The sequence below is a fragment of the Anthonomus grandis genome, chromosome 6 (genome assembly GCF_022605725.1).
Source record: "Anthonomus grandis grandis chromosome 6, icAntGran1.3, whole genome shotgun sequence".
NCBI lineage: Eukaryota > Metazoa > Arthropoda > Insecta > Coleoptera > Curculionidae > Anthonomus > Anthonomus grandis.
In genome coordinates this window covers 18,224,119-18,368,297 of record NC_065551.1, presented here as the reverse complement: position 1 = coordinate 18,368,297, position 144,179 = coordinate 18,224,119, and the positions used below count along the sequence as shown (strand labels likewise).

Below are 144,179 nucleotides of genomic sequence, written 5' to 3'. Positions count from 1 at the left end.
TATAAGTCAATATGTATATGGACTCTTTTTAATAAATATGGTAGGGAATATACAATATGTTCTATCTCCTTTTCCATAAATACAAATTCAAATATAAAAACAACAAAGAAAATTTTCCCTTTCTCATACAAACAGAGGGTGATGAATTCTAGTTGTTTATGTAATGCCGTATTGCCGGCCACACACATACAGTTTCAACTGATAGTTTAAACTGAACAATTCAACTGTATAGTTGAACTGAGACAAAATAAATATTCATGTTTTTTATTCACTGTACATTTCTTAGTTTAATGAAGAGGAGGTGTGTTGTATTCTTTGGTATCCTTTTTTAAAAGTATAATTTTCGCGTAGTTAAGATGGCGCGGAATAAGCCTAAGCGATTTTATTGAAATGTATCGATCGGAACCTTGTCTTTGGCAAGTAAAGAGTCATGCCAATCATGACAGTATGAAAATGATACGCATATGCCAAATTGGCAAAAAAATTGGACGAAATTGAACCTGGTGCTACGAAAAAGTCTGTTATTAATAAAATGAACAGCATGAGATCTCCTTTTCGCAAAGAGAAAAAGAAAGTTGAAGCGTCAAAAAAGTCCGTCGAAGAAGCGAATATCATTTACAAGCCGATAGTCTGGTGCTACGACTTGTTTGATTTCTTGCGAAACTAAGACACTCTGAAGACATCAATTTCAAATCTGGACAGTGAAGGTGAAGAGGTCTAAAAACACTATGTAATTAATTTATACAAAAACATTATTTTTATTTCTCTTGATAAATGTCAAAGAGTGTGGTCTCTTTTCATTCGTTTTTCAAAATATGATTTTGTTGCCGATTGAGATTTGCCCATTTTTCATGACGTAGTTCATCAAATTTTCTTTTTCAAAAGACTTCTTTTGCATCGTTACAAATATTTCCTCGATTACGACGACATAGTGGAATTATTTTTGATTTTAAACTATCGCAACCAATAGAAATGACAGATCCATCATGAGTATGATATATGAGTTCTTGATACATGCAGTTTGCAGGGGCGTATGTACTAGATTGATGTTCAATCAAAAAATTATACAAAGAACAAAAGTCCATTACTATTTTTTGAACATTTTCTCGTTCTAAATTAATTGAGGTCTGAAAGATACGAAACCGCAAAGCAAGTATCCCGAAAATATTTTCCACAATGTGTCTTACTCGAGACATTAACCTATTATTGAAAACCTCTTTCGCCGCTAAATTCAATAGTCCTCGTCTGAATGGTTTCAAAATATCACTTCTGAGAGGAAAGCATCATCCGTATATACGGATGACAAATACATACAGAACATTTTTAAAAATGTCAGTAACATCGTGGATTTGTGGAATATGTAAATCCTCGTTAACCAGTTTTTCAAAAAAAGATGTATTTTGACACCGCCATTCGAAATGTGTCCATTTGTTTTAAAATCTGCGAGTAGGAATTGGTTTTTGCGTGAACTAAAGATACAAGAACTATGCTGCATTTGCATCTGTAATTATAATAACAAGATCCAGAGTTTTCTGAGGGAATTATATCAACCTGTTTGCCATCCACGGCATCGATCAAGTGTGTGGGAAATGCCATCTTTCCTCGAATGACCTTTCAAGGAAAGCAATTTCCTTCCATTGTCCTCCTGAGTTGGGAAACTGCAATAAATACGGAACAAAAAATTATAAAATATTTAAAATTAACCACGTTTTCTTAGATTGTTGATCTTATGTTGACTCTATATCAAAGACTATACATATTTAAGAAGTATCGACAATACAAACTAATTGTACTAATAAAAGAAATAAGATAAATGATGACCTGAAAGCAAAAGTACTGACTACTGTGTATGACCATTTCAAAACTCCTTCGGAACAATTTGATCATTATGATCTATTAGGCAAAAGTATTGCTGTAAAGTTGAGGGGTCTTGAAAAACGATAAGCCCTCATGGCGGAGAAAAAGATAGGTGATATACTGTTTGAGGCTGTTTAAACACAGTCAATTTACTATTCTAAATCATAGCGCTAGTATTACCCCATATCCCACACCGTCTCCAACATATGGGAAAGGTTCATTTGCACCTATACATAATAACGGAACCGGATACCACTTCATTTTTCAGGATACAACATCCTCGTTCTTTTCTCAGTTTAATTCTAATTCATAAATATATACTGTATTCGATGGGTTCCTTAAAGTTAATATAAAACTTTCATAAAAAAGAGTGTTTTATTTATTTTTCTTGTTCTAGATGAACATGCATTATTTTAATTTATAAAATACGCACATGAATATACTTCCGTAAAATTCTGTATAAGGTGTTATGCACGTCTCTCTGATAATTTTTCCAAGAGATTGAGGCGATCGTCCTGTTCCTAGGAATCTGAATGTAGCAGTTAATCTCTCGTGTAGAAATATAGTTGTTTTATAATTAACGGAGAACCAGCAAGAGCAATTTCTGCTACACTGTTTCAGTCATGCGCAAGTAATTGCAATGCGCAAGTTCTTCACGTAATTCTCTCAATAAGTTTATGTCTGAAGATTGATTTTACATTTGTAACCACTTTTTATACCATTGTTTACGCCTTTTTGACTTTTTCCTATTTTTTAACGTGATAAAAAATAAAGCGAAAAATGCGGTATCGCTTTGCTTCTTCGAATCCATTGCCTAAACTGAAGAATTGATAGTTCAACTGATAGTTTACAATGTTCATTGTACGTGTATAACAGGCATTTTTGGCAATTTATTCCGACTGAGGTGTCTTAACAAAATTATAATTTCTATGAAGTGTTTGGGTTTGTATTTGTACAGATTGTATCGTATACATAGCTAAATTACAAATAGTCTAAAATGGATGTATGACTGCATAAGGTGTGAAAAAAACAAATTTATTCATAAATGTTTTCCTTTTGCTTTTAGTTTTTTAATGACGGCCTAAATTGCTTATAATAAAAAAGTTTTTTAACGTTACTAAATTCACTTCAAACGATAAGTAGTATTTTATTTCGAATTAATTAAATAATTTATAAATATACATATATTTAATTATATATTTGGCTTTCATATATATTTTGTATTGTGTTTTTGGTTTTTTTTTGCATGTTGCATTAAAAATTCTGATTATATTAAGACTTGTATCCTTGAAGACCTTCAGATTTTATCAGGGTGGTGTGCTTCCAACAGGCTCGTGTTTAATGTAAGAAAGACGTTTATTATGGGGTTTAAGTGCGATGTTCAGGGTCTGATGTTTGACAAAAATTCCCTCTTGCAGAATAAAGAGTGCTGCAAGTTCCTAGGAATTACCATTGATGGTCGCCTTCGGTTTGGAGGTCATATTTTACATTTAGCTGGGAAATTATCTTCTGGGTGTTTCGCAGTAAGAATGGCAAAACAAGAGCTGGGAGGGGTGGTTGCACGTTCAGTGTACTTTTCACTTATTGAATCTCATATTCGGTATGGCTTGCCTTTTTGGGGTTTAACCAATAAGGGGCTACTTAACATTATCTCTGTTATTCAAAAAAAAGCAGTTAGATACCTGTGTTCTGCTAAGTTAAGAGATTCTTGCAAACCCCTCTTCATTTCTGAAAAAATCCCAACTCTTTTTTCACTCTTTATCTTAGAAACAGCTGCTCTTATTCACAAAATTCCCAAACTACCCTCTGACACTGGCCATTTGACTCGTCGTGTAAATGATGTTCCCCTACCTATTTCTACGTCTTCCCTTACCAAAAACTCATTAATTTACATAAGTAAAAAATTTACAATCATGTTCCTCTGTGTGTTAGACATATATCGGATGTTAAGAAATTTAAAAGAGAATTAAAGTCGCTTTTATTGGCTAAGGCATATTATAACCTGGATGACTTTTTTAATGATAGGTTTTAACCTTGGACATGTTGGAAAGTTTTCTTTTTTTCCTTTTTTCTTCTCTAGTTTTGTCAACAAATTTACCTTTATTTAGTAATTGATTGTTTTATTTAGTTATCTTTAATTTAAGTATGTTCAAAAAGTTTTGTCTTCTTGTGTTTAATTTTGTTCATTGTTTTGTCAATTTTTGAAATTGTATTTGTGTTTTGTTTTTTTAGCTTGTAGGATGCTTGTACACAAGATTATTCTTACGTAATATAGCACATTTTCTTTCTTTCATTCTTTCTTATTTGTATCATGTTACTAGCTTTTTTACAAATTGTATTTCTATGGTAATACAGAATTTATGAATAAGATATTTGTTTAGCATCAGTGCTACATAAAAATAATTGTAAATAAATATATAATCTACAATAATTGAAGAATGTTTCACAATCTCTAATGGCAATATCAGAAAACATAAAAACGAGTATAAATAGATATATGATTAAAACTGTATAAATAGAACTTAAGCTAAGGGTCAATTTGTAAAAGTGAAACATTCAAAACTAAAACTAAAAACTTACTATTCCCTAACTAAAATGAATTTTCTCAAAAAGCTTTTAAGCTGGTTTAAATTATCACAAGTTTCAATAATCACAGTTAATTTCTAGAACCGAATTAGGCCTTCATATAAAGGTATATTTGAATTGGTCAATTCCGCTTTATTAACACTATTTAAATTGATTTTGGTATTTTGGTAAAAAGTTCTTCACCCATGGTTATGTTTTCTACACACCAAAGGTTATGTACAAAAAAAATCTTTAGATGGCAGACACGTCTTTTTAGCGATGTGTGCATTAAAGCTATACCTAAGTAGTATTAAAGAAAACATCAAGAAAGCTATATGTATACGTACGGTTGCTAAATAAATGATCAATTAATTGCAATAAATTTTAATGCCTCAAACTAATCAAGTGAATCTGGGATTTTTGACAGATATGTTTAAAATGACATTTATGTACCTATTTTGTTTTTGTTTGACGTTGCTAATTAAAAGCACGAAATATTTTTCTCCCTTTGCAAAAAGTTTGTATGTTTCAATTGTAAAAATGACGTTATTTACAAAAGTTAAGTAATATGTATATATATATCGTATTTCTGTACAGATTCTGTAATGATAACGTGGAAGGACTGCTGCAGAAGAATATAGAAAACGATTTCCGGATTAAAGAATTCCGAATGACCAAACGTTTCCCGCAACTTTTAATACATTGCGTAAGAAGGGAAAGTTTCCCTCAACCCGATGTTCATGTTCAAAGAGTGGGTGTTATATAATTATAACCTGGTTCAAGAACAGAATATTCTCAATCTTGTAAGAGAATATCCCACCACTAGCGCTAGGCGAATTTCCGGTCAATTAGGGGTACCAAAGTCACGAGTATGGAGAACTAGAAAAAATGAAAATTTATACCTTTTCTATCTGCAAGAGGTACAAAGATTAGAAGAAGGTGACCACTTGCCTAGACTGGCACTTGCTAGACGGATAAAAAATCACCGAAGAAGTATTTTGAGAACGCTATTTAATGACGAAGTCCAATTCACAAGGGTTCACACCTCCATTTGGTACGATTGGATAATTCTCAACAAATGATTTAAAAACTTTCTTTAAAATGTTTTACCGCTTTGTTTTATGGCTTGTTAGAAGAAGTAAAATTAAGAGGGATATACTTCCACTACGAAGGGGTACACGCGCATTTTAGAGTCAATGTTCGAAATTATCTTGATCAACAATTTGCTGATCGGTAGGTTGGATGCGGAGATCCACATTCTTGGCAAGGTAGGTTGCCAGACTTTAATCCAGCCGACTACTTTGTATGGCGGCACCTAAAACAAAAAGTGTTCTCAGAGTGTTCCAATCAAAACTAGGAATCAATTAATAAATCGGAAAAGTTTCTATTGTGGCTAGATTAAAGAAAACCTTAAAATGATTCACCGCTCGATTGCAAGCCCTCAAAAGCGTGCAAAAAATATGGAGAAATCAGTAGTTTGAATTTTGATTTTCTTTTTAAATTATAACGCGTTGACATCCATGTCCTGCGTTTTGCCATAATTTAAAACAATAAGTCCCGCTTTCATTGACATGTCTTTTATGAATTAGCTCCATTTGTAGTTTTGTGCTTATCTAGGTTTTACATTTTTTATGCAACTAAAGTTAGAAGGGACAGTGTTTTGAATTTATTAGTATTAAAGATAGTTTTGATTTGTTTTAAAAGCCAGTCAGTAAATTTATTTAAGTTAATTATTTTTTAATTTTTATTCTTAGGTACAGCTTTAAAGCACACATCGCTAAAAAGACGTGTGTACCATCTAAAGATCTTTTTGTACAATATCTTCTATTTAGCACTCAACATACTGGCACATTTTTTTCTGAAATGTAGGTATGCAGTATTCAGGAAAAAAACTCAAACTCTTATGTGAAGGGTATCCCACAATTAATTTTGTGAATTGGCTGAATTCGACTTTTGCTACTTTCTAAACATCAAAAAGTGTAGATGTTCTAAAGGTGTTTTTATACAAAATTTAAAAAAAATCGGCTAAGCCGTTTAGAAACTACAGAGTGAACAAGTTTCTACCAAAATACGAAAATCACCTTTTATGTTGGTAATAAAGGGAAATTAATCAATTTAAATATCCATTTCGTTATACCCTCAGACATGCCTTATACTCCACATAAGTCCCAAACAGCACAGATACGTACGTATTATAAGACGTATTAGGTACTATGGACGTATATAGGATGTCCATTTTCCGCAGGATACGTACATCATATGTACGTACTTTTAGGACACTTTACGTCATGTATCTAGGATGTTTACGCGACTACTTTTTTTGTGTAGTAAAATGTATTAAGGAAAAAAAAACTCATTTATAAAAACTGAAAATATAATGATTATAAAAAATATATAAATATATAGAACAAAACATGTATATGTCGTTTAAGAAATTACATAAAACAAATATCATTTGTTCTTCGCAACGTTTGTGGAGTATAGTCTACAAGTTTCTTTGTGCTTTTAATCCCTGCTTGTAGCGCTGAACCTTAAAATTATATTTCAAAATAAGCAAATTATTATTTAAATTCATTACCACTAAAATGAGTACATATTAAACTCTTACCATGAATTGGTCTAGATCGTAGTAGATCCTTCCTATCACTGAGTAAACAGTAAAACTAAATTCAAATGTGAAAAAAAATCTGTCAATTGCCTTAAACACTGTCCACAGTGTCAACTCCCCAATGTTGCCAATTACTTATTTGACAGTCAGTGGGAGCAACAAAAATACTGGGCTGCTTTTGCGAGCGATATTGATCATTTTGATATACAATTATGACAAATACTCCATTATCTACATGGTGATTGATGGTTGAAGGTACATACCTTTACGGATAACGGAAAATAGAATGTTTTTGAAAATTTGGCATCAAGGGTTTCAGCTAGTGCTCTAACGACTTAAAATATTTTTAGCTTTGCAGCGTTGCCGCTTATACCGAAAAGTAGTAGCAACTTTGTTATTTTAAATGGAATACCCTATATAATATTTTATTTTCTGATCCGCTGTTGCTTTATGATTGTTTTTGTATGAGGTATTCCTATACCTATTTTTGTGGTATAGGAATATGTGGGGTAAGGGTTTTCTTGATGAAAAACAATATTTTTGCAAAAATTACATATTAAATAAATATTTTCTGCAAAAACATTGTTTTTTGATAAGAACAATCCTTACCCCCCACCCACCCCAAACATTTGACCAGTAAGAAATTCTCTGGAAAAATCACCATTTTTCGTTCATAACATCTAATCTTATAACACTGTTTTTGTATTAAATATTTATTAATATACATATATATAATTTTATCAAATTTAAATAAATAATTTAATTCATGTGTATTATTTGATGAAATAGTGATCTTGCAAAAGAATTTCTTACTGGTACATTATGTGGGGTGGGTGGGGGGTCAAGGGTTTTCTTGATCAAAAACAATATTTTTGCAAAAATTAAATAATTGTTTTTCGAGAAATTAATTATTTTCTTTATTTTTTGACCAAAACATAGCTTCAAATTAATTTTTATTACTACGGCACTGGAACACGCAGAAAATTGAAATTATAAGCGTAATTTACAGAAGTATTGTGCATTGGTCTTCACTATGAAAATTTGTTCTAGATTATACAGGGCTGTTCAAAATTAGTTATTTTACCGCTAGATACAAAAATTGTGAAAAATGCATTTTCCTAAATAGAACACCTAATAACATATTCTAAAGGAAAACGCAGGATTTTGAAGTGCTTAGAAGTCAATGGCATCATTTTGAAAATTTATTGTAAATTACCTATAATCTTAGGATAACTAATTAAATCATTATTAAGTTATGAAACAAATTGTATAAAGTTATTTTGTATTCGCACAAATTTTCTTTTATACATTTTTTGTAAACTAGGGTGTATTTCGTTGAACTTTCGGCATGTTCTTGCTACAATTTTGTCACATTGTCCTTAATAAATAGATTCATCAAAACTTTATTTAAACAACTATTTCATTCCATTTCAACTAATTTTTAGTTAACTATTTTAACGCAACACCCACGTGTATTACTATTATTGATCATCTAAATGTAACTGTCAAACGTCAATAGCATAGCATCGTTGCGTCATGACCTTTCATGGCCACTTAAAGCAAATATGTCAAAATACTGATTATTCAGAAAAACTGATATTTCAGAAATCGAACTACTTAGATATAGGAATATAATACCTCGTTAAAAAGGGATTTCAATTTCCTTTTAGAATATGTTATAATATACAGTGTGTTTCATTAAAAAAAATGCACATATTACAATTTTTGTATCTAGCGGTATAAAATCACTAATTTTGAGCAACCCTGTATAACGTAGAACAAATTTTTATAGTGAAAACTAATGTACAGTACTTTCGTAGATTGTGTTTATAATTTCATTTTCTGCGCGTTCCAGTGCCGTAGTAATAAAAATTTATTTGGAGCTGTTTTGGTCAAAAAATAAAGAAAATAATTAATTTCTCGAAAATCACTAAAGATAGATATAGGAACAACTTATACAAAAACAATCACAAGGTGATAGCGGATCGGAAAATAAAATAAAATACAGAGTATTCTATTTAAAATAACAAAGTTGCTACTATTTTTTGGTATAAGCGGCAACACTGTACCGCTAAAAATATTTTTAGTCGTTAGATCACCAGCTAAAATCCATGATGTCAAATTTAAAAAAAAATTTCATTTTCCGTTCTCTCTAAACGTCTACGTAAACGTAAACGGTACCATCAACCATCATTCTTCCTGTATCATGGTTGGATATTTTGAAAATCCTATACCTAATTACTTTTTGACCATTCAACATATAAATTTGCTAAATTTATAGGGTATATTAGTACTTTAGAAAGAAGGAATCTCGATTTGACAGTTGTCTAGATTATACCGAATTCGTTGACTTTTTTTATCAAAGCAAAGAAGCATGCAAATGGTGTTTTTTCTGTTTACCCTACCGAAATTAGAAATATTGAAAATAAACCTAGAAGTATTTAAAAATACGTATATTTGAAACAAAATCTTTCCTTGCATATAGTTTTCTGTATTAACAAAAATTTATATAGAAAATAAAAATCCTGAAAAAAAAACAATAATAATAAATAGAGGGTTTTTTTGACATGGAATCAAACCCTGGGGCGTATACAGGGTGATATTTATAAGAAGGTCATGCTTTTGGGGGATGATAGGGGACGTTCAAATATAACTTTTGATATAAGACACTATGGGTCGGAAATGCCTCAGAAGCAAAATACAAGGGGGTTAAAGTTTTTAAAAAAATTAAGAAATTAATTTTTAGTTTTTTGATTGTTTAAGATATCGGTGTCAAATTTTCTCAATAAAGCTACCCAATAAAGATGCTTTAAATATAAAAAGTAAATGTTTTAGTTTCAACCAGTGGCGTAGATCAGATAGGCATTAGAGTAATTTTTTAATAAAAAAAAATAGTACGCCACTGATAATCAAAAATTTTAAGAATCCTTGGTTTATTTAACAGAAAAAAGGTATCCTGCATCTTTTTCCCAAAAGGGACCATTTTATCAGAATTTAAAAATAAATAACTTTAATAAAAACTAAGGAAAAAAAATTATTGGATAACGTTAAAAAATACTAAATAATAAATAATAATAATTAATAATTAATTTAAAAGGTGCTCAAAGTGGCCACCATTTTATTGTATACAGAGCCTGCAGCGTAATGTTAAATTGTCGTGAATTTTCTGAATAACTTCACCACTATCTTTAATTTCGCCTGCAGCTACTGCAATGCGAGCCAAAAGATCATGTTCATCTGGCACAGGTGTAGAATAAATAAGTTGGTCCAAATGACCCCACAAATAAAAATCACAGGGATTTAAATCGGGGGAGCACGCTGGCCAAGCCACTGGGCCTCCCCTCCCAATCCAACGTCTAGGATATCTTTGGTTCAAATATTCCCTGACAACGCGACCATAATGTGCCGGACAACCATCATGTTGAAGCCACATTATTTGCCGAACATCCAATGGCACATCTTCTAAAAGTTCAAACAAAACATCTCGAAGAATAATCAAATAATTCTCTGCAATGAGACGTCTTGGCAAAATGTACGGACCAATCAAGTTCGTGGTTTTTAGTAGTTCGTAGTAGTTTTTATTAAAGTTATTTATTTTTAAATTCTGATAAAATGGTGCCTTTTGGGAAAAAGATTTGGAAATCTTTCTGAAAAGAAGATGGAAGAAAGATTTTTTACATTTAAAGCATCTTTATTAGGTAGCTTTATTGAGAAAATTTGACACCGCTATCTTAACAGTCAAAAAACTAAAAATTAATTTCTTAATTTTTTTAAAAACTTTAACCCCCTGTATTTTGTTTCTGAGGCATTTCCGACCCATAGTGTCTTATATCAAAAGTTATATTTGAACGTCCCCTATCATCCCCCAAAGCCATGACCTTCTTATAAAAATCACCCTGTATATAATACCAATTGTAAACCTTTTATCCTGTGATAATCGACACCACGGCGTCCAAACCATGGGAATTTTAAATAACTAAATGTTTAATAAATAGATGAAGGGAGACTGCAAGATTTTCATTTTATCTTAACCTATGACTCCACTGCAAGTATGAACTATTAATTCACTAAAAATTTTTATGTTTTCTTTTATTCTTGTGTAATCTGTATAGAAGCTAAAGTATTTATATTATGTACATGTACATATACTTCCGCGAGATGTAATTAATGTACGTACGAATTACGTATCCAAAAGTACGTACTAAATACGTTATTTTTATAACAATGGAGACAAAATCTGACCTCAAAATTACGTACCCAGGGCGTATGATGCTGTTTGGGGTATGTAGAGTGGTTTGCGAATCACCTTGTAATACGAGTACGTAAGAAGAGAAGAAAAATGTTGTATTTGAATACCAAGTACAACAACTACCTTAAAGTTTTGTAAGAATGTCACGAATTTATTTTTAGACTTCTGCTTCTTTACCATCCTCCTACGTGACGCATCACGCATCACACTTACAAAATCCAAAACCCCGCTTAATCAAAATACTTTAAAACCACATATAAAGCCAAAAATATCAAAATCGACCCTCCCCCAATAACGCGAGCTTGTGCGGGAGTCAAAAAGACTCCAGGTGGGAGAGAAGGTGGTGGTCAGTTTTAAAGTTAACCTGCTACTTCGTCCGACGCGCACTTTAGTTTAAGTCACCGCGTCTTAAGACACAGTCAACACAACAGCATCAGTTTGTTCTCTCGCGAGTTGTTCATACTTAGACGCGATATATACGCCGGTAAAAGAAGTGACGAACATGTTAGAATACGATGATGAGCTCTCCGAAAGGCTCGGGTTATCCCTGCCCAGTCCAGTTACTTATTTGGATTCGAACAATAATTCTAGTGCGGGAAAACGGGGTGATAAATACGCCTTAAGACCCAGATCGATGAGAAGGAAAAATCTCATGTCTGATTTCGAGGAGATCCCTCTGGTGCATCCGAAGTCTTCCACTTCCAAACATACGTCCAATGGATCAATAGCGAAGCCCCAAAAACCTAAATCAGCCCCTTTAAGTAAGTACCGCAGGAAAACCGCTAACGCACGAGAAAGAACCCGAATGCGGGAGATCAATCAGGCTTTTGAGGCTTTAAGGATGGCGGTGCCTCAAATTGCACCCAATCAGCAACAGAATGAAAAATTGACAAAAATAACCACTCTAAGGTTGGCAATGAAGTATATCTCGGCACTTTCTGCGGCTCTGAGTAGCAGTCCAGCGGAATTGCCCCAGCAGGATATCTTTTCTGAGTGTTCTGAGTTGGAATCGTTCTTGTTGGAGTCGGACGGGGAATCGTTGCCGCTTAATAGTGATGGGTCGGATCATTCTTTGACCCCGGCTGATTTTTCTGCTGTTGACTTCGATGATTCTTTGACCTCAGTTGATTTTTCTTCAGATTTTTCGAATCATTTGCCGTTCGATACTTATTTAAGTGATTTTAGTTAGCACCCTAAATTAGTAAAATTATATTGTTTTTAGGTAAATAATTGCGATAGGTGGGTGATGTTTCCAGTAATGGTTGAATATGTAGGTCAGTAGGTATTGCTATTACATCGTTTTCTCAACACTATTTAAAGAACTTTTCAGTGATAAAAGAGTGATAAAAGGTTGGTTTTATTTGAAAATATAATATAATAATATTTTAATGAATGTTCACCAGATTAAGATATTTATTATAAAATTTTTATAATTTGTTTGGGTCTTAAAATCGTTATTCAGGGCATTTCAGATTTGCGTCTCAACAAAATATAAAAAATGGTCCTATAAACATGAGTCCAAAAAGGATTTGTTCCCAACATACAGGCTGCTAAGCTTAACAAACGGTTTTTTTTTATGAATAGCTTTAAAATGGTTTTGCCGATTGGGATAAAATTTGTATGGTTTATTTAGGCACTTACACACAATTGCTTGAGATGATGTACATAGCAAGCAAGTTGGTTTTTCTTTAATGTTTTAACATCACTTTTTGTACGCCTAATCAGAAGAAATTAGTAATTACTATATTTTAGTCTCTTGAGGAATTTGCTTGCTTTGCTAGTTATATTTTCAAAATCTGGATTAGATTGAATTGTTTTAATACTTCCAGAGTCTGCTAATTATTTAAATAAACCACAAAAGTCTTGTTTAAATTGGCAATAACTTTTTATTTTTTTAACTTATCAGACTTTTCGAATTCAAACTCACAATTCTTTGGATATTTTAATGAAAGAAACTCTGAAATACCCTGCATTTTTTAAATTATGCAAAAATTGCTTTTCAAATGTTTAAGAGTTCAATAATCAGAATTGAAACTTGCCCTTTTTAATGGTTCGTTGCCATATTTTGGCACAATTTTTTAAGGAGTTCTTCAAAAAATTTGCTTTTTCGCTATCCATTCGACCGAAATCGTTCTTGGTTTTTTTTAAATTAAAAATTTTAATGAACTGTAAATAATAGAATTTAGAAATGTCCACTTTTATTAATTAACAAATCATTATTGGGTCATTTTTGTATTTAGAAATTTAATTTTTAATATAAAATGGCCATATACCAATAAAAATTTACTAGTATCAGGCCAAATACTAATTATTTTTACTAATTATGTTTTGAATTTTATATAATTGATCATTAAGGCTTAAGAGCGGAAAGAAGTTTTTTTCTTCAATAATTTAATCATACATAGATTAAATATATATATATATATAGCTAGTCATATAAATCAACCTTAAGAAATAAAACATAAAAAAGAAACAAATTAAAAGGGTAAGACATATAAGCAGATACCAATCATAAAGCAGTTCAGTATTTTCTATGGTTAATTTTTAATATATAATAAATGAATAAAACTTATACGCGAATTTAAGGTATATTCGATATATTATAGTTTTCTAATTTTCTTAAAACGTTTGAGTCATCAATTTTTAGTTATTAGCACAAATATGTTCTTGTTTATTTTGGCAACTATTAAGCATACAATTTTTAATAAGTACTAAAAAACGACATTTTGATGTCGTTCTTATGTTTGTATTGATATTAAAAAAAGTATAAAATGTCAATCTTACTAAAAATTAAAATTTAAAAAAAACTTTCCTTAAATTCTCTTAAATGTTATTACAAATTTTCCACCTAAATTAAGACACTATAAAAATGTCTGCATAGCCTTTAACTATTACACATTTTAAAAAGAAATTTTCTGTAGCAATATAAAATAAAAGGACTCTCAAAATTGCTTGTGCGTGGCCAGAATCTACGCTTACTACACAACACTTAATTATCACAACTTCTTATATTTATATATTAACAAATTACAAACCTTTTTTATTTATAAAATCTTTTTTCAGAGTTTATTTTCCAGAAAGTAAATGAATTGGTAAATAATGGCTAATTAAATCTATTGGAAACAGATACCACCTATACTTTACTAGTTTTATCCTAAAATAAACTATATTTTTGTTATTACATTTTTAAAATCCTATAGCGAAGCTGAAAATACGGTTATCTCACAGTTTAATTAAGATTTTTTTTTGTGATATTCTTTTATAAAACAAATAATTCTTTTTTTTGTTGTATATACCTATTATTTTTTATAAGCATTTATTATTATATAGTTATAAATATATTTTGTACTTTTTTTATATGATGTTTAACGCAAAATTTTGTAATATATATAAGTAATTAAATTACTATGTAGTTACCTTTATAAAACTGTAAGATATTTTTTTTTTTGAAGAAACTCTGCTGAAAGCTTTATTTTTGCATATAGCATGTCAAGTTTATAATATGGAAATTAGAGAATATATTCTAGTTTTATTTTTTTTTGTTATATAATTTTTCCATAAAGGCATTAAAAAGTGTTTTTTCTTAATATAAATGGCATATATGTATGTAACTAGTACATAATGTTTCCTAGAATTATTCTATAAACAGTGCCATAGTACGGAATATCTAGAACATTGTGAGTACTTAATCAGTATATCGTAATAGTTGTCATAGATATTCTGTAAAATATTGTATATTTTTAAATAATTTTAATACGTGAAATCCAGTGCCTTATTCCTATACTTTGTACTATATAATAATAATTATTATGTGTATTATGTTGATGTTAAGTTTTATATTTTTGTAAAAAATGTACATTCCGCTTAGACTATAATAAATTAATATAAATATATTTATTTTTTAGAATGTTTTTTGTTTTATTGTATATAATGCAACTCCCAGCCTACAAAAAAATCTATTTTAATATTTGTAATAAAAAATAATTTATTAAAAAGAAGCAGTGTATTCATCTAACTTTGTCATTTTCCTAATTGCAAAAAATTAGCAGGAAGAGAGTACCATGTCAATAAGTTTATTGTAATTTTTATAAAAGTATTTTTAATTTGAAAACCTTTCATAGTATAAAAAATTAAATTAATTAAATTTAAAAAAAATTAAATTTGGGTTTTTTCAAGTTACATCCTCATTTTTTCCTTCAGATATTTGAAGCCATTTTCTTATTTTTTTAGTGGTCTTATGGTTTCATGGCTTTTATTTTTTTCAGGCATTAAGTTCAAGTTTAGAAATTCTCCCAGGCGTTAAAAACCATTTAAAGATATTAAGTTTCTCTTTTAAAACAAAGTCTGCTTTATTAAAAAAAAATATTCGACTCGAAGGACCAAAAAATACCCAGAGATAAGTGGGTCACTTAAATATCAGGTCAATGAATACAGGATTTGATGAATTTTCTTGGTATATGTCACAGTATCCTTTTGATTTTTTTGCCCTTACGGAAACCTGGCTAGGCAAAGACTGTGAATCCCAATGTTTTAATTTGTCAGGATATAAGTTAATAAGACAAGACAGAGAGGGTCGTGGTAGAGGAATTGCACTATACATAATAAATTCTGTAACATTTAACAACTTAAATTTGGCTTTTAATAATTTTGAAGTATTGGGCATATTATTTACAATTAAAAAACGATCTTTCGCCCTTATTACGATATATCGTGCACCTGCCAATAGCATACCAGCTTTTTTAGATAACTTGGAAGATCTTTTTAGGTTAACTTTATATTTCGATTACGTAATTATAACAGGCGTCTTCAATATTGATTTTTTAAAACAAAATACATATTCAAATAGATTAAAACTTATTTTAAAGTATTTTAATGTTTCACAGCATATTACAGAACCAACAAGAATTAACATGAACACTGGTGATGGTACCCTTATTGATTATATAATTTGCAGTAATGATTTGGTGTCATTAAAATCAGAGTCGCTTGCCATAGCAGAAACAATCACGGATCATAATATGATTTATTCAATATTTCAATATGATAACATAAAGGTTAAAAAAAATCCATGATTTTCAGAGTTTATAACAACATAAATATGGAAAATATAAAGATAAATTGGGATCAGATGTACCGCCTTATAGTTATTAATGACAAAGTGCAGTTTTTTAATGAACATATTTTACAGCTTTTAAATACACATGCTCCGATTAAAAATAAAATTATTAAAGAGAAAATATACTGTCCATGGATAACCGAAAATATAAAAACTCTTATCAAATTACGTGATCGTGCTCATAAAAAATATCTGAAAAGTAAATCTCAGCCTCATTTTGAATATTATAAACAGCTAAGAAACTACACAAAACATGCTATAATACGAGAAAAAATAACATTTTTCAATCAATTATCAAACAAAAAAGGACAAGAATTTTGGAGAATAGCAGATAGACTATTCTTAACCAAAGGAAAAAGATATCAAAACGAGCTACCTACTAACATATCAAATCCAACAGATATTGGCAATTTTTTTAATACTGTTTCCACCCTACCAGATACTACAAGTAAAGAATGTATTGAATTTTATCAAAATAATACCATAAATAATATAAAACTTAATTTCCAGCTTTTGGACCAAGACAATATGATTAAAATAATCTGGACTATTAAATCAAATGCAACGGGAATCGATGGTATTTCTATAAAAGATATAAAATTGTGTTTGCCTTTTTGCTTAAGTCCTTTATTGCATATTATTAACGAATGTATTCTTCAACAAAAGTCTCGAAATGTGTGGAAAAGAGCAGTTATTAAACCCATTCCAAAAAATTCAAATCCAAAAGAGCATAAAGATCTCAGACCAATTAGTATTCTACCAGCATCATTTAAAATTCTGGAAAAACATATCAAATTTCAAATTTTGTTGATATTCATAAAATTATCCCCGATTGTCAATCCGGTTTCAGGAAAAACATTAGCACGTCTACAAGTTTGGTGGGTATTTTAAATGATATTAGGGTAAATGAGGAGAATGGTCAGCCAACATGTATGGCCTTATTGGACTTTAGTAGGGTTTTTGATACCATTAACTATGATATGTTATTGGCGAAATTAAAATAATTTCAGAGAGTATACATTTTTTCAAGGATTATCTGCGTAATAAAGAAAGTTGTGTAATGGTGGTTCGGCAGTCTGAAAAGCATTACTCAGAATTTACACCTTTTAACCAGGGAGTTACTCAAGGCTCTATAGTATCGCCGTTACTTTTCTCTATTTACGTGGCTGATATGTACAAAGTAATAAAACACGCCACTTTACAACAATATGCCGATGATTCCCAAGTTTATATTCCCATTCACATTAATAATATATATCTATTCTATCAAAATTTTAATAGTAATTTAATTAGTCTACATAAATATGCAGAAAATCATAATCTTACCAACTTTAATATAAGGCAAAGGCTCGAACACAACTTATCCTTAAATCCTATATCTATTGATAATACTTCAATTCCTGTTGTTTCCGAGGCAAAAAAGGCCGAGAGTTCCGAGGCGTTATATTTGACAGCTCTCTCTCTCTTTTGAATTACACATAAAAAATTAAACGAAAATTGCTTATTTACGTTTAAAAAAACTTTTTAAATTTAAGCGAAATTTATCGGCAAAACAAAAGTACTTATTGTGCGATAGTCTTATTTTGTCACTGTTTGATTATGGTGACGTAGTCTATGGAAATTCTTTATCTTCACAAAATAAAAAAAATATACAAAAAGTCCAAAATTCCTGTATGAGATTTTCTTATGGTATCTTCTATAGAAACCACATATCGCCTTATATCAATAACAATAAAATATTAAATATGAACAATAGAAGAAAGCTACATATGTATAATTTTGTATATCGCATAGTAAATAATAATCAACCATTTAATTTAAGAAGTCAGTTTCAAGAATTCGAACATGCGCATGCTACATGAAATAACAACGTTTTTATCGTACCATTGCATAGAAGCGCAGCATTTCAACGTTCCTTTAAGTATGTAGCTGTTCAAATGTGGAATGGCTTAAACAATGACATAAAGGAAATGCCCTTGGGAGCTTTCTCTGGTCAAATAAAATCTAAACTACTTATGGAGCACAGAATTGGCAATTAATTCAAGTAGGGTGATATATAAAATATAATAATGCGTAATAATAACATAATACAAGAAATAGTAACATGTAACATGAGATATGCATGTATATATAATATGCTAATTTTCAGTGGAATGTTCGGAGATTATATTTTAAAATTCCGTTTTTAGTTTTATTCTTTCTTTTTCCGTAACATACATACGTATATCTTTTGATAGCTTAGCCTAGACCGATGCACGCATCTTGGGGTTATTTTTTGGAGTCTTTTTTTGCCTCGTCTGTCCTCTCTCCTTGCGCTCGTCCGTTGTCGCACTGCCGCTGCCTGTCTTAAAATCTTAGGTTAATTAATTGTATATCTTACTTTGCATTCCTATATAAAAACGTTATTTTTATTTTTGTAAATTGTAAATGGCTTTTTCATCCCTTCTTTGCTTGTGCTTACTAGGGAAAACGGTTTTGTAATCGAGAGAATAGTCCTATTTGTCAATGTAATTTTTTTTCCTTATAATTTTTATTGACCTATAAAACTGGAAATTTTGACAAATAAACCATTTTGATTTGATTTGATTTGAAACAGAAAATGAAAAATAGAATACGTTTTTTTAGTAAAATGAATTTTCTGGAATATATTTTACATAATACACATAATAATTATTATGTGTATTATGTTGATGTTAAGTTTTATATTTTTGTAAAAAATGTACATTCCGCTTAGACTATAATAAATTAATATAAATATATTTATTTTTTAGAATGTTTTTTGTTTTCTTGTATACAATGCAACTCCCATCCTACGTTTCAAAAAAATCTAATTTAATATGTGTAATAAAAAAAGAATTTATTAAAAAAATGATTGATGGTACAAAAAATTTAATTAGTCATTTTGATACTGAAAAAAAATGGTGTCGATCAGTTTATTATGACATTGGATTTTATTTTATTTTAAGAAAACCGTTAATAAAAAATCTTTGTCACTTTTGCGATTTTTCGAAATGTTTTAAAATTAGAAGAACCGTTGATACTACAAAAATTAAATATCGCTATTTTCTTGATAATAAAAAAATAGTTGAAAATAGGTGAAAACTATATCAATAGGTATCTTTTAATTTTCAAAAGAAATTTATTAATGTCAGGAGAACTGTTGATACTACCAAAAATTAATATTTGTCTTATTCTGAGCTGAACAAGAGAACCACGTCTATAGATTAAATGCGATTTCCAAACAATAATTTTTAAGTTAAGAAGAAGGATTAATAGCATAAAAATAAAACTTTATAAGCTATTTTCTCAATTTAAAAAAATAGTAAAAAAATTACCATGTTGATTGAATTTATTTTCAGTATAATTGTTCGTAGTATAAAAAATTAAATTTTCTTTCCTAACATAAACATAATCTGAGGCCATTGACTTTGTGTCCCTCCAATCTCTGAATTTTTAGAAAAAAATAGTTAGAAAAGAGTACTATGTTAAAAATTATGCTTTGCGACCCTATTTCCCTATTTTTTTCCTTGAGATATCTAAAGCCATTTTCTTTTGTTTTTTCGGTAGTTTCGGTTTTTTTTTCTAGATATTAGGTTCGACTTTTCGAATTCTTCCAGAAGTTTGAAACCCTTTAATCATTTAAAGATATTATATTTTTTTTTTCAAAAAAATAACTGCTATACTACTGCCCTATTAACAGGGCCGTTTCTAGGGTATCTGCCGCCTGGGTGCGAAAAAAATTTTGCCGCCCCTTCTTTACCCCACCGAATCCGGCCTTTAATAAACAGTTGTAAATAAATAACTTGAAATAATTTAACTTTAAAAAAAAACAACATTTTAGAAACATAAACACTTTATTTTATATTAAATCATAATTTTATTTACAATTTATTTATGATGTAATGTATTTACAAATAAGTTGTAATTAAATACATACATACATATTATTTACATACGCAACATGCACTTTATAATATGTATATAGGGGCAGGTAGCTAACATATCCAAAGATTAAACAAAGTTTGCTTTTCTCGCTTTTTTTAATGCAAATGTTTTAACAATGTTAGACACATCTATATTTTCTGCAATTTCTTTTTCAATACTAATTATTGATAAGTCAGAAAGCCTCTCTTGACCCATTGTGGATCGTAAATAATTTTTTATTATTTTGAGTTTAGAAAAGCTTCTTTCTCCACTAGCTACTGTGACAGGTAATGTTAAGAAAATTCTAATGAAAATTACTAAATTGGGAAAAACATAGATGAGGTTATTTACAAATAGGTAGGTAAGAACATTTAAGGTATTCATTTCAGGGGAAACATAGCGTGCAACATTATCAATTTCATCAGATAAATCTTGAGCTAAAATATCTTTTTAATTTTTTGATGGATCATATAAAATTTTCTCAAGAGCTTCGCATTTTGCAAACCTAATTGATTTTTCTGTTTGGAGAAAGCTATGTAGGTTGTTAAGAAAATTAAACAACGTATCATGTTGCTTCATTTGCTCGAATCTTTCTTCCAATTTTAATAATGTAGTATCTAATATAACAAAATAAAAATTAATTTTAAATTGATCAACTGGATTTTTAGGGCCCTCGTCTACATACTCATAGTCAAATAAACGCTTTTTTGTTCGGGGTCTAACGATATTAGTCGGAGGAAACGAAGGGTCGCAATCAATATCTTCGGCAACTTTTTTGGCCTCCTATAAAATATTAGTGAAACCTTCATCTGATCTAATACTAGATATATATGTTTTAGTCTGTTTTAAGATTAAAATAATATTAGGTAGGGCAACATCGATTTCCTGCTTCACTTTACTTGTAATATTAATTTTTGTTAGCACATTATACCATACAATAATGAAACAAATAAATTTAAACGACTTAATTTTTAAAAGTAATGAATTAGCCATAGTTTTGGTATCGGAGTCCCTGTTATTATCAGAGTAAAGTGCAAATAAAGCGTCATATATTTTTCCTAAATTATGTCTAAGAACTTTCAGAGCATCTATTCTGCTTTCCCATCTAGTACTAGAAAGAGGTTTTAGTGTTAACGTTGGGATTTCATCTTTTAAAACTTGCCGTTTAACGTTTAGTTGATGCGGAGAAAAAAACGTAAAGTTCCTGCACAATAGCAAAGAAACTTGTAATTTCTAAAGATGCTTTTGCAGCGTCATTAACAACTGAATTTAAGCTATGGGCTGCACAAGGACGTAAAAAGCTCTTGAGTTTAATTTAATAATTTTTTTTTGTAAACCATTATTGCAACCCTTCATATTCGCTCCATTATCATATCCCTGACCCCTTAAATCGCCTAAACAAATGTTGTGAGTCTCCAAAAAATCCAATAAAACATTAGTTAAGCCTTGTCCTGTCGAATCTGATATTGAAATGAATCCCAAAAAATGCTCTCTAATTTCGATTTGCTTTGATGTATTATTTAATAAAACAAACCTTATTACAATAGTTACTTGGTCTTGATGACTCACGTCAGGAGTCGTATCCAAAATAATTGAAAAATATTTACTAGCATTTAACATAGATATAATGTCATGTCTTATTTGCTTTCCCAGAAGGAAAATTAATTCATTTTGAATATGAACACCTAAATAATGAGGCATATTTGATGGAGTTCTTTTAATCCTGTTAATGTGATCGCATATTGTTTCATTAAAATTGGCAATTGTTTCAATTAATTTTAAAAAGTTTCCGTTTTGTTGCTCGTATATCTTGTTATTTTCACCTCTAAAACTCAAATTTTGACCGGCTAAAAACTTGACAACATAAATTATAATTTTCAAAACAGAAACCCATCTATCATTTTCCATGTTTATTAATTTCTCGTTTAGTGAATCAGTTGTCGTTTTAGAAGAAATTGATTGTTTTAAATCAAGCCAAGATTTTTTATTACAAATATGCCCCTTTGACTTTTCATGTCTTTCTATAAGTTGACTTAAATGTCTCCAATTATTATAACCCTCAACCAAACCACTACCACCAGAAAAAGTTTTAAATATTTTGCAAGGAAAACAATATACACAATCTTTTGATTTAGAATATACTAGCCAAACCCTCGGAATTATTTCTCCATTACACATTTTTTTTTTATAATAGATAGATGAGAATCATCTATTGTCTTTATTGTCTTTATTTAAAGGAAACGTCATATCAGCCTCCGTTAGTTGCGTAGGCCCTAACTCTATCAGAGTTAATTTAATTTTATCCAATAAAACATTTGGCCATTAGCCAGGATCCTTATAAGGTTTGTTCTCACAGCAGTAAGAAACAAGTTTCCGACAAATAAACATGCGCAATAGAGTAAAATGCGTTCGCACAGGAACTTCGGATCGGTTTCAAATCAAAAGTTTGATGTTCTTACACAAATTTCTGATCGTCATCTGATAGTCAGACTTGTTTTCGGATTTATTTCAAGCAAAGTGTCAGAGAATTCGTGTAGCCAGTCAACGCCGATCTTCGGAATATGAACATAACCTCTAAATTGTTGTTTGTATTTTGTCGTTTTGTATACTCCTTAATATTCGTTTTGAAAATTGTATTTTAAATTGTTGCATTAGTCTAAAAATAAACATTAAGGAAATAAGGGAATTTGAATCGTCGGAAGAATCTGATCAGAATTTTGTTGATTCCGAGTTATGTTGATTCCAACACAGACTTTTAAAGAAGATTTAATTGAAGAACGGATAAAGCCCAAAAATCAAAACTATTTTGATGAAACTGTGTCCCAATTTAATAGAAAAGAATTTCTCGACTATTTTAGAGTAAGTATTGAAGTAGCAAATAGTCACACAATCTTAAACTCTATTAATAATATACAGCTATTTCAAGGTTGTAGTATATATTTTTTTGTTTATGTTTGATTTACTTTCCCATTTCCCACTGGCATAAAAAAGTGAAGTTATTTTTCTTCTCCAGTCAACCCGTATTTGATGTTCGCACAGACGGTTTCAAATCGATCAGAAGTTGTAATATTTTACGCATGCTCATCAAGAATGGTTTGGAAACAGTTTCAAACTTTCGAAATTTGCAGTGAGAACAAACCTATAGACATTAATATTTTCAAAGCTTACTTCAGATCCTTGTCCTGCTAATAAAACATCACCTTCCACTATAGTTTTGGTATTCGATGAGTTCTCCTTCTCTTCTCCGCTATTGACCATTATACATATAGTCTCCGTCACATTTTCATCTCGGGCTTGGGAACTTGATGGTTTGTCATGTGATCTTGTTGGGATTAAAAACGCTTGGAATGAACTGCAAGCCTTTTTAGTTAATTCTTCTTTTTCACGCTTCCGTTTTCTGTACTGTGCTCCAGAAAGCTTTTTTCGATTATTAGATATCTATAATAAAACAAAACCAAAATTAAAATAAATCCAAGTTATCCTATATTTTGCCTGAATGAATAAAGAGATATATTTTTAACGTTTTAAATAAAAAAAAATAAATATTAAGTTTAAATGCTACTTTTTTATTAAGCAAATAACTAATATTTGAAAGGTGAGTAGCCAAATGGAATTAGTGGATGAGTGCGACTACTGGCTATTCATAACGCATATCATTTTTTCATTTTTTCCTCAAGTTCAAAATTAATAATTTTTTCTTTAGTTATTATTTGACTCTAAATAAGTCGGCATTACTTTTTAAAATAAAATTAATTGTGCTAACAAAAATTTTAAAAACCTCAAGAGTAAAAAAATTGGGAGATTTCTAATAGGAGTAATAGGTATCTAAAAAAAGGAAAAAAAAAACTCCTTAAATTTTAGGAAAAATAAAAAAATATTATGCATTATAAATAGGCAGTAGGTTCAATCATCCATCATTTCTGTTTGGCCCATTTTCCAAACATCCTATATATTTCAAAAATATAAAAACAATATTTAAATTTTATATGACAGCTCAAAAAAAAAATGTAATCAAATTAACGTATGTGTAGAGATACTTACCTTTTTATGTTTTACTGTCTGTTTTACCACAATATTAAACAAAAGCTTTTAATACCGTTGCTATTTACACGACTACAGGCTATACGCTTAAAATTTAAAATGAAACAAGTGCACGCACTGCACGCACTTATATGCCTTGAACACAGACAAGTATTTTCCTGAAAAATCTTCGCCGGGACATTTTTCCAACTCGTTGCGACCTGGTGCGGACTGAAGCGTATATCTAGGTATACCTATTAAATTTGAATTGGAAATATAACTAGTAATATTTAGAGTGTTATAAAGTAACTTTAATACATTAATTAATAATTAATAATATTTACATATGTATAATAAATATATTAGTTAAAAACAGTGTTAAAAAAGAGTAGCATGTCAATGGGCTTTTTGCGATTTTTGGAAATGTTTTAAAATAAGAAAAACCGTTGATACTACAAAAACTAAATATCGCCATTTTCTTAGTAATAAAGAAATAGGTGAAAATAGGTAAAAACTATATCAATAGGTTTCTTTTAATTTCCAAAAGAAATTTTTTAATGTCAGGACAACTGTTGATACTACCAAAAATTAAATTTTGTCAGTTTCTTAGCTGAAAAAGAGAACCATGTCTATAGATTAAATGCGATTTCTAAACAAAATTACTATGTCGATGAATTTATTTTCAGTATAATTGTTCGTAGTATAAAAATTAGGCTTTGCCGCCCCATTTCCCTATTTTTTTCCTTGAGATATTTAAAGATTTTTTTTTTTGTTTTTGGTAGTTGTATGGTTTCATGGTTTTGTTTTTTCCAGACATTAGGTTCGACTTTTCGAATTCTTCCAGGAGCTTAAAACCCTTTAAACAAATAAATATATTATTATTTTTTTTTTTAAATTAACACTGCTCTATTAAATAAAATCATTCAGCTCAAAGGAACAAAAAATGCCCTAAGATAGATTTTCCATATAAAGAGAAAATTAAAAATAGAGCACCTTTCTTTAGTAAAAATAAGCTTTCTAGAATATATTTTATATAGGATGTATAAATTTGGTTTCTTTTCAAGTTATATCCTCATTTTTTCCTTCAGATATTTGAAGCCATTTTCTTATTTTTTAGTAGTCTTATGGTTTCATGGCTTTTATTTTCGGGCATTAAGTTCAACTTTAGCAATTCTCCCAGGCGTTAAAAACCATTTGAAGAAATTAAGTTTCTCTTTTAAAACAAAGTCTGCTTTATTAAAAAAAATGAGATAAATTCTGCATGTAAACAGAAAATGAAAAATAGAGTACGTTGTTTTAGTAAAATGAACTTCCTGGACTGTATTAAATGGATACAGTTTATTCTTTTTAAGGTTTATCCTAACTTTTTTCCTTTAGATATTTGAAGCTATTTTTTTATTTCTTTTGGCGGTTGTGTGGTTTCATGGCGTTTATTTCTTTCAGACATTAGGTTCAACTTTTCCAATTCTTTCAGCAACTTATAACTATTTAAATATTTAAAGATATTAAGTTTTTATTTCAAAGAATTAAGTCTGCTCTGTTGTAAAGAAATAATCGATTGGAAGTATAACATTTACATATAAATTTAAATGAAAAATAGAGCACGTTCCTTTAGTAAAAATTAAATGGCTGCAATAAATTTTTTAAACAGGGGATGAGTATCTTTATGTTTGATGTATAAATGACAGATTTCAAATATTAAAATGATTGATAAGTGCCATCTTGATCTAACATACATTAAATAGGAGAAGAGCAGCTTAACTTTGAGGCCTTTTTTTTGTCAAAATATCAAAATGATTAACAAGCGTCACCTTAATCATACATATAAAATGGGTTGATGGCAATCTAACTTTGACATCAAACTACAGTTACAAATAATAAAATGGCGGTCAAAAACAAGGACTAATTCTCTTAATTGCAAAAAAAAATTAAATGAACAAGCTAGAGTACTATGTCTATGGGTTTATTGCAATTTCTAAAAAAATGATTTTTAATTTAAGAAGAACCGTTAATAGCATAAAAATGAGGCTTCGCCGTTTTCTTAATTGAAAGAAATTAAATAAAAAAAGAGTATCATGAGTGATGGAATTATTATTGAACATCTACTTTTTAAAAAGGGAATAAATTTAATTCAAAATAAATTCTACACAAATTTGACCATCGATTAACTACAACTTTATTCGTCGAAAATTAATAGATGAGTGATTTTATATAATGCAATTTCTATAGAGCCTAATAATATTAAAATGCTTATTTTGTTAATTCAGGAATATTTATAATAATAATAATTATGTATGGGGTCAACTGAGGTTATTGGCCTGGTTGCATCACATAACTCCTCCCTCCTTAACTTCGGAAAATAAGGGCTGCAATGGCTGCTCGATTTTTCGACTCTCTTGTGAAGGGCCGTCGAAGGGGTCGTTCTCGTAGTGGTGGCTTCTATGGGATGAAACAGGCTTTTTCCATTTCTTCCATCCAATATACAGCAGGATTCCGCATATGAGGGCGGCAATGGATGAGATTGGGGCGATCCACGGTTACGTGGAATTTTCGGGCGCCTCTAGAGGGTGTAACTGGATTGTCGACAATATTTTCTGCGCTGTCTTCGGTTCATCCAAGTTTATTTCCTCGAGGGTTAATTTGGAATTGTTGTCGCTGCTTTGGACATACGAAAACTTTGGCAATTCTAACACATATTGGAATTCCGTTTTTCTTTCGCCTTCGTATGTTTTGTTATCTATCTCAACGGGGCACATAGATAGGGTAATAATACTTGGTTCCGAGATCTTGTAGAGTCCTTGTTGACATTTGTCTCGGGCGATTGTCATCTGCACAGGAATGACCAAAATTTCGTTACCATTTAGGCATTGAATGGTACTTTTTTGGTAATTAACATTGGTTAACGGGCATATATTGGTTGACGTTGTTAGCAGTTGAAAGAGGCAATATTCGTCTTTTGAGAGGGTGGTTTGCTTGCAGATGAAAACGTCTTCTAGCTATGGGCATTCTTCTTCTGTGGTCCAGTAGTTATCGTTTGTGAGTAGGATATAAGGATTGGAAGGGAGAATGGTTTTGTTTCCAATGGGTATTGGGTAGAGTTTGTAAAGTATATAGTGGTTGGGAAAGACAATTGGGGTGTGTATTGAAAATAAAATTAAGCTATTTTTGATAATTACTTGAACAGATAAATAGTTATAAAAGTTTACTAATTCTTTAAATTCAGGTATTCGGTTTGGACCATATATTGTTTTTATATTTTCTATTAAATTTAAAAGTTGATTAGGATTGAGTATAGAGTTGTGCATTTTATTTACATGAGCGAATGAGATTGCGTTTTCGATGTTATTTATTACGGAATTTAAAGTGTTTAATTGCAACATTATATTGTCTAATATTAAAGACATATATAGGGCATTAGATAAATCTAACTGATTTTTCTCAAGTAAATTTAGTTTTTCCAATATAATTGCTTGATTGGTATTTATTTTTTCTAAATTTTTAGTAAATTCTTGTGTGATAGAGGATAGAATTGATTGTTCTTTATTAAAGTTGTTATTTAGAATTTCTTGATTTTTTGTTAGCATATCGAAATAGTTATTATAGCGGGTTTCATCGTCTGAGTCAAGGGTACCGAAGAGCCATTTTTCAGCGTTACCTACTACGTTAAGTAATCCTCTTTTTAATCGATTGGGTTCGTGAAAAATCTTAGTATTTCTTAAAATTGTCTGAAAATATTCATAGGTTTCATTAAATTTATAGGATGTAAGAATTGAGAAGCTTTCACTTTGATTTGTACTGAAAACAGTTTTGTTTGCCTGAGTTAGTATGTTTTTTATGTGATATAGGGGAATTTCGATTTCTGTGAGGTTTATGTGAAAAGTGGATGTATATTTCGTAGCTGATATATAGGTTTTTCCTATGGCCATTGGTAATATGCGATTTTTAATTCTTTTTACTTCTAAGTTCGTAGCGATAGGTAGGAGGAGCAGGAATGGGATGATTTGTCTCATCTGAAACAAGGTTACGTTGTTGTTTTAATAAGTTTTTATGTATTCGTCTATTTTGGGTGGCTACGGCGTTAGTTTTTTGTGTAACAGGTTTGGTTACTTTTTTATATTTATCTGATTCTTTAACTTTTGACTTCTGTGGAAACGTTTTCGCAAAAAGTGGTTTGTTAGGGTCGATGTCTAGTACATTTCGGTCTTTATTTACTTTATCTAAAGAAGATTGTCATTGGTCTGTTAATTTTTCATAAAGTTCATGATTAATTATTTTAATATTCTCTGCATGCTCTTGCATGTATTGGGAAAGATTTTGTTCGTTTGAGAGCTCTAGAGGGTTTTTATAGTCTAATTTGCCTCTGACAATTTGAAAAGGGGTATATTGGGATGCACTATGTGTAGAGTTATTATAGGAAAGAATTGCATAATTCATTAGAATTATTATATTTTCTTTTGGCTTTTGGTTCTTAAGGGTAAGAATAATTTCATTTTAAAGTCGAGTGAAGACGTTCAATTGGACTATTTGAGTTGGGGTTGTGAGGGGTGGTTAATTTATTTGAATTTTCTTTAGAAAATACATTTTTCGGTTTGCCAAAAACTTGTTCGTTAGTGGGAAAATGTTGACGTACGGGTTGAGGTTGAATATTTATAGGTTGGCTTGGAAATGGTTGTTTAGATATTGCAACTGTATTATTTGAAAACTGGGGTTGAATGTTGTTATTTGGCATTGAAAAGGGATTTTGAAAAGAATATTGATTTTGTGGAGGAACAAAAGATTGTTGAATTGATGGGGGCATATGGCTGAAATTTTGGCGATTATTTCTTTGGGGAGATGTTCTATTTTGGGGTGTATTATAAATTTCTTGTCGTGGAATGAAACTACGAGCATTTATTTGCTGTTCGATAAGTGAATAGTTTAGAACAATTGAACTTGCGTCATCAATATTTTGGGGATTGTGTAACATTAAAATTGTTCGAAGCTCGCTAGGAGAGTTAGACATTAAAACAGTAACAGTTGTTAATTCAGTTTGCTCCATTAAAGCGTCTTTTGTACCTTGAGTTAGGGAATCATCAGCAGCGATTTTTAAGGAAATACGAGATTTTAAAGTTTTTAATCTTTCTATAAAATCTAAAATGGGCTCTTTTCTAGATCGAGTTAAAAAATTTAACTGTTGAGAAAGTACTTGACGGTTTATTCTATCGCCAAATTTTTGTCTTAAAGCGTCTTTTATTTTGGGCCAGGTCGTTAGATCCGGTCTACAAATCGCCTGCTTCTTCGGTTAATTTAGAACATATTGAAGCAAAAACAAATTCTTTGAGAGATTCATCTACAGTGCCTATATAATATCTATTATAAAATTTGTCTACACTTGAAATAAAAAATTCTAGATGATCACTATTGCCTGTAAATGTTTTAAGAGTATGAGCAATCTCTTTTGCAGCTGTAAGGGTAGTCATATTTGATGAATTTGGTTTTAACGTTAAATTTGTTGAATTTACGTTTCTTAAAGAAATATTTGAAAGATTTTGTGTAAGATTATCAATTTCACTATTTGACATTAAAATTTAACTAATGTAAGCGAATTATCGCATTTTTAGTAAATTTAAGGTATACTTAATAATAAATTGCAAAAATTAAAAAAATAAATTCAAAATATACACACAACAATTATCATAAAATTAAATGGGAGTGGAAAGGAAAACTCACTTACGATTTTACTTCTCGCAACTGTGGTCTTCTTGCCTTGGGTTGATTTCAATGCCTCAACAAACAGTTAAAACTGACGATTTCTTGGCTTCAGCAACGTTTTCTTGGACTGCTTGCATAACCAGGAATCTTTGAGACACCTACATGAACGACTGCGCCAGTGATGGAATTATTATTGAACATCTACTTTTTAAAAAGGGAATAAATTTAATTCAAAATAAATTCTACACAAATTTGACCATCGACTAACTACAACTTTATTCGTCGAAAATTAATAGATGAGTGATTTTATATAATGCAATTTTTATGGAGCCTAATAATATTAAAATGCTTATTTTGTTAATTCAGGAATATTTATAATAATAATAATTATGTATGGGGTCAACTGAGGTTCTTGGCCTGGTTGCATCACATAACTCATGTCAATGAGTTTATGGTGATCTTTTTTAAAAATTTTACATGGACCGTTGATAGTACAAAAAAATTAATTAATTAATAGAGAATACTATATCGCAGCTATCGTGGTTTTTTCTTTTAATTTTAGGAGAACTGTTGGTAATACATAATAGTATACATCAAAGTTCTCTTAGTTAAACAAAGCTTTTTAGCTTAACAAAATTAATTAAGAAAGAGTAACATGCGATTTTGACATAAAATCCGACTTAACATTCCAATGTATTAGGTAATATGTAATAGCTGTAATATATTTAGTGTTAATCCAGACTCACCAACCGTCAAACATATCATGGAGGAAGGCCTTAAAATAGCTTATAAAGACAGATAGAAACAAGAAAGTATATAAATTTGTTGAATGTTTGTTTGTAATAATAATTTTATTGTCATATATATCGGGTGTCAATTTGAAAATTTCCCACCTTTAATATCTTGCTTGCAGACAAAAATATGAAAAATCGGAAAGACACGTTAATTTTATATGTAAGGGAGGGCGTTCAAATAAATATGTTTAACCTTCTTGTTGCAATTTGCTAAAAGATGTAGATGTCACACTTAGAATCTTAAACATGAAGGAGGGTCATGTGGCACATCGTTCTAAAGGGCGTTGAATTCTCTTTTTAGTGGTATCCTACTTTATTGCTTTTTCTATAGAAGTTTCCGAATAAATGCGTTTTAAAGTTGTAAAAATAATAAAACTTGCCTGCATTAAGTTTTTGGCTTTCATCAGGTCAATAATATTTCCACAACAGCTATTGTATTGCATTATATGGATAATTCTATCGTCATTTGGATAAGTTTAATTAAGTACATAAAGTATAAGTTATGTATAAGTATAAGTTACGTTTCATTTACAGAGAGGATGGAAAATGCGCACAAAGGGCGGCATTGGTTTTTATTGAAATAAATCGGAATTGTGAAGTAATTTACAAATATGGACTGGATTTCGTAACAAAGCTCTCCGAAACTGGTTCGGTGAGTAATAGAAAAAAATATAATCTACGAGTGATGAATGAAGGGGCTCAAATTAAGGTTTTGGCATTATTTACTACCACTCTTGCTGGCTTCTTACCGAGAGTAGCAAAACAGGAATATCGCGCAAGACAGTAAGAAAGGTACATTCAACTCTATTCATACAAAATGACGATACTTTAACAACTCTATGACGTTGGGTTTTGTGAATTCATGATTCGTAGAGTCAACGTCATCCCTAATATTCTGCCGAATATCTATTTCAGGGATTCAATGTTCATTTCTTCTAAATGGAGTGTGATGAAAACCCACATATTTTTTAAAAAGGACCTATACAGTAACTTGTCGTTAAGCTGGTTTTTTGGTCTGGTATTTTTGGTAATACCATTATTGCTCTTTTATTTAATGAAGGAAACTGATGATTGATCTGTAGCTTAATAGGCTTCAAGAGACTATTGATCCCCATATTCAGTTCTGGATTTACACTAGGGGCAGTCGGGGCAAGTGCCCAGGGCGGCAGAATTTTGAGGGGTGGCAAATCTCAAGAAAGAAAAGAAATTATTTTCAACGGTTATACTTATAAATTACCATGGGGAATGTTTACATGTCAAATATTAAGAGTAAAATTTGCTTTAATGAAGTAAATCGAAGGCTTCTTTCAAGTTTTTCAAAAGTTATGTTAGTTTTTTCTCAAAGTTAACTTAGGTTAAAAAAGGAACGTTTGACTCTTAAAAGTGTAAAAAAAAGATGGAATAAAAAAATTATTCATTCAGCTTATTACAGATCGTATGAAGCAAGAGATAGATCGAACGATAAAATATAAGTTTATTTACATACAAGTATTTTTATCTGTAGAAACTTGAATAGAATTTGCTACTTTTAGATCGTTATTGATACAGCTCATAGGCCTCTAATATAATCTTATCACTTTTTACTGTTTATTTTGCTATTCCTGTTTTCCAGAAAACACAATAATATGAACATCTGTGATATAAACGTAAATGTACAAAATAAATCAGTTGACTACCAACAAATAACAAACCTCAGCATACGAACTTCGCCAGCTAAAATCACCTCAAAAAAAAGGGCAGCATTTTTCACAGTGCCCAGAGCGGCATTTTTTGTAAAGCCGGGCCTGCCCTTATTCGCTATGAGCTAGAGACTTGAATTAATACAGAGGCTAATTCAGTTTTACAGGAAAATTTAACAGTCAGCAGGACGATGTTTCACCACGTTATTTTCTGCCAGTCCTACAGGGGCTGAACGAGATTTCAGATAGATGCATTAGAAGAAGAGAAGCAATTGAATGGCCTACAATGTTACCGGATTTAGCACCCTTTGATTGCTTTCTTTGAAAGAATCCTAATTCCATTGTTATAAAACACGACCTGCTGATCTTACAAGGCGAATTGCAGTAGAAAGCCGGTCAATTCTCAGTGAACTTTTCCGAAATATTAGGGAGGAGTTTTAGAAGAACTAAAATTTTTTACACTTTTTATTAGTTTTAGTTTGTTTCTAATGCTTTTTTACAAATTTTGGACGTACCATATTTCTAAGAATTTATTTTATTCAGTGTGTGTGTTTAATGTGACCATGTGATGTGAAATCATGTTGCAGCGTTTGTAGCCCTAAGATTTTTAAGTTACCATTTTTTAATACCATTAAAGTCTTTTATTGTAATTCGTCTCTTTTTTTTAAATTGTAAGTCTGATGATGCTCTTAGGAGCAAAACACGTGTAACCGACTTTTTGAATTAATAAATTTTTTTGAGACTGAGACTTTGTGTCGGTCTCAAAAAAAGATTCTAGGTGTCTTATTAAAGATATTTCTCATCCGTAAATTAAAAGTTATTTTTTTTCAAGCAAAATAATCAATAAAAAATATAAAATCAATTCTTTAAATTAGATTTTCTTTCTGTTATTTAACGATTTTATTGGTGTAAACTAATATCTTTTTTTAATAATTTGTACTACAAGGAGTCCCAATGCAAAGGTTTTGTGCAAACACTAACCTGGTAACCAAAATCGCAAAACAGGCAAGTTTAATTGTTTCTGCAACTTTGAAATGCGATTAGTCGAATACCTCTAAATAAAAATCAACAAAATGAAATGCTACTGAAATGAGAATTGAATGCCCTTTAAACCGATGTATCACTTTACCACCCTGCCCATTTAAGTTTCTGAGGGTGACATCTACCTCCCTTAGAGAGTTAAAACAAGAAGGCTAAAAACATTAATTTTTGTCCCTTTATAAATAATATTAATAGAGGTATAAGGGATGTGTCCAAATTTCCAAATTAAAACCCTGTATGCTTTGTGTCTGAATGTGCCATACGCTAAATAAATAAGTAAACCATGTCGATGGAACCTTTGCTACTACCAAAAATTAAACTAAGCTATTTTTTTTAGTCGAAAAAAAATTGATAAAAAATAGTATTATGTCGTTAGGTTTATTTCAATTATTTATATTTTTTTTAATTACAAGTTAACCGTTAATTACAGAAGCAAATTAAAAATTGGAGACAATTTGTTGAAAAAGATTGCCATGCACATGGGAAGTTTCATCTGCAACGGTAATGTAAATGTTTTTTTTTTTAATTTTAAAAAAACCGTCGATGGTACGAAAAATCTGTTATAATTTAATCAATTAATAAATGTGGATATGAGTTAGAATCTTTGCTAAATCGGATAAGTAATCTTAATGAATTAAAGAGAAAAAATTCACTTTCTTTTAATTAGAACAGCTTACTTGCCTTATGATCCTCTTAAGAAAAAGCTCTTTTAAGTATTCTTAGCATATTTAAGTCTTAGCGTATCTTAAAATGTTAATTTATTACCGAATAAACAAGAATAAATAAACCCATATAGATTCAGTATAATTTCCTTAACATTTTTAACGGTGATAAAAAATTACGCTGCCTAATTTTTATATAAAAAATCTTATTCTTTTAAGACCCCCTGCCGAGACCGACTACTTTGTCAACCAGGCGCTATTAACATAATAAAAGTTCTTCGGAACGTAAAAAAATGTCTTCTTTGGCGTGGTGAGTTAATATAACGTCTCTAATTGTTTCGGAATAATTTTTTTCAAGTGTCACCAATAAAAATCGTCGGCGTGTTTCTAATGTTCGCTTTGCGGTTATTTATCGTCTTAAAATTAACGATATATTTTTAAAAATATCTTATTTTGACTATTACGAGGCATTAGTACGAGGTTTCAGGTGCGGAAAATTAGAAGTGATTTTTTTTTGAATATAACTTCTCTTTCCCGGCTAACTAAAGTAAAGCATTTAATGTGAAATTATGAAAAAATTTCACATTGTTACGAAAAATATCCTGAACAGTTTTTGTGTGCCGTAAAAAAATGTCTTCTTTGGCGTGGTGAGTTAATATAACGTCTCTAATTGTTTCGGAATAATTTTTTTCAAGTGTCACCAATAAAAATCGTCGGCGTGTTTCTAATGTTCGCTTTGCGGTTATTTATCGTCTTAAAATTAACGATATATTTTTAAAAATATCTTATTTTGACTATTACGAGGCATTAGTACGAGGTTTCAGGTGCGGAAAATTAGAAGTGATTTTTTTTTGAATATAACTTCTCTTTCCCGGCTAACTAAAGTAAAGCATTTAATGTGAAATTATGAAAAAATTTCACATTGTTACGAAAAATATCCTGAACAGTTTTTGTGTGCCCTCAAGAATGTTTATATAAATGGACGTGATTTAAGCATTTAGGTTAATGCACTTTTCATAAAAAGAAGTAATAAAAAAAAACCAGCACTCTATAATGTATAAAAAACAAGTATACAAATAAGTATACAAATTTTACATTTCCCTTTCGGCCCCAATGGGACAAATAAATCCCAACATACATTTCATAACATCTGCGGGGCGCTATCTGTCCCGTTTTTAATGGAAATTGTCATTAGCGGGTATTTTAAGGTTTTAACAATTTTTCGACAGACAGCGACACGCTTCTTGGAGGTCATTCTGATTGTAAACGCCGAAAAGCGAGCACGTTGTTGGTTTTTGACACTTTTTTTTTACAAATTTGATAGTTTATGTGTGGTTTTTGAAACAATCTGTTTAGGTAAGTTCAGCATATATAATAGCAAAGTATTTTGATGGTTTTTTTGTTTTGGTTTTTGCATTTTGGGTGTAATATTTGGCTATGGGATATATGTGTCCCAGTGGGTTTTCTGATAGGGTGATTTATATCCCAATGGTATTTTACAGTATGTCAAGAAAGAAGTTGACTAGGGCAGAGCTTCAAGATCTTGCTGACAATTTAGAAGAGTTGTCATCCGGAGAAGAGGTGCAATCCCCATATGAAGACTCTTCCTCAGAAGAAGACCCATTCCATAATAGTGAAGAGTCCGACGAGTTGTATCAGCCCTCGGATACTTCGGACGAAGATAGTGGAGACATTGAAAGTGATGCAAACGAGAACCTAACCCAACCCAACGACGGCGTTATTTCTGCTAAAAATTCAGATCAAGAGGCTGAAACTCCTGTTACAACTGGTAATATAATTTGGTCATTACCTACAAATACCGATGTCCCAAGACTTAGCATTCCAAATGAAAGTCAATGTATCATACATCCTTCAATTGCTGCAAATGCCTCCCCGCTGGACATTCACTAAAATTTGTCCTCGAAGTTTATTTACTTTAATTGCTGAGTCTACAAACCAGCTTATCAAAATTTACAAAGAAAATAAAAAACAGCAGGCGACTTTCACTGATGCAGGGGAGATTATGATTACTATTGGCTGCACATTAGTTAAGTGTTTTAATAAGGTGCCAAAACTTCGCCATTACTGGTCATCGCATCCATCTTTGGGAAACAAGGCCGTCAAATCGGTCGTCAAATATCGGTCGAGAAGGGGCCAGTAAGATTTACTATGTACAGGGTGTCCCATTTTGGGTACTTTTGCGGGGTATCTCCGTTATTTTTAACGTTAGTGTGATGCGGTTTTCGCGACAGTGTGCTACTTTTTCGTGAAAATACAGGGTGTTCCATTAAAAAAAACATAAGTTTGGCTTATAACTCAAAAACAGTAAATATAAAAAAAAAATAATCTACGCCACTGCATTCTACGGAAAAAATCTATAAATCTGTTTTTTTACATATTCGATAAGTTAAAGAATAACCGAAATACAAGGGGGGTCCCAAAATGTCGAATTTTCAAAAATGACCTATATCTTAAAAACTAAGAGGGCTTTGGAATTTTTGTTAACGGCATCGTTATTTTCACGGAAAAGTAGCACACTGTCGCGAGAACCGCATCACGCTAACGTTAAAAATAACGGCGATACCCCGCGAAAGTACCCAAAATGGGACACCCTGTACATAGTAAATCTTACTGGCCCCTTCTCGACCGATATTTGACGACCGATTTGACGGCCTTGTTTCCCAAAGATGGATGCGATGACCAGTATGGGACATCCTGTACAAGAGTTTCTATCTTGCTTCAAATATACGTTTCAGAAATATCGATCCAACAGTACAAGTCAAAGTATTATACGAGAGCATAGTGGGTTTCAAAGGATGATCTTCACTGAAACAATATATGCCACAAAAACCTGTGAAAAGAGGCATAAAATTATGGTCTAGATGTGATGCCAAAACAGGATATACCTACAATGCAAATGTATATTGCGGCAAGGACGACGTTGAAAGGAGCGGAACTTTGGGCGAAACTGTAAAAAAATTATGTGAAACTATACAAAATCCATACGTAGTTCTGGCCTTTAATCGATTCTTTACATTAGTCCGTTTGATGGATTCCCTCCAATACCCAGCTGTGGGAACAGCCATTATTACAAGAAAAGACGCCATCGCCAAAAAAATTCATCGAAAAACGAAAAATGTCTAGAGGTAAATGCGAGTTTTTATCAAATCAAACAAACTCTATTGCGATCAAATGGCAAGATACAAAGCAGGTTATTCTTTTGAGTAAATGCCATACCCCTGATATGACCTGTGTGAAGAGAAAAGACAAGACTGGGCAGAGAGTTGACATACCATGTCTCACTGCTATTGCATACTACAATGAAATCATGGGTCGTGTGGATCTGGCTGATCAGATGAGTGGTGTGTATGACTTTGGCAGAAAATGCAAATGGTGGAAAAAAGTATTTTATCGACTTTTGATGATTGCTTCTGATTGCTGGGTAATATATAATGACTTACGTCGTCCAAAAAAAGATACCCTTGCTCAAATTTTTATTTACCTTATCAGAGAACCTAATCGAAGAAGGACAACAGCAAACTTCAGTCAAACTTCGAAGAAACAGTTGTGGAAGGCCATCAAAGAGATGTGGGTGATCACCTTCCAATAGAAACATCGAAACGGCGAAGATGTGCTCCTTGCGCTCTTCAGAAAAAAGAACGTAGAACCACTACTATTTGTGCAATGTGCGATGTAGGGTTGTGCAAGCATTGTTTTGCGCTTTATCATTCGTCCTAAAATACTTACCTTTGCGACAATCCGCAAATTTTTTTGTGAATAAAAAAAATAAATATTTTGAAATATAAAAATGTGTTTTTTGGCCCCTATAAATATATTATATTAATACTTACCTTTGCGGATTGTCTTTTTGTGAATAAAAAAAAAAAATATTTTGAAATATAAAAATGTGTTTTTTGGCCCCTAGGGATATTTATAACCTACCTAAAAATTCCATTGGGATGTCCCACAATTTTTTGCTCTCCCTATATATATTTTTTTATCTTAACTAGTATATATTGTCAATTGATCTCTTAAAATACTATAACTCGCAAAAACATCCTTAAAATTATTAAAAATAAAATTGGGTCCCAAAGGGTTAAGGAAAATGTATATAGCTTGTCCAATCATCAATCCTTGGTTATGGAAATTTAGATTAGGGGACAAAACATTAAAAAAAACTTTTACAAACAATTTAAAATTATATTCTTAAAGTAATTTATAAAAAAATAGACTCTTTCTGGCTAATCAGATATATAGAAAGTCTTTAAAGTTGAATCATTTATTTTAACATCTCGTATAACACGTCAAAAGAAGTAATATACCAAAAATCATCTATACAAATGTTTCTTAATAAAAGCATTTTTTCAGATTAGTGAAAATTATTTAAAAAAATCTCTATTAAGTTTAATAAATTCCTTCTTTACAAAAAATTTCCGAATTTGTTTGATTAACATAATTTTTGCTCTGCGAATCCACGACGCTTTACAAGCATCGAAAATAAAGTCCTGGTGTTCACGAATTAAATCACAAGGATTTCCAATGCGCTCTTAAACGTCTTTCAGAGTATTCGCTGCCCCATCATGATACATCAACTCTCTCAATAAGTTCCACAGAAAGAAATCGCAAGGCGGTAAGTCTGGGGAGCAAGGAGTACAAGGAATTGGTTCATGTTGATAATGATAAGGATAATGCTGTTCATGTCATATTGTCTTTCACACTTTATTGTGAGCAAAACTCAACTTCAAACTTGAGCTGCTATGGCTCTAGTACTCATTGTTAGGTCATCTTTAATAATTTCTACAATGTTTTCCTTAATTTGTAACATTTTAGGTTTAGCAGCTCTTCCAGCGTGGCCTCCTTGTTGTTTTCGTAAATACCCTATATCATAAACTGGCTGTGCAGATAATGGGCAACCGACTAATCTCATTGGACTTGAGAAATTATTATAGTATGGACAAGTATTGTCAAAAAAATCGAATCCTTACACTCTTTTTTTTGAAGAAACATTAAATGGAGAGGGCTTCTTTGAACTTATCCCTGCTTTAGTTGTTTTATTTCCTGATCCACATGAGGCACCTCCTCACTTTTCCGTCGCCGTTCAACAATTTGGAATTTAACAGATGGATTAGACGAAGAGGACCGAATAGCCACCAAGGTCACCGCATATAACCCCATCAGATTTTTTCTTATGGGCTATTTGAAGTCCAAAGTTCATGTGAATAAACCAAATAATTCGATAAGACATTGGACTAGTCGATCTGCAAGTGATGTGAAAATATGTAATTTGAGGTTATTTACCGACTTCAAAAATGCAATGAAGTAAATGAACAACAAATTGAACATCAGTTGTAATAAATATCGTATACATTTTTATTTGTTATGGTCGTATGCTTCATAAGTCCATTACGTCAAATTTGACACATCGCTGACTTTAGGCATATAGTATGCTATACAAAAAGTATTCGGATTATATCGGAGAATTGTAAAATGTCATGATATACAGGGAGTTCCATTCAAAAAAATTAATGTTGACGCGATAGTTTCTACGTGAGATACCCTTATAGAAAATTTAAAAAAAAAAGCGCAAATAACAATGCTAAGTGACGTGTCCAAAAAATAAAAGAAGAAAAAAATAGCTGAACTTAAAATTAATTTGTTCCTTTCATCGTGAATGCACCGGATATGTTGGTCATTTTTATAATAGAAGATGCAAAATAAGCAACCATGTAATTATTCCTCAATCCGAAAAAACTTTACATCTTGAGAAATAGGTAGATACTTACTTATCTCTCTTATACTCTCTTATCTAATTAGAAATAGGTAGATACTTGAAATTAAATTTCAAGAATAGAGACGATTCGATTCGATTCAATGTTTTCAGATTTCTTTTTCTTTTATGTTTTTTTTGTTGAAAAATAGTATTTTTTATGAAATTTAAAATTTAATTTGATTTTATATTTTTGCAAATAAATAGTGATTTTTTCTTTAATTTTCATAAAAAATCTTATGTTTAGAAAAAAGAGGTGAAAAAGAAGGAAATTTGAAATAATCGCTCTAGTATAAATAGACAAAGATCCACTCATTAGACAGTATATGTCTTATGCATATTTTACTCATAGGAATTTCCACAATTTTGCAATGCAATAATAAAATTTCAATTTACACGACTTATATCTGTTTAATTTTATTGAAATATGATGTTAAAATGAGGTTTAAATTATTTAATACCACAAAAATTATGTAAATATATATACGGCTTTTCCATACAATTTTGGGTTTTATTTTGTATTCTTAGCATTATTCTTAAATTTTACAATTTTAAATTTATCAAATTGTATTTTTTTTTAAAATTAAAAACATAGTTGTTTAAAGTGTTGAAAAGATAATTAATTACACAAAATTTTATACGAAGAAAAAAAAAATTCATTGAATTTCGCCACTTATCGTGGTTTTTAAGGGTTAAAAGCGAGGTTTGTAGTTACAATTTTAACTTAATTTGTAATTTTTATTTTGGTAATTTATTCCGTTAAATTTCGGTTTCATAGAAAATTGAACTTGTACTGTTTTATTTTTTAACTCATTTGCTGACCTATAAAATACGAGTCTAACTTTCTTTACTCTACGAGTGAAACTCAAACTGTCAATATTAAGGGTAAAAGATTTTATATAAGTTGATTTCAAAGGCAGGGCTAAACATTTATGGAACTTTGTTCCTTAATATGGGAAAATGCAATAAAAATATATTGGTATTTATAGTACATAACTTTTTCTTAATTTGCCAATTACCGTTTGCTACATTGACATATCACAATAAAAAAATACTTAAATAATAGCTTTAGATTTATAGATTTGCTGATAAAATTTCTCATTTCAAATGTTTCTTGTTTTAAGGTTGCTAATATTATATCAGTACATAAAGGAGACGATTTAAGAAATGCATAAAATGATAGACCTATTTCGTTGGTTTTCACTCATTATATTTTAAAAACTTGGCAAATATACACATCATCTAACGTTAAAAAAGCATTGCAAAGGCTGCCTTTCACTTTAAGATAAATCTAAATAATTTACTTTTTTTAACTAAAGTCTTCTGCAGTAGTTTTTTATGATCCGCATTGGATTATGTTACGATTAAATGATGCATGTTGAAACTCAGCAAGTATTGGTTCCATAATGCCAACCTTAAATGGATAAACTCATATCTCTCTAAGATAAATTCAATATTTTTAATGGGTCAGTATGTTTTTACAGTTTTCCTTATATACATTATTGACTTGCCGAATACATTATTGATTTTTAGGAAGAGATTTGAGTGCCTGCTAATTATTGTACAGCAACATTATGGTAATTTTTTTGCAAAACGTTGCTGTAGACCTCAAAGAAAAATTAAGACTGGGTAAGGACGTGGACCTGGAAAATATTGCTAATGAGAATTAAATTTGAAAGGTTGTTGAAAATTTCAAATATTAAAAGTTTGGCTCTCATTTTAGTTAAGGCTTCAAGTATTGTAAATTTTAGTGCCAACAAGGGACCTTGGTACCACCATTGCAATATCAACTGATCGAATGACTCCTAAGTTATTGTAATCCATTCCAGGTTTTCTGTATCTAAGATCTCTTTCAGTTCCCTCGACGAAATTGCAAAACTCTTGAGTGACCACGTCTTTTAGTTTACAAATAGTCATTAGTCTGCTGCGACTTAGAGTGCGGACTTACACGAGGATTATTAACCGAGTTGCAGCTTGCACGGATATAATAGAGTCTTGTGGATTCTTTTAATGCGAAAGGATCTACCGCCATGATCAAACTTGACATCGAAAAGGCCTTGGATAGGGTGTGACATGACGGTTTGATCTATAAGATGTAGAAATTTGGAGTGTCCGCAAGGTTCACTAAATTTATTAAAAATTTCCTGAAAGACAGGGAATTTACTGTTAAAATAAATAAAACCATCACCTCCTAGAAAGATCACCTTATAGAGAGCGGGACTTCCCCAAGGCTTCCCGCTCGCATCAATTTTATTTAACATAAACGAAGCGGACATTCCAAAGAGCACACACTATTCGCGAGCAGCATTATTCGCGGACGACACTTGTATCTTTGCGAGCTGTAAAAATTTAGTCGAGATATCAGCGTACATGCAGAGTCATCTAGATAAAACTATATAGTGAGCAAACAATTGGGAAATCAAAATAAATAGTAAGAAAACAGAGGCCATTGTAATAACAAAATGACCGCAACATCCCAAATTTGGCAATTTCGCCAAATTTCGGGCTCGCTGGTTCCCTGGAAAGATGAGATAAAGTACCTAGGAGTATATTTTGACAAAAAGTATAACTTCAAAACGCACATCATAAAACAAATTAATTCATGCAATGGAACCATTCATGCGCTCTACTCCTTTCTCTGCAGGAGCAGTAAGCTCTCTTTGAGTAATAAATTAATTGTCTACAAATAGGTTCTACACCCTAAACTGCTTTACGCCTCAAACATTTTCTGGAATACCACGAAGACGAACATCAGAAAGCTTCAGCTGTTTCAGAATAAGTGTTTGAAATATTCACTAATGCACCCTTCTTCGTAAGGAATGTTGATCTGCACTCTGACTATAAACTTGATACTATTCAAGAATACATAGGCAAAAAAAAAATTCGAAGTTCAAGGAAAAAGTCAGAAGTGTGGACTGAACTTCCTAAGAGTAGAATTTCTCCTGAGACCAAGGGAAAACCGGTCATGGAAAGGCGTATTGTGATAGTAGCCGCCAAATTCAAATATACTCACTAAAACAGTTCTTTTAGTATTCTTAAGTTGAAACCAAAGGACTGAGATCGTTCAGTCCTCCGCCCGACTCACTTAAGCTTTGTTTTCTCTGCGAGGAGTGGGGCTCGGGCTCTAGCTCCGCCCAAAGATAAATAGGCAACCTTTTCCCAAGCCTAATTACTTTTTCCTACCTTGAAATAAATTAAAAATCCTTTAGCCCAACCTCGGCACCCAGATGCTACAGAGAAAAGACGCAAATATTGATGTTTCTACTGTTTCCGATGATATTGACACATTCTATATACATTGATCTGATATATAGACACATGAAAGGAATTACTGTGATAGGTGCAAAGCCGGTGAGTTTTTTCTTCTTACTTATAATTACTGACTTAATTAAAAAGAAATAAAATATATTTATTTAAATAAAATTAAATATGAAGTGAAGAAATAAATGACGTGCTTTAATATTCTTCTTACTAAGAAGCGGTTTTTTGGCAGGTTTGCATGCTTTCAAGCCTGCTTCAACTAGTCTATGATGTATCGTTCGAGAGGAAACATTAGAGCCCCCAGCTTCAGCCAGAATTTGCTTTGCTGACAGAAAAGGATTTGAATGGGAGATCCTTTTAATTCTTCTATCCAGTTTCTTTGAAGTTTTTCTCGGTCTACCCGTCTGTTTTCGGTTAACTACTTTTCCTCTAATTCGATAGTTCTGAATGGTCCTCGACACAACAGATTTTGAAACCCTTAGTTCTTGTTTTATTACGTATTGTGGTGTTCCCATCTTATACGATGCAATAATTCTTTCTTTAAGATCAATAGAAAAACTTTTACCACGAGGCATTTTTAAACAAAATATAGATTTGATACCGACCAAAACCGATGTTTATTTACTAATGGTATGAACAATATCGACCAAGTCGCTTTATTTTTGCCCATGAAAAAATGCATAAAAACATACAACAATTTACTAATCTACCCAAAGTAAGTTATTTTTTTGTGGACTTTTATAAGGATTATAAGAAGTATAGGAGCCAAAAGTACCATAGCTCGTAGTTGCAACTGAGAAGACCGACAAGAGCAATAGCAGCTAGTCAATTATAAAGTTAAATATTTATTTATCTTAACTAGATAAGCTAGACCAACAAATATTGCAAAAAATATATGTATTAAATTAGAGAGGAGGTAATTACCCCCACAATTCCATCCTTTAGCGCATTAATTATTTTGTTATCCTTATTAAAATTGAAAGTTCTCGAATCAATTAGCATGTAAAAATACGAATCTCCCAGTATAACCATGGAATCACAACTGATTCAAAAGATATTCAGACAATATTTGTAATTATAAAGTTGACATCTCGATCTAAGTAAACCGTAGTAAGCACGATAAAGATTTCGCGATATTAATCTCTCGCTAATCTTTCGTAGCAAAGATGGTGGTCACGATGATGCGGTCGTCGCCTCTAATCTTCTTCTTCGACCTGTTTGTTCGGATTGTTCCTCCTTGGTCAATTAACTTTACTGCTGCTGCCGATAAACTTGGGAGATTTATGCCTCCTTAAGGTGGTATAAATGTTGGTCTTTGGACAATTGATTTCGCGGCCGCTCTTGCTGGGTACTATGGAGAGGACACGGCGGTGGTTTCGTTTTCCCATGGTAATGAAAAGCCGGCCACCGCATCCTCCACAGGGCTTCCGCCATTTAACAGGGAACGTGTACACGATTATACCCGCGAGCCCCCTGTTTAATTGTCTTCTCTTAGCTAAATTGTCAGTTTTTAACTATGCGTTGTTGTGCTATGCGAGGCTTTAAATTGGCAGCTTTTGTACGACAATGGTCGTGGAACAAAAGAGACCGATTGCCTCTAGGGTGGTCTAATATAGAAACCCATAAACGTTCTCAATTTCTTTCCGACAGTGACCATTTTCTAAAATTACTAGAGTAGAATTTTTTTTCAAAATTTTCTAAAACCTATTGTTTTTAGAGAAAAATATTTTTAGCATAAAGCCTATTAGACATTTAAAGTGAAAGAGACGTATTTAAAACGTTTAAGTTACAATTAAAAAATCGAAAATAAATACGTAACTGTCATAACTATAACCTAAAACTATAAAGAACTTCAAGAGGCCGGTCACGATCTTCATGTTTTGTTGGGCTGGAAATTATAGTTCGATAACTCTTACTGCATTGACCCATTAATTACGATTATTAATTTATTAAATTATGTCGGCTTTTAACCATAATAAAAGGTCAATTTCACTCACATTTACTTAAAAATTATAAGAATTATTTCGACTGTGGCCATTGTGCTATTGTTTAAATAATTGTCCCTATTTATATGCGCAGAGCAGATTTGGACCAAAAAAATCTATATAAGTTAATTAGAGCTTTTCTTAAGATACTGATAAATAGGTAATATAAGGCAATAAAATGTAAGAATTCGAAAATTGACAAGAGAGTCAATATAATTAAAGGGTTTTAGTAAAGAATTGGTATTGAATAATACTGTTTGATTAATCTTAAGCCTCACGATGGAAAATCGAAATAAAATGGCATCAATAGCAAAAAATCGATATCTTAATTAACTATAGTTATATTTATTTCACATGCAGCAATTCAAACAGTCATAACAAAATAATGAAAAAGAATACATCTGCAGTTATTAAAGGCTAACACATCCCTTTTCCAAGAAGATATAGATTTGTTTAGCGAAACACAAAGACAAACGATAAGAGTCTCTGTAGATAACAATAAAAGTAAACATTTTTGAAGAAGTAAAACACAATATGACTCCTGGGCTTTTACTCTGAAGTAGTTCGAGCCCAGTGAAATATTAAAATTTGCACTCGTCTGTAGATGATCCTAAAAAAGGCCTGCATTCCAAAATACTTAAAAAAGACCAAGTCTCCGATGGTTCCTTTTGGCAAAACAACTATGGCTATTATCGGCATTTTTTAGACCGAGTATGTCAAAAAAGTTATAAATATAAAAGTAGAACCATGTCAAAATTTACCTGCGCAGGAAGGCTTACCTACCTAACTATCAGCAACTTTAAATTCTTTATTTAAATATAACGATCTTAACATATGAATATACTAGCTATTCATATAGCCGGCATGCGGGAATTACCTCCTCACTCTCATAGACCAAAGGTACTACAAGGTTGGAACGCCTGGCAAGAACACTTCGCGACAACTCGGGACACACGTAGACACTTGACATAGCGTATACATAATATAATAATGGCCTACCTGAAATGGTATAAAAAAGTTCTGAGCGTGATAGTACTTCTAAAAATAGTAAAAAAAGTTCCTATAATTATACGGCGGAAAATGCATATTAAAGCAGATAGAGGCACTGAAAGGGTGAAATTAAAAAACGCTTTTTCTAAGTTGTTGATTTAAGAAATAAAATAAGATTTCGAAAAAAAAATACTCTTGCATAAATTTGGATCCTAAATCAAATAGTGATACTGAAAAATTAGTGGGAATATCTAAAAATCAAAATTTCGTTTCAACTTTGGTTTACTCAGTGCCGATTAATACTGAAGAGCAACAATTGCAATGAATTATTGAAACACCAGGGATATTCCACAGGATATGCAGATTGTGGAGAAGAAGAACCGATGTCTGCATTAAAATAAATGGTGGTTACTTTAAATATTTACTATGATTGGGCATTATTTTAATAAGCAATTTTGGTATTTAATAATAATAAGAATAATAATAATAATATTAATAATACCATGAAATTTTGATTTTTCAATTAATTATTTAATAACTACTTGATTACTTTATAAATGCCATAACTTGCCATAAGTTTATGTTAATTAACCAGTTAGCAACCCGTCAGAGCAAACTCTTTACTTTCAATTTTCTCGAATCCATGGTTCTGAGCGATGTGCAAAAAACACCTTTTTTGTAGGATAAAGTTTGTAGTTTTTAAACAATGAACCCACGTTACGAAAAAAAAGCCTCAAAAAAGTTATTCATAAAACAACCCGCTACCCTTTTTTATAAAAAGCAACCCTTTTTTATAGGACTTTTTTTTACTATTTTTAGGAGAACTATCATCCCCCGAATTTTTTGACACCATTTCAATGACACCCTGTATAACTAGTATCTAAGTATTAAATATAAAATTATATCAAATTGAAATAAACACTGTTATTAAATCGAATATTGTATATATTTTCTGCAAAAACATTGTTTTTTAATCAACAGAATCCTTACAATACTGGGACGTAGAAATTCGTACAGATAAAACAATGTTATGCAATAGACCAGACATCGTTTACCTGGACATCTAAAACAAAAAAAAACAAATCACTTATCTCATAGATATATCAATATCTAACAACGCCTATAATTAAACCAAATATAATAAAAAATTGCAAAGTATGTTAAATAAGCCACAGAAGCTCACAGACTTTGAAAATAATTAATAAAAAAAGTTTTTTTCTGCAGAAAATAATTACCTAAGAAAAAAATACTTGTTAAGAAAATCATAGGTGATAAAAAAATCTATACTTTTGGTATCTATACTTTTCTCACATAACCTTAAGCTTTTCAAGCAAAATGTAAAAAAACCCTATTTTATTTCTCGAAAGCAAGGCAAAATTCAGTTTTTTTGAGATAAGTTAGGTTTTGAAAAAAATTTTTTTTTTGGTTCCAGGCAACTTTTCATGATCTAGGTTCAAAAATACAGTTTTTAAATTAAAACTATTGGTATATTTATCAACCGCATATGGTCAATTAAGCTGTAGAATATACGTATATCATATACGATTCTGTTTACACAAGGGAGAAAATTTTGGTGTTTAACAAATTGACAAGGGATTTACATAGCTAGTCTTTATACTCGATCTTTGCACCTCCAATTTTTAGTGGAGGATGACCGAAATACTCTTGGTTACTCATTGATAAATAGCGATTGATCAACAAAGATAAAAAAAAAACCTTATAATGGCAATAATGATAAATAACCCGATACAAACATAACCAGAAATCCTTAATTCAAACAAAAACTTACTATTTATGCTGATTCGAAATGTTCGTAGAAACTTTCATGCAGTGATACAATCGAGCTTCCAATTCCTCTTGAACCCTTTGAAATGTTTTAGGTGTTAGCTGCGGCATTCAACTACGATTCGTTTTAATCAATTGATTTTAGCTGCGTCTTATAAACAACTGTTCGAAAAAAAGAAGTCCAATAGTATTAAATCAGGTGATCGTGCCGGCCAGTATATTGGGCCTTTCCTTCCAGTCCATGGACCAGGAAAAGCAATATCTAGAAAATCACTTATAGGACGAACGTAGTGAGGAGGTACTCCATCTAATTGAAAGACTAGCTCGTCTTCGATTAAATCCAGGTCGTTTTCTAAAATCTCAGTGGTTGATGGCATTTTCAAGCATATTTATATAAATTTCATCATTTAAATTGGCCTGTATAAAAAAAAGGCCAGCAACGTGATTGCTAGAACTCCCGGCCAAATGTTTAGTTTTATGGATGCTGGATATTTGCTACGCGGATTAAATGAGGCTTATACTGTCGCTCCAGTACCTGCAGTTCTACCGGTTTACTTTTCTATTTAAGCAACACGTGGCTTCGTCAGAAAAGCAAACATTGTACAATGACAATGTAGTTGGTTGTTCAATTGTTTCGAAATATTTTTACAAAACTCTATCAAAGTCATCTTGGTTCATTTCCTGAACCAACTTATACTTATTTGTAAGGTCTTAAGCTTTGACCTATTAGGGTTAAAACTAGGTGAACGCTGCCTCGCTAGTTGGGGCCATAGCAACATGATCAGAAACTTCAACTTCAACGTTTTCATTTCATAGAGGTCTTACAATGTCACGTTCTAACACACAAATCTCCACAGTTCTAACACACTTTTATGGATCAATGAATATTTAGGATGAATTTTATTAAAACTTGCAGCTGCAGCTCTCGCGCAATTATTGTTTCTCATGTAAAAAACAATTCTTTTTTGTAACGTGAACGTCATTTTGGAAATTGTTAAATACTTTGTGTTTAAGACTTCAATGTATGAAATGAATTGTACCAAGCGCATAAGTGATTGATGGGTCCCTACTAAAAAACCGGTATTTGACATTCTTTTTTGTTCTTATTGTTATTGTTCAAAAAGTAAATACCTCAATAAATTTTAGCAGCTGTTTTATTTACAATTTTATTGAGGTAATTTTTTTATTTGACTAGCATTTATTTGATTAACAGCATTGACAGTAGTGTCCTCAAACTTAGCAGTTGTACTCAATGTCAAAACAAAATCAAAATAATGTATCAGTCAACACCTCTTTTCATATAATATTTTTGGGGTGAATCTCACCCCTGCTTATGGTATAAAATGGCAAAGCTGAAAATAGGCGCAAAATGTATACCCCTTGAAACTTAAATAGACGAATCCGAGCTTTTTTTTAAAAGCCTGCTAAGAGGCTGCTATTTGTTATGGATAGTTTTAATTAGGACACCCTGCATACAGAGATAAACACTTTTTTGACAGAACATGGCATACTTACAAAAGAAAAAAAACGGCCGCAGCAAATTAGGATCTAAAGAACAATTAGTAATAAATAAGGTCATCTTAAAATAAACGGAAAAGGAAAAGTGACATCTACACACTTGCTACATAGATTATAAAAAGACGACTTCTAACTGCATAGCTAGTTAATTAGAATAAAGAAGTTCTTATAGAAATAATAAAAATTACCATTTTGTCCAAAGCTGAAACCCTATACATAGGCGAACTATACATCCGTCAAGGCATCTTTCAAGGTGATGTGTTAAATACTTTATAGTTCTGCTGCATGTACCCTAATCCACTCTCAATCATAGCCAACGTAAAGTAGTAGTTACTTTTACATAAAACATCAAAAAAGGCACAACGTAAAATCAACCACATACTGCATGTGGACGATATGAGAGACTACGGGCCAACAACAAGGAAACTTAAAGAGTTGCTTAAGATAATAGAAGCAGTTACAATAGATATTCTGGAATGGAATTTGTTATAAGTGAATGTAAAACATTACATATCGAAAAGGGCCATTGGAAATAAAGTCAGAACATACAAAACATAAACAATGAAATATTAGATAATATAATAGAAAACGAAACTTATCTAGAAAATATAATAATTTCAATAACAAAAGAACACCAGGATAAACCACATGAAAAAAAGACACAATTAAAGCAACAATTTTAGAACCCTACTTATTTCCGTAAGCTTCGAAGTCATCAATACATTTGCAAGCCCAATACTTATATACTCATTTGGAGTGATCAAATGGACCTAAACAGACCTGAAAAAGATCCATATACTCACTAAATCAGATTACACGAAATATAAAAAACGCACCATCTTAATTCTCGTAAGAAAGGAGTTAGAATATACATAAAAGAAGAGGAAAGAGGCATGATAGATATCGAAGCACAATATAGAAAATTGGATATTCTTTCTTTGTAAACAAGAATCCTTTTACCAGGTTGTCTACAAAGCTGATAAATAAAGACACCTTTTGATCTACACTCAGCTAGTTATTCATCGGATAATACCCTAACACAAAATATATAGACACGAAGTTTTTCTCTTTGAAATATAGGACCAAGTCATAGCCATGTGGGACTACTAAAATTATCTAGCAAAAGATCCAAACATACACACCGATATATGCAGAAAATGTCACCATAATAAGAAAACTATAGATCATATTACCGGCGCATGCAAATTATAAGTAGACACAGAATACACCGAAAGACACAACATGATAGCAAAAGTTATTCATCAAGCACTTGCAAAGACATATCAGCTCTTCAAAGAAAAAATAACATAATACAAATATGAAATATGAAATATATAAAAAAAGAATGATGCTGTATATCTCAGTTACCATAATTAATTAAAATAAAATATATGTTGAGTTGAAGAGTCTTATCAGATAAGCAATATAATATTCTCTAAAGTCAACGATAAATAATATTCCGTTGGTGGTCCTGTTGAAGAATACATCGACGTATTCAAAGCTTAAGCCAAAAGAAGACCAAAACTAAAAGTAAGAACAAATTTAACAATGTCGTTACATTGAAACACCGTCATAAAATCGAAATTCCTGGCCGCGATCTTAACATTATGCAGGTGTCTTAAGTATATATACGTACCGTACCAGTCAACAACAAAATACAAGTAAATTACCAATCTTGTAGGCGGAATTATTCTAGCCAATCGGAATAAAAATGAACATGGTCTCGTTACCAATCAGATATTCTCATAATGTAGCCTACGACTTTCTACACGGTCGTCACACGATTTCGTCTATCCACACCACTTGAATTGCTAATTACTCCCCATGGCCCGGCATAATCGTCTCGCTGAATTGATTAACGCCTTTTTGTTAGAAAATCCTGTTGTATATTTACCCACCATTTAAATAATTAATTCTTCCCTCCTTACCGTAGTACCGTAATGTTGTTGTTTCAATTATCTACTTTTAGTTTACCTACATGAACAACGCATTACATGTTAATGAGCTTACTTTAATGTATTTTATAATGAAAATAATATTCCAGAATTGATTAATTGATAAGTTCTTTTAGTAACCTTCTTTTACTAATATTGTTTATTATTATAACAGAAATAGAGGGTTCAAGAGCCATATATACAGTGCGCTTCTTAATTGTCCCCGCCTCTCTTATCTTTTGAATTCGTTAATATCCAAATTTGAAATTTGGCACACATTATTAGCAACCTAAATACTACTTTCTACTCTCTAGCTCAAATTACACCTGAACAGGTGTAGTAAAGAAAATAAAAATGCGAAAAATAAGATTTTGAAAGGCTGCCATTTTGCTATGGGTAGAAGTAATAACTTAATATTTTAGGACCATAAAGCATTCAGTGAGAGTTTTTAAACAATGTATCGCATGACCCTCCTTTCTATTTAATTACATTTTTTTTAAATGCCATCCCGCCGCTATTTTGAAGTTTTGCAAAATGAGATAGGGACCAAAAGGTAGTAATTAGGTTGCTTATGATGTGTGCCAAATTTCAAATTTTTATATTAACGTATTCAAAAGATAAGAGAGAGGGGGGACAATTAAGAGCCGCACTGTATATCTAACTACTAAAATTAGTAAAAATGTTTTTCAAAAAAAAATTAAAGATTATTTTTGATTATAAAAGATAAGAAATAATATATGTTCACAACAAAATTTCATATCAAATCCCTTTTTCTATGTATAATTTCTAGAAACTGTGTTTTTCTGGAGTAGTTGTCCCAAATATAGTGAAAAAGCATTATTTATATTAAAAAATGGTATTTATTGTTTATACCCCAGACTTATAAAGAAAGCTAGTATAAGAAATAATAAAGTAATTATAAAGAAAGAAATAATGAAATAAATATAAGAAATATAGTATCAAAAATGAAACTTCTACACTTTTTTTTCTTGTCACTGTTTTATTTCTATTATACTAGCGGCCATAGGATCGAAGACCGCGGTAGCAGTGGCCATGCTAGAAGATGGACAACAGGGCAGGCTGGGCAGGCAACTTACGCTGAATCTGTGCCTAGAGGCAACTAACTTACATTCAAACGTAATAGGAATCGAAACGTGTATCCAACCAATAAGAGAAGGAGTGCCAAGGCCCTGAACCTTCGCAATCATTATACGAGACTAGGCAGGAATAAACGCTCGAGGACAGTTTAAGACTAGATCAAAGACTGCACAAAACTGCTGGGATCTTGCGGACATAGCCAAAGATCAATACAGGCCGTGGTGGTCTTAGAACTTTTACGTCAATATTGCTTTAACTCGTCTTTACCTGGTTTTCGATAGCTTTTTTATTTTTGCCGGTGTAGTGACTGCGATCAGTCCGTATAGGTGAAAACATGCTTTTAGCCCCTTTGAGTTTCTGATTTCTAGGTCCTTTAGTTTTCCTCCGATTGCATTCTTTAGTTGTTCAGCCTTTTCCATTCCTCCTTTCACTGTCAAAAGTATTTCTCCCTCTTTGTGTTTCGCATGCTGTTGACTTATATACCTAGCTCTTGCAGGTTTACAGGTTTACTTTATCTCTTTAACCTTCATACCTAACAAGCGAACTGACGAAAGCAAAGTAACCCCGGATATAATAAGGCTTAAAACAGCAAAGGTAGCCTTCTTTGTGAATACAGCAGCTTGTGTTTTAGCTGTCAAACTCAATGAGATTGCACTCACCCCACTTCAAAATTACGTTACGATCGACTTTAATATAGTTATTACCTGGGATGCTTATATCACTGGGTGTCGGCTGAAGTAATCTGGTTAGGCGACATGAAAGAAGACATCAATGTGCTGTGATCGGCAAAAAGATAAATTGAATGAAGGGTAGGGATCTCTGAGGGACATCAGCGTTAATTTAAAACCTCTGCGAGGTGTTTCCATCAATGACAACCTAGATGGATCGGTTCTCGAGAAAGCTTCCCAGCCACAAGAGTTGGTGGTAAACCAGAAGAATACAGTTTGTTTAAGAGGTTTTCAAAGCAGACCCTATCGAATGCCTTTAAAATATCCAGGGCTATTGTATGATATTCACCGTATTTCTCAATAGCCTCGGTTTAAACATGCATGTGACATAGGGCAACAGATCGCCAGTATGCCTGTTTATGTTTTCGAAAACCATATTGACGGTCTCTAATGATGTTGGTGAAATTGCTGGGTGACAAATTTCTCAATTACCTTGGCGAGTTCCGGGACTAAAGCGATCGAACGGTAATTGATAGGCACCATCTTTTTTCCTTTTTGCATTATTGGTTGAATTCGAGTAAGTTTCCAGTCTCCAGTCTCATCTGTATTGAAGAGACAATAATTTGCAGGAAAATAGGTGGTGTCGATTTAGGCTTATATTAGAATCCTAAAATTATATAAGGTCAATAAGTTATTGCAAATCCACAAGGATTATAAAGACCAAAACCAATCCTAATAGAAATTTTGACTCTTGGCATTAATTTCCGCTATATTAATGGTTACTTCAGCTGAAGCGTCAATTTACCCTAACAACAATGCTGTTAATACATGGTGTATTAATAAAAATAAATGTGTTTATTAGGACAAAATATGCATTTTCACAAATTTCATTAAGATAATGTGGCTAAAATTAAAGAAAAAATGTCCTAAGAGGCTCTTCAGACGACAAAAAAAAGAATTATGGCTACTGCTTAAGTCGGAAACTAAGTACAGGGTGTCCATTTATAAACTGACACATTTTAACTGCTTATAAGTCGAGAACGAAAAATGACAACAATGTGCGGTTTTCACAGAACTTCATCAATATTTTTAAAGTTTTTTTGACCGTGTTGCCAAATTTACTGTTTATATTATACAAGTTTGAAAGTTTACCTGAAATAGGAGGGAAAAAATTGATGATTTTCAAAGGCCGATTTCTCAAAAATTTTAAATGTAATACCTTGTACTTTTTCATTTCACATGAAAGCCTGTTAAATCCCCTTTCCGAAAATGTATAAATTGTCTTAAATTCATTATTTTTTGTACAGAGCCAATTTTAGTAAATGACACCTTTTTGAAAATTTTCCTAAAATACATATTCGGTGATTGATGAACATTTTCTGGCAATTGCCTATGTATCGCTTTAGCATGATTATAGTTAAATAATTTGCGCTATTGCCATGTCTATAAAAAGTTTTTTTTCTATGTATTAAATTACAACTATTTACAACAACTTTAACAACAAACAATTGAAGAAATTAATGTTAATTTATAACTAATAAATTAGCTGCTGAATATGACCCCCATTTTGCTCGGAACACAAATGAAGACGGAGAAATAAGTTGCCGAAGGCGTTTTGTAGCATTCGCGGTGTAATTTGGTTGAAAACGTTTACTATATTGTTGCGCAGTTCATCCAAATTTCTTGGGGTTGGATTGCAGCAACGGTCTTTTACATAACTCCATATACAAAAATCTGGAATGGTTAGATCGGGAGAATAAGGTGCCTACTCGATTGGAACCTGCTCGCCCTATCCATTCGTTTCCAAAAGTAATATCTAAGGAATCCCTTGCGACCCTGGAGAAGTGTGGTGGTGCACCGTCTTGCTGGAATAGACCGTGTCTAAAATTCCATCCTGGTGAAGTTGAGGATACAAAAATGTTTCCAACATATTGGTGTAATTGTTTCCATTCATTGTTGCTTCTTGAAAAAAAAAATGGCCCATAAATTTTAGATTTCGATATTGCAAACCAAACGTTCAGATTAGGAGAATCTCTTTCAAATTCGTTATACACTCGAGGATTTTCATCTCCACAAATTCGGCAGTTATGCTTATTTACTCGACCACTGATGTGAAATGTTGCCTCATCAGACATTATTAAATTGGTATCCGGCTCATTTCTAAAAAGATCTAGTAGTGTTTCGCACATTAAATATCTTTTTTGAAGGGCGCAATTTTCTATTTTTTGGAAAGTTTGGATTTTGTAGGGTTTAAACTTACATTATTTTTAGAATTTTATGTACTTTACTTTTTGACATATTTGTCGTTTGAGCTATCTTCCTAATAGATATTTGATTATTGTTTAAGGACAACACTTCTTTTACCAGCAATATATCATCCAACAGATTATCTTGTGCATTTAGGTTTGTTCTAACTTTTCTTTTAACTGTTTCCTCCTGGGAGAATTGGCGTACCCAATGAAGTGGAGCCCTTTCAAAAATCAGCCTAAATCTTCGTCTCGTCTCGTAACTGATTTGCATTCACTAAATAATAACACGCAAGGTGCCTTTTCCCGGGTGGTAAACATATTTAAACATTTCAAAATCTTTAAAAAATGCAAAAATACATATAGAAATCAAATTATTGGGACTACCCAACGAATGACGTTAAAAAGATTTGACAGTAGTTGAAGGTCACAAAACAAATTGTGCAACTCACAGCCCCCTTGACAAGCTACAATTGTTATTGTTGTCACTTAATACCGAGAATGTTATTTAATAGGTATGTATTGTAGAAAAATTTTCAAAAAGCTGTAATTTACTAAAATTGGCTCTGTAAAAAAAAAGGTGAATTTAAGACAATTTATACATTTTTGGAAAGGGGATTTAACATGCTTTCATGTGAAATTTAAAAGTATAGGGTGTTACATTTAAAATTTTTGAGAAATCGGCCTTTAAAAATCATCAATTTTTTTCCTCCTATTTCAGGTTAATTTTGAAACTTGGTAACACTGTCAAAAAAAACTTTTAAAATATTGATGAAGTTCTGTGAAAACCGCACATTGTTGTCATTTTCCGTTCTCGACTTATAAGCAGTTAAAATGTGTCAGGTTATAGATGGATACCCTGTATTAAACTAATATTTAGCTTGTAAGCTCTTAGTTTCTAACTTAACTTAGAAACCGTCAAAATTGGACAGTACATATGACATTTTAAATTTTTATAATTAAGAAAAAAAAACTAAAGTAAAAATTAGGAAGTAAAACAAATATGTGAAAAGTGACATGAGAATAAGGTCTATATCAATGGCCAAGATCAATTGACATCAAGAAGAATAGAAACAGACTTATAGCCCCGGAACCAACATGCTGTGTTAGCGATAAAACCTGGAAAAGCGATATCAGACACTGATTAGAATTGGAGTATAAAAACTAGTGGGAACAACTGCCAAAGCTGGAACTCTCCAAACAGCTTTTGGGTAGCTCACCCTTGAGGAAGGGGAAGAGCATACAGGACCTCTCCAGGCGAAAATAACTGCGAAAGGTAGCGAGCTTCTCACAGGACATGCACCCTACAGGAAACACCTACATAGACTAGGAAAAGTAGATACACAGCTGCGTAGCGGCTGTGGGTAAGAGAAAGAAACCACTATTCATATTCTATGCTTCTGCGAAGCATTTAACTAGACTAGGGCCATAGCCCTGAATGAAGTCAAACCTCCACTAGAGAAGATAAAAACCTCACCACTGGGGAAAATACTGGAATTCCTAGAAGCAAATTCCTGAACATATGGGAGTAAATCTATGGGGTATAATCGGACTGCCATAGAGTAGACCGCAGTGCGAACTAAGTGATACCACTCAGCGGGGAAGTTTTAGTGAGTAACCGGTCACGGAGTCCCACAATACCGGGGGTTCAAGAACTACTGTTGTTCATAAAGAATTTCTTAGCTAACAAAAAAAAATACTGCCTGGAAATTTCATTTTCCTCATCTAATTTATCCAATTACAAGGAAAAACTAGAAGTTTTTTGCATTTAAGGAAAAGTTAGACACTTAAATGTTAGGTCTTTATTCAATTGCTCTAATGATGCAGAGAATTATGTCTCATATACAGCACAGCAGATTCCTCTTATAAAAATAATGAGGTTAGGTTAAATTTTCCAAATCCGAAAATGAAATGCAACCGAGATACAGGGTGATAAACAATAAGTTTTTTTTTTAATTTTGTCTATAACTTTAGCAGTTGTTTTTTGTTTTTAACTAAATTTGGCATTTTGAGTTTTTTTTATATGCAAAATCTAATTTTATTAGTTTTTTAAATCATTTTATAGAGGGCGCCCCCAGCCACATTTTAGTGGTTTTTTGAACTCCATAGCTTTTTTACGTCCTGTATAATTTTATTTTTTATTTTAAATATGCATTCTGCAAGCATTTTTGCTTACAAAAGGTATACCTTAAAAATTTCTCTAAGATTACTCTTTTTCTAGATATTTACGTTAAAAGATTTTAAAGACATCCATAAAAACCATATTTTTAACTATTTAAATTGCTATAATGCACTTTAAATGATTGATAAATAAAAATATAAAACCTAAATAATTATTTAAAAATAAAAATTATCAATATTTGCCAGCAAATGTTCCATACAGCATCCATTTGTCTCAAGACATTTGAAAATTCTTTTATTAAAAGACCGCCGAATTTTAAAAAATAATTGCTCATTTCGAAATGACTCAGCAGCGGCTTCAATTTTTTCTAATAATTGTTCCCTTGTGTTTATTTGATTTTTGTAAACAATGGATTTCAAGTATCCCCATACGCAAAAATTCATTGGGTTGAAATCAGAACTTCGTGCGGGCCAAGGTCTTTGACTTCCACGTCCTATCCAGTTGAAATTAGCATTAAGATATTCTCTCACGGGTCTAGCAAAATGCGCAGGAGCACCATCTTACATAAAGATCATATCTCGGCGCAGATAAAAAGGCAACTCTTCTAAATAATCAATTAATTTTGTTTCTAAAAAGTTTAAATATAATTCTCCGTTTAGATTTAGAGGTAATTCGTAAGGTCCTAAAAAAAAATTGTCTATAACACCACACCAAATATTAACTTTAAATTCGTGTTGAAAGTGTCTTTCAGTAATGAGGTTTGGATTTGCAATCGGATTGCATTGCGTCGGGTGAAAGTCGCTTCATCCGTAAATATAATTTTATTAATAAATAGGGGATCTTGATTTTGTTGTTCCTGGATATAGCGGGCGAAATCTAATCTCGCTGGAAGATCTGTCTCTAAAAGATTTTGTACTGGCGTAAAATGGTATGGATAAAGACGCTCACTATGAAAAATTCTTAAAACTGAGCACTTACTAATTCAAGTTCTTGTCGCCATACGCCTTACACTTAATTCTGGATCTTCAGCAACCTGGACTAACACTTCTTCTTCTTGGTCCACATTATGTCTATTTGGACGCCCAACATCTTCCTTTGGCCTGAATGAACCCGTTTCCCCAAGTCTCTGGTAAACGTTTTTAAAGAGTTTAAAACCTGGCAGCCTCCTATTTGGATACAATTGCGCATACCGTCGACAAGCTCTTAGACCGCTGTAATTTGCTTGGGCATAAACACAAACCATATCTCGCATTTCCGAATTAGAAAAATATTGATGTCTAGGCATCTTAACCTAAACTGATAAATAAAGACTACTACTAACGTAACAAGTAACAATTAATACCAGAACTATTAATAACGACCAAAAATAACGTAATAAAGTAACTAATTGTGTGAGCTATAACGCGCCACAACAACTAAAAAAACATAAATCGTGACAGTGAAAGTGACTTTGTTTGTTTTAATTTTTTTGTTAGATACAGCCTACTTAATTTTTTTTTCAACTTAAAGTAGAAAAATATTTATTTTTTCTTGAGCGCATTGCAAGTTTTAAATACAAGTATCTCGACAACGGTAAATCCTAGCGACATTTTTAAGGTATACCTTCTTTAAGGAAAAACACTTGCAGAATAGAAATTTATAATAAAACATTACATTATACAAAGTGTAAAAAAGTGATGGAGTTTAAAAAAGACTAAAATAAGGCTGGTGGCACCCTCTATGAGATGATTTAAAAATTTAAGTTTTATATTTGGCATATAAAGAAACCCCTACATACCAAATTTCATTAAAAACAAAGAACAAATGCTTAAGTTATGAGCAAAATTAAAAAAAAACTTAATGTTTATTACCCTGTATCTTGGTTCCATTTCATTTTCGGACTAGGAAAATTTAACCTAACCTCATTATTTTTATGAGAGGAATCTGCTGTTAAAATATTTACCATTATTAATAGGACACCCAGGCGAAAATAACTGCGAAAGGTAGCGAGCTTCTCACAGGAGATGCACCCTACAGGAAACACCTACATAGACTGGGAAAAGTAGATACACCGCTATGTAGAGGCTGTGGGGAAGGGTATAATGTTTGTGCGTTAACTGAAACTTGATTTAGGTATATACTGATATTTAGAGCGGTCGAGCAAAAATTGTGTTGAGATAAGAGGTATAATATAAATATAAATATAGCTGATGAAATATAAATATTTCACCAGCTTTAAAAAACCTTAATAAATCTTATGCGCATTTTAATAAGGACGTCAACTAAACGGTTCTTCCTAGTGCCTCTGGCTTTCTACAAAACTAATAAAAAAGTGAATCAAAAATTTTCGTTTAAGTTTCGTTATTATTAAGTCACTGGTAAGAGTCTCTGATCTAACGTCTACTTATAATAAAACAGACAGCTTCTGAAAATGATAATACTAATTAATATCCTTTTAATTCTTTGTTGTCCGTTCATAACTGCATTTTTAATTAACTATTATTTACGAATCTCAAGAATCTCAGATGCTTGGAAGTCTACGACAATCAACTTAAATCAATCTGCATTTTACCAATGATGAGAAAAATACTGAGGGAAGTTATGGCTTATAAAATTTATTCCCTATTTGTTATTACAAGTAACACTTTGCTGGAAGAATAATGAGAGTTTCGTCGTGGTCATAGTTGCACAACTGCAGTGACTGAAGTTACAGATTACGTAACACGATTCTTAGGGGAAGGCAAGGTAAGCGTACTGCTTGGCTATAGACGAGCTTTTAACTGGTTAAAATATAAAGTTTTACTACGAACTATTTAATCTCCAACTTCAAGCTTCAGAGCTACGATAAACGTACACAAAAATTAGAAGTTAATGTCTATTTATACAACTGTTCATCAAGAAAGCCTTCTGCGATCACTCCTTCAAATTAACACAATCATAAAAAGTCTTTACAGTACCATTAGATTTTTTGATTCTCTCTCTGTTCTTTGAGTTGAGTCAAGATCAGAAATTATCTAGCCTAACAAAATATAATAATAAAAACTTAACGCACTACGGGTCAGTTTACTTTATTTAGTATTATTGTCCTGATTTCAAAAGTTACTAAAAGTCACTAAAAACCTAGACAACGGTAAAAAATGCATACTTGTTTTTATTGATCTTGCTAAGGCCTTCGATACTGTTCCTTACAATATCCTTTTAGATACGTTAGAGCATTATGGGGTTAGAGGTCTAGCAAAAAAGGTACTCCAAAGTTTCTTTGAAGAGAGAGAACAATACGTTAAACTAAATGGTACCCTCAACGATCCAGAGATAATAAACATAGGTGTGCCACAAGGTACAATACTGGGACCAATTCTATTTGTCATATACATAAACTCTTTGCCTAAACTAAAAATTTCTGGCCAAATAGTTAGCTTTGCAGATGACATGACCTTAATTTTTAAAGGCGAGACATGGGAAGAAGTAAAAATACTTTGCGTGTGGGTTTTGGGCAGGTAAGAGATTAGTTATGTACCCAGAAGTTTACGATTAACATGAAAAAAATTAATTATATAGCTTTTTCCTTATGTAATAAGAGCAGACCAATTTTTATTAGTATCATTGTCAACACTACAAGAAACGAAGTAATCACAGGAACAGACAAAACAAAATATCTTGGAATTATAGTTGACCAATACTTAAAATGGAGTGATCATATTTATTATCTTTGTGGTAAATTCCGAAACCTAATACAAACATTTTACGTTCTTCGAGAAATACTAGGCAATAAATTGTGTTTGCTTGTATATAAAACTTAAGTGGAGTCTCTCCTTTCTTATTGCATAATAGTATGGGGTGATACTTACAAGTCTACTCTTCAACCGTTAAAAGTTGTCCAAAATTACATTCTTAAAGTAATTTATAAGAAAAATAGACTTTACTCAACTGAGCTACTATACAACTCTAATATTAGCGACATAAATCATTTTCGTATAGAAAAAGTATGTTCTTTTGTACATAGTACTGATATTTAAAAAAAATGACGCATTCCCAAGGTACCAGGAGTAATATGCATAACAATCTTACTTTGCCATAGAATAATAAGCAAATTAACCTTCATTTTATAGATTATTTAGGAGCGAAATTTTATAACTTAATCCCCTCTGATATTAAGAATATAATAAATCAGAAGGTCTTCAATCGGACGGTCAAGAATTAAATTCATGAAAATTCTAATAGTTTTAGGCCTTTATTAGGGTAATTTTATTACTCAAAAAATAATAGGTTATAGTGCAGATTACCAACTAATTTCTGAATTGATTCCCTTTTCTACCTTATATTGAATTCTTTATATCTGGTCCTTATTATTATTATTATTATTAGTATCAAATGGCTTTGAGAGTAAATTGCAGTTTAAAAATCAAAATCAAATCAAATGTTACTTTGTAAAAAAACCTTCTTTTTGAGTGACTTTTTTTAGCTGTATCCGTAACTTCAGACTAAGCTGTATTCTGTTCTTAACTGTATCTTGGTATTATTATATTTTTTTGTTTATAATCCATTGTTAAAAAATTATGAAAGTATATAAAAAGTATTTTTCATTTTGATACACATAACCCATCCATCTAGAAATATATTTGATTCAGGCTAATTAAATCATTGTCAATATTGAAAGTATCTAATAAGATTATAGAGTATTTTTTGATTTTTTAATATTAGTATTGGCAAACATTTATTTCAAAAACTGCTCAAAGAAGCTCGGTTTACTTATATATAATAAAATTAAATTTAATGAACACATAACGGCATAAATTAAAAAAGACCTCTTCCGAACTGAAAAAACTACTAAACAGTTCAGCCTTTTAAAGTGAATTGGAAGTAGTTGTATTTATTTCTTTAACATTTTACAGCAATTTTTAGGTATGTGGATGAGATAATTAAAGAGTAAAAGTAAGGTTTATGTTTTCAAGATTCGATAATTGATAGTGATTTTTGTGACAGGGTTATTAATTGAGGGTTCTTGAAGAGATGGGTTCGCTTTTATTTAGAATGTTTTGGGAGGAGTCCGTTAGAGAGACATTTGATCTGTCTAAAACTGCATAAATGAGTGGTATATTTTGTGACGTTTTTTTTCTTGCCATTCGAGAGTTTCTTACATTTACCGTATTTGGCTGAGTTACGATAGTATCATTTACAATGAAAAAGCATAATTTTATTACCTCAAGAAGGGAAGTGGAAACTCAAGCTATGAAAAAAAAACCATTGACGATAATCCAAGCGATATTGGAGAAATTAAATACGGTAGAGATTAAATTAATTACTCGAAAAAGGAGAAAATTAATTACTCGATCTAAAATTTTTTTAAGTTTACCAAAGAAATTCCGCGAGCTCTGCAAAAGTAGCTTATTGGGAAACTTTTTTAAAACAATTTTCTTGGCAGCTTACAAAAATTCATTTTAATATTAACCACATTTATTAAATAATACATTTCATTGTAATGTAGATTAAAGTTTTAATAAACCTCGTGTAATCTGTAACTGTGCGTGGTCTCTGTTGTTTTTTTTCCGCAGATTTGTTAGCGAAAGTTGAAAACAAAGATACGGTTTGTGCAAGGAGGGCCCATAAGCGAGAGAAAAAACATGTAATGAAATCATTGTTATTGCCAATTTTATTACCTCGATGGCCCGTTTTTATGTCGCTGGAATGCAAATTTTCGTTGTAAGTATTGTGCTTTGAGGTCACGGGGTTCGTTGGTATAACGTTATTGCGATACTATACGTTGGTTGCCTTTATTTTTACGGTCATTTATTAGGACTACATATACGTAATCCCGTAACGGGTGGTCCGCTACTATTGCCCGATTGTCCGCCATATACACAAAATTTATTGCTAAAAATTTAAATATTATATATAAGGGTCATACTTTTCATCATTTATTTCACATTAAACCGTAATGACGAAAAAAAAAGACAAAAATCGACGTTTTCAGCAATAAACTGTTTTTCTGGCTTCCAAACAGAGCGTAAGATGCCGCATGACATTTAGATCAGTATCTCCGCTCCAAAGCACTCCGATAATCTTTCGATTCCTTATCTTTGATAATTCGTCAAACTGATGGAGCGTTTAATTGCAATTCTTGACGTGAAACAGTCGTGTATTGTTTATGAAGCAGAAGCTTCGAAAAAACCGAATACATGTCATAAAGAATTAAGTTTTCTTTATTGCTCGGGTCACCGGCTGATGTTACGATTCAGAAGCGGAACCAATAATGAATATGTAAATAATTATACTGAGTTTTTTCCTGTCACTGCATGTACAAAAGAAAGCAATAAGCACGAATCTAATTTAATTAGAAGTCGGAAAAGTATGACAATTTTCTTGATATATTATCTACTTCTTCATATTTAAAGTTTATATTTGAAAAACCTGGATCATAATGGCTAATTTATACAAATCATAATTCCACCTCAATTTAATCTCTTCGTTAATTTTGTACAGTTACAGTCAGTAATATTATACATATTAGTACTAGAACATTAATTTTTACGACAAGATTAGGACTAGGTACTGTATTTATATTTTATTTGCAAAATATTCTTGAAATGGAAATTTTATTTGTTCTTTTTTCTATCTGTATTTGCTACATCTTTTTCCGTCCTGTGCAAATAGTAAGGAGACGTGAAATAATTGTTGTTGAACTTTGGAATTTATGATTTCATTATATTAATTTTTAATTTATTTAATTTTATGAATAATAAAATTAATGTATGAATTTATGAATAATAAAAATTGATCTAAATGACTGTAATTAGGCCTTTTGAATATACAATTTTGAAAATACAAATTTTTTTAAATAGATTTTATAAATATCTTCAAAACAAAATGTTATTTTTGTTGAGGGTTTTTTTGTGCTGATTTATTGGATATACTGCTTCATGTTACATTCCATCTTTCTCTATCTCACAGAAAATGAGCAGTGAAAGGGACATTATTTTGTACTGATTGATCCAAATGTACTTTCTTGCGCTAATATCCTATGTAGGTGAAGGTCCTTGCTCTTATTAGTTTTGTCAAATATTACTGTATTTTATATGCCCAAACAGTTTTTAAAGGATGGCGACATATGCAAATCCTAATAAAGAGAGGTTAGTTTGGTCCGTTTTGGATATGTTGGCGTTTATCTAATTTATTTTGCATTTCGTAAAATTTTTTATTTACCAAGCAACATTTCGATATCATTTGATCGTTGTAAGACAAGCCAATTTTGAACATTTTTTGTGTTGCAACCCTAATTGAATTTTTATAAAAAATATGGATTAAACCTTGTTTATTTGGAAAATTAAATAGAACACCTAATGCATATAACTAATAATTGTTCCATTATCAGGCGATTTATCCAGAGTTCAAGGCTTTTTAACATTTAAGAGCAAGATATATATTTACAACTCGTTTTTACTGTCACATTTCAGTTACCTTCTACCTTTGGGAGTTCATGTGATGAATTTCAATAAAATACAAATATTGCAAAATAAGATATTAAAGGTTTTATACAGGGTGTTTCAGAACTATGGGATCAAACTTCTGGGGGTTGTTCAGTGCAACAGAAGAATCCATTTGAGTATAGGAACCCATGTCCGGAAATGCGTCACTACGCCACTACGGCCCTAAGCAACACCACCGAAATAAAGATTTCTTTATTTCGGTGGTGTTGCCCTAAGACGCGTTAAAATTTATAAAAAACATTAATTACCTAAATAGGATCTGCTGCGTTCATTTTTACCTTTTGTACATGATACCATAACAACAATTGTTTAAAATCAACGCTTATCAATGTCATGTTTAAAAATTTAAGCTATACAATTTTTAAACATTTATTGCTAATGGAAAACCTTACCAATCAAGAATTGGCGGATATGCATTTGGCATACGGAGCAACAAACTGCAATGCACGAGCAGCATCGCGGTTGTATCATGAACGTTATCCCGAACGACAGCATCCTGGATACAAAAAGTTTATTGCGATTCATGATACTGGTGTTGCTCGAACCGTAAGAACGGTTGAATTTGAAGAAGAGGTGCTTCAGCGAGTTGCCGATGAACCATCAAATAGCACACTTGACGCCGGTAAGAATATGAATACGAGTAACGCTTCTGTCTGATAATCGTCTTGAGAGATACTTTTAGTTTATCAAGTATACAAGTTATTATTGTAAAGAATAAGTTTATTCGGTTAAGGTAAATATATTCTTTCTTTAAGATGCGGATATCATATTAGAAAATACATAATTATTAAAGTGATTTAAAACTGATCTTGAATTAGGGACTTTAGTATTTAACATTGTTACATTAAAAGATACATTATAAAGAACTTAAGTTCTTGGATTATTAATATTATTTAAGTTTTAAAATACGAATGTGTTTAATGGCCCTAAGAGTATGTTGTGCTTGACTTAAAACTATAAATCTTTTATGTAAGTTTGCAATTTTTCCATGTGTGGTCCAAAAAGTTCTTGATTTAAGAAATCCTAGAATTAGTATCAAATATCGAAGTCGTTTACAATAATTGAGATGATTCATCTTAGAAATGAGCTCCTCCACAATACATTTGGCGCGGGTGTCTATCAACTACATTCTTAAGCAGGCCTTTTTCAATGTGATTCGTCTTAATTATTGTTAATGACTTAGTTGTATTATAAATTATCTCTCTGATTCAAATTATAAATTTCTTTAAAATATTGTAGATATCGTACTATTTATGAGGATAAATCAATAGCAATAGAACAATAACAAAATTATGTAATATTGCACCCCCAAACATTGATGCACCAACATTGTTGAAAATTATTCATAAAAACTCGATGGAGATTCACAAAATCTTTTCTGTGGAACGTATATTCATTAGTGAAGGGCACACATTTGAAAAAAATCTGGTACCGTGAAACCGGGCTAAATTGATCATTTCGTTTGTAAATTTACTTGTAACTCTTTTGTTAACTGCGTATCGATATTAAAATTAATCATAAATGATTGTGTATGGATGCCGTAAAGGGATTTTGCAATCGTATCTGCTCTAAATTTAAAGTTGTTTAAAAAATGCCAAAATAAGGTGTGATCAATTTCATACCAAAAGGGGGGTGACTTTGATCAAAGCCATATAATTGTATTCTTCTTGCAATGCCTTAAAATGCATTATGAACAATTTAAGCCCCGCTTAAGTTCATCAATCCGTTTAAAAGTTACAGATAATTCTAGGTTTTGGGGTGAAATTGATCACTTAGGGGGAAATTAATCAGTCATAAAATTCCACTAATTGGTTATTTTTTTAGGTAAAATAAAAAAGAAACATTGCAGTTTTTTAATACTTTATTAAAAACACTTGTTTAAAAATACAAAAACTTATAAAATACATTCAAAAAGTAAAGAAACAAATCTTCAATTAATAGATAGAAGCAGTAATGCATATAGTAAGGATTTACATCTCCTTAATATCTACTGCTTTTTTGAATTGATAAATGATTTGACCTTTGACGCATTCAGCGGTAGGTTCTGGCAAAATAGCAATTATATCTGCCAACTCTATGGAAAACTCGTCGCCTTCTTGTGGTTTAAAAACAGTTTTTCTTCCATCGACAGATTTTAGTCCCAGAACTTCGAATTCGTTTTCATTGAAATTTTGAACTGTAGCTATGTAACGATAGCTAACACTTTTTCGCATGCCCCCCAACACTTTAACCAATAAAAATGTCCCAATTTTGATCTCACTTTGACTCACTTCCAAATATTCAATTTCTTCATTTTCCTGCAACTGGATAAATAGATCGTCGGCGGTCATGTCATCGTCGGAATTATCATTTGTTATAGGCTCTTCAACGTCGCTGTCTGAACTGTTGGAATCATTTTGGACTGTCACACTTTTCCCTGGCTGAACATCAAGTTTTGTTCTCTTCTTATTTCGTCTTGTTGGAGCATTTGAAAATCTCTGTTGTTGTAAGTAATTTACCAACACGTTCTGCGCTTGGTCTTGATTAAAATCTTCTTTAGGCAGCTTGTCTAATACTCGGTTTGGATTTAAAGAGACTATGCCACTTGCTTCAAAAGAAGAAATAAGATTTCGTTTAACCGCATGAGGTATTTTATCTTTGGATAGTTTACTATCTATTGTCACCAAGGTTTTTTGCAACAAATATGGTCCTTTTTGTCAATTGATGAATGTGTCGGATACGTATTTTTTCCATTCTAGCAAGACTGTTCTCCAGGCCATTTTAAATAACCTGAAAAACCCTACATCCAACGGCTGACATAAATGTGTCGCGTTCTTTGGCAGGCATACAAATCTAGTGTTATGTTCTTCACACAGTCTAATAACTTCTTCTGTGAAATGTGAAGCTAACTTATCGCCTATTAGAATTTTTCGCCCTTGCTGTCTTTTGGCATATGGTAGAAACGCAGACTTAAACCAGTCATTAAAAGTTTCAGCGTCCATCCACCCATGTGACGTTCGGTTGTATCGTGATCCAGCATCTATCTATGCAACAGGGTTCTCATTTTGGTCCTTGTTCAGTCCACTGCGTCCACATTTTTTCTGCTCGATAAATTACATATGGTGGCAAAAGAACTCCTGCTGCAATACCACACATCATCACTGAGGTTGCATATTTAGTAAAATTGCACACTCGTTCAGGGTATTTTACTCCACGGGAATATATTAGTTTTTTGCGCTCAGGGTCGTCAAGCAAATTAGTTTCATCATAATTATATACGTTGCACGACGGAATACCATTTAAAGTTGTTTTAAGGTTTTCAAAATATTCAGTTAATGTTTGCCTGGAAACATCAGCACGAGCCCTTTTAATATTAGCTGCAAGCCTTTGCGTTATTACATTGTTATGTCTTTTTAACAGCGAAAAAACCCAATCGGTACCGGGAAAATTGTCCTTAAATTTTGCCACTAAACAACCTTGAGTATCTAGCAGGTTTTTTGCCATATGCCTTAAATCTGTTAAATTAAGAGGAAACTCCCATTCGCCACAAATAGCAACACATTTAAGAATTAATTGCACTTCATTGGAGCTAAAAACGGTTTGCCCGCCGTTACTTTTAACATGACCCCCATGGTATCTATTATTTTAGGTCCCGTAAGAAATCTTGAACCATTTTGCAGCTTTGCGTAAACTCCACCCTTCATTTATGACCTTTTCTAACGCTTTTTCTATGGACTCTTGACCGTAGTCTTTGTACCTTCGTGCCCCAATTTTTCTCTTATAAACTCTCGGCAATATGTCAATATTCTAAAACCAAAAATATTATTATTACTAGTAGTACTATACCCTTAAAATTATATAAGCTTTACAATCTGCTGATCAATTTCACCCCATTCAGTTGGTCAATATGACCCCATCCAATAAATCCTAAAATTTGACAAAATCCGGCAACGCCGCAAACTTCATTTTGAGGTTATAAAAATACAAGATATTCAGGATACTAAATATATCACGCACATATCCACAATTTGCATGTATTTTTAAATAGCAGTCAAATTTTGGAAGGTTATATTTTTGTCTAAATATTACTTGCATGTTTGAGAGCCCCAAACTCCAAAAAAAAACGTTTAGCTGACAAAAAACATTTACATTGATCACTAGCTACACCATTACTGAATACGATTTTTTACCGAACAGTAAAAATCGGCACTTAATATGCGCGTGAAAATAAATGTAAAATATTTTGATATGGTGATCAAAGTCGCCCCGCGAAATCAAATTCACCCCATTTCACGGTACTTTATTTTGTGTCTTGATGTAGCTGTGCATGATAGGGATCATATTTGTTTTTCACGGGATATTTTCCCACGGACGATTTCGATATATGCAAGTTCTTACTTATTCGTTTTCTACAAACTAACTAAAGTTCAGTGTTGCAACAACCGACATGGTTATTACCAATTAGTTTTCTTCATTTAAAACTGTTTTCGTTCTAGTTTGCTTTTGTACAGGATGTTGGAAATTATTAGGAAATTTTTCCTAATAAACTCTTGAAGCCAAAAAAAACTTTCCAAGGTATTCACCGATAACGTAAATAATTTACTCATTATCGCTGAGAGTAATAAATTTTGACACAAATCTACTTAACATGACTGATTAAAACTGAAGTAAACATTATAATTGACGTCACATAACAAAGAATAAATGAATTATGGCCAATTTTTTACTTGTAAGACAAAATTTCTAATTTTTAAATGAGATAGCATCAGGGGTTAATATTATTTGTCTCTAACTACTATTATTTGATTATAGTTATTACAACTAATGACTTTTTTTCTTACTAGAAAGTGTTAAAATTGTTAATAGCCTAGTTATTACGTCGCATTTTAGAGCAAAACAATTTTAGGGTTAAAGAGAGAGTCAAATGAGACTCCCATTTTAGAAAAGAAATATAGGTAATTCAATTTAAAAAAAAAGTTCAAAGTATGTACCACGCTTTTTTGGGACACCCTGCATCAACCAAACTAATTTTAAAAAGTGGTCCCTCTAACTCAATTAACAGTCGCACTATTAAAGGTTTTTTTTGTTTCACGGTTTAGCCGCAATCGAGCACCGCGATATTAGATGGACACCCTGTATACACATATTTTTAAGATGGCCGAAGTTCGTTGTATGCGCCTCACTGATTTACCTATATGTACAAGTCTCTCATGTATACAATTGAAATAAAAGTAAATTCCCATAATAATATCAAGAAATACCCATCAATATACTCATCAATCATTGTGGCTAGAGTGCATAATCATGTATTTACCAAAGAAAACAACGTAATCTCCAAAGTCGCCATATTTTCCAATAGATGCACGTACACTTGTAATAGCCGCAGCAACAGCAGCATATACCCGGAAGAGCTGTCATCCTTCTCCAAAGTCCGGCAAGCATAAAAACGGACTCCCGGTTAAAAAAAAAATCTTATAAGTTCACGGATCCGACCTTTGACACCGCGTCGAGCGCATTTTTGCCAATTGCCTTTGCGCCGGTCTCTCTCTAATTAAGCTTCCCCGGTCTTCATTGAATAGTTTATACGGAGTCCTCCTCGTCCTAACGGGAATCGATATTCAATATTAAATATGAATTTAATTTATACACCGAATGCGTGTCTCATTAAATGCACGGCGCGCGGGCGAGAAGAGGTTAAAATGTTGAAAGGTTAGCTCGAGTTATTATTTTGGCGCGCCTTGTATCTATACTATTCGCTTCCAATTTAGATTAAATAATAACTATTAAGTTATTTTCTGTACAATGGTTGGTGTGGTCCAATAATAAACTGTTAAAGTACAGTTTCAATAAAGCAGTAAGTATATACAGGATGCATCAGTTTTGTCTCTAGTAGCAGAAATATTTGGACCACTGGGTAGGCAGGCTCAGAATTTAAAAGCCAAAGAACAATTTGAGTCTATCAACGCAACAGTGGCCTAAGCCCAAAAGAATGCTTTGAGAAAATTAACATTATAATTTTAGCGTTAAATTATATTTTTTTTTTGGTAGAAGTTATGTAAATTAGAAAAACTTTTTACAATTTTTAATCTATGTTTAATATTTTTTATTTAATGAGCCTATAAGTAATTCATTTTAGTTTTTTTTTTTTTAAATGTGGGTTAGGCCACTGTTGCATTATTAAAATTGCGATAATGTGTTAATTAGCCTGATTTATTGGTAGTATATTATTACTAAAAAACAAAAAAAAATTAGAATATTTTATTAGAAAGTCATAAAATTATAGTAAACATTAAAATAAAAATACTAACAAGCAAAATGTCAAAATATTGCTAGACTTAGTCTTCTGTTTCTTCTTCCTCCTCTCCTTCGGAAAAAATCTCTTCTGAAGTATTTTGTGATGTTTTTAAGTTTTTGTAAAAATCGTGATGAACTCCAAAAGGTCTTTCTTCTTTTTAACGTCTATGTTGCGCCCTTTGGGATACAAGTAACTAAGTTCAATACTCTCCAACGTTTGTATTGATCTTTTTTTTTTCAACAGTAAATGATTCGAATACTACATCTTCATTATTGGAGTACTTGTAAAATATACAAAATGGCTCTAATTTTTTATAAAGTAGCCTCTGAATCTTAAGCCACTCTACCACCGTCTATAGATTACAACAGTAATAGTAATAGATAAGTAATAGATTACAAGTTGTAATCTATAGACGGTGACTCTACTTTCCATTTGGTTGCTGATATTTTTCGATTAGTTAGATTTTGTTCCAACTTTGCTATAGAGTAGAACTCACTGCCAGACATTTCTATTACTTTAAAGGGTAACATTTTTCTGGATGATTCAACAATTTTCCTCCAATCATTTGGAATAAAAATGTCTCTAAAGAATTTTTTTTGTTTTTCCACCAACCCGAAATCCTGATCACAAGGTAGAAAGGAGTGCCCACTTACTAAAAATTTATGATCAATTTCATTAACCGTGTTTAGTTTTGAGGACACAATGTAGCTGCATAAAGCTGCCATCTTAAAATTTCTGTTTTGCCCACCGCATTGATCTGAATACATGATAAGTTTTTCAGTGCTGACATAGTTTTTAACAAAATGGAAAATGCATGAACCCTCTTCTTGAGGACCTCTGGAAGCAACAGATTCGTCCCATGTGTACATAAACACTTCATTCGTGCCTAAATTATGGATACCGAGGCAGTACGTCCAACGTTGTCTCTTATAATAACAAATCCCAGTAGATATGACGAGTGTTGGTAAAGTTTTCATGAGGTCGAAAGCTATGGCAGTTACTTCTTCTGGATTTATTTTTGCAAAATCCCCATCTCTCTACATACCATCTCTAGCAGAAGTTGCTGTCCGATGATGCAACTCTCGTTCCATTTGAATTTGTTGTTTTTCTGCATCGTCCGTTGAAAACTTTAATTTGTTTTCAAATAAATCACACTTCTTGCAAGAATCTTTTATCGGGGCATAGAAACAAAGGTTAAATTTTTTCAAAAAAATTTCTCTGAACATGAACATCGAGACAGGAGTCACGTTTTCGAGCTCTTTTTCTTGTTTATAAAGTTCATACATCTTTCCAAGACTTAAATCTGGGGCTAAATACTTTCTGTGTGGGTTTTTGCGTCGAGTGTAATGAGACTCATACGCAGGGAATTTTTCAATAAATTGTATTACGCTCTGAACCATTACATCTGGAGTTTTGTTTATAGATGTTCCCTTACCCCTTCCATCTACTGGTGCAGCTAAACCTTCTTTCTTATTAGCCAACACCCGACTGATTCTGCCATCAGAAACTTGAAGGACTTTTTTAAAAAACAATTTGCAGACTTTTATTTTTTCCCCTGCATCATTACATAAAAAGTAAATAGGAGTTTTCTCACGCCTTGAAGCTCTGGGTCTTTCAGTATAGGTTCTTAATTTATTTACAACTTCAACAAGTGCAAAGATATAGGCAGATTGTAGATCAAATATTTCAATGCTATAAAATAACGTAAAAATAGCTTCGTATGTACTTCTAGAAGAATTTTAGCTGGCATAACTCTTTTGGACCTATTAACTTATTCTTGACCGGCATTTCGTTTTTTCTTTGCAATATTACGTTTCCATTTACTTTCATTTCTTATGCGTTTTTTACCTCTACTTTGTTTTTCGGCTTCACTATCGGACCCCGTAGATTCATTTCGTTGTTCAAATATTTCATTGCCCATTTCAGATGGTACATACTCCGACCCAGAATCTTGAAATGGAACTTCACCACTATTTTCTGAACCTAAAAACAAAAAATATATAATATTTATTTTTTGTTTTCTAATTTTCAGAAACTACGGAGAATGATATCAAAAAACGACTCCTCTGTTGAAATTATTATAAATTGTTATTGTTTCAAAAAACCTTCTTGCAAAATGGTTAATTGGACAATCCAAACAACGTGACTTTTTCAGCTATTCAATGATGATGATGACGGTGATGGTCAAACATTGAAATCGATCCGCATTTACTGACGAAAGTCAACACATTTTCTTATATCGCAGGTATTTTTAAATAATTTAACAATTTGTACCCTTTGTATGATAAAAATCCGCCAAAATAATCAGTAAAAACTGCAATTCTCAATATTCAAAAATAATTGCAAATAAATATGTAAACAACACACTGTTTGACCATCACAGTTGCATTGAATTTTGACTTTGACATGTTGTTGGATTGCCTAATTTGAAAATTGTTAAAACCTAACCTCAAAAATATATCCGGTTAATTCGTAACAAATAATATAACGTAAAATGTATACAAAATACTTACCGACAATAACAGATGAAGAACAAGCTATAATCACATCAAGTTACTTCTTTTTAACTTTATACTATGAAGAAAACAGTCTATTTTCACTTTTACGCTGATGCACGAGATTTTTTGTTAACAACAGAATAATAATGCAACAGTGGCCTAACCCACAGACTACAGGGTTAGGCCAGTATTGCACTCGGTTATACGACTAATCAGGAAATGCAACAAGTAACTATACTGCTGCCATCTATTATCAAAGAGAGAAAGGTGGCTTGGGCCACTGTTGCCTTAAAGATCGCGCTATATGGAACATAAATGAGCATAAAACGCAAAATGTTAATTTTGTGGGTTAGGCCACTGTTGCGCTGATAGACTCATTTCTTAACTTCAAAATTTACAAAAATGTGATATTTGTGTGAATCGATGACTCGATGATAATCATACTTACTTAAATTTATCTATACCAAAACTGTTCGTCATCTTAAACGAACTATATGAGAAGTTAAAGAGATCTATTAGAATGTTTGATGTGCCGCGGATAGTCCGTGTGCCGGTATTCCTTGTTTTCCATGTCACATGGCATGCATGTTTAAATCGCAGATTTTTATGTGAAAAGAGTCATAAAGTAATATTTTAAGCGATATTTAATCATTCCGTTAAATAAATAAATGTTTTAATTTTTTTTTTAATTTATACATTTGATTCGTAAAATTTGACTACATACGCCCATGTACTATTTTGTTAGGCGTCTGACGTCAGTCACAGCTACTCAAGCGTGAAAAGTTGAACAGGTCCGGCCTTAAAATTTATTTGTATTTAAATTTTTATTACTCGGAATTTTTGGGTTTACTTTTATAAAGTTTGATTCAGGATAGTTGATAGCAAGATATTATTTGGTTTAAATATAAGAGTTAAGTACGTAAAATCAGTTTAACAAAAAATTTTAATTTAATTAGTTTGGTTTTTAGCGCCATCAGTGGGGTGTTTATAATAAGTGATGAGAGAATAGGTGGTACAAGTTACTTAGGCCTATTTATTCTGTGGATTAAGGCATTAAAGATTTACTTTTTGACAGAAAAGGGTCAAATGTTTTGGTTTGTCTTCAAATTTTATATATTTCCTTTTTTTTGGGTATTGAGATTTATTTTTATTTGGTGGTTATTATTAACGGGGATTTTGGCTGCCACATTCAATGTTATTTATTATTGTTTTTTTTTAATTTGTATATATTATAATATATTATTATCATAACTTACTCATGAAAACCCCATCTCTATATTTAGGACCAACACATTTTGATAAAAAGTAATTATGTAGTCAGAAAAGTGAAAGAATATTTTTTTAAATAAACTTTTACATTATAATCCATCTAGCTGTCTATATCTCATGCATGTAAAAGATATGAGTTTTACTTATAAAAAAACGCACTTTGCATCCTAAATGTAATATTTATTAAATTGTTTGCCTCATATTTAGTTATTGTGCATAATAGGAGAGATTAGATGAAAATTAACAAAAATAAATGCTTATACTAAAAACTAGTCTCATACAAAACATTACATTTTAGGTATACTAGATCTTAAAATTACAGTGAGTAACTAAATACTTTTATAATTAATTTAACAACTCATTTGAATACGTATATTAATAGTGATAAGTGAATGATAAGTATATGATGAGTATATTAGAACATAATATTACAACTGTACGTTTGTAACATGTTATAGTACCTTCTGCCGCATATAGTGCCATTCAGCTTAACCTTTATTATGCGGCACTATAGATACACAATTTAAATTCCTTAGAACTTAAAAAAACGTAAATCACACATCTTAAAAGAAAAATAGATCTTTGGTTAACGTTGGAAAGAATACAACATTATTAAAAGTAGTCACAGAAAGTTATTATTGTTATATTTTATGTTTTATAGATAAAAATTGTAGTGTTTTTTTAGTGTAATAAGTAATAAATTGAGGTTTGTATACAGAATAGCTAATATAATTTGAAATTTTGTAGGCATATTCATTTTAGCGTCATTCAATCTATATTTTTTAATATTTTGTTCTAGGTGATTTAAAATATCACACATGACTACATAGTTTGGATTAGGTGTAATGTAAGTATGTACATACATTTTTGTAGAAAATTGTATGTACGTTATGATAAATTTCTTTTAAATTTTTCGGTGTTGGATTAAGAATATATTTGTGTACGTATGCATTATATGTACTGAAAAAAACTCTTACACAACGTTGCCATTAAACTCAATGTGAAAAAGTAGTCGGAAGTCATTGAGAACGTTGAAGAATCATCAACGTCTTTAGTCAGATTTAAGTCGCCACGATAAGGATTTTTTGGCACCACTTAAGCATCTTCAACTCGGAATCAAGTCGCCAAGAGGTTACTTACATTATTATTATTATTTAGTCCGATTCAGATGACCACAGCAAATATGTGATAACAGTTTGGCAATCGAAATCGACATCTTTATGACAAACTCTAATAAAACTTGGGTTATTAAAAGGATGCGATCAAATTAATATTTTCCAAGTATAATTGCCCCTCTTTTTCTAAAGAATAGGGTTATTAAGAACCACCAAATTCTAAATTTTTACGAAAAACTTACCACAATCTGACTACCAAATTAGTATTTTATTTTATTTGAAAACCTTTCATTCAGAAGTTAACAACGGAAAAATCAACTCGAAGAATGCCAAAAAGGCAAAAGAGTGGCTGTGGTGATTAAACAAAATCAGCGAGCAATCATGTCCCTCTTCTTTGAGCTGTCGTCGTCCCAAGACACGTCCAGTGTCGAAAACGGGTAAAGCATGTCAAGCGAACAAAACTTTAGTAGAGGCCGCTAATTGCCTCGATATCGCAACTAAAAGATTCGAGATAATGTTTACAAAATGACTATAAAAAAAATATATAAAAATCACGCTTTGTTGTAATAGGATAATGGCCCGTGAGATTATGACTTTATCTGATATCGGTAATGATTGTTCTATTGATTAAGGTTAGTGTTATATCTGATATTCTTATAAGCTTTCAACAATTCTTAGTATGATTTAATTTTAATAGTTAGATTTTAGCTGGATATTTTCCTAACATTCTTTTTATTTAATTGCGGTCACATTTAGCGGATTTTCATTTATATTATATATTTCATTTTTCTTTTCATGTATGGTTTTTTAGAATTAAGTAAATACTTTCTAATATGAAAAGAAAAGAATGACTTGACATATCTAAGGGTTTCTAAGTTTCTATTTAATCATATTTAAGTCGGTTTTTGCTATTTCATGAGTCTAAATGGCTTGATTTCTTCCAAAGCTTTCAGTAAGTTGTTATGACCCTATTTAAAATTAGAGACATATTTAATTAATATTTCACTGATTATATCAGTTATTGTTTTTGAGAATTTGTTAAAATAAATTACTTTTCTTAGAGACTCCCGAAATGATTTTTACTGAAACAGAGGGTCAAAAAATTCTAAAGCTCCACAATGTCCTTTTAATTATTTTGAATTTAAGTCAAAGCTAGTTTATATGCTATTTATATTTCAAAAGCAAAATGACCTCTGGCCCAGATCTAATGCCTAGTTTTTTAGCTGCTCTGTTGCACTTACAAACCCTCTGCTTCACATTTTTAATCTGATCCTTAACACTGGTATTTTTCCCAATATCTGGAAGCAAGCCAAAGTTTGCCTATCTTTAAAAAGGGCGATGCTGGAACAATAGAGAATTACCGCCCTATATCCAGTCTGTGCAATTTCTCAAAGTTATTCGAGTTGGCTCTTTATAAATTAATTTTTCCCAATGTTCCAAGTCCATGCTGGCCAACGATCAACATGGCTTTCTTTCTGGTCGATCATGTACTACAAACCTAGCATTCTTCTCTCAGTTTGTGTGTGAAGCACTTAATGATAGAGATCAAATCGATGTTATCTACACAAACTTTCAAAAGGCTTTTGACCAGATTGACCACTTCATCCTATTAAATAAGCTTGAACGCCAGTTTGGATTCTCCGATCGCTTGATAAAGCTCCTTAACTCCTATTTAGTTGACCGCTCAGTTTGTAGTGGTCGAAAGCTTTAGATGTGCTTGTTTTTCCCCCACCTCTGGAGTTCCTCAGGGCTCTAACTTGGGTCCCCTTCTCTTTAACGTTTTCGCTAATGACTTGATCTCCACCCTTAATTGCTCTCGGTTAGCATATGCTGATGACCTAAAGCTTTTCCATAGGATTGACTCTATAGCAGATTATGGTCAACTGCAAGAGAACATTAATACTGTACACCATTGGTGCACTTTGAACAGGCTTAACCTTAATGTTTCCAAGTGTAATGTGGCCAACTACTTTCGAATCAAAAGTCCAGTTATCTTTAATTACTCAGTTAATGGAGAGTCTCTGGCAAGGTCTACCTGTTTTAAGGATCTTTGATCAAAAATTTTCTTTTATCCCTCACATCGAAGATACTGTTTCAAGGGCTACTCGCATGCTGGGCTATATTATTAGAAATTGCAAACTTTTTTTGAACACTGCCACTGCCAAAACTCTCTACTATGCATTTTTTAGATCCAGGCTGGACTATAGCTCCCTCATTTGGTCTCCCATTTACAACCAATACACTCACCTATTAGAATCAGTCCAATGTTTGGCATTTAAGGATGATGGAGTCTATCCTCCAAGGGGTTTTGACTATAACCTGCTGCTCTCTAAATATACTGAACGGTCACTCGCGAAGAGGAGAGAAATGCATTCGGTGAAATTCTTGTTTAATTTACTTAACCATAAAATTGACTGCCCATCCCTTTTGCAAAGGATTTGCTTTCATATACCACGCCCAGGATCTAGACAGTGTCCAGCATTTAACTTGGACACAGCTAGGTCCAACATTCTGTACCAGAGTCCTATTCACTTTATGTGTCAAAACTTTAACACTATTGCTGATTCTTGTGACATTCACTGTTTTGTTGCTGCTCCGCTGCTGGATCACCAACTTGTATAGTGTCTCTGCTGCTGGGAACAGCAAGTTATTTGTGGACTGTATTTTTTTATAGTTGAATTAAACAAACAAGTCCATCGTGAACCACTTCTTTATTTTAGAAAAATGTACTTCATATGCAAAAAAAGTGGAGGGCTTATTTGACGGCGTTAGTTAGTAGTTGACAACAACGTGACGTTTTTTCTGTCTGTCAAAAACGATTCAGGTATTTTAATTAACGTAAACCTTAACATGCCCCTCACCTTGAAAGAATGAAAATACTTTCAATGAAAACTAGAGAAATACAAATCACTAAACATAAAAAACATGACTTAACCAAAGTAAAAAATGAAATACGCAGGTTAGTTGAAATAAATAAAGTAAAAATGAAAATGAACTTAATAATTATTAATAACAGACTTACTAAATTAGAACTATTCTAAACAATGTCAACTTTGCTAAATGTCAATTGTCACTAATTGGAAGCGGACACAGTTTGGTAACAGTGCATCTAATGTTACCCGATATAGTTTTCACGGATACAATGCGCACAACACCATCATTCCCTGGATAGAGGGTATTAACGCGACCTAATTTCCACTTAAACGGTGGCAAGTGATTGTCTTTGATAAGAACCATAGTCCCTAATTGAATGTTCGGTTGGTTCTTCTTCCATTTAAGTCTAGTTTGCAAATTACAAATATACTCTTTGGTCCAGCGCGACCAGAATTCTTGTCTTAGAAGTTCTAATTGCTCAAAATTAGATAATCTATTGATAGCAGTATTCTGTAAATCAGGGTGAATAACAGATTGAAAAGATCGCCCAATTAAAAAATGTGCTGGGGTGAGCACTTGCAAATCATTTGGATCTGTCGAGAGTGGCGTTAAAGGTCGTGAATTTAGAATAGCTTCTATCTGGGTAATTACTGTGTAAAGACCTTCGAAAGTCAATATTGTGTTAAATAAAATCCTTTTTAAGTGATGTTTTGCCACTTTAACACTGGCTTCCCACAAACCACCATGATGAGGAGAATATGCTGCAATAAAATGCTATGAAACTTCAAAAGATGATTCTAGATTTTCCTTAAGTGTGGGTGAATTGCTTTTTAGGAAGGTACCTAGTTCCTTCAAATAATTGCATGCACCTACAAAATTAGTACCATTGTCAGAATAAACATTCAATGGTTTACCACGTCTTGCAATAAATCTCTGAAAAGCTTCAAGAAAGGCCCACGTGCTTAACTCAGTAACCAGCTCCAAATAGATCGCTTTTGTTGTTAAACAAATGAAGAGTGCTAAATAACATTTGCTGATCTTGCAACCACGTCTCTTTCGATCCTTTATTTGAAAAGGTTCAGCATAGTCAATGCCAACATCAGAGAACGGAATTCGAGGACTGACTCGGGAACTTGGAAGATTACCCATGATAGGGTTAGGTGAAGTGGGATTGAAACGAAAACAAATGAGGCACTCTTTGATAATTCGCTTTGCTAAATTCTTACCAGATATAGGCCAGTAATTATCTCTGATGTGTGCAAGCAATAATTGAGAGCCGCAATGTATAAGCACTTTGTGTTCATGCTGAAGAATCAACTTGGTTAGGTGATGCTTGGGACATAACACTGCTGGATGTTTCTTATGAAATGAGTACGATGAGTTCTTTAGACTTCCACCAACTCGGATAATTCCTTCTTTAATAAAAGGAGTGAGACTGAGTAGCCTACTTTTATTTGACACTACCCCAAATTTTAACAGTTGTTGTTGATAGTCATCAAAAAATGACTCACGCTGTGATAGCTTGACTAACATGTCTTTAGCATTGCGAAGTTCAGATATTGTCAAATGGCTAAAATGCCTATCGAATTTTTTAATTCGGCAATTAAAAATGAACCTAAGGCAAAATGCCATAATTCGAGTAATACGAGTGAAAGTTGAAAATTTGTGGAAAGGAAATAAATTTTGATTTTCGATTTCCACAAATGTTTGGGTTGTTTTGCGAAGATCTGGCAATTCTGAAACAGCTATTGGTTTGTGCATGTGAATATCTAAGGGCCAATTGATAGATGGCTCACGAAGCCACAATGGATCATGAAACCACATATCTGAATTAATAATATCGTTGGGTAGCATTCCTCTTGATAGAATGTCTGCAGGGTTCTGATCCGTAGAGACATATCTCCATGAGTCAATTGGAGTAATTTGTTGTATAGTAAAACGCGATCCCCCACAAAAACCTGTAGAGTGTTGGGTGAACATCTTAACCACGCAAGGGCTACAGTTGAGTCACACCAAAAATAGACTTCACTGAATTGTAAAGTTAAAGAAGATTTGACCTTAATATAGAGTTGTGCCAAAAGTAAAGTGCCACATAATTCCAATCTTGGAATGCTTAAAGATTTGAGTGGCGCTACCCTAGTTTTGGATGTAAGAAGTTCGACATGAACTTTATTATATTCGTCCACAGTTCGAACATAGATACATGCTCCATATGCACTATTTGATGCATCCGAAAATCCATGGAGTTGAACAGTGACTGGATTTTTTACTGAAATACATCTTGAAATTTGTAATTTATTTAAATTAAACAGTTGCGATCTGAAATGTAACCACTTCTTGGCTATGTCAACTGGAACTGGTTCGTCCCATGAAAGTTTTAGTGTCCATAAAATCTGCAGAAGTATTTTCGCTTTAATGACAACTGGACTTAAGAGACCAAGGGGATCAAAAATCTTTGCCACTTCGGACAAAATAAGTCGTTTTGAGAATTGCCCAACTTTTGAGGGGATATCGATATGAAATGAAAGGTTATCTGTTTCACAAGACCAAAACATGCCCAAGATTTTGTTTGTTTCTGAAGACCCGAAGAAATGATCAGGAGTACAACTTCCATGTGCAAGGTTTGATAAAAGATCTTTGCTGTTGGACTTCCATTTTCGTAAGTCAAAACATGCTGACTTTAAAATTGAGGAAATTTCGAGGCATAACCGAGTTACATCTTCCACTGAGTCTGCTCCTGCGAGCAAATCATCAACGTAGAAATTCTTACTTATGATTTTTGATGCCTGAGGGTATGATGAGATGTGATCTAATCCTAACTGCTTAAGACACCGTGTGGCTAAGAAAGGGGCACTAGCCGTACCATATGTAACAGTGTTTAAAGCGAAAACCTTTAGATCATCCTTTGGATCACTTCGCCATAAAATTAATTGTATAGGGCGAAACTCTTGCTTTACCTGTATTTGCCTATACATCTTGCAAACATCTGCTGAAAAAACGATTTGATGCTGTCGAGATCTTAAGATTATAGAAACTAAATCGTCCTGAACTACTGGCCCAACCATTTGAATTGAATTGTATGACAAACCAGTAGTGCTTGGAAACGAACTATTGACTCTGAGCTTGGTAGTTTGACTTTTCTCACGTAGCACACCGTGATGGGGAGAAAAATAACAAATTTGATCATTAGAAGGTATAAATGGTGACATATGATTTAAACTTTGATACTCGGACATAAATTCCTGATACATTTGCTTCAACTTCGGATTTTTATGTAATTTTCTCTCTAAGGATAAAAATTGTTGTGTTGCTTGAACCTTTGTATCACCCAAGACTTCTAAAGACTTCTTTAGCGGAATCCCTACAATGAATCTGCCATCTGAATCTCTCTCAACATTTTCGATGAAATGTTTCTCTGCTAAGAGTTCTTCTTCTGAAAGGATTGGCGATGAGGTTGAAGCCTCTTCAATTTCCCAAAACTTTTGCAACTGATTTTGAATATCTAAGGTTTTTGAGAAATGACAAAGGGTATTCTTTGATGAGTTAGGAATGCCTATGGGACCTGACACCAACCAACCCAATTTGCTATTCTGCAGAATAGGCTTATTGGGGCCTAAAGTAATGCGTTCCGCAGAAATAATATCCCAAAATACTTGAGCTCCAATAAGTAAGTCAACGTGATTGGGCTCAAAGAATGCTGGATCAGCTAAATGATAGTTAGTTGGAATATCTAGACATTCTGGATTGAAATATGTGTTAGGTAAATCACCTGTGATTTCTGGAATAACTAAACAATCTAATGAAACATTGAAGTTGTTATAACAAGACTTGAATTTGACTCGACATGATTTGTTAATATTAGACACTGAATGCCCAATTCCTAGGATTGAGGAATTAATTTTGTATTGTGTTATGCCTAATTTATTCAAAAAAATCTTGGGATACAAAATTAGACATTGAAGCATTGTCTAGGAGGGCTTTGCATGAATGCCCTTTACCATGAATATCGAAAACTTGCACCACTGCTGTGGCTAGTAAGATTTGACTCTTAGTTGAATTATATAAGGCAACTTGACCTTGAGTAGTTTCTTCACTTGAAACAAGGTGGCCATCTTCAACTGGAATTAAAGATTGCTGTTTATGAAGTAATGAATTATGCCGTTGTTTACAATGTCTACAATGACCATACCGACATTTATCTAGTTTGTGGCCACTGCGCAAACAATTAACACATAATTTTTGTGATTTAATTGTAGACCATCTCTGATCTACTGAAAGAGCAGTAAATTTAGGACAATGATAGATTGCATGCTGTTGTTTACAATAAAAACAACATAAGTTAGAACACTGATGAGTTGACGGTTGATTGACAATGAAGGTTTTGCGTGGTTAACCCTTATGCATTGCTACCTTATCTAAGAAATCTGCACGAGATGACAGGAAATCATATAATTCTGCCAAAGAGGGCAGTTCTTCAGCGAAGCCTGATTGTTCCCATTCCCGGATTGACTCAACATCTAGCTTACTGGTTACTAAATATATGATTAATGGATCCCAAGAGTTCGTTATAACACCTAAATTGTTAAGAGAGCGCATATTTTTCGAAATAATGTCTAGTACATTGCGAAATGAATTGGCAGAATCCGGTCTTATATCATAAATATTGAATAAGGATTTAATGTGATTATGCACTATTAATCTTTTGCTTTCAAATCCTTGACAAAGAATGTCCCATGCTAAATCATAGTTTTCATTTGTGATGATAATAGCCTGAATTGATTGTGCTGCCGCACCCTCTAGTGTAGCCTTTAAATATTGAAATTTCTCGATTGGCTCAAGGCAATTATTTTTGTGAACTAGAGAAGTGTATAAATCCCTGAATTCTAGCCACTTATCATATTGGCCAGAAAACTTAGGCAATTCAATGACAGGCAATTTTGTGTTTTGCCTTTTAACAGAGACCTGACGTTGTAAGGATGTAATATAGGGTGGTAAAGAATGAATGGATTCATCGTGTATAACTTGCTGATCACTTGAAGTTGTTTTAATTGAAAGAAATTGTTTAATATCAGCAATTGTTTTAAAATATAAAGTTTCAAAATCATTTAGGTCCTGTTCAGTGAAATTATCAGGATCTAAACCTTCGAGTTCAAAATGAATCTCTGAAAACTCTGTGAGCAATTTTGTTTCTATTTCTTTCAACCTCAATTCAATTTCAAGAATTGTTGATGGATTAGCACTTTCCTTTGAAGAATTAAAATAGTTTAATAAACGTGATAATTTTGAATTAATCATACCCTTCTTTCTTACTAGATTTTGAATTCGGGGTAGTGTTTTATCTTCATCTAACTCGTTTCCACCCTTTGCTCCTTTTCTTGGTGCCATTATGAAAAACTCGACAAGGTTTGTTTTAGTTTAAAAATGTGCTCAATTTCCCAAAGAAATATAAGAGGTGTGAAAAATCAGCAGCCCTTGAGGATCCAAATGAATTACAAAGATATGTATTTTGTACTCTGACACAAATTTGCTAATATGACAGAATTGCACTATTAGAACTTCTTTACAAATTCTAATTGTATATGCTAAGATTTAGCCTATATGCGATAAGATAAATATAATGTAAATATGAATGTAGCTGATTGAAACTATGTACCTTAAATTCTAAAATAACACTTCATTATGAATACATGTGAATTCTGGAATGCAGTAGTGGGTATGAACGACGACGATGACTATGACGACACTTGATTACGTAATATATGAATTGAAATGCGATTAATTAAAAGTATTAACGCCTCTTTTAACACTAATTACTGACTATTGTATATATATGTTCAATACATTAATGCGGGCGAAGCCACTCAGCTTGAACTGCAATCCGATATTACAGGAGCACTTCTTTTCCCGTGATTGACCAAGTGATGAATAAAGGCTTACCTCCAATCCCTGGTTTTGTTTAAAAAGGATACTTATGGGTAAATTGTCCCTTTGTCTTGCAAATTGTTTGTTGACGTTGTAGAGGCGGCCTTGGTATTTGTCTTCACCTGTTGTGGCTACTGACCTCCCAAATTGTAATTGTATCGCCGGAAAATCTTGAAATCCGCTCGATGCGACCAAAGAATGTTTTGTTGCTGCTCCGCTGCTGGATCACCAACTTGTATAGTGTCTCTGCTGCTGGGAACAGCAAGTTATTTGTGGACTGTATTTTTTTATAGTTGAATTAAACAAACAAGTCCATCGTGAACCACTTCTTTATTTTAGAAAAATGTACTTCATATGCAAAGAAAGTGGAGGGCTTATTTGACGGCGTTAGTTAGTAGTTGACAACAACGTGACGTTTTTTCTGTCTGTCAAAAACGATTCAGGTGTTTTAATTAACGTAAACCTTAACATTCACCATGACAATCTGACACTTATTTTGAGTCACCTACGTATGGTCGGTGGAGTTATTTAGTTCTTAGTTATTTAGTTATTTAGTTTTTAGTTTGAATACATTTATTTACTAATTTTTTTTCTGCTCTTTTGATTTAAATTAATTCTTGATTCTTATCCTAATTTGGTGTTGAGTTTTTATTATTTATTTTCTCAAAGTCACTACTTTTTTTTATTAAACAGCAATTCTTTTATAGTTTAGTTGCATGGATCTAATACAGTTCAAAAATAAATCATGTATATATTTAATTGATTTTCCTGTAACTGGGTATATGTAACCTATTGGAAATAAATTATTATTATTATTATTATTATTATTATTATTATGATTATTATTATTATTATTATTATATGCAAAAGATAAAGGCTAGACGGGATCAAAGCCCACCCCACTGCCAATCTCACCTGCTGGAGTACTGAAAGACCTTTGTCATCTAGTGCACCCAGCAGAAAACTGACAAGGCTCGTACGTCAGAGTTACGAAGAAATAACCATTAAAACAAGAGTTGAGAAAATACACCGCTTCCTTTTTAGGACCCCTTAACAACCCGCACTTGACAGCATATTAAGGTAAAGGCTAAAGTCCCCATTCACGTTATAATATGAAGACCAAATCCCTCAATTTCCGGCGACCTGCGTTTCCAACCAAGGTAGTGGTTTCCCAACAAGAGTGCAGGAATCTCCTAAAGGAGCCTTTGGTAGCCTGGACCAGTCTACCGAAATAGTCGAATGCGCTCCTAGTAACCGCCTATAATAACTGAACCCTAACAACGACTAATAAGTTCCAAGAACTAAATGAGGAACTAAAATTCCTTCAGTGGAATATACTGAGAATCAGTGAGCATAAAAGCAAGGAGAAAGGTAAAGTACTACTTTGAATAGGACATCTTTATTTTGTTGCTGTAGAAAATGTAAATGAAGGAGGAATAATATAAACTTTATTATACACAAATCACACGTTTACAATTTTATGCAGATTCAAAGCGTAAGTCCATACTATTACATGTGATACTCTGCTTCCACATCAAAGCAGGCTGAGAAACTAAACGATGAATTCTATGCCGACATCAACAGAGTTCTGCGACAGATTTTTTCTTATTACAACTTAATTATAAGAGATTTTAATACTAAACTGATGCAAAAGTAAATGGATTGTGAAACTTCGCTGGGAGTTTGGAATGTGGAAAGACACATGTTAAATTCAAGCAACAAAACAATTATATGCGATGAGGTACCTTCTTTAAAAAGGCTCCGCAAAGAAAGTGGACATGGGCAATAAACAATACTGATAAAGTAACGAATAAAATGAAATCAACCTAATAATTTCAAACACGAAAAACATTGTAAAAGACATCACACCTCTTTATAATAATTTCTTTAGAGGTAGTGATCACAGAATAGTCAGAGTAAGAATCAGTCAGATAGAGGTCGAAGATGGGACTTCACTGAGAGCAAAATGCAGGTCAATAAGCACAACTGCTAAATTCACGCCTTTCAGCAGCAATGGCAAACAATGATAACATAGACATCGAAAAAACAAAGAGACAAGACGGCGGAAATGAAGGAAGCGTAAAATAAATGCAAATTGGCTGAAAATGCGAAAAGAGAAAAGCTAAAGAGTAATGCTAAAAACCTAATGAAGATAAGATGAACTTTAGAAGAAAAGTACTCGGAGAGCGCCCCATAGCTAAAAGAAATTAGCAAAGCGATACCCAACGCAATTCGAAGAGACATAAGGCTACATAATACTGAAGGAATAATCAAGGTATTAGAGTATAACGAATTAGAGGATATCGAATAAAAAGTTATTCAAAAACAAAAGACAAATATGCAAGATTACAACAATGGACTAAATACGACTTATAATTATATATATAAGCAGGAAACTCTGGCCATTGTAAGAGAATTCCATGGATCTCTACAAGAAAACTTCAAATATCTCACAAACTATTCCTAGATACAAAACCAGGAATTAGAGGATATCCCAGATATCACACTAAAGGTAAGTTCTGTAACTTAACCGGTTCCACCGGTTGTGCCGGTTACCGATAACTATACAATTTCTGAAATTTGGTTCGGTTATGAAACGCGGTTCCTGAAAAATTGGTTGCAAATGTCAACCGAAACGACCCATCATTTTTTTCGGTACCTTCGGTTATTCCTACGGATGTCGTGGATTAAACGTATTTATATTCTGAGTTTAATCTACGATATCCAGAAATCCTGTGTTTGTAGGATGAGGTTATGTTATGAAGTTTTGGTTTGATTTTTTCGTGGTTTTTTCCTGTTTATGAAATTGGATCATTTTATTGTTTCATTCAATTCATTGCGTTCAATACACCTGACTACAATTCAAATCCAGGTCTTGATCTTGATATAATGTAGGTATGTATTTATATATTTTTTTAAAAAAGGTGCAAACCCCCATTTTTTTTTGAAAAAACACTTACGCACATGACCCATTTTTTCATCGTCGCTACTACTAGAGCTTTCATCAGTGCTTAGGAGCAGGAGCTTAAATATACCAACAGCATTTGCATTTGCATTCATTATTGGTATTATAAATAATAATAGGTACCTATAATACAAAAATGGCATTTATAACCTAATACCAACAAATGAAAACAAGACCAAGGACCAACAAGAAACCAGAGCGTAACTATTTCAAACCAATATTTTCAGGAACCGTAAAATACCACTTCTAACCGACGATTCACCAAGGTTAGGTTACGGAACTTACCCTAAATTAAATTAACAACAGCTTAAGAAACATAGGGAAAAACAAAATAACAGAAGACGAGTTAGCATTAAAAATATCAAAATGGAACAGCACTACTAAAAATACTGGGCAAAGTCTACAATGCTTGACCGAAAAATACTACAATGCCTGAATAATGGAAAAAAGCCATCATATTATTGCTACATAAAAATGGTTACATAGCCCAAATACAAAACTATATGGCCAATCAACTTATTTTCGCAGATTTTTTAACTCTTCATGAGACTTATTATCAAAACTCGGAACAACGAAATTTGATCTTTATCAATCAAACTAGCAGGCAAGATTCCAAAAGAACTATTGCACAAATGATAGCTCACATAGCGAAAACTTTTATTGAAAAATGTATAGAGTACAATAAGCTTTTGCTGCTCATTATCATGAAACATGAAAATGCTATCGATACAATGGACTATCGTAGTATGTTTGACCATGGTTGAACCAAAATTATCCACCATATTTATAATAAAGCGAATGCGGTCATTATACTCCATGAAAATATTCCAGACTTAAAAGACTTGAATATGGAGCAAGTATAGTCCTGTTACTTGGCCCAGAAAATGCAATTGGGAAAAGATAATTAAACTGTAGAAAACTCAGCTACATTTTAATATTTTCATGTATCAAGAGAGAAGGGTCTATAACCAGTGTGTTTTGCCTCGGATAACATGAAGCATTGGCAAACAAAATAGGGATGCCAGAGAATCATGGAAAGAGCTATGTTAGATGCCTCTCTCTGATAGATCATGTTCTGAATGCGGCGGTGAGAAAAAGAAAAATTGGAGTTACAGATGCTTCATAATAATATCGAAACTCAAATGAAACTAGACGGGCCACGTGGCTAGAATGAACGAAGACAGATGGAGGATAAAAATATTTGAAGGATAGAGAGAGAGATGGAAATATTTACCAAATGCTTATGTAACTTTAACTGTCGAAGTTTGGAAAGAAATATTTCTTCAATTTGCGCCTTTTTCTCTTAGTCATCTGAGCCAATTGTTTTTAAAGAGGCCTGAGAAGAAAGGTATTTACTGCAATAGAGGGAATAAAAATCGTAAAATTCTGCAAAGTTTCCTTAAATAAGAATCACATAGAACAGTTCTTCAATACTTACCCCTTCTCTTCTCTTCTCTTCTCTTCTCTTCTCTTCTCTTCTCTTCTTTTCTCCAGCGTCCTCCGAAACACAAACTGGGAGTATAAGTTAAACACTTATGGCGTCAGGACGCACCCTTGTCAGACGCATTTCTGAATTTTGATCTCTATATCTTCAACCCGAAGTACTGCTGTTTGATTAAAGTATATTAATTTCTTTATGATGCGTATGTCGTTTTGATTTAGATTATCATTCTCTCGGTTCTCGATCCGTTTGTTAGAGTGATCGATAATTTTATCAAGGATCTCCTGGAAGTCGATGAAACAAACGAATACATTTTTATTGTTTTCTTTTTCTTTACACTTCAGTCGCATTATTTTTATAAGAAACAGAGCTTCTCTCGTTCCTAATTTCTCTCTAAAACCAAACTGCATCAGACCGATCATTTGTCGCATGATTTGGGATTGTTTTTTAGGTAGAGGAATAAGCAGTAATTTAAGCTACTCTCTTGGAATATCCCCCGTTTCATATATTCTATTTAGATTATCTATAAGGATGGTCCAGTTCCTATGATCCCATGCTTTCCACTTTTCTATCGGAATGTTGTCAGACCCAACAGCTTTGTTGTTTTTTTGCTTCTTAATCGCATATTCCACTTCCTTTCGTTGCATTGGAACCAGTTTTGTCGTGTATTCTCTCCAGATTCGCTTCATACTTTCTTACATCATGATTGTTTGATTCTTACGTCCATTGATATGTATTTTTTGGTACCCCCTGTAACTTCTTTTAAATATTTTATTCTTTATAGTTAAGTTCTAACTAATGTGTACTAAAAGTTAACCTAGGAATTTGCTATAATATTCAAAAATATCAATGCTATGATGTTGGTTTGCTTGGTAGAGTGTTTCTAAAGCGACAGTATTGGTGAAGTCTTGAGTACCTACATTTCTAACAAAACCAAACATTTGGAAAGCATTATTGGCAACATTTTCTAAGTAATGAGAAAATTTGTTAAAAGAATAGGTTGAATAAAATTTTTTAAAAAGAGGAGTTCTTTCAAGGGTATAGCGACCGATTATGTAGTAGCAATCAATAGAATTTCTAGATTAAGAAAAAGTGATAATTTTACGTATAGCTGGATTATATTTGATACTATTTCTTTCGCACCAACCTTTTAAGTTAAGTTATTTAGATCATATTTTAATTTGTCACAATCGTCAGGAGATTTGATTATACTGCTCAATCTTGGATCATCGGCAAACAACAAAAATAGGCAGATAGTGAAGCATTCATCTATAATCTATATCAATAATGAAAATATTAAAAAGAAGGGGCCCAAGATCAGAGCCTTGAGGTACTTTATAAACAGTTTTAAGAAAAGTATCAATTTTAACAACAATCAGTCTACGATCAGACTTTAAAGGGTAATCAATCCCAATCATTTTTAGTTTATGCAACAAAATATTGTGGGGTACTCGTCGAACGCCTTGAAGAAATTAGTGTTTATTGTATCAACTTGATATATATCCCTTCTCCAACAAGATTTTCAAGGTTTTGTCGCCTGATTTATGGACAGGTTTTAGAAAACGCTCTTTTTAATAGTCCAGGAACACTCCGGATTGAAGGGAGATATTGCAGATGTGGTATAAGGGTCTAAAGATGTTGAAGCTAATTTTTTTTTAATGAAATAAAGTAGACCCATCCTCTGGTCTATCCTTGTTAATATCCGAGAATGAGAGCCTAGTAAACATATCTGATATTTTAATGAGAGCGATATGCGTATTGGATGCGTATAATTCATGAGTGAGGACGTTAACATTATGGTGTGAGTATACTGTAGAAAAATATTTAGCAAACATATTAGCAATCTCCTTTTCAGCACGTTATGTATTTGAAAAAGAACTATTTTTTCTTTTAGGGTTAAAAAATTACAAAAATTTCTTTATGGTACAGCCAATATAGCTGCTTCATTGCAGTGAATATATTGTGTATGGCATTCTTTTGTCAAATCCTTTCATTGCTGTCTCAACCTAGAAAACACTCGACAGTCGGTAACTGATCGTCTTTGTTTATATTTTTTGTGCATTTTTTACTTTCGATAACATGATTTTTAAATTTAATTGAAAAACATACTGGAAATTTTCAAGACATGTATTTTTTTAGAGGTACAAACAAACTAATTGCAATAAAGATATTTTCAAAAAAATTTTTATGCCATGTTCTAGTTGCTTGTATTTTTCATTGTTCAGGGCCATGATATTTTTGTATGTTTTTCTTCCATAGATTGATGATGTCCTGGTTCATCTATGGTTTTTTCGCTGTTTAATATTTTGTGCCCATGACTAGGTGGGGGAAATCTTCACCATTGTTGATTTAACCTTGTTCCAGGTAGTATCAATATTGATGGCTCAGATAATTCTCTTGTAATTAGTTTATTGGGTAGTATATATTTTCTCAATATTCTTCGTTTTCTTTTAGTCGTCTAAAAAATCATTTCCCTTTGAGGCATGACCTTTTAAAATTGATCTTTTTACTGGAAAATAGAATATAAATGGCATGATTCCTCACAAGACTATTTCTGCTTATTTTATTTATTTTCTTTTAGACTCCTGTGTTGAAAGTATTTACTGAAACGAAGGGTGTATAAGTTATAAATCCACGCAATTTTTTTTTTTTATTAAATTATATCCAGATCAATAATAAATTATAGATATTGGAAATAAATAAATAAATAAATAAATAAATGTTTGTGTAATTTTCCATAATTTATAGTACTTTTAATGTTTTGCCGACAATTACAATAATTTCAATTAAACGTGACGTGTTGAGTAAAAGACGGATGCGGCGAACCACTCGCGAATTATTATAAAGACGACGACGGTATGTGTAAGACGTAAAAGGGTGTAAGCACAGATACACATCTGTGGTGTAAGTGTAAAAGACAAGTAATTTGTCTTAGGACGATTATTGGTGGTAGATATTGTCCACTTGCATCGCCCGGTTCAATACCACCACATAGGACTTAGGCGGCGTGAAGTGGTTCCATGGAACTCACGTTTCGCCGCCATGTGGATATGTCCGGTTTCCAAAGGGGAAATGGAGAAGAAAAGTAAATGCATGATGGCGCCCTCACGACCAAAACTTTCCGGAGGTAAATCAGGCGGATCAAAAAGCCTAAAAATCAATTTCTGCAACATCAGAGGCCTAAACACCAATATTAATGCAGTACACCAACACCTGCAATCAAATAAGCCTCACATTTTGGCATTGGCAGAAACAAAGGTGAAACCTTCAACAACAAATGTTCACCTCATTTATCCTGGATACGACCTACACATCCGATTTCGACTAAACTTTGGATTGGCAGTATTTGTCAAGAACGATTTGAGTTGCCAGCGGGAGGAAACGCTTAAACCTGCGGACTTCGACGTCATGTGGTTCAAAATAATAGCCAGTGGTGCTACGAAATTTATCTGCTGTATCTACAGACCACCAAGCGACACCCAATATAGATGGCTCTTTTTGAACCTGGTTGATTGCATTAACCATCTGCAAATCGACTACCCAAGTGCAGAAATCATCGTCATGGGTGATTTTAACGTTCACAATATCAACTGGCTGCGCTTCTGCAACAAGAACGACGATGAAGGACGAGAAGCTGAGCTATTTGCCACCATATGCGGGCTTACGCAGCTTGTGGAGGAACCTACCAGAATCCCCGATCGAGACGGCGAGTTCGCGAGTCTTCTAGATCTGGTCTTGGCTTCAGACCCTGAGTCGTACACAGTATCAGTACATGCCTTCCTAGGAACATTGGACCACAAATTGATAACAGTCTCTTGCCAGTTGGAGGTTAAAACGCAGGATCCTCCGATGCCGCGGAAGGTATAGCACTATAAATCATCAGAGTGGAACCATCTTCGGGAATTTTATCGCTCATACCCTTGGAAAGAAGTCTGCTTTAGAACCAATAACATCTCAAAATGTGCAAACCAAATTACAGAGACGATCTTGGCAGGAATGGAAGCTTATATCCCTTTTTCTACTAAATGCGGATCAAACAACAAGCAATGGTTCAACCTGAATTGCAAAAAGGCAGTAAACACTAAAAACGCAGCATATCGCAAATGGCGTCAACATCCTTCCATCGAAAATAAGAGGAACGTTTTAGCCTCCAGAAATAGCTGCAAGCGAATTATTGATGAATGCAAAGAGAGTGACAACAACAGGATCAAAAACAAACTGCTAAACTGCCCAAATGGAACAAGATCTTTCTGGTCGGTATCGAAAGCCGTTAGTCAAGGAATTGCTAAGTCAACAATTATAAATAAAATTCTTAAAAGCGTAGACACCAACAAAGCTACTGGACCAGATAGAATTCCAGCCCTAATACTAAAACGTTGTGCAGACGAATTGACTCCTCCCTTATGTAGACTGTTAACGGCATCGTATAAGCAGGGCCAATTTCCAACAAGCTGGAAAACTGCTCGAGTGCAAGCTGTACCCAAAAAGGGTAGGAAGACGATGCCCTCCAATTACCGCCCGATTGCACTAGTTTCAGTAATATCGAAGATTATGGAGAAAGCAGTCATCCAACAACTGTTAAGATATCTGGAATCATCTGGACTAATCAGCGATCATCAATACGGCTTCCGAAAGCTCAGATCCACCGGCGATCTCCTGGCCTACGTCACACACTTGTGGACGGAGGCTATGGAGAAGTACGGCGAGTCCCACTCAGTCGCTCTTGACATTTCTAAGGCATTTGACAGAGTGTGGCATGAGGGACTACTAACCAAGGTCTCCTCAATCGGCATACAAAACTCATTATTAAATTGGATCAAAAGTTTCCTTGAACAACGAACAATCCAACGTCGATGGATACCTCTCCGATAAATTTAACATTAACGCAGGAGTCCCTCAAGGATGCATTCTATCCCCCACCCTTTTCTTGGTATATATCAACGATTTGCTAGGAACCACTGTCAATCCAATCTACAGCTTTGCGGACGATAGCACACTTTTTTCCACATTTAAGTCCGCCAAACCAACGACAACCGCAAGTTCTCAGAATCTTAGGCAGCAACAAGTAGCTTCAACCAACAACGATATTAAAGCAATCTTGGAGTGGGGCGATAACAATTTAGTCAATTTTAACGCTAAAAAAACGCAGGCTGCAGTATTTACGATGAAGACTAACCTTGGTGGCCCGGAGCTAGTTATGGCAGGGAAAACATTGCCAATGAAATCATCTTTACATTTTCTAGGAGTCCAGGTCACCAACAGTGTGTCTTGGCATGACCACGTTGCCGAGGTTGCCAGGGCGGCTTCTAAAAAACTCGGAGTGCTTTTCAAAACGAAAAAACTGTATACACCAGAATAGCTGCTGACTCTTCATAAGGCTCAAATACGCCCTTCCCTCGAATATTCCTCGCATGTCTGGAGCTCTGCACCCAAGCATAGTTTAAACCTGCTGGATTCTATACAGAAGAGAGCTATTCGTCTGATCGATAAACCAGAACTGACAAAGAGTCTGGATAGTCTGGAGCACAGGAGAAAGGTGGCTGATCTCTGTTTATTCTACCGTTATTATCACGGTAAGTGCTTTTCTGAGCTGGCAGGCCTGATTCCACCCAGGGCTGTTCCGGCAAGAAGGACGCGTCTAGCAGTTGCGGCTCATCAACATCGAGTCCACCTGCCTACCCCAAGGACGTCGCTGTATCGGGACTCATTCATCTGGAGAACATCTTCTTTGTGGAACGGGCTTCCACCTCACATATTTCCCGACGCATACAACCTACAGCGATTCAAGAAAAAAAATGCCCAAAAATATCTTCGAGCAAGCACCACTTCAAGAGTGACATAGGACTTTCCTCTTGTGCTTGTGTTTACCATAAAAAAAAGGAAAAATTAAGACGATATTTGTTTAACACGACTATATATTATTTATTTATGACAATGATGAAAATCGTAAATAAATAGATAAATATGTCTTTATTTGGTATCAAAGGTACATTACAATACATTTGCCCAAAAAGGCGAAGATCTTTATATCTTAACTTCAATCATCCCTCAATATTCTAACTTTTACTTTAATAATCAAGAAAATAAGAAAAATAACACAAAAAAAAATTTTCTAGTTCTCAAAAAAAAAAATTAACACGCGTTTTTCAAAGCTTCCATTTCTAAATTTTAAAGCCTTAATAAGCCTACAGATGAATATTTAATAATTGCTCAATGTTAAGATTCTATGTGATTTCTTAAATAATATAAAGTTATACGTTTATTATTTTAAATTAAATATTTAAGGCATTACAATCTTTGTCAGATGCAAATATATTTATACAAAAATTATTAGAAATGTAGAGCTTTCCTGAATTACAATGGGAGTGCAATACTTATTACTAAGTTACAACATACGAAAACGCGTACAAGAGTTTACTCCTAATTCAAAGGACGACAACCATAGGTTGAATTTTATCCAAGGAAACGCAACAGTTAAATTAAAACACACTTAGGGGTTACTTTTTTACATCTACATTTTACATTACTATATCTTACTTTTATCATCACATTACTTAACTCCATATACTAATAATTTTGATTCTTACATTAAAAATTCTCAACACTTTTTAGAAAAACTTTCTACAATTTCTTTTAACCCTCATGATCCATTAGTAAGTTTTGATGTTGTAAGTCTTTTCACTAATGTTCCCGTTGACAAAACTTTAAATATTGTTAAAAATAAATTAGAAAATGATAATAATTTAGCAGATCGTACAACACTAAGCGTTAGTACAATTTTAAAACTTTTAACTTATTGTGTAAAAACTACTTATTTTCAATACAAAAATGAATTTTATCAATAAAACTTTGGTATGGCTATGGGTTCTTCTCTTTCACCAATTTTAAGTAATATATTTATGCAAAATTTTTAATCTGAGGTTATTAATACATTTGATAAAAAACCTAAAATATGGTTGGCGATATTTTTTCAATATATCACCATAACGAATTAGATCTTAAAATTTTTTAAAATCCAAACTATCCATTCTAACTCCAAAAAATCAACTATAAAATTTACTCTCAAAAAGGAGACTCATGGCCAGCTTCCTTCTTTTGATATTTTAATTAAAAAAGACTTACACAATTTTTAAACTAGAATTTACCGTAAACCATACTAATAGATGTCTTAATTTTAATTGTAATCATCCGATAATGGTAAAAAGAGGAGTGGTAAAAAGTTTATATGATCGTGCAAACATTATTTGTAATAATCAATATTTAACAACTGAAAAACATTTTATTAAAAATATTTTAATACACAATAATTATCCCAAAGAATTTTTGGAAAATTGCTTTAAAGAGTTTGATAATCCACCTATAAAATTGAATCAACCAATTTTTACGACAAATCTTATTTTACCATTTATTCCAGGTTTTTCTAATAAGATAAAAAGAATTGCTAAAAAATGTAATATAAGAACTATTTTTAAATCACAAAACATATTACGATATTTATTAACAAAAACTAAACCTTTCATTCAAATTTCAATTTTACATAGGTGAAACCTGTAGATCATTACCAAAAAGAATAAATGAACAAAAATAAAAAACAATGATTTTCAAAAATCCAAAATTACACAACATAGAATAAGGAACCAATTTTAAAATTACGTAAATTAAAGGAAAGTGCATTAGCCAATGCAAGTGCAAAAGCCAATATTAAACCTTTTACTATTTTTAAAATTTCCGGGAAATTTTTTCATACATCGAGATCGGCACGTCGACAAAATGAGAGATGAGGAGATATTAATGAAGTTCAGCAATTTTAGAAAATTTCATTTTCTTATCATCAAAATTACAGCTTTTTTAATTGCTCTTTTTTCGAATGCCAAATAGGTATAAAAACTATTATTTATCGATCTTGTATCGCCGGCATCACCTCATTAGGCTATAATTTAAGACTTTTAAATTATCCGTATTAGAAATTCTAAATAAATACAAAAGCTATTAACGGCAAACCTAATGTCTTCAGACATAACTAAAATATCATTAAAACATGTCTTCTTCGCGGGGAGTCTGCGATAAACGTCAGTTTCTTTCAGTTTTTCTTGCTTATATCTTTAATTGTTAAAAAAAAAGGTAAACTATCATATAAATGATGCACCTATTAATATCGTTTTAGCCACATCAGTTAATGTGATGAATCGTATATTTTCATTATATTGCTAGGTCACACATAAAATATGGCAATTTTATTGCTTAATGATTGTAATTAGACATGAACTTAACATAAATTTTCTCCTATTATTGGGCATTAAAATTTAATACTGAGATGTTGGAGTATTGTCCTTTTAGCTATATAATATTGTTTTATGTGTTAATAAAACATGATTTAGAATCTACTAGTTTTCAGTCAACATTACGATAAGAGTAAATAAAATAAATAAATTTTTTGGTTAATGAATTTATTTTTAATACGAAGATAGGTCATGAAATAAAGGCCAAAAGTAAAATGCAGAAGCCACGAAGCCATCGGCCGAAACATGAACGTAAACAAATAACGTGCAAGTAGGAAGTCGCATGATGCACGTGCTGCCGTTCTTCGGATTCGACTATTTCTTCTTCTTTCCGTCGATCGTGTCGTGATCCATAATACAAACTTACAAATCACGTTTTATGATGATTTTATTCGGCCTGATGCCAAGGGTCCAAGATGGTATATACTGTCAATATAAGGCGCACAGATATCTTGCACTATACTCGTATATAGGGTATTTGGATATATTAGGGTATTGAAATTAGGATACATGTATAGATTTTTTTATTCCAAATTTTGGATACTACAACATACCAAAATATCGATCATTCGTCCTGAAACACCCTGTATTTATATAGTGCAATAATTTATTGTAATTTTGCACTAACTTGTTTGTGTGTGTTGGTTAAAACTATTCCCTAGTAAAAACTAATGTTTGTGTATGTTAATTTCTGTTTTAATTTTTGATATTGTTGTCAGAATGTTTGTTGTAGTTTAACGAATACAATTGGGCCATCTTTGAGACGATTGCGTTGTGTCGTTACTTGAAATCATCAAAAACAATTACTACAATTAACTGTACGTATAAAAACCGAAACCAGTAACAAAACATTTATATATTTTAATCCTATTGTACAGACATTCATCATTCATACCGTATCGGATTCTCTCGTATAAATTTTGTATAATAGTGGAACAAATTTTAACATTATATCAGTGGAAGATTATAATATATTACCATAACAAATTGTATCTAAAAACTTATCTGTTTTACTACTTTTATATACTTTTGCGTAGAATCGTTTCTTAGCATTTTGTGATAAAAGTTTAGGACTATTTTTCTACTTCCTAACTTAAAAATTGCCATGCAGTGCCTGAAATGTAAAATAGATGAAGCTAATTCAAAACTTCTTACAAACTGCGACAGCTGTAGAAGGGCAATCCATAAGAATGTCTACTCTGGCTTAACTTTATCTGAAATTAGGGTATTGAAACTCAAAGGCCAGCGTACTCTAAAATTTTTTTTGTGAGGACTGCCAATTCGGTTTGTTACAAATACCCTCAATTTTAAAAACTATTGATGTAACTAAGTGAGGCAATTAAAGGAGGACCTTAAAAAGAAACCGGCTACACCTACACGTATCTTGAACATCACCTCTAGCTCTTCTGGATTGAATAATGATTTTTGTGTTAAACTTCAACAGGATCGCCAAACCCGTGTCAACAATGTTATTGTTTACAACTTGTTTGAGGAAAATAAAGACTTGGACAGTGTTAATACTCTCTTGAACTCTCTTAGTATCTTTAATGTAGAAGTGAAAAGCACAGTCCAAATGGGAAAATCTAACAAAAACGGCCACAGAGCTCTTAAAGTCATTGTCACATTCCAAAAGCAAGAGGAAGCACAGCTTGAAGGCAGAAGTGGAGGCCGCAGTAAGAGCTAAATTCAGACAAAGATTGTCAAATGGAGAAAGCGACTTACAGATTCGATATTTTCCAGGGGTTCCTAAAATTATTCAAAAAAACTAAGTAGGCCAAATTCTGCAAAAAGTTTTTTGGTATATTACCAGAACACTCAAGGTTTAAGAACTATGTTGGATGTGGTACAAAATAACTCACCAGCCTGTCAATATGACATAATTGTATTTACAGAAACTTGGTTGCATAGTGGCATATGTGATGCAGAGCTTGGCCTCACTGACTTTAATATCTACCGCCAGGACCGTTCTAGCAGTACCAGTATCTTCAAGAGAGGGGGAGAAGTTTTAATTGCTATACACAAATCTATACATAGTAAACGTCTTCAAGTTCCTGATAATATTGAACACGTTTTTGTCTCAGTTGAATCTGTTAATTTAAGTATTACCATAGGAGCTGTATATATCCCACCTAATTCGTCAGCACAGTCATACATGGATCTTTCTAAGACATTGGACTCACTCGCTCTTCATATGCTAAATTCTACTCTGCATATTATGGGTGACTTCAATTTGCCTCATTGTATATGGGAAAAAGGCAGCTTTAGCTCCACAGTAAGCAGTGAGCACACAAGTTATGTCAAATATATTCAATTTCCATAACTTATATCAACTTAACTTATACCTAACCTCACACAGAAGCCTTCTGGATTTGGTGTTGACGCAAGACCCCTCAACAGATGTCAAACAAGCAGGCTATTTTTTGGTTCCTCCAGTTTTTCAGCCATCGCTATGTATTAAGTTAAATAGTTGCCTCGTGGAGGTCGAAGAGGGTCTCGGGTTTAATGGATTCTACAGGGATTTTAAGCCTGCCAATTTTCAAGAGTTTGTACTTGGATCAGTTCGACTGGGATTTTTTATTTTTGAATAAGCCTCTTGAAGCAATGCCAAATATTTTTTATCAAATTATCTCTATTGCAATTGATATATTTGTATCTCTAAAAAAATACTCGGCTAGAAAATTCTCAGTGTGGTTTTCAATTGAACTTAAAAATCGTATTATCGAAAAGAAAAAAATGCACAAAAATATAAACAAAAACGATCATCTGCAAATTATAGAGAATTTTCTAGATTGAGACATCTATGCAAGGATCTGACACAGGAATGTTACACACAGTATATTTACTGCACTGAAGCAGCTGTTAGCTCAAACATAAAGAAATTGTGGTCGTTTGTTAATCATAAAAGGAAAAATAAGATACTTGGACGGGACAAGTTGTTCTGGAGAGGAGATTGCTAATATGTTTGCTGATTATTTTTCTACAGTATACTCACGCCATAGTGTTAACATCCCCATTCATGAATTATCTACGTCCGATACCCATATTTTTCACCTTTACATTAGAAAATCAAATATATTTACTAAACTCTCATCCTTGAATATTAACAAGTGTCCTGGACCAGACGGTGTGCCTACTTTATTCCTAAAAAATTTAGCTTTAATCTCTCCCATACACCACGAATTCAATCAGTCCCTTCGAGCTGGAATGTTCCCAGACTATTGGAAAGAGAGTTTTCTAAAGCCTATTCATAAGTCGGGCGACAAAACCAGTGATAGCAAATATCGTCCTGTCACTATACTTAGTGCAGTTCCCAAAGTTTTTGAAAGCTTAGTATGTGACATCATCACCCCCCTTCTTGAACCTCTACTAACTGATCAGGAGTTTGGATTTAGATCACGCAAATCTACGAAGTTCAACCTTCTTACTCAGGTGGACTTTTTGTTGGATACCTTGGAAAAGGGATATCAAGTAGATATAATATACACAGATTTCTCCAGGCATTCGACAAGGTACCTCACAATATTTTGTTGCGTAAACTAAAAATGATTGGTATTGACGAACCTTTATTATCCTGGTTTAAGACCTATTTATCTAATCGTAGACTGATTGTTAAAATTGGTAATTCTCTTTCTAAAACTATTCAGGTTCCATCTGGAGTGCCTCAAGGCTCTCATCTCAGGCCCCTTTTTTTTAAAAATATTATATCGGTCGCTATACCTTTGAAAGAGCTCTTCTTTTTAAGGATTTGGGTGTCACTTTCGATACAAGTTTATAATTTTCTCATCACTTAGATAGTGCTATCAATAAAGCTTTCCACATGCTTGGTTTTGGTAGGAGATGTACTCAAGACTTCACAAGTATTGCCGCTTTGAAATCACTCTACTATGCCCTGGTTCATCCTAGGTCATCCCTGGTCTCCTTTCTATGGGGTACATATTGATTAAAAAGAAATTTTTAGGCAATATTGATCAGGCGAATTACTTTCAACAAGTTAAGCAACTAGATGTTTCAACCACGTAGGAACGAAAAACTAAAAATTTACCGAAAAATAAGAATTCAATATTAAATAATTTTATTTTATTCTAAATTAAAGAAGTTCAATATTAGTATCAAATAGCAGCTTAAGGTAAAGAATATCAAATAAGACTTTAAATTTATAATGAGACATACCTTTGTTTCAGTAAATATTGAGTTTCCTATTTTAAGGGCTCCCGAGAGATTGTCAAGGATATTTGATATACTTATTTCACTCTTTTGAATTAATCTTCACACAAAAAAATCACATTTTTAGGTATTACGATCTCACTACATTAGAACCACGATCGTAGGGTAATTTAAAAGGCACTTAAGATTTATATATTTATACCCTTTAACTATTGAAAAAAAAATAGTTTTTGCACAAAACTAGTTCACTTGCATATGACTTTACAGATATTTACCCAACCCTCATATTTAACAGTACACTGAACTTTTATTATTCAAATTACTTTTAACTTCTAAAAATATTTGGAGTACAGAGAAAAACTGCTATTAAAAGGTCAATTTTTAAAACTTTGTCTATTTTTACAATTTCTGGTAAATATTTTTCAGACGCATTTTCAGTGTGAGAGATAAGGACTATAATTACTGAATGAACTATATCGATAGCAACCAAAAAACATTTTTTTTTCTAATATATGAAAATGGGAAGCAAAATAAAGGGTCCTGTTTACTTCACAATCTTTATTTCAAAAATCCCGACGCGTTTCGGTTGTTAAACCATTGTCGAGGGAAAAATTGTCGGGATTCTTGAAATAAAGATTGTGAAGTAAACAGGAACCTTCGTCTATTATTTTGCTTTGCATAATGGTACTTCACCCTGGAGAAATTTATGGTAATCATATGAAAATTGGGCCTAAATGGTGGGAATATCTAGACCAGTATTTTCATGCTAGTTTGCGTAAAAGTATTTCCATAGGACTACTAATAATGCATGTTCTCCACAGAATATCTATAAACATGCCCACGGACATCAAATCAGTTCTATTTAAATGTAAACAAAAATCCTTTACAATGCCTCTACGACATAAAAAAAAATCCTACATTCCATATCATTAGGTACGCAAATTGCATATATTATACCATTTTCCTTCTTTAAACCAGTAGCGAGGCAGCCTTTCTCGATATGCGATTGTTCACAATATTTTTGCATACCGGCAAATATTCTCTGTTTTGCTTTTATCTTTCTTTTACGTTATCTTTCTGTTGGGTCCGCATTTTCCGGTATGACATAAATTTACCGTGTTCTTATATGTATGATATTCTAGTAAAAATAGCTTGGCTAACAGTAAATTGAATTTTGTATATAGGCTTATATGGTTTAAATGCGAACAATGAGCTCAAACTTATAAGGACTTTTGATTGAATTGAGAGCAATAAAAATTATTAAAGATTATAGATTCATAGTCTCTTGCATCATTCTGATCTGTTTTTCTTAATGATCATGGGTCGTTATTTTTGAATTTCGTGCCCATAACAAAAAATGATATATAAGAGAAAACTTAATTTTCACAACACCTCTTGTGACTACAAAGTTCCCGTCCGAATTTACCTGTAAGATTTATCGGCCACTTGCATGGCATTAAACCAATCAAAATTTCGTGTTGTCACTTTAATTATATACCGTTTCGCGATTTTTCAACTTTCCGCCCTTGATAAATGTGTGCCACGCATGCCCGTGTATAATTTCCTCCCGATACGCTCTCCGATGAATTATGATGATGCAAATTTTCGAACGCGTTAAATTTTGATACCGACTCGGTCAGTTGTCGAGTCGAATGTTGAATGTTCTTGCTTTTGATGCGGCTACACCCATGTTGTAATCATTTGCTGTATCTTAGTAGTTCTTCTTAGATTTTTGTCATTTTTTTATAAATAAATAGAATGTATGTTTTTTTTTTGGAAAAGAAGAAAAAAACGTCTCATTGATAATCGCTTCAATAGAATTAAAGTATTTATCAAATAGGTCTAGTTGTTTTAAAAATATTTTTTCATATAATTTTTGAAACTTTTGTATATACTTACCTAGCTATTTAAAATAGAAATTTTTAGACAAATTTTGGCTTAGTGATATAACAAGGATTTCAAATAAATTCAAGCTATAAATTGGACTTAAATTTATATTTAGTCGATAATATTTGCTAATTTTTGGCGAAGGTTTATCTTGAAATTTTTCAGTTTTTTCACCAGTATAAAGTAAATAGTATTCGTGACTTCAGAGAGCCCAAAATAGCAACCATTTTAGAGGCCAAGAAATGTTTTGGAACAGTTTAATTTAGCTTTATTATCAACATCAGAGTTTGAGTAATTTTGATCAGAAAAGGGTCGTGAAGTTATATTTTATTGGATTAAATTGTTTGTTTACTACCAGCAAGGAAGTTACATACCATAGTCCTTTTATATTTCACACTTATATCTTACAGACTTAGCATTATATGCCCTTAATTTAATGAAAATATAGGTATAATTTTGGGGTTAATATTATTGATTTTCCATTATTTACTTAGTACCAAATTTGAGATAGGTCTTTCGACTAACACAAACTCAAATAGTGCGACAATGTGCGCGTTCAAGTAAAGGTAGACGTTCGATGTTTGTGACCGTGACAAGAGACAGCGACAAACGACCGAGACAAGCGACAGCGACAACTTTTCAAGACACCGAATCAATAGAACTGAATAGGACTCAAAGGAAGCGACAGCGTCGCGCGGCATATCGGTGTTTGCTCATTGTCGCGTGCGACTAGAGACATTACCCCCTTTGGAGCAGTAGTGTCGCAGTGTCTCGCGAGTGAAGTACCAGCATTTTTAGTAAAAAATGGTGTCTTCCTCCAATTTCTCTGTAGAAAACGACGAAAAATTGATAGAATTAGTTCATCAGAACCCACCAATTTATGATCCTGCATTAGAAAGTTACAAAAACGGTGTTGCTACGGGAAAATATATATAGAAAGATATTGCTAAGGCCTTAAATAAAAGCGGTATGTATCATGTAGTACATAGTGTTCTGTGAAATGGAATGTACAGGGTGTCCCAAACTCAATGGCTCAGGGCATTTACGGGGGGAACCAAAAACGATAATGATAAATTGACTTTGTATATTTAAATAGAACAGACATATGTAACTTCTTTCAGGGCAATTAAATTTGACGTTTGCGATATCAGGATATATCGGAAATGTCTGTTTTGATTGTTACGTATTTCAAAATTCATATTAGGCGTGATATCGAGTAATCACTTACCTTTTATAAAAACCCTGGGGCACATACAATTAAACTACAGGAACTAAGTAATGAAATAATTTGCAATTTCTTTTCTGACACAAAATATATTGTTTTATTAGCATCGTCGATCTATAATACGTTCTTGCCAAGAAATTTCTTCACTTGAAAAATACTCTTTCAGTATCTACCTGATTCTTAAACCGCCACTGTTAGCAAATCCACCACCAGGGGCTAAAGGTACCATATTCAACGTGGGGGTTTCTTGATTATCGTTATTATTATTATATTGAAGTAAAGCAGATTGTTGGGTTTCTAAATATCCATCTCGCAAAAGATTATGTAAGCAGCAAGCAGCCATTATCAGACCATCGCATGTTGCGGGTAGTATGGCTATTGGAGTGTGAAAAACTCTTAAAATTTGACGTAACAGTCCAAATGCATTCTCTGTAACCCTGCCAGCACGGCAAATACGATAATTAAATATATATTTTTTCTTGTCAGATTTTGCAACTTTTCGAGGATAGGGCTTCATCATATAGGAATCGATTGCAAATGCTTCGGCATTAGATTAGTTACGGGTAAACATTTTTCTTTAGGAATATTGTAACTGTTCGCGGCTATTTTTCTTCCCATTGCAGATTTCTTAAAGATACTGCTGTCTCCCTCTTTGCCATATGCGCCGACATCTACTAAAATAAATTTGCAATTTGCATCTACAGTTGCTTAGAGGACTATCCAGAAATATTCTTTATAATTGAAATATAGGGAGCCACTGTTCTTGGGGGCTTTAACACGAACGTGCTTGCCATTAATCGGGCCTACACAATTTGGAATGTTCCATTTATTCCAAAATTCTTCAGCGATCCTTTTAAAATCATTTTCAGATTGTAGTGGCATAGTTAGTGAGATAAGGTTTTTACTTAAACTTCCTAATGCGAAAGTTTCTCCCATCGCCATGAAGCTGAAAAAAAACTTTAGTATTTTTTTAAATTCTAGTGATGAATGCAAGAAAAGATGGAAACATGTGAAAGATTCATATAATCGATTTATACGCAAAAGAAAGGGGAGACAGGAGGTTAGGGCAAAGTCTGACGTGTTCAGTGCATTGAGCAAGTATGAACTAATGTTTATGGATTCAGCGCCTAATATAACACCGTCAAACAGTTCTTTGTCCAGCAATCCACAATATAGCGGATATTCTCGAATAAGTACAGATTCTACAATATTTGAGCCTACCAATTTGACTGTGCACCAGGACACCAATTACGAAGCTGATTATTTAAATCCTATTTTTCTAAACTTACGTTAGTGTTAAAAACAGTTTCTCTTCGGGAGTGATTACCGACCTTGTACTTTTTAATGCTATGTATATCTTTCTCTATTAAACTTAAAACAAAATAAAACTGTTCTTTATTTAGTCTGCAGAACTTGCTGAACATGTCGTCATCACATTTCACATATTAGGATATTAACTTATTAAATCTTAAAATATCCCTCTTCCCTTCTTTTTTTAAATAAGAGATGTATGGGTCCTCTTTGGCGCTTGTACATGTAGTAGTATAAAATCAAATCATCTACTTCCTCTTCCTCTAATAGATATAACAGAGCAATTTTATCGCACATTTTCGCGAATTTTAAGTTAATAAAATGAAATCAACCACCAGGGTAGTCAACGCCCGCTCCACGATTGACGACAGATTGATCGGTCGCATTTTGTCAACTGATGATAAAACTGTCGTTGTCGCTTGTTTCGGTCGCTTGTCGCTGTCTCTTGTCGCGGTCGCAAACATCAAACGTCTACCTTAACGGTCATCATGACATTGTCCCGTTTTGCAGCAGTATAATGTTAAATAAGTAATTTGGGAAAATATTTATTATTAGAATAAGCCGTTTTATGTGGATAAATTCCTATTCAGGATTACATTTAATTATCCTTAACTGTTGGTTGTTAACTTGTCACATATTAACATTTGACATTGATGATTGAAACTTTAAGAATGTCATAGAAGGTCGGCAACAATGCAACAATGGTTCTAGAGTTACCTGGCTGTTAATTGGCGATCTGGTCATCGTTTTTTTTCAAAAATAACTTCGACAGGAAAAGTTGGCAAAGTAGCCTTTGGGAGTGTATTATCTCTTTTAGATATGCATATTGGGAATCTGACTCCCAAGAAGTTTGCAAAGGCGGTTGATTGTGGTTAAAGGTTGTTGGTTTTCTTTTGAGGCTCACTAGGGACTTTCCTGGAATAATTGCCACTTTTGTTAGAGAAATGTTTTGGAAATAGCACGTGGCACATGGTCGTCCAAACCCCGCAGCTAGGTAAATTAACAAATCATTATTAAATTATTTCATATTTAAAACACTAAATTGATTAAGTTAATTCTATGATTTATTGAGTTAATTTTTACAAATGAAGTTTACGAGTTTAAACCACCTGCGACTCTTGAACAACTAGAGGACAGGGTTCAGACTGTCTTAAATAATATAAATAAAAACACACTGCGCAAGGTAACTAGAAGTGTTTTAAAGAAATGAGAAAAATGTTTTAACAAAAATGGCCCTCATTTTGAATAGTTTCATTTAATATTATTGTTACAAGCAGTTATTTATTTTATTTAGAAATTACGTAAAAGTATAAGTTTGCAAGTTAGTAAGTCAATAATAATTGTGTGTACGACAAAATGCCAATAAAAACCATGGCCAACTCCGCGAAAAATAAACTATTTAATGTTTTGACGTAAACATAAAATATTTTCATGTGTTCAAAGTCTTATACATCATTTTAAAGAGACAAAAAAGATCTTTTTAATTTAACAAAAAAACAAAATGGCCGCCATAAGAAAAAAAGAAGTTGAGGATGGAATCTCAGAATCGAAACGTCGAAAACAAAAACTGAATTCAGGTATTCGTTGTCCTTAAAAAGTTGTCCTAATAATATTTTTACAGATTTTAAAAATACGTTGAAATAAAAAAAATACAGCCCTTTTTCAAAAATGCAACTTTTTGATTTTTTCCAAATATTTCAAAATCGGAAAAAGATAAAATCGTTCTGAAAGCGGCACTTAATTGGTAACTAAATGGCTTACAACTTTCCCTATTTAACTAATTTTCTATCTCTTATAGTTTCCAAGATACCCATACATGTACACCCAATTTGGGCCACACTGTATACTATACATAAAGTAAATTTGATGGTTAAAAAAAATATTAAATACTTGGGGGTAAAAACTTGGACTCTAATCTAAATTTTTAAGTACACGCTGACTGCTTTATGAGAAACAGTAATAAATTAAACTCTGAGTAATGCTCACCAGGAGTTTGATTTAGTACTGTTTAATTTGGGCCGGTCTCTTTAAGAAAATATAGACTATTACATCGATATTATAAGAAAATTTTTAAAAAAGGTCGGATTTGATAACAGAATTGGCTAAAATCTCTCAATGCATACTAAACATTTATTATACAATACCGTTGCACTTCCTCATTATCATAAAATTTTTTATTTTTTTAAGCGAAAATTATACATCGGACAAAAATCGAGACAATTTAAAATAGGGGTATGAGAACTATCCAAAAATGTAACCGCTACAGACCTATCAAGACTCTGTTGGAAGTTCTAAGTTTGTTATCCGTTCAGTAAAGTTGTATTTAATGTTAACTAATTTATATTTAAATTAAAGAAAGATATTTTTTACCTGTAAATAGACTTTTAATAAGTGTTCAAAATGTTGCCCGTTTTTGGCCAAACAATGATATAGGCGATGTTCAAATTCCTGACGGACATTTTCAAAAACATGTTGTGGGATATCATGGCAGCTGTCGATAATGCGTTGACGAAGTTCATCCAAACTTTCAGGTTAGGGAGTAAACACAATAGATTTCAAATGACCCCATAGAAAAAAGTCTAACGGTGTTATAATAATAATAATAATAATAATAATAATAATAATAATAATAATAATAATAATAATAATAATAATAATAATAATAATAATAATAATAATAATAATAATAATAATAATAATAATAATAATAATAATAATAATAATAATAATAATAATAATAATAATAATAATAATAATAATAATAATAATAATAATAATAATAATAATAAAAATAATAATAATAATAATAATAATAAAAAATTACAATTATGTTATAAACCAAATGCATATCACATATTGAATAGTTCGTTCTTTACAAAGAGCACATTTAATGTGTATTGAAACAATAAAAAAATATCTATAGAACTTAAATTGTATACAAATACAAATAAAATTCCAGAAGGTGACTAATAGGCCATGTTTTCAGACTTCCAGGGAACAACCCCTGCGAGATTCCCTGAATTTTGTTGAGGCCTTATATATATTTAATAATTATAAATTATAAATGACACTTATAAATAATAAACAAAAGCATTTTCCCAGTTAAAGAAAAAAAGAAGAAAGTTAATACAACACGAATAAAAAGCATACTGATGGGATAAGGAGAGAATAGGAAAATGAACTGGAATTGGACAAGGAAAAGGTTGGCACATATAAATAATTCGATTTTATAATTTAAAAATAAAAATAAAAAACAATTTTTATACAATTTTTATTACATTTATTATAAATACTTGTGTGTGTGAGTAAAGTGTGAGTAAAATGAGTAATTTGTTATTGATTTATTAGAATTAGTTTAGTTTTCATTTTAAAAGTTTTTTCTGACATGGTAAAATCATTTATACAATATTTGTTAGTATAGTGTGCTATTAAGTAAGAAAACGATCTCTTAAAAAATTATTTATTGTGTGAAGGAATAGTTAATAATTGTTTTCTTCTAATATTCAAGTTGTGCACGTCAGTCCGATATCTAACTTTTCGATGTAAATATGAAGGAATCCTTGACTTAAGAATTTTGAAAAAGAAGCAAATAAGATGCAACACTCTACGATTGTACATATTTAACCACCCCGCAACCTTTAGCTTATGTAAAATATGTTCTCTCTTAGACAGGAATTCTGAAGTTTTTGTATTCTATATGAGTCAGAAGAATCAAGGCAAGGGCCATAGATGGTGTCACAAAAATTTAATTGGGATAGTACCAATGTTTCACAAAGCATTTTTCTTATAGGCAAATTTAGGTAATCCCTTTGCGAAAAAATCATTTTTAGTGCGGAGTACCCACTTTTCATTTTAAGAGTAACATGATCTTTAAATCTTAGTTTGTAATCCATTAAAAGTCCAAGATTCTTAGCAGAATTTTTAAAAGTTATGTTGTCATTATTAATGTAAAGTTGCAAGTTATTTAAAATATTTGTTCGTTTATTATCACTACAAAAAAGAATGGCTGTGGACTTAGTGGGATTAACTTTTAAAAGTAACTTTTGCGTTTCTATAAATAAATTGTTAAGGTCTTCATTAATTTTTATATTAGCCTGCCAAACATCAGTATCTTTAAAAGAGAAATAGATCTAGGTGTCGTCCGCGTAGTTATGATGTTTACAATATGTTATCTTCTTTGTTATCTGAGATGTGTAAAGTGTGTAGAGTAATGGGCTCAAAATGCTACCCTGCAGAACACCGCTGACTACGTCTAGAAACCCCGATTCATTATCATTTAAAATCACCCGCTCTTTACGATCTGACAAAAAAGAAGATATTAAAGTTACAGCCGACTCACAAAATCCCACATAATGCAAAATTGATAAAAGTATCTGATGATTAACCATATCGAAAGCTTTAGTAAAATCTAGTAAAATTAATACGGTTGCTTGACTATTATCAAGGGCTCTAAATATATCATCAGACACTTGAGCCAACGCGGTGGCACAGCTATACCCTTTACGGAAGCCAGACTGATATTCAGGAATCAAATTATTATTCTTTAAATAGTCCAATATCTGTTGCTCCATAATTTTCTCAATTACTTTAGAAAAAAACAGAAAGAACGGAGACTGATCGAAGATTGCCAAATTCAGTTGGATTTTTTATTTTTGGTATAGGAATAATATTGGCTTGCTTCCATTTTTTTGGAAAGTAGTTTTCCTCTAAACAAATATTTATTAAATGACATAATGGATTAATAATAGCAGGGCAACAAAGTAAGATAAGAGTTATGTTTAAGTTATCGACCCCAAATGCTTTGCTTTTTATAGTTTTTAAAATGTTTACGATTAAGTCTTGAGTTATTAGGTTAAACTTAAATTCATTTGCGACAACTCTATGTTCTTTAAAATATTTAACATAATTAGCATCAACAATATTGTTATTATTATTGCCAATTGTAAAAAAAGTATTAAGTTCTTCAACATTCTGTAGAAAAATTGGAAGTTGTTTTTTATTTTTCTGTGAAACACCAATTTTTTTCAATTCTTGCCAAACTTCTTTATTTTTACAAGTACTAAACTTATATTCAAGGTAAGCTTTTTTCTCTGCTCTTATTGCGCTTGTTATATTTCTATACTGCTTATAGATGTTCCAGTCCTCTCGCTCTTTAGTGATTCTAAATTTATTTAATGCCCTATTGCGAAGTATTTGCATTAATCTAATATTAGCCGTAATCCATGGACTGTAAGGTTTATTTTTATTTTTAACTTTAATTAAGGGAGCATGCATATCCATAATATTATGTAATGACTCCGTGAAAAAGTCAACTTTGGAGTTTATATCTCTCATATCATATATAGTATGTCAGGGAATCAATTCGACTAAATCAGCCTGCAATTGCTCGTAATTTATATCATTTAAATTTTTATATACAAAATTAAAAGTCTGTGGTTGGGTTGGGTTGGGTTGGGTTGGCCAAATTGGTAGTACAATAAACAAGGATGTGATCAGACACACCCACATCCCTAACGCCGCAATCTTGGATAGACTTATGATTAGAGAAAATTAGGTCTATCAGAGACACCGTTATATCTGACACTCTTGTAGGATCAATGATCAATTGCTTCAAACCATAAACCTCAGTTATTTCAAGCAAAGGTAAGTTCGAATTCAGACCCAAAACATTAATGTTAAAATCTCCCAGCAAAAATATGCAATCATAAACAGCATAAAAGTTCTCTAAAATATTATCTAAATTTGAGTAAAACAAATTAAGGTCACCTTTAGGAGGGCGATATATATTACCAATAAGAATCTTTTTATTATTTAGCTTTACTTCAATCCAAATTTGTTCTAAATACATATTCGACTCGCTAATTATTATGCGAAATTCAAAAATATTTTTAATAAACACTGCGACGCCACCACCTCTGCCCAATCGATCCTGTCTGACAATACTATAGTTAGGTATATGTACAACTTCGTCGTTAATATCGGTATGTAACCATGTCTCCGAAACACCAATCACATCATAATGTAAATTATTTATATGATTTTGAAAAATAGGAAAATTATTTGGCAGAGATCTTGCATTGATATGCGCACAAAAAAACATAACAAAAAAAAAATTTTTTTAACAATATAAAGTTTAGAGGGATAGCTTGGAAAGGGAAAAAGGAACAGAAAAAAGGAAATTAATCAGTACCAAAAGTATGCTTTCAAAAAAAAAACAAAAAAGTCAATGCTATTAAACACTTACTCAATTCGAACTTATTATAACTAAGTTTAAAATCGCACATCGTTTTTATCAAACAAAAAATTAAGAATTATACAACACCAGCTATATATCGAATATATATTACGATATATACTCGATTATGAATACATATACTCACATACTAAATAAAACAACTACAATCATATACAGACCAGCAAAAATTCTCATCCAAAATCTACAAATTAACCCAATAACCAAAAGGCCTGCCAAAAGAAAATGGCATTAATGTGTATATCCCAAACTTTGCCCTGCCAAACCTCTTTTAATCTTCAAGATCATTCATAGAAATTAATTAATTAAAAATAGCTCGATCTTACATTAAGCTTAGTATATAAGAATTTTTATAGGTAATAGACTTTTAACATTCTAAAAACTGAACACAATGTTTAATTTACAATTTCAAGTCATAGAAATTTGAACTCACCGATTAATTACTTCATAAATCACTGATATCCAGGATCCTCAACACTTGATTGTTCTTCTTGATATACACATTGCCGTTATGAACCCACGCACTTTTATAGGTATGTTTTTTCACAGCCGCCTGAAACGAATTAAGTCGCGATTTGGTCAAATCTTCCTTGATTTGTATTTGTTTATTTTTAAGTAATGCACGCGACTTAAGCACCGATACCCTAGCTTCGCTGCAAGAAAACCGAACTATCACTGCTTTTGGTTTACCGGTATGTTGTTTAGATGTGACACGAAAACATTTTTTTATAGAATTACTTGGTATTTTTGTTTTGAGCTCGGTGTTAAATAGATTCAATACGTCATCTTTCAACGCTGTTGGGTTTTCACCTTCGGCTGGTTGAAGTCCAAATATGCGCAGATTTTTATTGCGATACTGCTGCTCCTGGGCATCCAATGATGCTTCAAGACGCTTATTGACCTCCATAACCTTATTTAATTTTTCTTCCAATGACGAAATCTTGGCCTCTTGTTCTTGTTACCGACGTTCGAATTTTTTTTCAATAATTTTAACCACCTTTTCCGCTACTTCCTCTAGAAATTTCTCGTTAAACATAGCAGTTATAATGGTCTTAATCTCACGAACATCCGCACTTGCCAAGCCCATGTTTATGCAAAAACAAACTCTCGCAATATATCTACACAATCCTTCAAAGATTAACTTCACACACCAAATAGTAACTAATTCTCCACTTTTACTAATTTTTTTGGATACATTTACGGAGCGACTTTAAACTTTTGTTTACGCCAAAAGCGCCATCTATCGATTATTATATCAGGAGATCTAGCAGGCCATTCTATAGGCCCCCTTCGCCCTATCCATTTATCTGGAAACTCGTCGTCTAGCCATTGCCGAACGGGAAGAACATATTGAGGAGGAGCGCCGTCTTGCTGGAAATATATTTCAGACTCATCAAGTATAGGGTTTCCATCATCATCGATTTGGGTTTCAATGGATTCAGTGATAAGCGGATTGATGATATTTTCCAACATTTCCAAATAAATGTCTCCATTTAAATTTTCGTTAATAAATAATGGCCCAAGCACTTTATTTCCTAAAATGCCTGCCCATACATTAATTTTTTGAGGGTACTGGGTATGCCCTTCTACAAATGCATGAGAATTTTCATTGCCCCAATATCTACAGCTATGCTTATTAACAAATCCATTTAGAAAAAATGTGCATTCATCGCTGAAGCAGATATGCTTAACATGAATAGTATTATCATTAATCGCTTCAGTCATTTTTTCACAAAACTCAACTCGCCTATCGAAATTGTCTTCGGTTAACTCTTGCAATACTTTTTTTTTGAATGGATGAAATTTATAAAGTTTGGTGACTGTGTGAACAGAGCCTAATGAAATACCAGAGGCAGCAACAATTTTGCGTAATGAAGTATTAGGATTTATTCCAAAATGACCCAAAACTTCAACTTGAGCGGCTTCATTCAAAATTCGCCGATGATCACGTTTTTTATTTACAACAGATCCAGTTTTAGTAAACTTAGTAACAAGGTCCAAAACATACCTATGCGAAGTTATCTTCTCCGGATATCTGGCGTTAAACGTGATGGCAGTTTGCCGAGCACATTGGTTTTGGGCACCATAAATTAGAATAATTTCCACTCTTTCGGCTAGTGTGTAAACCATTTTAAAAGTAAAATCTTCAATTCAACAAATACATTTTCACTATTCCAAGATTGTCACAAATGTAACTGACGGCAAAATAAATTCTTTATTTTCCTTAGCAACCATAAATAACTAAGCAGATATAACAATAAATACAGTTCGCCCAGGATATCTGTGTTGATGAAAAGAATGCGGAAAAAAAATCAGGTTGTTATTTAGTTTTTTCCACGTCTAATCTTCGGAATTGCTGTTTATGTTGGTAGTTTCCGTTTTAAATTATAAACGAATTGTAAATTTTAAACAAGCTATTACTCGATATCCCTTGCCATTTAAAATTTTTAAGGGGATGACCCTGGGGGGTAGAGGGTGAAAGGGGGTGAAGTAATTTTAGGTTAGAAAGTTGTGACAAACCTTACGTCAAAAGGTTTCGGCGTTTTTTTTTTTAACAGTGTATTCATATATATATATTAAGTAAATTTTAGAGCCTACTATCAATTCATTATTTTTTTTATCTTTGATTTTTGTAATTTTTTTAGTTATTCGTCTTAATTCCATAGTTAGGTCGTGGCCTAACTTCTTATCCGGGTATTTCTGGATCACTAGAGAGCGGTGATTGTCGATTAGAACTACCAGGATGATGCCCAACGTGTCTCAGGAAAAGTAACCGAGATGCTGTTTATTCGAGTCATTGCAAAAACACGACCTAGAAAAAATGTGTTGCAATATGATTAAACCATCAACATGAGCCGACCTTATTATGCAATATAATTAATACCACTTATTATTGTTATTTAAGAATTCAATGGAAGCACTATTAAAAATGTGTATATATTATGTATTATTTTTTAAATTTAATTTATCTATATATAGCTTCTTTGGTCCAATAAAGATTATTATTATTATTATTATTACATGCTCACAGTATTTTTTAATTTTTAAAATGAAATTTTCATATAATTTTCTTTAAATAAAAAAAACGTTTAGGCACTTGAAAATATTTTTTAAATTTTCTATCCATTTCAGTTAATGCTGGAATTTTTATAAATCAAATTAAGTTATTATTCATAATTTCTTAGCAGTTCTGGTCATTCTTGTTTTTTTCAGGATTTTTATTTTTTCGGAAATAAGAAAATATATTTTCCAGCTAGCTAATTGAGATTACTTTTTTAAACAGAAAAAGTTACAGATTTTAATTTAAAGCCTAAAGAGACTAAAACGAACAAAAAAATAACATCATAATTTCGAAATCATGTTATAGATCTTAGTCTACTTGTTGAATAATAAAATCTGTATAAAAAGCAAAAAAAAATATTTGCATTCATGCCCATTACTACTTTATCAATACATACTAAATTATTCTCACGAAACCAGAGTAAAATATACAAATCTATAGCTGAAAGTCACGAATTTAATACACATGATGGGACGCCGGTGGCAAACTTTTATTTTTTTTGACGTTTAAATAAACATAGACAAGTTATTATAAAATAAATAACTCGACCTGGTATATTCCTCGGTTCTTCTCGGCGAAATCGATTACATACTAACCCCCAGGAAAAAGATGCAATAAATAATGTACCACTTTGTTTGGTTATTGAGTTTGGACGAACAACTGGAATGAGGTTGGCTGCATTTATTCACTTTCTGACAATTTACGTGTCGGGTAGAATTGACTGTCAGAGATGGAAATGGATCGTCTTGAGGTTAATCCATCATCACTGTGGCATCAGTGGCGGCTATTTTATAATTTGAAATCGTAGCCAATAATATGAAGTAACACAATCTTCAAAACAATCAAAACATGAACAGGGAATGACTTCTTTTAATGTCCTCGTGATTATTGTAAAAATATCATTTGCAGACTTAGAATTATTGAGTCGAGTAATTTTTACTAATTTGCTTTGCTGGAACTTAAAGTCGAGTCAAAAGAATGATTAGAAAATTAAACTATATATGGTGATAAGTTATTTACTGATATTTACATTGATCAATTTATCAGAATTCCAGATAGTATTATCTGGTAATTTTAATTCAAAAGGTTGACATTTCATGTTTATAATTATATTGAGAGAAATAAGTGTACCGACAGATGTAAAGGTGTGTCTGGGAGAATTAAAATGCCTCTGATCCTCAAATGACAACATCTTTTGACTTATATTAATTTATATACTATAGATTTCTTCCTAGAATTTGTATTTTGTAAAAAGATTTTTTCTATTTTAAGCTCTGAATAATTGAAACTCTTGGTCTCTTGACAATTTAAGCTCTCATGTCGTATTATTAATTACCGATTTTTCCCAAATTATGTTAATTGTGAAGTCCTTGTATAACTTCAAATTAATGTTTTTTTGTCCAGGGAAGTAATAAAAATATCAACATTAATAGCCACCTTAAACTAGTAATAAATTTTTTAGTTATAGTTAATATTTTTTACCTCCAGCTATAGTCTTTTTAAGACCTCTTACATAGAGTCGCTGATTTCTTAGCAAAATGATTTCTTCATGGTATATCCTATCCTCTGTATATATTAATTAGGCAGCAACTTTGGAAACTATCCATCGTAAGATCTCTTCATAATATTCAATTTAATAATAGACATGGAATTTCCTGAAAATTCGATCTTTCTGACTGAAATACATAAATCAATGATAATCAAGATGTCCCTGCCTTTTCTGTAGATATATAGGTTGGCGAATAGAAGACTATACATAGGCCTTATAAATGGCAACACCGCTTCTTACTTACTTTCTGGTTGATAAGCGGCGCGCCGGATTGCGATCGTCTGATTTGCTATTTTCAGAATCCCTTCCGAAAAAGTTCAATTGAATAAATGGTTTTATGGAGGCAATTTGGTAGTACAATGCAAGGATTATTCCAAAATTGTTGAATCTGCCAAGTTCATTTTACCTTAAAAGGCTCTTGGAAGTAAAAAACAGCTTTTATAAAAGGCTAATTATTTGTTTAACTAAAAAAGAGGTCTTTTTGAGTCTTTTATTTATAGAATTATTTGTTAAGTTCATTATTTAGAGTTCTATTTTCTATTTTCTAATAATGTTTACATTCTATTTTTATGAGAGTTTATATTTTATTTTAGTAAGAACTAAGCTTTAATTTTTAATATGCTATGTATAGCATAAAAAAAAATGTTATTCCATTGAATCTATGCGGGTTTTACACATTGTTATATTTATTAAAAAAAAAATAAGTTAATTAATAATATTTTATCTTATTTACTTTATTTACTTGGATGAAACGAAATTTGAATGGACGGATGGGTAATAACAGGAAGGAAAAGAGGGGAAAAAGAGGGTAAGTATGGGAAGTGAGGGTTAGAAAATGGGTACAAGGGAACCAATGGAAGGAGGGAGAGAGGAGGGAGACTTACTATAGAGGTGACGGCTCAGGGGATCTTCTCAAAAGGGAAGCCGACTAGCACTAATCACTTTGGTAGAGTGGCGTGGATTCCACAAGAGTTCAATAAAATATAAGCGCCACCTGGATGGATAAGAAAATTCCGATGACCAAAAAAACAGGAAACTACTAAAAGCCCTATACCTGTAAACCTGAAAGAAAATCTCACAAGGAAGAACAGACAGGGAGATTTATAAATACAATTAATTATATTGATCCTTAATATTATGTACAAGTGTTATGGTGTAATTAATACTGTACTTGAAAGAGACAAATTAACAATAAAATAAATATTAACCCTTTACTTTGGCTATTAAATTATATGCTATTAAATTACAGCTTTAGTGTGAGAGCACCTTATAACTCATGGGCTCACACCAGTCTTGTCTAACTTAGAAAGTTAGGTTATCTTTCAAAAATCAAAATACACATAAAAGAAAAACTTTAGTTCTGAGATACATTCAAGTGAATCTATATTAAAAGAAAAGTTAATAATCAAACTTATTACTTTAAAAACAAGTTATGTTGCCCTTCCTAAATATAGTGTCTATATCAAGGTAAAATCTCATATTCTGTTTTTTGGGGCTAAAAGTTCGCGTGAGTATTTTCGAAATAGGCCTATTTATCCAGTTTACAAGGAGATCTATATGGTCTATTTCAATAAAGTAACTAATATGCACCTAGTTATTATGAAACTATTCAAAAAAACAGTGTAGTAGTGAAATCTAATAATGAGAGTGATAACAATGTAATTTTGAGGTTAGTATTCAGTATTATATACTACAGTAAAGCTAATAAATGTTGATAGGACTTTGGTTTACTGGTTAGGTGGTTTACTGATTCACTATACATCACAAACATTGATCAAACCTGGCTCTAAGAAGGCTGCATGATTGAGACGGAGGACCTGGGTGGATCGGTTTAACAGTCAATGTCAATGTAGATGTTGTGGACGTTATTGGAGTAGATGAGTGGAGATTTCTACCTCTTATAATAGTGGATAAAAACCATACCGGGGAGAAAAAGAGCCTGAAAGTGGAAGAATACCCAGATTGAGGAATCGCCAATAGAGTAAGTAGATATAAGCATTGATGGTTAAACTTAACGGTATGCTTGAGTCTACTTATATAAAATTACATGTGTAATATGTAGAGTATCATAAACCAAGATGCCAAATCAAAATATTAGAACTTTCCAATGGAATTGGCGTTTTCTCGGGAACACAAAACTGGACACTTAAACAAAGAACCTTGAAAAAGTTGGGATTTAACTACACCACGTATAATTGCCATATTGCATGATTGCAGTATGGCATTTAGTATCCTCAAACTAAAATACCCAAAAGGTGAGTTTTCAACTTTTCATTGGAGTAAAATCGGCAAAAATACCAAGAACTTAACCTTCTTCCAAGGCTTGTTCTTCAAGGCTCCTAGAGGTCAAAGATTTTCGCGCCAGAAATGGTTTTAGTAGGGATATAGGATAATGAGCTGGCATCTTATTGGCTAGGATGTGACTTCTGCCATAAGTGAAATCAACAATTAAAAAAATTAATATTATGATTAATAATTTGAGTTTCATCATAAGGGTTGAAAATTATTGATATCAAAATAGAATTAATACTGAAATGATAACTGTTTATTTTATTAACTTTATCACCAGAATAACTTGGAAATTGCCTCTTAAATTTCTATAATCCAGCTATGCTTTCGCTAACATTTTGGATTTATTTTATTTTCTTATTCTTTATGTACTCGTATCTGAAGACAATAAACTGTAACAACATGTTATGCCTGCATTAGAGAAATAATATACTAATGACGCGTAATATTTTAGAAAATTTTGCCGCAAGAAATACATTCGAACCTCGTCGAACCTCGAATACCAGCGTACTGTCGCGGCGGTGGCATTGCAACATATCGCCTGTTAGAAACTTTATATACGTAGTGATCCATTCGCCAATCTGTATATTAACCATTTATAACCAAGAGGCCAGACATAAACGAATCTGCATTGCTTCTAATTGGTCAAAAAGCACAAAATTTCGAGCAAGCCTGCAACTGAGACCATTGTTTACAACTGGTCTCTAAGTTGTAAATGAATCATAGTTTTTGATAACTGTCTAAGTACATGACTTTTATATCGTGTACTTTAAGCTTATATTAGTATTTATAATTTAAGCCTCAAGATTCTCCATCCATTGACAAATTGAGTTCTAGAAACCCTGAAAGTTCTGCCCAAGTACATTTTTTTATTATTTTTTATAAATTTACTGATCTAAATATCCTCCCTTTTGTTGATTTATTCTCTGTATGATCTTCATTATTCATACCGTCAACTTGTACTACTCCAAGCAAGTCATGAACTGTCGTAATTTCAAAGCCTGGAAAGAAGCAAAGGCAGGATCTTGCAGTACTATACATTGAATACACCATTGGCTTCTACCGATATCCCATATAAATAAAACTATCGTGACTAAAGTTCGTGTCTTACAAATGAAATCCCTGTTTTAAACCAAGTTGGGAGGCACCATAGGAGGCTCATATTCCATATAATACTTTTACACCAAGTCATTTTTTTATTGCGAAAACAAAAAAACAATCGTCTGTCGGTTGCGTTGATCCGTCGATTTCGGCACAACATATCGATTGAAAAATTGATGAAGGCTTACACTGTCAATAATAAATTGCTTTTTTATTGGACGCGCTCATTGTTTTAAATGTTCGGCTTTCTCGACGCGGTCATTTGTAAAGATCGTGGGTATATCATGATCATGAATAGCGATGTTTTGTTTTTTTTTATCTTGATGGGTGCGATACCTGATAGGCCTGGTACCCAGCCATGGAATCAAAAAGGCCATTGTCACAATTATCGCTAGTTAATGATTCTAAAAATCGTGATTTTTAGGATGATAACATTTTTGTTGCTAATTTTATCATTTCTATTAGAAAGAGAAAGCAAAGACTACATGGTTTTCTAAATTTGAATTTTGCATTAGATATACAGTGCTTTTATTTCAAAACGCACTACGCTTAATAATTTCTTTAAAAAAAATAACAATTAACGTATCAACGAATAGTGATCAAAAATATCTGAAAATATAGGATATTTTATCGATCTTTTTTTTCGAATTTTTAAGAAGTTATTATATTCACTGAAAGCACTGTATGTTCCAAGTTAAACTAGTTACTGATGTATCAGTGATCCTTTGCCACAGAAGTTATCTTATTCTTATTGCAAAGGATCATTGTGTGAGAAGTTTAAAAAGATCAGTGATAACTACCTAATCTAATAAATATTTTTTACTGAAGTTTTTTAACCTTCTAAAACGTTTATTAAAGTAAAACTAACATTTTTAAGTGCTCATCACTGATAGACTTTAACAATTTTCTCTTTCTTAACCACCCCATATTCACAAGCATGTACCAAAATATCCTTGGTTCTCTTCTGATAGTCCTCACTTTTTCTCACTTCTTTTAAAATTTTTACAAAATGTTCACGAGTTTCCTGATCCGACACTTTTTTCTCTATGTTCTTCTCTCGTAAGTTTTCTATAAAATTTTCTTTAGGAAGAAGTTTTAGCTGCCATAAATGGATGCTTAACATAACGCCAATTATACCATTCTCTTTCCACTCTTTTTTAAGGGTGATAAAAGGTAAAACTTCTTCGGGATTTTGCTTCAGTCCAAGGACATGTTTTGAAAAGCTCTCATAATATATTTGCAAGTAAAATTCCAGATTGTCCATGTCTTCTTTAGATGCACCCGAATAGAAGAAATAGGAGAGATCGTGTATTGGTGTTCTTTCGGTCATCAATTGAAAGTCTATGAGTTTTACATCCAAAATTTCACCATTATCCTTAAAAATATGTATTAAAACAATCATACTATTAATCTTTTCTCAACTTACCCCATATTTAAAAAGCATATTATTTGACCAACAATCGCCATGAGTAATACATCGAAAATCACCATTGTATCTTAGAGCTTCTAATAAAGTATTTTTAACATTTCCAACTAGCTCCTTGGCAATATCATAGGTTTTTGATGTCATATCTAAGGCAGTTACAGCATCTACCATAGCTGCTTCCATTAAATCGCTTCCTTCCACAGTCAATTGAGCACAAATATCTTTACAACCACTTATTATATTATTGTATAATTCTGGATGGATTCGTCTCAGAACAAAAGACAATGCATGAAACTTTCCATATATCGTGAAAATTTTTTCCAAATGTTTCTGATCCCAATACTTGCTTTTGTCATATAGAAAATAGCCTTGAGGAGAAAGGTTTTCTAAAGCAATGAATTCTTTTTGCGGTTCCCTACTGGAGGTATAGTAATCTGGAATATTATTGAAGCGATCCACAGCGGGCAAATGTCCTTGCAGATTATTTAATGCTGGAATCAATTTTGAATAGAAAGCAATTTCGTTGCCAAATATGTTATTATAATCCAAAGGTCTGTTGCTTGCTTTTTTAATTGCCACCTCAATAATTTCATTTGTGTCTTTATCAGTTAATGCTGCTTTAAAAAATAAGCAGACAAAGCCATCTCCTAGTTGTAATTTAAAGGATTCTGGATTAATTTGGTAGTTTTCAATATTTTTTGACTTTGCTACATGCTCCAAGATGCTATAGATTTCGGTTCTTAATTGGTGGTTTAGGGCAGCCATCATCTAGAGCTGATGAGAAAAAACAAATAGAAATTAGAGAAATTTAAGTTATGTAATTAACATATTTTATTTAAAAGAAACTTAGTAATAAGATAATCAGGGTATTCAAGTAAGGCATGTCACCCAGGTAACCACAGAATGACATATAAAGTCAAAAAAGATGTCAAAATATAGTCATTTAGTGACGTAGTCAGCAAAAAGTCCTTTTTGTGATGATGAAATAACGTCATTAAATGTCAATAAAAAAGATGTCGCTGCAACAATTATTTTCCGCGTCTAAAGTTAAATTTTTATATTTATACATTGGCAATACTTGGTTGGCACCTGGATGCGCAGACGATAATAATAATAATAATAATAATAATAGTTCATTCAAAATAATAATTAACAATATTACAAAATGTCTATAATAACGATCAAGAGAAGAGCGAATAAACAATGATCACAGAAGTAGCGAGATTACTACTTGTACGTGAATATTAATTTAAAAGTTTTACAGAGTTAATCCTATCTAAAATTTAATGACTACGATATAATGTTCAAAACATAGATCCAGATCGAGTATGTCCAATTCGGTAATTTTTAAGGTCTATATCGAGGTAGTATGTCATGTCCAGGTTTGTGTGATTTTATTTGCTTTCTTTTCAATTTTACATGGATTTGCTAAAGATTATGTTTAAAAGAAAAGCATATTTATATATCATAGTATGTTACATATTATGATTTAATATATTATTAAACGTTTCTCTGTCCGTCCGCTGTATCCAGTCTTTCACATAAAATTTAAAATTTTTTTGATTTATTTTATCTTTTATATGCCCCGGAACCAAATTATAAATCTTAGAGATATAGAATCTAAAATATCGCTGACCAATAGTTTTTTCATTTCGTGGAACTACAGCGCTTTGATTTTGAGTTCGAGTAGCATATGAATGATTCACATGTTCAACTGTGATTTTCCTTTTATGAAGATTTAAAAGTAACTTTTGAACATATAATTGTTTTAAGTCAAATATACCAGCAAGATTGTATAGCTGATCAGATGGAAATAGTTTATCTTTATCATAGATTATTTTTAAAATCCATTTTTGAACAACTTCAATGGAGGACATATGGCAATTTCTTAATCCACCCCATCCGCTGAGTCCATAATTTAAATGTGATTGTACCAGAGCAAAGTACAATGTTTTTAAGTGTTTAATATCCATAAAATCCTTAAGTCGTTTAAACTTAGATATCAAGCCTCTTAATTTGTTTGTAAGTTCACCTGCATGTATATCCCATTTTAAGTGCCGGTCTAATGTTATACCTAAATACTTTATGAAATTTGCTTCTGGTATCTCAAAATGGGAGTTTATATTAAGAGGACCCATCAGAGACAAGTTATTAGTGTAAGATGTAAATGTCAAATACTTTGTTTTAGAGGCGTTTAAAGACAGTCTGTTTGATTGAAACCAAGAGTTTCATAAATTTTAGCTATACTGGAAATTAGAGAGATTGGTCTGTAGTTGTTAAGGTCTTCTTCCAGGCCAGTTTTGTGTAGAGGTGTGATCATAACAATTTTTAAAATTTCGGGAAAGATACCTGTATTGAAGGACATATTTATTAAATATGCTAGCACTTGTGCTATTTCAATTTTTATTTCTTTTAGGGTTTCGGCCTTAATGCCATCAACACCTGGCGATTTGCCTTTTTTGCGATTGAAGCGCCACCACTCGTCTCTCTCTCTCTCCAAGCATATAAAAAAAGTAATTCTCAAAAGGTAGTTCTTCGCAAGTTCTTTTTCGCAAAAGTCTACATTGTTTTTAAGAAAATCTAATCTAAGTAAATGCTTTGAAACAAGCAGAATCCAGTCAAGTTCTCCAGAGGAAATCAGGAATCCCTGCGACACTCACATACAGAAATTCCAAAGGTAAGGTGCCATTCATCAATTTTATTGCCAAAGTATACCCTTTTCGCGTCGAATCTCAACAAAAAATTTGTCTTTTATTAGGCACCACCTTTTCGCCACATTTTCTGGTCCTTCGAGCCGGATTTTCATTTGCATAAAAATTGAAATATTCATGTAATAATTCCTGATTAATCCATTTGACTTTTCATATTCCACCATAACAGCCATTTTTTAAATCATTCGTGTCCGTCGGCTCTCATCGTATTTCAAAACGTGTAAGCCGTTCAATTTTCGCTATATATATTAAGAAATCGACCATCTGACCGTCTTTACACAGGTGAACAGTATGTGACCCATCACCTTGAAAATCTTTTTTTGGTAATTTGAAATTATAAATAATAAAGAATAAAGCCTAATACGGCTGACACGTTGACGGCGCGATGGGTTGGGTTGGTTTGTTTATATTTTTTAAACCTAAAAGTGAACAACTAAAACAAACTGAACTTAAAATTTGAACAACCGAACGATATGTTCGGTTCGAGTTCGGTAGAATTACCTGCTATATCAAACATTGTCTTGCTTAGACAGATTTTCGCTCAAAATAGTGTATGCTGTGAAATTCATGGATTTTCTGATGCCTCTGAAGCGGGATATGCCGCTGCTCTGTATCTGCGCACCGAGTTATGTAATAATAAAATTTAAACATTCCTAATAACTGGAAAATCGCGAGTCGCACCTCTTAAATCACAAAGCCTACCTCGATTGGAGCTTTTAGGAGCTACTCTTCTATCAGATCTTCTCGCTTTCGTAATAAGAACTTACTCATCTTTAATTTCGATAAATGCTATTTTTGCATATACCAATTCCGCCGTAGTCAACGCGTGGGTTTCGAGTTCTCCTCATCGTTGGAAGACTTTTGTCGCCAATCGCGTAGGCCATATTCAAGAAAATATCCCTAATGTTTCGTGGTTTCACGTTTCATCAGATGTCAACCAGTAGATTGCGCAAGTAGAGGCTTAACGCCAAATAATTTAGTTAATCATCTATTGTGGTTTAGTGGTCCCACATGGCTTAATCTACCCAAATCGGACTGGAAATTAAATTCAAATTTTGCCAAATCTCTTGATATTACCCAACAGATGTCTTGCGAGGAAAAAAGCCCTTGTTCTCTCAGTTGTAATCGAAGCCAACATTTTAGATGTACTTCTAGAAAACAAATCAAATTTACTTAAAATTCAGCGTATAATAGGCTACTGCAACCGATTTATTTTCAATTGTCGCAATAAATCGATTCGAATTTGTGCCTCTAAACTATCATCTGACGAAATGCAAGACGCTCTGCTTACTTTAGAAAAAAGATGTCAGGAGTCTTCTTTCGATCAATTAACACACTTTTTTCACATACACTTTTTTTTGGTGTCGACTATAAAAGCCACAAACTGATGGCAACAGAAACTAAGACCCTTACAATGGAACTGGGTCGTTTTTGTTTGGTTTTTAGTTTCTTCAACATCACAGTGGTAACCTTTTAATGTTTTCATGGAAAATGCTAATATAGTTTGTTTGGTTTGCTTTGAAAAGTTTAACACTATAAACATAAACAGAAATTGACATTATTAAAGCTGCAAACTGTCAGAAAAATTCTAGGAAAATCAACCGAAGCGTTTCCGAATGTTTATGTAACCGAACGGCAACCTGAGATCTACCGAATTTTTTTTTGATTAACGGGTTAATTTAACCTGTGATTTAATGGTGAATTCTGAAAAGTGCCCATGCTCTTCCGTTTGTGGATGACTTTCATGGCAGCGGCGCGTCGTGAGCACTTGTACGTTTTGATGCAAATGTGTGTTTTGTGATATTGATTGCAGTACATTTCCACGAGTAAGTAGGTAAAAATAATGTGTTACTAATGACTTATATCTTTCAAATGATATATTTCTTTTCTATATTCTGATAATAATACCATATTCTTACAGCATTTTCGTTTGGCAATTGGTAGTTGCTGGTTTGACCGGAGCAACAGAATACCAGCAACGGCGCTTGTCAACCTACGAGGACGCGCGCGATATCGGAATGGCGCTTATAAAAAATGAGAGTTTACTCAACTCTTGCATAAGAAATTCCTATTTAGTGATTTTGTAATATCGGCACAATTAACAAAATTTTGTGAAATTTAATCCAAAAAAAATATTTTAAAATCCATATAATACGTTTATTATTTAAAGAGTAAAAAGAACACGGTTGTTTTGGTCGTTGTTCTTTAAATTGGTCGTTGTTTCTATTTGGTTGTGTTCCTTAAAGACGTACTAATATTTAGGAGTATGATTCCTGGACGCATTTTCAGAAAAAAAGTTCTTATGAACATATGTCCTAAATGTCTTGATTTTTGAGATACAGGGTGTTAAAGTTTAAAAAAAAAATCAGTTTTTTAATAATAACTTAAACAATATTATAAACATTTGTATGAAATTTGGTTTATATATTTTATGCATTGAGACGCATTTTTTGATGCGCAAAAAAAAACAATTTTCTCTGCCAATGGCGCTACTACAGGTCTTCTATTGAATATTATTAGTGAAAAAAATACTAGGCCACTGCTTTTTCTCAAAATAAAAAATATTTATAAAATCCTTAATCACTTTTTAGCAAATTTGATCTTCTTGGTTTTTTTTTGTCCAATATTTTCGCTTAAAATAATAAAAACAATTTAACTTCCCTAAAAATCTGATGCGGTTTGAACATGTTTGTTCGTCGATTGCAAGCAAATGAAGGGATCAGATTTATTACAAGAAATATGAAAAGTTAAAAAAATTTAATAATTTAAGAAAAACTTATATTTTTAACGCGTTTAGAAAGTAAGTGGGAATAAAAAAAGTGCCGTAACACGTCTTTATTAAACGCAAATAAAGTCCCGAAGTCGCCTATGCATGTTTCTTATTGCTGTGAATTTAAATGTCAAATTATTAACTATTTATTGAAGTTATTTCGTTTTCACGCTATTTTTCTGAATATCAGTAATGGCCAATTATACCAATGAAAAAAAGGCAGCAATGCATTTTGTATATGGCCTGGCCGATGGTAACGCAACAGAAGCCAGACGTATTTATCAGGAAAGGTATCCGAATTGTGTCCTACCAGATAGCCGTAGATTTTCAAATATTCATCGTCGACTTAGGGAAACTGGTTGTTTCAAGAAAGGTACTCCGGAAGGTAGATCTCGAACTGTCACAACCCCTGAAATTGCGAACGGCAAGCGGTGCTATAAGCAATCGAGGAACACCCTGAGATAAGTACGAGGAAAATCGCTGGAACTCTGCATATCTGTCATCAAATTGTTTGGCGCATTTTGTTTGATTTTTTATTATACCCATACCATATTTTAAGAGTACAGGTATTACTTATCGGAGAGTTTCCACAGCGAGTGAACTTCTGTCAGTGGTATCTCCAGAATATTTTACTAAATCCGAAGTTTGAGTCACAGATTTTGTTCACAGAATTTTTCTCGGAACGCTATTTAAAATTTTTACAACTATCTTTTGTGGGCAGAAGAAAACCGCGATGCCATAACGAAAACTCATTTTCAACACCAATTTTCGGTTAATGTTTGGACAGGAATTATTGGTGATTACCTAATAGGCCCATTTTTTCTACCAGGGCGCCGTGATGGTCGTCATATTTACAGTTTCTTGAAGAAGAACTGCCTGGTCTTCTTAAAGATGTGCCACTTCTGTTAGGTCGAATATGGTACATGCACGATGGTGCCTCTGTTCATTTTAGTTTAATTGTCCGAAACTATTTAACTTTCCGGAGCTCGCGCGCGGACTCTCACTTCGCAACTATTTTATTTTGTCGTTAATTTGGACAACCGACAACCCGCAGCGCTGTAATATTAAGTATCTTTCTATCCCGGGTTCTCCTACAGTCAGTGCTCATTTGTGCCTTGGTGTGTGCGTTTATTGCCAAATTATAGCCACTGCGGACTGTGAGTCCGCGCGCGAGCGTTCAATTTAAATATTTTTATGCGTTTTTTTTTGTTAAACTTGTTGTGCAATGGTGAGTGTTAGCTTTTATTATTAAAATTTTAAGTTAGATTATTATTATTTGTACACCTTTATAGATGGCGTGCTCCTGGAGTCGAGAGGAGGCTCGTTTGCAAAAGCTCATTCAAGAATGTTTGGAAGAAGATGATGAAGAGCTAAAGAGTGATTTTGAGGACCAAGAAGATGATGGAGAAGAAGACAATTTAGAAAGGCAAGATTTGGATAGTGATACCCAACAAGAAACTTCGGAGACGTAAGTCGCTAGGGGAAATTACTCTGTGTTTATTTGCAAAGATGGAACTGAGTGGGCCAAACATATGATGAAAAGAAATGTGAAAACCAGGGCGGAGAACTTGATAAAGCATCTTCCAGGGGTAAAAAGACCTGCGAAAGACCTAAAAAGAGAAATTGACATTTGGAAACTTTTTTTTATAGACGAAGTACTGAATTCGATAGTCGAAAATACAAACAGACATATTGCCATGAGTAGAGGCAATTACCAACGTGAAAGAGATGCAAAAGACACGGACATATTAGAAATACAAGCACTGATTGGATTGCTTTATTTATCTGGGGTATTGAAATCTAATCGACTTAATATTGAGGAAATATGGACACAGAATGGTACTGGCGTCGAGCTTTTTCGACTAACGATGTCCCAATTTCGATTTTTGCTAGATCATTTACGTTTTGATGATTTGGCAACTAGAGACGAACGAAAACAGACTGACAAGCTAGCCGCCATTCGGACAGTGTTTGATACAGTTGTTGGTAACTTTGATTCAGCCTATACATCTTTTGAATGGCTAACAATAGACGAGAAGCTAGAAGCATTTTGGGGGCGTTGCAACTTTAGGCAGTATATACCTAGCAAACCCAATAAATATGGGCTAAAAATATTCGCTATGGTAGACGCCAAGACTTTCTACACCTGCAACATGGAGGTTTACGTAGGAAAGCAGCCTGAGGGTCCATTCCACGCGAGTAATTCTCCCACTGCAGTGCTGCAGAGATTATGCCAATCAATAAAAGGAACCTGTCGTAATATTACAGTTGACAACTGGTTTACCAGTATGGAGCTACTCAATTCCCTTCAGTTCGATTTTAAGCTAACTTTATTAGATACAGTTAGAAAAAACAAAAGGGAATTGCCACCTAAATTTTCGAATCCTTTAGGTTGTCCACTTTTATCGTCCATGTTTGCCTTTCGTGATAACTGTACTTTAGTATCATATACACCAAAAAAGAAAAAAAACGTGCTGCTTTCATCAAATATGCATTTTGACGATAAAATAGATACTTCTACTGGAAAACCAGGTATGATATTGGACTACAACTCATCTAAAGGAGGTGTTGACTATGTGGACAAGCTATGTGAGTCTTATAACTGTGCACGTAATACAAGAAGATGGCCCATGGTTGTGTTCTATTCGTTACTCAATGTATCGGAAATAAACTCTTTTGTTGTTCATTCAATGAATAATAATGAAGGTATACGACGAAGAAAGTTTTTGCGATCCTTGTCATTTCAATTAGTGGAGGGCTATATTTGGCGTCGAATGACGCAAACTATTCCTAAGGCTACGCAGTTGAGAATAAAAGAACTTTTCGGACTAGAAACACCTACACCTGAGCCTCTACCAGCAGGACAACGTGGACGTTGCTCATACTGCGATAGAAAAAAAAATAGACCTTCTCGTTTTTTTTGTGTTGAATGCCACAAATGTATTTGTTTAGAGCATTCACTTGTTATTTGTCATGAATTCCACTCAGAATAAAACACATTTTTATTTTTAATTTCTAGAAAGTTTTTATGTGTTGTTAAATGTTTATTTTAATTTTTTTGTAGCAATAAGTTTTGTTAAAATGCCAAAATCAATGTATTCGATGAATAAAATCTTAAAATAAATAAAAATTAACTTTTATTGCCAATAATTTTTAGAAATATGCACATTTGAAGGCTGCGGACTCTGAATCCGCATGCGAGCGTCCTTTCCAAAATACTTAGCGCGAGCTCCGGAAGGTTAAATACCGTTTATCCAAATCCATGGATCGGTCGCAAAGGACCACAACAATGGCCAGCAAGATCCCCCGATCTATATAGCTTAGATTTCTTTTTATGGGAGCACCTTAAAACTCTAGTTTATTAAACTCCCTTAAACTCTTTAGAAGATTTAAGAGACCGAATAGTTGCCTCATGTGAAACTATACGAAATACGCCGGGAATATTTGAACGTGTGCATAATTCCATGCGTAGACGAGCGGAAGCATGCCTACTTAGCGAAGGTGGACATTTTCAACAATTTTTGTAATCAGTGTAATTAAGATAATACATTTGAGCCGTTCATTTAAGCTTAGTTTCTGAAAATTAAATAAAACTCGTTTTTTGCACTTAAAACCCTGTTGTTTTCAAAGTAAAATTAAGTAGGTATTTCTGAACTAATTGCCAATTGATATTAATCATACTCAATAGCTCAAAAAAGAAAAAAATTAATGGTATTTAACATCGACAACTTACTTTTTAAGACAACAGCTATTGCCATCATCAATAACCATAGAAAAAGAAAAATTTGACTCGTTGCCCATAGCAATGAGCAATAAGAGACATGCATAGGCGACTAAGAGACTTTTTAGAAAATATTTTTTAGCACATTAAAAAATGCGTCTTGATGCGTAGAATACATGTACCAAATTTTATCAAAATATCTACAATATTATTAAAGTTACTATTAAAAAACTTATTTTTTTTTGAAAATTTTAACACCCTGTATCTCAAAAGTTACGACGTTTAGGACATATGTCCATAGGAACTTGTTTTTCTTAAAATGAGTCCAGGATTCACCTCCTTAAATATCAGCACTTCTTTAAGGAACACCCTGTATATACCGTTTGAGAAAGCCGACATGTTTTAAAAAACTAGAATTATTTTACTATGATAAAAGAACAAACTAAATTTGGCATGTTCAATAAATTGGAGGGTAAAAAAACACCGTTGCTAGAGATGAAAATTTAAGATTTTTTGGGGATGATAATACAATATCTATAGATACTTGCTATACATTTCGTTTGAAAAACCGACGTATTTTAAAAAATTTTTTCCAGCAGCGTTGGAAGAGACTATCGGAGTGAAATTTTAATATAATAAATTTTAATTAATTACCTAATAAAATTAATTACTTACTAGTTAAAGTAAAAAGTGCACTCGCTACTTAATTAGGTAGTTAAGTTATTTTACTTACATAGATACTTATTTACTAACTTATCTCGAAAACCATCGACTTTTGACGTATAGTGTATTATAAATTTCTGATTTGAGAATTAAATAAGAAGTAAGAAAATATGGTAAAATATACAGGGCATTCCATTTAAAAAACTTACTTGACAATGAAAGCTTTGTTTTTAAGACACTTTGTATATTTATCAATACTGTCAATAAAATTACTATTTCCAGACAATTATTTTTTTTCTTAAATCTATTTTCATATTATTTAGAAGGACCAAAAAAAAATCGTGTGTAAATAGAGTACAAACACCCTGAATATTGCTTTAAAGTACGACTTAGATCTTTTTTAAAATGTAAAATCACTTAATTATAATTGTCACGTATCACTATTTTATGTTAATTGCTATTGATGTCACTTATTTAGTATGGCAAATTATTTACTTTATTTCTTTTTTTTCTTCATCTATTTAATTAAATAAATATTTAATAAAATATTATTTAATTAAATAAATTAATAATAAAAAACAGCTCTACAAATATCAATTAAAAAAGACGAAAACAAGGGTCTGAGAAACTTTGCAATGAAAAAAAATATATATTAAATTATTTTATGAAAGAACTTCTATTAATTCTAAAAGCCCAAAATATGACACAAAAAGTAGGGGCTGAATGGTTAACGTATGATTCAATACTGACCTAAAAAACTATACTGCTTATAACAGAACTAACAACTTTATCTGCTCACAAGTCTCACAACACTTACTGAATAAGAAGAAAATACAATAAGGTGGATAACGAATAAGTAGGGGATTCCCTACAGTCTTAACACAAACAAAGTTCTGTTAGCTTTTATATTTTAGTATTTCCCCGGCAAATTAAATATAATATTTATTTCGCTTTACTCGCAATGTGTCAATTTTTATCGCAATAATCATATTAATTTTAAATTATGAAATTCCATTTACTTTTTCGATAAAGGTCAATTGATAAAAAAGATAAGATATTATATAAATTTTCATTACAAGCAATAATTATCATTCACGTGTTTGAATGAAAATTTGAATATAATAGAATCTTAAATGATAATGAAAAGTTTTTTATCAACTTTTATATACAAATTAATGAATTTATGTACTGACAGAGTTCCTTTTGGATAACTGGAAATTGTGTTGGCTATACCGATAGGTTGGCTGTGTTTCTGATGAAAACGATGGCAGAATGTTGCGCATTACTTTTTGCTTATATGAATGCTAAATAAACAGCTTATCTAAACTACCGTAGCTGTTTTTATTAAGAACAAATAATTATTTAATATCTATATTTTATTAAGAACAGTTAAGATAGTTTGTCATAATTTTTGGCAGATAGCATAACAATGTTTTTTCTTTTTGCTAGGTATATGCTGACGTTATATCAAATGACTAGGTTTTTCATGAATTGACAAATTTAACGATAAGACTTAGACATAAATATTCTTGAATTGAATTTCAAGGATATACAGGGTGTTTGGTAACATGATGCAAAGCCGAAAAGAGGTGATAGTCTAAGCCATTTAGAACATTTTGATTTCATATAAGATATAGATATTTTAGTTTTTTATTGTCAAAAAAAGACACACTTTAAATTTCTTTTTATATTTTTTTTTATCTCCAGTTTTTGAGATTTTTTTTTTGATACACAGATGTTTTAAATAACTTACTTAAAAAAAAATTATGATAGTGTCCTGATCCATGGGACTTGGCATTTGCCTGATTTTGCACCACGTTAGTTGCCAAATTACGTTTTCGTTTTTTAGACCTTACATGTTCTCCCTTTGGTGCCCTACCTACTGGAAGCCTTTTACAACCTCTAGTTGTTCCTACTTTTCGTCGACTAATTTCAGTAGGTTGTACTTTAATACTTAAGTTCGTTCTGTGGCGGATCGGTATTGAACTACCAGCAGTATTCAAAAATTATTCCCATGATGTATTTGTTTTAATACATTTCAATCTTTGAAGAAATCTTTCTTTGGTTAAATGTGTTGTGTCAAAAGTATTCTGATGTTCTTTCATTAAGGTTAGTATTTCTTCCCAAGTTCCTTCAGAATCTTGTCTGCAACTACTTGGATTATTATTTTATGGTGATACTGAAATAATATTATTGGCAGAAATATTATTGACATCCAAGCTGATTTCAGTATTTCGAATTCTTTTAGTATTTTCAATTTCTGGAACCACTAGAGGCTCGTAAAATGATATTGGTTGAACATTTTCTCCAAACGCCAATTTGGCCATAGAATATCGCGATTCCAAGCTTACTGGAGGAGCATTTAATATTGCTTCTTCAAAATAAAAATAAATTATTCCTTGATGCTTGCAAAATCGACCAAATTTTCCACTGAAGCAAGTATTAGATCCAATATTTCCGTCAACATAATGAAATTCGCCCTTATTGGTCATGCTAGGAACTTTGTACATTTTTGGGCTGATGCATTCAATATCATTTTTATTAATTCCAGAGGCTCTTTTTAATAGGTTTTTTAACAACAGTCTTGGAGTTGCATTTCTTGAATCAAGAAAGTTTCTTGTCCTTTTTTGGTAATATTCTTCCAAGCATGTAGCGATAAAGTCAATTAGAGCTATTGCATTGTATGCCTTATTACGCGACAAAACAAAATCTTTGAACAACCGGATGCTTACTTCACAGAAGTTGCTAGTCTGATGACCATGGGTAGATGAGTCACGAAAGGCCATGCACCAATCTTCTTTTCTGTCCCAGTATTTTTCCACGTAAGAGATCCAATGTGGATATCTTCTAATCACTTCTATTTTTTACTTAATATCCTCCTGGGACCCGGACATGTTTTTGTTAAGTTAGGGTTGTGAGGCTTTTAAATATAATAAAAAATACACAAATAAACATTGTTTACTAATAACTTTTTTTATTTTTTTTTCTTACTTTGACAGATACATGACGTCCATTAAAATGGACATTGGGTATAACCTAAACAAAAATTCATAATATATAATTTTTTTTTTCAATAACATTTCAGTCTAAATCTATAAAAACGCAGAAAATAAATGTAAACTTAAATTTATTTGCTATGGAACTCCATGAAACAGTTTCTGTTGCCAGTAATGCACAAAAATGTGTTGCATGTATTACAAAAAAACTTGAGTTTTTTGGCACAAGAGTCATTTTTACATCTAACCGAATTTTTCAAGTCTGTGGCAATTTCTGGAAAGTGTTGTTTTCGTTTTCTTTCGGTGGCTAATGACGATGACGGTGAATTGACAAAGATATTTCCCTCAGGATTTCTTCTAGTACCTACACCTCGGATGTTTTCTTGGGATTCATGAGAAATGGAAAATGACCCTTACAGTGCATTTTTTTGATCTGGCTCGAATTCTATAATAGCTGATCATTCGGTCTATCAAGTCTATTCCTCCCATACAATCGTTGTATTTAACAACAACGTAAGGTCTTTTAACCTGAATGTATTTAGAGTCTTTCTTAGACCACCTTTTACACTCGTACGTTGATCATACCAGTACATCATACCAGTACATTTCAGATCATACCATTGTACAACTACTATTTCGCCATCTTGTCTTACAATTTGTTCCGAGCTGCCTCTACCTATCTTGGCCATTATTTTTTCCGAAGTTAAATTTGCTGCCGCTGGTACACGAGATTTCATAATGGTTCCAGTACAATATTTCTCTTGTTAAAGAAGATATTCGATAAGTGGTATTGTCGTGAAATATCTATTGCAGTACACATGACTTCCAGGAAATAATGTCCTTCCAAGGCGAACAACAGCACAAGGTCCAACACCAAGTCGATTTACAGAATCATCTAGAAAAGTATCTTTTCCTTGATATAATTTAAAGCCTACGACAAGACCATCAGGGGCATCAAAAGCAAAAGTTTTCAAGCCCTCTGAATTTGGCTTTCCTCTAACAAACTGCTTCATTTTACAAGTCCCTGTAAATGGGATCATCTGTTCATCTACAGCAACCACTTTCTCTCTAGGTAGCTGCAAACACCCCTGCCATACTGCTTTTATAATAGGGCGCACTTTCCAAAATTTGTCAGACCTGCGTACCTCTTCAGCGATGCTGCCATCAATGACGATTTTAAGGTTACTTCTTATAGCAAAAAATCTATCTCGAGTCATTGTATCTGCAATAATAGCTGAAACTTTAGTGGATTTTGCCCAGTACATTCTGATTTTGGGATATTTTAGACAGGACATCAAACAAACTATTCCAAAAAAATTCTCATTAAGAGTCAATTTAAGAGATACTCCTTTAAGTTCAACGTACCTTGCATTTGTGCAATTACACACTTTTTGGAATAACTCATCTTCAAAGTACATGGCTAAATACGATTTTGCAGTCCAATCATACCGGAGCTCTGCGCTGCATTCACTAGAGGGGCCTTCAAAATTTGGAGGGGCAAAAGTATCATCTCTTCTCCAAGACTTTCGCTTTAAAGGATCCACAGATTGCTTGGCCATTTTTAAGTTTCCTCTCAGGACACTAAGAGGAATTCTATCTTCTTCTTCTTCTTCCTCCTCACTGCTGCTTACTAGTTCTTCATTAATTATTTCTTCTTCTCTCCCCATTAAATTATCCATAGTTTTAATTTCTTCTTCATCATCAGACATTTCAATGTCAGAGTCATCATTTCCAATGATTTTTAGTATTTGCTCCAATTTTTCGTCATCTTCCCCTGGCCGAAGCACTCTTTGATTGCCAAAAATTCCTAAAATAAATTTTATGAGTTAATTTAAAATATGCATAAGATAGATCTAATATCCATCTAAATGGACGCGAATAACTTAAGGTAATACAAAACTTATTTAATTTTTTTATTATTGTAATGTTATTTAAATTTGTCTATTAAACATTTGCAAAAAAAACTTAAATATAGGCGAAATTCCAAGCAAGTTTCGTATAACACACCTTATCTCAAAATTCAACTGTTTCAGAAATATTTACATTTAACCAATAAGAAAGCAAATAAGTACGTCTATTTACAAATTAAGATAAAATGGAGGATAAAATGTTATAAACTGTGAAAACTCTTATCAATATATTAAGTGTTCAAACTGATCACCATTTACTTCTTGGCAGAAAGCAAGACGGTTTACAAACTCATGTAAAACACTATCAATTATTTCGGATGATATACGTCTAATTTCATATCTAATTCTATTTTTCAAATCTTCTACGTTATTTGGCTTCTCAATATAAACTTTACTTTTCAGGTACCCTCATAGAAAATAGTCGCAGGGATTTAGGTCTGGTGACCTGGCCGGCCTCTCTATTGGCCCTCTTGGTCCTATCGATCTTCCTGGGAACACTGTATCCAAGTAATTACGAATATCTCGAAAGAAATGTGGCGGTGCGCCGTCTTGTCGAAACCACAAATTATCTGTCGGGACAGCAGGGTCTTGTTCGTCTGGGTATAGGGCAGCCAAAGCAGGGATAAGATCTTCTTGAAGAAAATTCAAATAGCGTTGTCCTGTTAAGTTTTCTTTGAAAAAGTATGGCCCTATTAGTTTATTTTCCACGATACCAGCCCAAACAATTATAGATTTACGGTACTGTGTATGAGTCTCAGTTGATTTGACAGTGTGGATTTGACAGTGTCCAGTACCGACAATTTTGCCGATTTACGACACCGTTTAAACAAAAAGTTGCTTCATCCGAAAACAAAACTCGTAATACAAACTGACGATTATTATTGCAAATGTTCATCATTTGCTCGCAAAATTGGTTTCTTCGATCAGGATCGTCCTCATTTAATTCGCGTATTAGTCTGATTTTATAAGGGTAGTATTGATTTGCTTTTAAGATGCGTCTTACTGACGTTCCGGTTATATCATTATCAACTAAAATTTGTAAAGTTGCATTATTTGGATTTTCTTCGACGGAGAGCAGAACGTTTAATTTTATTTCTTCAGACATTTTTGGACGACCTGATCTTGGCAAATCCCTAACAAGACCTGAAGTTATGAATTTGTGCTCTATTCTACTAACTGTTGACTGAGAAATAGGATGGTTTGGATATTTGGCATTAAACAGTGTTCACTTCTTTTTCCATGCGCACTGGATTCCCGTACCCTAGCATCATATAAATTTCAATTCGTTGGGTTTCCGTTACATTAGCCATAATTTATTCTGATAAATACTATTAATTTTCGAACTGACAGTAACATTCGAAAATTGAGATTCTTTAGAAGTGCAACCATGGAAATAGAAACAATTGGCAGTGTTTATAACATTATTTTTCATCCTCGATTTTACCTTAATTTGTAAAGACGTACTTATTTGTTTTCTTGTTATTTAAATGTAAAAATTTCATAAACAGTTGAGTTTTGAGATAAGGTATGTTATACGTAACTTGCTTGGAATTTCGCCTATATTTCATAAATGCAGTAAAAAATATAGCATTCTGTTTAAAAAAATGACCGATGACGTCATATCTTTTTTTGTTCCACCCTGTATACAAAAATTTATGTGAAATAATGCGCAACTTAAAATAAAAATCGACGGGTCCGAGCGTTTTCTCAAAAAATCATGTCTCTAATTTTTATTGAATTTATGCGGAACTTTAGGCGGTCACTGTATATCATCCAACACGCGGTTATTTAAAAACAGATACAGAAATTTAAGTTACTTTTGGTATAATTGGTTTTGTAGGTTACTATTGTTATTAGTAAACTGATGTTATTACTATATTGTTATTATTGTTATACTATATTCACGTATTCTGACGATGGAAGTACTACCAAGTAAGTTAAAAAATAGTATGTTCTCTAGGAAAAGGTTTTTAGCCAGTAATTTAAAATGCTATTATCTCAACATTGTAAAATGTGAAACTTTTTTTGAATTCTAGATCCTTAAGGATTTGACAAGTCTATTCTATTTAATAAAAACCAAGTTGTTTTTAGCCAATCTTATAAATATTATATAATCTTAAAAAAATAATACTTATCAAGCTCGATAACATTCAGATAAATGATAAAGCATATTTAATGTGACATTAAAGTGCATAGTGTTTTGTGCAGAGTGGTTTGCGTATGTAACTACGTAAGAAGAATATAATTTTGACTACATCCGGCAAGTAGTTTAAAATTAGAATTTTGAAATAAAAAAGAAAAATAGAAAACTTTAATTTTTTTCTTATATCGTCTTCTCGGTCTGAAACATTATAAAGTTGGCAATTAAATGAGATATTTCCTATGTTACACAGACACTATGATCCAGACATTAGTTTACAAATAAAATATTGATAAAGAAAAATGTGAAAAAATTCAACTTTTTTCTTATATTGCCATTTCAGTCTGAAATATTATTTATTTATTGCATATACCGAAAACCCCATAAAATATTACAAACTTACAAGATTATAAACATAATATGAGGATGCTTATTCAAAAAGCTTAATAACGATCGATAGGGCTATGAATTACATAGCATGTTATGTAAAAGGAAATATTGAATGGTATGAGGTCTAATCTCCTGATATAGAACATTAAATGTCATTCAACTAAAAAGAAAGGAACAATCAATATCACTATGTACAAGTTTGAAAATGACTTCCCTACGATTGGAGAGTAGCATAAGAGCCAGATGATTTCTAATAAAACGGTCTCATATGGTAGTGACGGTCAACCATATGAGACCTATAAGCACAATGGTTCAAAAATTTATGTTGAACTGTCAATATGAACTTGGTGATAAGGAGATCATACCACAGAATAATATTCAAATACTGATCTAACTAGGGAACTAGTCTAGTTGCCTCAACTGAGAGATTACTATTTCTAATTAGAAAACCCAAGAATTTAAAAGCCTTCACGGTAACATTGTTAATATGCTCTACAAAAGAAAACCTCTTATTAAAAGTGACAGCCAGTTAAAGTTATATTACTATGTTTAATAGGATAGTTATTTATGGTATACTTAGTACTGATTCGATTTGATTTGCGAATGAAGCTGATGCAACAACATTTATTGATATTTAGATCAACCCTATTCATGTTGCATCAAGTTAAAAGGCTACAAATCATCCTACAAAAGCTTCTGATTAGTAACACTCTCCACTACTATCCATAATTTCAGGTCATCAGCAAAAGACAAACATTTGCTATTTTTGAAGCAAATCGAAATGTCATTGACAAAAAACGTTGAAAAGCAAATGAGATGTAGGAGCCCCCTGAAGAGGATCTGAGTTGACTATAATTATGTCATAGAGCTGCCTTTCTTCACTATCTGAACAAACTCTTCATATGATTTTTTAAATCAATTCACCAATTTAGTATGAAAACCCACAGATAACAATATCTCAAACAAAACCTTATGATCAACCCGATTGAATACTTTAGAGATGTGAGTATATTAATGTCATCTACCTGATTACGTCCTTTCATTAGGGTAAAGATATCAGATTGATAAGGTAAGAAAAATCATGCTGAGAATGGTACAAACAATTTCTGCACAGTCAAGATAACTGTTTTGCAACCAAAGAGTCAAATGTATTAAATGTATATGATAGTTTATCTGTTGGTAGCAATCAAAATTGAAAGGCATATAGGAATTTACCTCTGTAGCTTTCAATTTTGTCTTTTTAGCAATTTGTAAATAATAGGATTATAATACTTGAAGTCCGTAGCAAGCTATTAAATAGTATGAACAGGGGCAGTATAATGGAACACACGTATTTTTTTTAAAATATTAAGGGTTGCTTAGGCGAAACAAAATATTGTATTATTGTATATTGTATATTGTATTAATAACGAATATTGAACTATATTTTCATGAACATCAGTAACAGACAAATCAATATCATTTAAATTAACACCAGCAGAAGCATTGGTGCCAATGTTTGATAGAGGTTTATCTATAAACAGTATGAAACTACTACTTAAACAAGTTTTCTATGTCTTGATATTTTCAGTCAGATTGGCTCCATAATGGCAAACTATGCCTGAAATGTTTGTCATTTACAAACTGTCAAATGGATTTTAGATTATTTGTTTCTTCATCATCAATACTTCGAATATAATTATATTAACAAAGTTGCTTTAATGCAAGAGAAATATATATAGTTTTCATCAGAGGATTCACTAATATATACTAAGTGAGTAAATTTTTTACCTCTAGTGATCTTCTTGAGGTTTAAGGAAAACTATTTAAGGAAACTCGATGTTGTATATTTTCTCAAAGGGACATAGTAATCTATACCTATTGATAAAATATTATATAAAAGCCTTAAGTTCTTGCTCGACCCAGCATATCTGTTACTCCTAAATAGCTTAGATCTATTACACATAAGTTCACTATCGTTTAAGATACTGTCAACATTAAAATATGTAAGTTCCTCTGATATTTAACATTTTTTGATTTTATCAAATTTCTTTGTTTTTTTCTCATATAAACAAGAATGTCTCCGTTATTCTTACCACCACATAAAATTTAGATATACCATCGGAAAGAAAATTAAATTTTCTTTAAGGCTGATATATTTAAGCTTTTGAGTAATTTCTTATACCGGGTGTTATCAGAAGTTAAATGTAACATTTGGGATATGTGCAACATTAGTGCAAAATCTTCTTCGTTGTCGTTTTTTCTAAAATTTGGTAAATAGAGACACTTTTTTTTTCAGCAAAAACTACTGCCTTTACTATATTTTCCAATGATATGCTTACTTTTGTGATAGCTATTTGTTTTCACAGCAATATGATGGGCAAAAGAAAGAAAACCATAAAAATTGAAAATTTTCAAATTTTATATTTCTTGATTGACCAAAATTAAAAAATCGAAATTTCATTAAACAAACCTAAAATTATAACAATTGTTCAAAATGTCTTCCCTCTTGTTCAATACATTTGATGCATCTAAGGGGATTTCTTCCAGAAAGTCAACAAGGTCATTATTTAATAAATTTGTAAACTCATTGGAATTGAGCCGATCAGGAAGTATTACAGGCCCGAAAAGGCGACCTCTCATTTATCCTATCCATACGTTGACCCTTATCTCATGCTGAAAATGTGAGTGAAACAACAGTCGCATGAGGGTTTTCTGTATGCCATATGGTTATTACTTAAATTCATTATTCCGGCTCTTGTTGTTCATCTGTCCAAAATATTTAATCTGTTCCCCACTCTTGCAGCTTATTTCAGTACCACCTATAGAATTAAATCCTCACCTCACCATCCACTGGCAAAAAATCCTGGACTTTTTTCAATTATAATGGATGCAAATTATTTTTTTAAAAAAATCTATGTACAGTGGATTGGTGAATCCTTAAGGCAGCACGAATGCGGCGAGTACTTCTAGATATATCTTCTGTAACAGCTCTCATAATCGCAGATTCTTGTCTTCAGCGTTGACCATTTTGACCACATTCTCTAATCCGCAAACCTCGAAAGGAACCAGTTTCCCTACAGCGTCTGAACACTTCTGCAAATTTACTTCTACGGATATGCGTCTATTAGGAAAACGAAGCGCATACTCCCTTGCTGCCTCTCGCGAGTTTCCGTTTGCGACACCGTAAATAAATAAGTTGTCTCGATATTCAATGTTTGTGAAACTTGGCATTATTTTTTAAAGCACGTTTAAACCAAATTACTTATTTAACTACTTTAAGTCGAAGTGAAAACTTAATGACAGCTCTTGTCAAATTGTAAATATCTATGCTTTTGTTTTAAAATCAAGTAATACATGGTTTGTGAATTTCCTTCTTTTGCGGATTCATTGCCATTTACAAAAGAAGGAAAACCTGCTTTTTTTCTTAAAGAATGAATATCGTGATATGTTATTTGTTTATGGCTTCTCAAATGGAAATTTGTGGAGTTGTTGTGTTAGGGAAGATAGATCTACAATTTGTTTCTACAAACGAAAAAATTTTTTATACAAGGTGTTCCGTTGATCATGTTACAAACTTCTAGGGCCGATAGAAAACGTCAAAAGAAAAACAAAAGTTCATATAAACATGGGTCCGGAAAAGCTTCTGCAGGGAGCTAGAGCTCTTTGAAAATAACCTTTAAAAACTAGTTTTTTTTTAATAGCTCCGGAACTACTTTAGCTACCGCAACCAATTTTGGGAGGTAAATTATTGTTAGTACGTTTATTCTTTTAAACCTACTAAATAAAAAAAAAATTACCAGGGGCTTCAGAATCAGGGGGGTATTTGGTAAATTTAGGCCCATTTCTTTAAGACTTTAATTTCTGCCCGTTTGGGCATTAGATTATGATGTTCCTATGCTTTTTACATAAAAAAGGTGCTCTTAGTAAAAGTCGGTAAATGGTAAATATCACCGTTTTTGTGAAAATTGACGAAAAGCAAGTTATGAGATACAAAAATGAATCACCTATTATTATTAATAAGCAATTTAAACAATTCTGGCGTAAATAAAAAGTAAATGTTTAAAAAAAGTTGGTATTGGTATTACAAAAATAAACTTAAAATATTAATTGCTCAAAATGCCGGCCGCCACGATCGATACATTTATTGTATCTACGCACCATATTAAGGTTGACGTGGTTAAAAATATCAGGCGTGGTTTGGATTACTTCAGCAGCTGCGGAAATTCTGGCCACTAGGTCTTCTTCTGACTCGCCTGGAGTTTCATATACGAGACTTTTCATATGCCCCCAAAGAAAAAAATCTAAGGGTGTCAAATCTGGTGAGCGCGCTGGCCAGGTGACAGAGCCTCCAGCGCCTTCCAAAATTTTCATTTATAAACTCGCAGACAATAAGTGAAAAATGAGCTGGCGCTCCATCGTGTTGTAGCCATAAGTTCTGTCGTATATTTAGGGGCAGATCATCTAATAGTTCGGGCAGTACATTTCTTAAAAAAATTTAAATAAATATTTCCCGTTAAACGAGGAGGCAACATAATTGGACCAATTAAGCGTTCTCCAACAATGCCGGCCCACATATTGACCAAAAACTTATGTTGATAGCTCCTAAAATGAATACCATAACGGTTTTTCTCACTCCACACATGATTACTTTGTAAATAAAGCCTCGTCAGTAAAAAGAACATATTTTGGAAATTGAGGTTTTTCTGTACACCGGTCAAGAAACCACTGGCAAAAATTCACGCGGGGCATAAAATCATTGGGTCCTAATGATTGCACCTTTTGCAGGTGGTAGGGCCGAAGAAGCTGTTCATTAACAACGTTCTATACCCTAACATGATTTACATGCATCGCATCAGCTACTGCTCAAGTATTTACTGATGGGTTATCTTCAAATCGCTGAAGCACTTCTTCCTCAAAATCCGGGATTCGGATGTTCCTTTGCGCGCCATT

At 32.3% G+C, this 144,179-nt stretch overlaps 3 protein-coding genes and 1 long non-coding RNA gene across 4 annotated transcripts; 2 read left to right on the top strand and 2 right to left on the bottom strand.

Moving 5' to 3' along the window:
* The first annotated feature begins 11,653 nt into the window (after positions 1–11,653).
* On the top strand, positions 11,654–15,186 carry LOC126737300 (helix-loop-helix protein delilah-like). The gene has a single exon (XM_050442141.1). The coding sequence runs from the start codon at positions 11,782–11,784 to the stop codon at positions 12,466–12,468; it is 687 nt and encodes a 228-aa protein (XP_050298098.1). The 5' UTR covers positions 11,654–11,781; the 3' UTR covers positions 12,469–15,186.
* Positions 15,187–20,302: 5,116 nt separating this feature from the next.
* LOC126737299 (zinc finger MYM-type protein 1-like) lies at positions 20,303–24,488 on the bottom strand. The gene is made up of 2 exons (XM_050442140.1): positions 24,361–24,488; positions 20,303–23,757 (listed from the first exon to the last, which is right to left on the bottom strand). Exon 2 carries the CDS (start codon positions 22,495–22,497, stop codon positions 21,589–21,591), a length of 909 nt encoding a protein of 302 aa, XP_050298097.1. The 5' UTR covers positions 22,498–23,757; positions 24,361–24,488; the 3' UTR covers positions 20,303–21,588.
* A 40,906-nt stretch (positions 24,489–65,394) lies between these two features.
* LOC126737303 (uncharacterized) lies at positions 65,395–115,540 on the top strand. The gene is made up of 2 exons (XR_007660986.1): positions 65,395–65,665; positions 115,166–115,540. It is a non-coding gene; the product is annotated as an uncharacterized LOC126737303 (long non-coding RNA).
* Positions 115,541–119,989: 4,449 nt separating this feature from the next.
* On the bottom strand, positions 119,990–132,780 carry LOC126737295 (uncharacterized). Its single transcript, XM_050442134.1, has 3 exons — positions 132,562–132,780; positions 121,947–122,720; positions 119,990–121,895 (listed from the first exon to the last, which is right to left on the bottom strand). The coding sequence occupies exons 2-3, from the start codon at positions 122,712–122,714 to the stop codon at positions 121,404–121,406; spliced, it is 1,260 nt and encodes a 419-aa protein (XP_050298091.1). The 5' UTR covers positions 122,715–122,720; positions 132,562–132,780; the 3' UTR covers positions 119,990–121,403.
* Between the last annotated feature and the right edge of the window lie 11,399 nt (positions 132,781–144,179).

What these genes read in the sequence shown, in the direction of transcription:
- LOC126737300 (XM_050442141.1), top strand. Translation starts at nt 11,782, where the DNA reads ATGTTAGAATACGATGATGAGCTCTCCGAAAGGCTCGGGTTATCCCTG.
- LOC126737299 (XM_050442140.1), bottom strand. Translation starts at nt 22,497, where the DNA reads ATGTGTAATGGAGAAATAATTCCGAGGGTTTGGCTAGTATATTCTAAA.
- LOC126737295 (XM_050442134.1), bottom strand. Translation starts at nt 122,714, where the DNA reads ATGATGGCTGCCCTAAACCACCAATTAAGAACCGAAATCTATAGCATC. An exon ending in ATATGCTTTTTAAATATGGG is followed by an intron (nt 121,896 to 121,946) that starts GTAAGTTGAGAA and finishes CATATTTTTAAG; the next exon opens with GATAATGGTGAAATTTTGGA.